General features: G+C 32.8%; 15 protein-coding genes and 2 pseudogenes across 26 annotated transcripts; 4 read left to right on the top strand and 13 right to left on the bottom strand.

The window, feature by feature from the left end:
- The first annotated feature begins 1213 nt into the window (after positions 1-1213).
- Positions 1214-4001, top strand: LOC107616693 (transcription factor TGA2.3-like). Of its 2 annotated transcripts, none has more exons than XM_016318636.3 (11): positions 1214-1413; positions 1494-1609; positions 1705-1781; positions 1861-2028; positions 2131-2211; positions 2313-2372; positions 2466-2543; positions 2636-2693; positions 2944-3215; positions 3301-3546; positions 3667-4001. In XM_016318636.3, exons 1-11 carry the CDS (start codon positions 1346-1348, stop codon positions 3811-3813), a joined length of 1371 nt encoding a protein of 456 aa, XP_016174122.1. In that variant the 5' UTR covers positions 1214-1345; the 3' UTR covers positions 3814-4001. The 2 variants fall into 2 exon arrangements, with proteins under 2 accessions (XP_016174122.1, XP_088356514.1); XM_088500388.1 differs by having other exon boundaries at positions 1275-1413; positions 3364-3546; positions 3667-3939.
- Positions 3950-5125, bottom strand: LOC107616871 (uncharacterized). The gene is made up of 2 exons (XM_016318767.3): positions 4566-5125; positions 3950-4423 (listed from the first exon to the last, which is right to left on the bottom strand). Exons 1-2 carry the CDS (start codon positions 4945-4947, stop codon positions 4365-4367), a joined length of 441 nt encoding a protein of 146 aa, XP_016174253.1. The 5' UTR covers positions 4948-5125; the 3' UTR covers positions 3950-4364.
- Positions 5126-12019: 6894 nt separating this feature from the next.
- On the top strand, positions 12020-13479 carry LOC107616561 (putative carboxylesterase 17 pseudogene; annotated as a pseudogene). The gene has a single exon (XR_015899882.1). The product of XR_015899882.1 is annotated as a putative carboxylesterase 17 pseudogene (transcript).
- Positions 13480-14920: 1441 nt separating this feature from the next.
- On the bottom strand, positions 14921-19818 carry PP2AA2 (protein phosphatase 2A subunit A2). 2 transcript variants are annotated; one of them, XM_088499535.1, is made up of 13 exons: positions 19704-19818; positions 18866-19279; positions 18530-18776; positions 18244-18356; positions 17781-17860; positions 17408-17549; positions 17194-17274; positions 16653-16757; positions 16243-16425; positions 16053-16145; positions 15593-15732; positions 15437-15503; positions 14921-15345 (listed from the first exon to the last, which is right to left on the bottom strand). In XM_088499535.1, the coding sequence occupies exons 2-13, from the start codon at positions 19250-19252 to the stop codon at positions 15226-15228; spliced, it is 1758 nt and encodes a 585-aa protein (XP_088355661.1). In that variant the 5' UTR covers positions 19253-19279; positions 19704-19818; the 3' UTR covers positions 14921-15225. The 2 variants fall into 2 exon arrangements, with proteins under 2 accessions (XP_088355661.1, XP_088355660.1); XM_088499534.1 differs by having other exon boundaries at positions 19506-19747.
- Positions 19819-21455: 1637 nt separating this feature from the next.
- Positions 21456-23995, bottom strand: LOC107616560 (cytochrome P450 CYP73A100). The gene is made up of 2 exons (XM_016318510.3): positions 23053-23995; positions 21456-22406 (listed from the first exon to the last, which is right to left on the bottom strand). Exons 1-2 carry the CDS (start codon positions 23925-23927, stop codon positions 21674-21676), a joined length of 1608 nt encoding a protein of 535 aa, XP_016173996.1. The 5' UTR covers positions 23928-23995; the 3' UTR covers positions 21456-21673.
- Positions 23996-24982: 987 nt separating this feature from the next.
- Positions 24983-30301, bottom strand: LOC107616180 (uncharacterized). 4 transcript variants are annotated; one of them, XM_088500024.1, is made up of 8 exons: positions 30163-30301; positions 30047-30072; positions 28388-28476; positions 26743-26959; positions 26556-26659; positions 26269-26440; positions 25998-26120; positions 24983-25867 (listed from the first exon to the last, which is right to left on the bottom strand). In XM_088500024.1, the coding sequence occupies exons 3-8, from the start codon at positions 28423-28425 to the stop codon at positions 25298-25300; spliced, it is 1224 nt and encodes a 407-aa protein (XP_088356150.1). In that variant the 5' UTR covers positions 28426-28476; positions 30047-30072; positions 30163-30301; the 3' UTR covers positions 24983-25297. The 4 variants fall into 4 exon arrangements, with proteins under 4 accessions (XP_088356150.1, XP_020966689.1, XP_088356149.1 ...); XM_021111030.2 differs by having other exon boundaries at positions 28388-28492; XM_088500023.1 differs by having other exon boundaries at positions 28388-28581; positions 30163-30273.
- LOC107616562 (Protein kinase superfamily protein) lies at positions 29568-37811 on the bottom strand. 3 transcript variants are annotated; one of them, XR_015899957.1, is made up of 15 exons: positions 37232-37811; positions 35401-36635; positions 35105-35277; positions 34233-34405; positions 34063-34131; positions 33474-33546; positions 32968-33124; positions 32580-32871; positions 32351-32465; positions 32074-32237; positions 31721-31795; positions 31211-31624; positions 30740-30804; positions 30163-30552; positions 29568-30072 (listed from the first exon to the last, which is right to left on the bottom strand). XR_015899957.1 is itself a non-coding variant. In XM_088500022.1 (13 exons), the coding sequence occupies exons 1-13, from the start codon at positions 37583-37585 to the stop codon at positions 31436-31438; spliced, it is 2979 nt and encodes a 992-aa protein (XP_088356148.1). In that variant the 5' UTR covers positions 37586-37811; the 3' UTR covers positions 31020-31435. The 3 variants fall into 3 exon arrangements, 2 of the variants coding, with proteins under 2 accessions (XP_088356148.1, XP_088356147.1); XM_088500022.1 differs by lacking the exons at positions 29568-30072; positions 30163-30552; positions 30740-30804 and having other exon boundaries at positions 31020-31624; positions 32580-32682; positions 32773-32871; XM_088500021.1 differs by lacking the exons at positions 29568-30072; positions 30163-30552; positions 30740-30804 and having other exon boundaries at positions 31020-31624.
- Positions 37812-38745: 934 nt separating this feature from the next.
- LOC107616729 (uncharacterized) lies at positions 38746-40285 on the bottom strand. Of its 3 annotated transcripts, XR_015899845.1 has the most exons (4): positions 39877-40283; positions 39682-39763; positions 38991-39247; positions 38746-38897 (listed from the first exon to the last, which is right to left on the bottom strand). XR_015899845.1 is itself a non-coding variant. In XM_088499708.1 (3 exons), exons 1-3 carry the CDS (start codon positions 40018-40020, stop codon positions 39072-39074), a joined length of 399 nt encoding a protein of 132 aa, XP_088355834.1. In that variant the 5' UTR covers positions 40021-40285; the 3' UTR covers positions 38746-39071. The 3 variants fall into 3 exon arrangements, 2 of the variants coding, with proteins under 2 accessions (XP_088355834.1, XP_088355833.1); XM_088499708.1 differs by having other exon boundaries at positions 38746-39244; positions 39877-40285; XM_088499707.1 differs by having other exon boundaries at positions 38746-39247.
- Positions 40286-41394: 1109 nt separating this feature from the next.
- Positions 41395-44966, bottom strand: LOC107618069 (Agenet and bromo-adjacent homology (BAH) domain-containing protein). The gene is made up of 6 exons (XM_016320001.3): positions 44429-44966; positions 43757-43806; positions 43514-43636; positions 42624-43391; positions 42317-42533; positions 41395-42208 (listed from the first exon to the last, which is right to left on the bottom strand). The coding sequence occupies exons 1-6, from the start codon at positions 44691-44693 to the stop codon at positions 41709-41711; spliced, it is 1923 nt and encodes a 640-aa protein (XP_016175487.1). The 5' UTR covers positions 44694-44966; the 3' UTR covers positions 41395-41708.
- A 9997-nt stretch (positions 44967-54963) lies between these two features.
- LOC148546894 (uncharacterized) lies at positions 54964-55371 on the bottom strand. Its single transcript, XM_088499426.1, has one exon. The coding sequence runs from the start codon at positions 55369-55371 to the stop codon at positions 54964-54966; it is 408 nt and encodes a 135-aa protein (XP_088355552.1).
- A 3906-nt stretch (positions 55372-59277) lies between these two features.
- Positions 59278-62978, top strand: LTA2 (2-oxoacid dehydrogenases acyltransferase family protein). Its single transcript, XM_016320382.3, has 6 exons — positions 59278-60372; positions 60501-60692; positions 60801-60888; positions 60979-61049; positions 61133-61216; positions 62542-62978. The coding sequence occupies exons 1-6, from the start codon at positions 59485-59487 to the stop codon at positions 62644-62646; spliced, it is 1428 nt and encodes a 475-aa protein (XP_016175868.1). The 5' UTR covers positions 59278-59484; the 3' UTR covers positions 62647-62978.
- Positions 62979-66089: 3111 nt separating this feature from the next.
- LOC107618349 (Glycolipid transfer protein (GLTP) family protein) lies at positions 66090-67651 on the bottom strand. The gene is made up of 4 exons (XM_016320383.3): positions 67279-67651; positions 67011-67183; positions 66772-66917; positions 66090-66392 (listed from the first exon to the last, which is right to left on the bottom strand). The coding sequence occupies exons 1-4, from the start codon at positions 67531-67533 to the stop codon at positions 66286-66288; spliced, it is 681 nt and encodes a 226-aa protein (XP_016175869.1). The 5' UTR covers positions 67534-67651; the 3' UTR covers positions 66090-66285.
- A 10432-nt stretch (positions 67652-78083) lies between these two features.
- On the bottom strand, positions 78084-82468 carry RAD23C (Rad23 UV excision repair protein family). Of its 2 annotated transcripts, none has more exons than XM_016320111.3 (12): positions 81925-82468; positions 80908-81069; positions 80377-80430; positions 80133-80212; positions 79913-80029; positions 79645-79822; positions 79327-79494; positions 79193-79261; positions 79053-79100; positions 78869-78978; positions 78631-78709; positions 78084-78472 (listed from the first exon to the last, which is right to left on the bottom strand). In XM_016320111.3, the coding sequence occupies exons 1-12, from the start codon at positions 81988-81990 to the stop codon at positions 78353-78355; spliced, it is 1251 nt and encodes a 416-aa protein (XP_016175597.1). In that variant the 5' UTR covers positions 81991-82468; the 3' UTR covers positions 78084-78352. The 2 variants fall into 2 exon arrangements, with proteins under 2 accessions (XP_016175597.1, XP_016175596.1); XM_016320110.3 differs by having other exon boundaries at positions 79645-79825; positions 81925-82172.
- A 10396-nt stretch (positions 82469-92864) lies between these two features.
- Positions 92865-94154, bottom strand: LOC107618819 (uncharacterized). Its single transcript, XM_016320987.3, has one exon. The coding sequence runs from the start codon at positions 93740-93742 to the stop codon at positions 93185-93187; it is 558 nt and encodes a 185-aa protein (XP_016176473.1). The 5' UTR covers positions 93743-94154; the 3' UTR covers positions 92865-93184.
- A 7128-nt stretch (positions 94155-101282) lies between these two features.
- Positions 101283-101882, top strand: LOC148546895 (uncharacterized). Its single transcript, XM_088497956.1, has 2 exons — positions 101283-101333; positions 101415-101882. The coding sequence occupies exons 1-2, from the start codon at positions 101283-101285 to the stop codon at positions 101880-101882; spliced, it is 519 nt and encodes a 172-aa protein (XP_088354082.1).
- A 316-nt stretch (positions 101883-102198) lies between these two features.
- On the bottom strand, positions 102199-108806 carry LOC148546896 (uncharacterized). Its single transcript, XM_088499427.1, has 4 exons — positions 108584-108806; positions 107398-107506; positions 103710-107299; positions 102199-103400 (listed from the first exon to the last, which is right to left on the bottom strand). The coding sequence occupies exons 1-4, from the start codon at positions 108804-108806 to the stop codon at positions 102199-102201; spliced, it is 5124 nt and encodes a 1707-aa protein (XP_088355553.1).
- A 10813-nt stretch (positions 108807-119619) lies between these two features.
- Positions 119620-120321, bottom strand: LOC148546897 (uncharacterized; annotated as a pseudogene).
- Between the last annotated feature and the right edge of the window lie 21771 nt (positions 120322-142092).

Consider the following 142092-nt stretch of genomic DNA (forward strand, 5'->3'; position numbering starts at 1 on the left):
ATCTGCAATCTACCACCCAATACAACAAAACTTTTAGGAAAATTATATTTTACTAACATGCATAACAATTTTTAGATTAAATATTAAATATTCTTTTAATATAATTTTTTATAAGGTTTAAAACTTATTATGAATTTAAATTCTAAACTCTAATAATTATCATAAATTAAAATAAAAATAAGAACAACACAGTATATATAATAATTGAATTCATTAACATATAGTGAGTAGCAGTAGAAAGTAGAAACTAGAAACTAGAAAGGAAAAGATTGAGCTGGTTATTGAAGTGTGTGAGCTTGTTGGGAAACTCAATTCCCAAGTCAGAAATGCGAGAATAAAATTGTTTTTATATATAAAATACTTGATATAAAAAAATATTGCGTTATTTAAATACAAATATTTATCTTTTTTCATAGTATTCTTTTAAAATAAAAATTTCGATATAATTATATACAAATTTTATAACATCGTGATTTTCAAAATTTTACAAATTAGTTGTTATATATTCATGTATAAATATATGTATTATTTAATTTATGTTTAATGTATATTTTATATTTTATATTTTAATATATATTTAAATTAGTAACTAATTTTATTATATACTTAACATAATTATTTTTTCAGATAAATTAAATAAATTTTAATTTTAAACATTATATCACAAATTTATACACTTATTCGAATATACACACAATTATATAGATTTTTTTTATTAATTCTAATACATAAGTTTTTTTTGGTTTCCCACAGTATCTCCAACCTGATAGGTCAAGAATTAATCCGTCGCGGTACTGAACTCCATTTAAGGGTTTGTCGCTGACCAATAGATTACTGTATGCACAAGGTATGATTCGAATTCTCGACACTTGTTTAATTCTAATACATAAGTTAAATCCATGTCTTAACCCTCAGCTTTATAGAAACCAACAAATCTAAATTTTTGTGAAGCCCCATTTGTATGCCAGGCACTAGTTTAGATTTCATTCTTATGGCCCATCGCGCAGCGGAACAAAAAAGAAACTGAATTAACTAAAAGGAGGATTTTCTTTGTTTCATATGTTACTGAAAAAAATTAAAGCCTAATATAAGAGATAGTTACTTGAGTTATTTAAATATGATATTTAGATTTATTTTTCACTAACCTTCATCTAATATCCAAAGCTAAATCTGAAAATGAGTATAATAACGTGAATCTGAGACACTGTTATGAAGATTTAGTAGGCTTTAAATACAAATAGGAGGTGTAGTCATTCGTAAAGGTACATCAAACCTTTTCAATTTTTGATGACTACACTCTCTCATCTTCATCTTCATGCTTGCTTTCGTAGTAAACTAAACAGAGATGCAAAGATTCAAGCCAACAACTGAATCACCACCATCACACTATTCTCACTCCCTCTTCCACCTTCGGTACTTGTTTCTTCTTCTTCATTCTATGAAGCAACCAACCAAGCAACAACTACTCATTCTTTTCAGTGTTTTTGAAACAGGGGAGATGACACTACCACAACTCCAAATCCAACAACGCGTTTAACTGATTCTGATCTTGCCGTTGCTCTTGTATTTCAACAACAGCACTATCACCATGCCTTTGATTTAACCTCAAGTTACTCTCTTTCTCACTCTCTTATCTCTCACTCACTCACTCTCTTATTTATCAAGCATACCTTATCCTCTGCATTATTTTACTATTATTTTCAGCTTCTCCTCCCTTCACTGCCAAGTTCAACAATGTTGCTGTTGCCTCAAGTAACTTGCAGTACGGGACATTCAACAACGTATGAACACACTCACACACACTCTCTCTCTTGTAGTTGGATTTCGAAGAACCTTATCTGAAATGTTGTGTTTCTATAGAACCTTGCTTCTTCAGGTTGTTACGTTGAGACAGGGCAACAGCAGCAGCAGCAGCATATGTTCCAGCAGAAGGGGCATTTTGAGACTCGGTCTGAATCAGCCATGGCTGACAATAGTCAACAGACCGATGATGCTTCCACTGATATTGACACCGATGATAAAACCCATGTACCTCTCTAAATTCCTCTGTTTACACAAACAAGTGCATGTTTTGTTTATTCTTTTGAATCTTACATGAGTGTTTCTATTTCTCTCCTCAACTGTGTGTAGTGCAATAATAGGGCTGGGAATGGGGAACTTGTAGTTGTGGACTCCAATGATCAAACTAAGCTTAAACATGAGGATCAGAAGGTTTGTTTCATTGTTTGTGTGCTACTTCTTCTGCTTACTATTTCAATTTCTGTTTCATTGGTAGTACTGATTCTTACATTTTTGTATAAACATTTTTCTAGACTCTTCGTAGACTGGCTCAGAATCGCGAGGCTGCTAGGAAGAGTCGATTGAGGAAGAAGGTAAATTAAGTAATTGATCCCAACCTGATATGTTAGATTGCTCAATTAAGCCCCTAACCATTGAATGATTGATATGTGTTGGTTTTTCAATAGGCATATGTGCAGCAATTGGAGAATAGTAGAGTTAGGCTTGCACAATTAGAGCAAGAACTTCAACGCGCACGTCAGCAGGTCTTAATTTGATTGTAGAGATTGTACTGTTTAATATGGTTTTGTTGTTAGTTCTGCTTACCATTATGTCCATGGGATGCTGTTTCCTTTAGGGTGTATTTGCTGCAACTGGAACTGTGGGGGATCATGCTCGCGCAGTTGTTGGAAATGGTAATGTTTATAAATAAGCCAGAGAATGTTTATCTGAGTTGTGACTGATCTTGTTGATGTCTTGTGGAACAAAATAAAAAATTGTTAGGTTTGTGTATTTTCTATTCTAGGTTCCCTTGCATAAAACTAAATAATCACTGAATGATGATTAGGCTGATGGTTTAGTTATGAAGAGCTAGATAGAATACTTGTTGCCAAGTTCAATGAGCTTCGAAAATTAATCTCTTGGTTTGAAATGTTCATATTTTAGGTGCCTTAGCATTTGATATGGACTATGCGCGTTGGGTCGATGAGCATCAACGTCTGATTAGTGACCTAAGATCAGCCGTAAATTCTCAAATGGGTGATAATGAACTGAATCTTCTTGTTGATGGTGTCTTGGCACATCATGATGAACTATTTCGGTTAAAAACCATAGGGGCCAAGGCAGATGTATTTCACATACTTTCCGGAACATGGAAGACACCTGCAGAAAGATGCTTCATGTGGCTAGGTGGATTCCGTCCATCAGAGCTTCTTAAGGTGATTGATCATCCATAGAATTGCTCACTTGTGCTTTACCTTGTGCCGAAAGCTATCTATGACATTTGTTTGTTTCAATATTCAGATAGTTAGAAACCACCTCGAGCCCTTAACAGATGAGCAATTGATGGGAATTTATAATTTGCAGCAGTCTTCTCAGCAGGCAGAGGATGCTTTATCCCAAGGCATGGAAGCATTGCATCAATCTCTTTCGGAGACGCTTTCCTCCACCTCCTTAGGTCCTACCAGTTCTGGAAATGTTGCTCAGTACATGGGCCTAATGGCAATTGCAATGGGCAAACTTGCCACACTTGAGAGTTTTCTTCACCAGGTAGATGAATGAAACTTCATTACATAAATAATTGGATTGTATATTGCTAATTCTTATTCCTCCATTCAAAGAATGTTACCATGCAATGTGTTCTAAGTTCTAACATGATCTTTTTGTTAGGCTGACCTTTTGAGGCAACAAGCACTGCAACAGCTGCAACGAATTTTGGCGACACACCAAGCCGCTCGCGCGCTCTTGGTCATAAACGATTACATCTCTAGGCTTCGAGCGCTTAGTTCATTATGGCTAGCCTGTCCTAAAGAGTAGGAACTGACATAGATATGTATAGTTTGCAACCACCTTTGTAATGCTGGTTTCCTAAGCTGATTTGGTAGTTCTGTAGTAATAGGTAGTTGGTGATGAGTTGTTTCCACCCTCAAAGCAAAAAGTAAATGGTTTATAGTTTGGCCACAATGTCAACAATCTCAAATTTTAATTGCATTGATCTGACAATCTTTCTTGAATTTTTGAAATGCTCTTGGATATAGTTCACAGGTTCAAGCTTACCCAAACAAATAAAAACCAAGAAAACTTAAAAAAAGTTTGCTCTGAATATAGTTATATCAGTACTAAGATGATATTAACACATTTTACAAATATATATTCTCCACAAATCTGTTCCAATAATGGTATGATCTGAACATAGATACCATCAAGTTGAACAATAATATTTACAAGATGAATGAAAGAAACTTTTCACATACTTTTCTTCCCTTTTTTGCACCTTCTCTTTTCTAAATATTCCTTACACTAATTAAATCATGTGAGCTGTATCATAAGTAAGCTACAATCTTCACTTTCAAAAGACATAAGATTCTTCAATCCTTATTATTCACCACAGGTCTATAGATTCTTCTTCTGCCGTTGTTCATTCTTCCTGCCAAGATTCAAAAAGTACCAATACCATTAAAGATTAGATTAAAGTATTAAAACTTTCCTTTAAAAAAATTTACTTTTATCATCTATCTTTCTAAAGTCTAAACCAGTAAAATAGAAAAGAAAAGAAAAGAAAAAGGTACCTGATCTTTTGTTTTTGCTGCATGGCACTTGTGGAATGAACACACCAGTCCCTTTTCCATGCTTCCACAAGTTCACTAGCCAAACCGGCGGTGCCGGTGCCGGTGCCGGCAACCGTCCGGCGGCATCTGATTCCCAGCAACATAAACTGCCAAAGCCACTGTTTAAAGAAAGTGATGCTGCAGCTGGACCAACACCATAAACCAACCTATTTGAATCACCACCACCATGGTTATTAATCTTGCAGCATGTTTTCTCTATCACATCCTCATTTTCTTCACTTGTTAACAGCAAAATCTGCCTCCTAATCTCAGCATAGAAACTATCATCATCATTCTCTGCCTCAAAAACAACACTAGCATTTGAATTCATCTCCATCTCCATATAGTAAGTAATAACTTGAAAACAAAGTGGATGCTGAAGTTTATGTATATATATGGAGGAGTAATTAGAAATAAAAATAAAAAATAATTTAGTTGTCAGTGTATTGGGTCCATGAAGTGTTAATCTAATCTAAAATAGTGTCCAAATTGGAAGAATATGTCCATTTTCGTACGTTAGCAAATGTCACGTACTTTAAATATTTGATGATGATATAGTCACTGAATCTATAATCCAAATCAATTGGTTCGCAAGGTATTTGGCGGTTACTTTCTTAGTGACATTTAATGGTTGTGATTCATCCACATCAACATCAACATCAACCATAACCTGTGTTTTGGGGTTACCATTAAAATATCAATTTTATGCGTTGTATTAATTAATGATACTTGTTTTGTGTTTTAAGCAATAACAATTAACAACACGTCAATTATGAGTATCTTGTTGGTGTTGGATCACTTATAATCTTATAATTATAACTGACAATAAAGGGTCAAACTTGTATATCCTAATGTGTGGATTGATTAATCAACATCTACTTCATTTGGGATGCTCTTTTATGGTAGTAATAATTAATTTCATTTTGGTAACATAATAAAGGAACAGGATTACATCTTATATTCATATCCGTGACTTATGCGAAATATCCAATATTTCATCATTAGCCCATGGAAATTACTATTATATCTATTATAGTAATCAAGTGCAATCTTAAAAACATAATAATAAATGTCTCAGATTCCTAACATGATTATCCATTGCTTCAAGTCACTGGTATCATCAGTCCATCACTTAATAAACATTACAATTTAATTTAGCTTCATTATTCATTATTGATATGGACAGCTCAATGTTTTATTAATTCTAATTTTTTTTTATCAAGGACGTTTAATCTAAAGTTAATTAAAAATAAAAGAAAAGAAAAAGCTTCTTTAGGATGATAAGGATGTGTGCTTTCATTAATATTGCAAATTATGATCTTCCTATATGTATATCTTTCATAGATAGTTTCTTAATCTCTGAGAAAACATTATCTAGCAAAATTAGGTTTTGGTTTGTATGCATGTGTTATGATGTAGAATAATTGACACAACTATTATTGTCATATACAAGTTTAATCACTAATTTGTTAGCTTCATCTATTTTCTTTGTATCTTTACAACTAAACTTGGAAGCAAATGATCGGAATAATATTTTTTTCAATTATTTATATGATGATCCAAAATGTGGGGTCCAGATCGCAACACATCTTTGCTTTGCATGTTTGGGATTCCACATGCCAGAGAGAAATGTCGGCTGAAGATTCTTTCATTATCTCCAATTTTCTTTTTTTGGTGAACGAGCCCCCTTGTATTTGGACGGAACATCGTTTTTGTTGTAGCTAGTTATCGCCTGTTTTGGGCGAGGCTATCGGTTAGAGATTCTTTGGGCATTTCCCTTTGTGGCCCATCAACTATCATTCTTCTTGGGCTTTGGATAACAGCATCCAACACAAGAGAGAATAGAACAAAGTAAGAAAATGGGCATGCAAGGTCTTGGTCTAGTAGTCATCATGTATGTCTTGTAATAAGTGCATTTGGATTCAAAATTTGATTAGGTCAAATAGTGGATAAGAGTATGAAATTTTATGTAGTGTTTGAAAGAGAGACTGAGACTAAGATAAATTTTAGTATTATGTTTGGTGTAAAAGTGTATAGGATTGAGTTATGTCTCAGTATCTTATTTGGTTTGAAATAAAAATAAATACTAAAATATTATAAATTACTTAAATAATCCCTTTCTCAACCTATGTCAAATTTCACGAAACTTCACTCTCTTTCTTCCTTGTACTCGAAGAACTGAGCAGCAAGGACACAAGCCGCCTGTCAACCTCTTCGTCGGCACCGCTGTTTACGCCGGTATAAATGACTCTCCCATCGAGCCTAGCGCATCGCAGCATCTCCAAAACTTCTCAATCGCGCCACCAAGTATTCCGCAAAGTCGTCTGTTTGGTGTTCTTTGCCATCTTTGCATCTACCTCACTACTGTCGCTGTTGTTCTTTATCATGTTTGCTCTTCACTTTGGAGTCGTGTCTCTACTCTGCTCTCTTTCTCTTAATCTCTACTTTCCTCTTTCGTTTGTCACATATCACCAAATTTGGGGGTGTATTTTTGTCTAGATGATTATATAATCCTTAATTATAATTGGATTAATAACTTTGTATGCTAATTTTCAAGATTTGCTCAAGCTCAGATTCGCTTGCTGGAGCTACGATGGCGATGACGCAACAGTGGTCCTGATGATGAGAAGATGAACAAGTTAGAAGCTGCGAAAAAGTAGCCCTAACTGGATTTACACAAAGGATAAATTTGGAATTAATTAATTAGAACGAATATATTTTGGTCATAAAATATTATTTAGATTTCAGTCTCCGTTCTAAAAAATTTTAATTTTCTGTATTTCTATTTTTTGGAGGTATTAAAATACTAAAATTTTGGAAATAGGAACAGAAATTTTAGTATCAATCTCTAAGCCAACAAATATAATACTAAATTTCAGTCTCTCAGTTTCCGTCTCAATATCTCAAAATAAATGCTATCTTAGGTATATTGTGTGACTATGTAAGTGAGTTTACAATACTTAAAATTGAGAGCTCTCTGATTCATTTAACAAAAAAAAAAAGAAAATAAAAAAATACTTTCTCAAAAAAAAAATAAATAAAAAATAAAAAATGTTTCACCGACTAAAAATAATAGGAAAGATTTGTTGAGACTTTAGTCATTAGCTCATAGTTTATAAATTGTAACATGAACTGACAGTTTTAGGTCACATATTAATATTATTGTTAATAAAAATTTTGATAAATATATAATAAAATATTGAAAATAAATTTTGTATAATTTTTATAATTTATAACTTCAGCATGTATTTAAGGCATATATTAGTTAAATCTTAATATAAGCACTGAATTAATATTTGATGGGTGATATTAGGCTGCGTTTGGTTGATGTCTTGAAATAATAAAGACATAGATATAAATATACATGAGTACATAGACATAAAAGACACTCAATTTTTCATCTTGTTTAGTAACTTAGACACAACAGAATATACAACTCAAAATTTTACTAAAATGTCAATTTTATCCCCATTATTCTTCTCTATCACTATTTTTGTCCAATCCCTTCTTTTAGAGTTATCATCAACATCAATACCACTATAATCTTCAACCAAATACAAAAGCAACAATATGCCAATTTAAATTAAATTTAATAAAATTAATAAAAATTTTAGAGTAAAGTATCGTTTTTATCCCAATGTTTAGGGTAAGTTCTATTTGTATCCCTAACGTTTAAATCGTCCTATTTGTATCATTAACGTTTATAAAAGTGATTCACTGTTATCCTACTATCAATTATACTAACAAATCAGATTATATTTTTCAATTATTCTCACTTGGATGTATTCATTCACAATTAGGTCTCACTTGGATGTGGTCAATTTTAATATTATACCCACTATTTGTGTTTAGATTCAATTATGTCCTTAGAAAAGTGAATTATGTAAATGTTGTAGGAATTAGTTTCAACATTTAATGAGCTATTTTTCGGAGTAGATCATCAATTTTATCTCAGACATTTATATTCTAATTTCAAGAAGAAATTTTTAAAACTCAAACTAAAGTGCTCATGATGTGTAATTGACGGCAGGATAACATTAAATCACTTTTATAAACGTTAGGGATACAAATAGGACGATTTAAACGTTAGGGACACAAATAGAATTTACCCCAAACGTTGGGGACAAAAACGATACTTTACTCAAAATTTTAATTTGTTGCATGTCTGTAAAATAAAATACACATGTAATTTTTTTTAATAAAGGGATAATAGAAGAGGAAAAGATCAGAGACGTTTTTTCTGAAAAGGATGAATGACGTTGGTAGAGAGAGGATGTGGAGGGAAGCGCCGTCGAAGCTTGAAGCCGCCGGTGAATCTGGATGACGATGGATCTGGACTCCTGTAACCCGAACCCTTCGAGAGAGAAGGAGGAGCAGAAGTAGCGGTTCTTGATGGAGGAGCAATGGTAATCGACGGCAAAAAAAAAAAAAAATGAACGCAGAACATTCATCTACATAATAAAATTAATTGCAAAACCAGAACATTCATCTACATAATCCCATAACAAAACAAGATTTACAATATATATTCTGAAAAAGTTTAAAAATAAAAATAAAGAAGCACAAGAAGATAGAAATAAAACAATGGCAGTATAATGATACTCACATTAACATTAATCAAATTACAACAATTTAGTATCAAAATTTAACAAACTAAACTCAAATAACCAAATCTGTGTTCAAATATTATTATCTAAAAAAAAAAAAACTTTTGAGGTAAAGTTGAAATAGATAGAACAATGGGCACCTGCAGCACCCACATTGACGGCGAGTCCGAAACGGTGAGGGAGGGGCGATGCGGTGAGACCCGTGACAAAGAGGGAAGGAGGCACGGTGAGATGTAGAAGCGCAGAGGCAAGAGGCAAGCGCTTCTGCATCTCACCGTGCCTCCTTCCCTCTTTGTCACGGGTCTCATCGCATCGCCCCTCCCTCACCGTTTCGGACTCGCCGTCAATGTGGGTGCTGCAGGTGCCCATTGTTCTATCTATTTCAACTTTACCTCAAAAGTTTTTTCTTTTTTAGATAATAATATTTGAACACAGATTTAGTTATTTGAGTTTAGTTTGACTGTTAAATTTTGATACTAAATTTGTTGTAATTTGATTAATGTTAATGTGAGTATCATTATACTACCATTGTTTTATTTCTATCTTCTTGTACTTCTTTATTTTTATTTTTAAATTTTTTCAGAATATATATTGTAAATCTTGTTTTGTTATGGGATTATGTAGATGAATGTTCTGGTTTTGCAATTAATTTTATTATGTAGATGAATGTTCTGCGTTCATTTTTTTTGCCGTCGATTGCCATTGCTCCTCCATTAAGAATTGCTGCTTCTGCTCCACCTTCTCTCTCGAAGGGTTCGAGTTACAGGAGTCCAGATCCATCGTCATCCAGATTCACCGGCGGCTTCAAGTTTCGACCATGCAGCATAGAAAAAATAACAAGTGTAGAAAAAATAACAAGTGTAGTAGAGTATGGCTTCTTAAGAATGCAAATCTTCCTAATTAGTCATTATAGCCCTTCCAATTTGGGTTGCCAAATAAATTTCAAAAGTAACATAATTACATATCAACGAGCTAAGATGGCACTCCATTATTATGAAGAAGATGCATGAATGAATGAATGTGTGTGACTCAAAAGAAAGGCAAACATCATTCATAGGCTTTGACCCCATTCAGCTCCAATTGTTGTACTTTTTCAAGTCCCAAAGACATGGGTTGTTTAGAGAGTAGCATGTTCAATGGACATCCTGAAAACCGGAGAGAGATTCCAACTTCCATGAATGTTTGGATGCTTTGTGACCAATAAAATACATGAGGCCCTTCGAAAAGGAACTTATTAGTGACATGCCAATATCCATGGCCACAAGAAAAGTAATCTCCATCCAATTTCCACTTTCTAAGAAATATCTAGAGTGATTTAATTGTGTAATGTCCCAAAACAGTGTTCCTGAAATGATTTTATTGGGAAGCAGCCTAATGTTTAATTTGCACTCAACAATATAGTTGACCAACACAAAATGTCAACAATGTTGTCTTTCGTACTTTTCTAAAAGAAAAAGTATAAGTAGACAATGAGAATACTAAACAATATGAATAATGGATATGTTGGATGTTTAAATCAATAGGTATGCAGATATTATGTTCATTATTTTTAATTGGATGGTTATTTTTTTAGATTTGATTTACTCATGCACAGTTAACAATGACTAAATGTTCAATTCACTATAAGTGTGCGTGCATATGGTTATCCTCATGTTAAGATTTAAGAGGTAATTTGAAAATGAAATATTTTTTTACTTTATTAGATTAATTCTAAAACCCATTATTCACCTTATTTACAAAATTCATTATCTACCTAACAAAATTCTTTTTAGATTCTGCCTCTATCCCTACATCATTATACGTGCTTAGTGACAGCAAACCATCATCATGAAAATTAGTGTATTTGTTAAATTTTTTATTCTAAATTTGGTAGCTATTTATACGGAGTTACTTTTGTATAAAAATAATAATTAAGATGTTGAGATATATTATGTTTTAATATTTAGTTGTCAAACAATCTAATTATTATGAATTTATTGTGAATTTCATACTTAAATTTATCAATTGTAAAGAGATGTGTTGATTCTTGTACTAGATAAAATAAATATAAATAACGAAAGCTAATTTTTAGAACACACAAATAATTTGTATTATTTTATTTGAAATAAAATGAAACGCGTATGCATCTTAAATAAATGATTTAAAGTTTAAACGGCAGAATTTGCATATAAATTCTCGTGATCAACATGAAAGTTTACGGGAAGAAATAGACAACATAGGAGCAGTTTCCAATTCCATGACCATACCTGAAGCCGAGTGAGAGAGGTGTGAATCAGAATAAAAAATGAAAACCTTGATACCATACAAATTAATTAAAAGAAAACAGCATGGGTCAATTTTGTGCATGATTAAGGTCAAACATGAACGGCTGGCGTGTAAACAAGCATATCATTGTGAATTTGTGATTAATTAATTGTAGAGCTAATTTTGGTAACTTAATAGTATGCGTTTATCTATCTTATATTCTAAAGACACGTATTAAGATTATAAATTGAAAATTTTTTTATTAAAAATACAAAAAATAAGAACTATTTTCTGTTGAAAAGTGGTTGCTTTGAGTTAAATTTGATTTCTTAACTCTAAAATTAGATTGAAATTGATCCTCAACTCTTTTTTGTTAGAACCTAAATTTTGAAAAACGATTGATTTTATATTAATAAAATTTTAAATTTTTAATATATTTATTTTATATTTAAAAAAAATTAAATTTTTTTACTAATAATAAATTATAATTTATAATGTACCGTGTGTATATAATAGTGGGTTGTGCACCCACCTAGAACATGCCATTATCAATTCCAAAACTACATGTATATAAATGTTTCTCTCCAATCACTTCATTATTTGTATATAAATGTAACCAACCACAAAGCTACAAACCCCAAAATTAAATTGCCCCAAGTAAATCCTTTTTGTTTTTTTTGGTTTCTTCTTTCAATGGCTGCTCTTGCATCAAGCCTAAGCCTTAGTCCACAATACAGAACAAGAAGCAAAGAATATCAACAACATCATCATGGTTCTATTGTTGAGGAAATCAAAGGGCTTATTAGAGTTCACAAAGATGGATACATAGAACGACCTCAAGTTGTTCCATGTGTCAGTTCTTCAGCTCTGAGTCCGGAACTAAAAGTTACATCAAGAGACATGGTCATTGACAACGTTACAAACACATGGGCACGTTTCTATGTTCCAAATCTCCACCATCACAGTAAGATACCTTTGCTGGTGTATTTTCATGGTGGTGGCTTCTGCATTGGATCAGCAGCATGGAGTTGCTACCATGATTTCCTCGCTAAGCTATCTGCTGAAGTAGGGTGCATGATTATGTCAGTGAACTACCGATTGGCACCGGAGAACCCTCTTCCATCACCATATGATGATGGAATAAAGACACTAATGTGGGTGAAACAACAATTTCTATATCAATACAATGATAGTGAATGGTGGACTAAGAAATGCAACTTTTCAAGTGTGTTCTTAGGAGGTGACAGTGCAGGTGCTAACATAGCTTACAATGTTGCCATAAGGGTATCTGAATCTGAATCTGAATCTGAATCTGAATCTGAATCTGCTTTGAGGCCTTTAAACTTGAAGGGACTTGTTCTGATACAACCTTTCTTCGGTGGAGAAGTGAGAACAGCATCTGAGAAATCCATGGCTGAATCACCTGGCTCTGCCCTTAACTTGGCAGCGTCCGATGCCTACTGGCGTCTGGCGCTGCCATGTGGGGCGGACCGTGATCATCCGTGGTGCAATCCTATTGCAAAAGGGGCAGTAAAGTTGAAGAATTTATTGGTGCCAACGTTGGTGTGCATATCAGAGATGGATATATTAAAGGATAGGAACTTGGAGTTCTGTGATGCTTTGGCCAAAGAGGGTATCACAGTGGAATATTCTGTCTTCAAAGGTGTCGGCCATGCCTTTCAGATTCTCAGCAAATCTCACATCTCAAAATACACAACACATCAAATGATGTCTTGTCTCAAGTCCTTCATCATGCCTCTCTGATTAGTATGAACCCATTGGTTTGTTGTAATACTACTTTATATAAGCATACTATTAGAGTAGTGTAATTTTACATTGAATCCAACTGTTATAACTCTTGACATTGTAGACATAATACAACTATGTTACGTGTACACAAAAAATCAGCAACAAAATCAGTTATAATTTGATGACTGATTTGTTGTGTACAATTATACATAATTATCAGATTATGAAATTTTACATTATAATGTATAAACAGAACAGAGAGAGGCTACTACTTATAACAGAACCATTGGGTCAACCATTGCAGAACATGCACGATGAAAGTTCGAGGTTGAGGTTTTTAAACGGCTTAAAACCTCAGCCCATTGTCTGCATAAACTGCTTGTGTTATCTTGCTCAAATGAGTGTTCCATTGTTTCACAACCTCTGCTCCTTGGATCCCTGCACAGTTGAGGAGACGTTATATTACAAGATCTAAGAATACTGGCCCTGCTTGAATGCAAAATTGGAATTATCCTTAGAGAAATCCAGGTGGCTAATTAGCTCAGTGATGTGCATTACAAATAAAGAAGAGAGAGAGAGAGAGAGAGAGAGAGAGGTAAGGCAATGAGAGAATAGTTTGGAGAGTTATTTAAAGGGAATGAAGAGTGGAGAGAAAGGGTGAAGTGGTGGTTGGGAATGCATGCCTCAACCCCCGTTTGGAGTGATAAAAACATGTTATTTATTTATTTGTCGGATCTGGTGGAAGTTGAGACTTGAGATTTCTCACTCTTGCTTGTCGTGTGAAGTAATGTACTGAATAGCTACAGATGTTTGATGGCAAGTTGGTGATAGACAGAGTTATAGTGTAGTTTAGAAAAAGTGATGGAGCTTCTTTGAAATAAGGGTGACAGCAGATAAGTTAGGATGGGATTCAAGCTCTATTCTAATTTCTAATTTGCCGGTTTAAACCTCTCAATCTGATTTCTATTCACATTCTAAAAATCTTAATTTGACCATGTCCAATTCAACTTGCAAAAACAAATTTATATTCACTCAAACACATTATTTAGAATTTAGTTTTGATGCCCCAACAATGTAAAATATTTTACACATTTTATCATATCAATATTATTTATATATTATTAACAAATTGAATTACTAATTTGGTGACATTAAATATTTGTTCAAAAGAGAGGGATTTTGATTCAAATCTCCTGTTGTTCATTGTATTTATTTAAGATTTTATGAACATGCACGTTATATATTGATTTTAGTTAATCTAACAAATATAATGGCACAATTATTAATTGCTTTTAATTAATCTAACAAATATAGTGTCTTATCTATTATTATTTATAGAATTAGGTGTTTGAAATGTGTTACTTTCAAACTAGCGAGAGAATAAGAGAAAAACAAATCCTCTGCCCATAAAATAATATAAAGAAAAACACTAGAAGTCCAATACTTTTTATCAATGTTGGATAATATTTTAGACCAATACTTTATTTCATATTCTTAAGATCTAGAAATTAAAATTTAGTATAAAAATATTTTTGTTGACTAAACATTAGCCATGTAGCTAATATAAAAGCACACTCCTCTCATCTCTTGTTCAAAATTCCTCCCAGGCAAATTGAAATCAAAATGCAAGAGAAGGGTGTAAAAAGCAATCATAGCGCTTGGTAGTTGAAATGCATAAGCAACTCGTCACCTGGGGGCTAGAGGTACAAGGAACAATTAAGGAACCTATGCAAAATGAAATAAAGAAAAATCTTACATGCGAGCAGTAACATGATTGTACAAGGCGCAAGACTAAGGAACCTATGCCAAATGTAAAAAAAAAAAGTAAAAACATACAGATATCTGAAAATTAACGTATTATGGGAACTAAATCACATCAATTCTTAAGGAGTATCGTGTCACAATAAACGATATAGCTATTAATACAGTTACGTGAGTATTATCATGGTGATGGGAAATATTAGCACCCTCTACCCATCTAATGGTGTCCTCGTCTTCAACACCGGCCGAAACATTTCTGTCTAGCTAGACATCATGACATGATCGATTGCCTGAAGAGCTTGGTTGGAAAAAAATCGCACATCAACATCGGGATCCTCGCTGAGCTCAACCAAACATGGACGGATTGTCTTCTCCACCACCTAAATGGCAATGACGTTCCCAAAATTAAAGTGGAAGACAAACAAAGAAACAGAACAGAGGATGGAAAGCACAAGAAAATACGACACTTACAGACTGATCAACGATGGGGAAGATGGACTCTAATACCTTTGCCACATTGAACTTGATGTTGGGCACTCTGAGAGTGAAAAGGCATCCCCATCAGAAACTATAGCATTACATTTACTCAAACGCTATGACATATAACAAACTTCAAATTATAATTACCTATCTTTTGATGCAGCAATAACAACAGGCAACAACCTTGAACAAGTGATTTCAGCACCCATGACAGGAGCAAGCAGAGAGATTGCTCTAAGAACGGTCATTCGATACAAGTAGTGTGGATTGCTAATCATATCCAAAACCTGTTCACACACATCATACGATATTGTGAAGTTGCACTCGTGTGTGGTTGTTATAAAGCAGATATTTAAATAAAAAGCATTTTCGAATCCTATACATATGGAACCTATAACAAGCCCATGGTATATAATGTTAATATTGACAACCCCAAATCGGTTAACACAGACCACAGCCAAAAGAACACAGGCTAAACAAATAGGTATACTTGTATAGGGACCGATTTCCAACATATAGTAAAGGCACAGACAAAAGAAAAAACTAATTGGGACAAATGCAAACATACTATGCGATGGTATATAATAAATTAAAGTAAAAACTGAACCTGTGGAACTATGTGCTGCATAGCCCATTCAGGACCAAATTCTTCAGCAAGGCGTTTCAAGTTGTTAGCAGCAGCTTCACGAATTGAATGAACCTGCATTAAGCATTCATAGAGTAAGTAGAAATAGTCATCTGTAATAGTGTGGTTCCCAAGATACCCTCACACTAGCAGGGAAGAGGATAGCAGAAACCTTGTCTTGTAACCATTGCATGCAAAGAGCACCAAGCTTGTCATCAAAGAACCCAACCCCCAATTGACTTGCCAATAAGGGTATATATTCAATTATTGCAAGCCGGACCCTCCAATGCCTATCCTCAGCGAGTTCAACAATGGCAGGTAATAAAGATTGAGATAACAGATCAATTCCAATAACCTGTAAGAATAGCTTGATCAGCATAACTTTAAAAAGTCTGCTTTATTTGCTTGATTCATACTTTCTGCAATTATATGGCGGCATGCAGACATAGGGCAAAATGAAAGCATAAACTTCACATGCTAGAATTAATAGCATTATTGGATGAAAAGAAAAAAGGGTTATTCAAAGAATATAAAGCATTCTGCAACCTAAAACAACTTAAGAACATGTAACCAGTTAACAACCTGATTTACTTGATCAAGCTTGCTGATGATGTTTAGGCGCACATCAGGAAATTCATCCTTCAAAAGGGAAAGGAAAATAGGAAGAAGCTGCTCGATTGTTGCCTCCTGCAATGAAGATAAGGTAGAACTAGAATCAGATTAACACTAAAAGATACTACCATCATAAATGGTGAAGGGTATAGAATGAGAAAAAATTAAAAAGAATAAAAATTTTGGATAAATTTTAATTAGATGAAAAAAAGAAGGCAGTATTTATTAGAAATTTAAAAATAAAAAGGCTAAAATCCAATGCCACAAAAATCAGTTGAAGAATTAAACTAGCACAATCCATCAAATTTAACATAAGGTTGCATACCAGCAATAGGCAGAAGTTAGTTACCAGAATAACAAAAAAATATGCCACCCATAAAAGTATATAGATAGCACAATAAAAACAATAGAGAATAAATTTATATTATTGCATTATATGAGAACCAAGTACATAATGGTGAGGAGTGATGAAATTCACGTAGTTTATGAACTTCCCAATCTAGAACGTTACCTTTCCTAATACAGGAGCCATTCCCATTATTACTGAAGCCAAAGCAGAACGTACATGCTGTGAAGAATCTGATGACAGTTCCTGCAAAAGTTGTTCCAAAGTATTTAAACCTGTAAATATAGTTTTAGAATACTGAACTACGAAATCAAAACAAAATAGAGCCTTGGTAACATTATATATGTATTAAGGGTTTCTATTTCAAAGGTACACACACCTTCACACAAGGAAGAATGTGCTGAATCGCAAGATCTGGACTTAAAATCCTGCAAAATTTGGTCACTTTTCCAGCAGCTGCTATGCGTACTTCAGCTTCATTATCTCGAAGCAACCGCACATAGGCAGGCACCAGTTCCGTCCTTTTTACAAAGAAATAGTTTGATAAGATCTTAAGAAAAATAGATATATTTGAAAGGACTTCAGATTTTAGCCTTGTTAAACATAGGAGGAAATCAATATAATTATAGGAATCACATCTTCAACTATCACCATAATAAGCCCAAGTCCCAACTAAAGAACATAGCTCATAATCATAAATCAATATATTCACATACACGCAGCAGGTGTAATATTCAGCTGAAAAATAATACCTTGTAGGTTCGGGGCCTACAGCTTCACAGAGCTCATATAATTGATTTGCAACCATGTAACGTACGCGCCAGGACTTATCCTATCCAGGATCAGTTAAATAACATCAGGCGATTAAAAGTTGTTTTTTTTTTTTTGGGGGGGGGGGGGGGGGAATTGATATGGTAGAAAAAACATAGCACAGGATACCAAGCAATGGCTATGTTTAGGAATTTAAGTGGGAAATTAACACAATCATGAATGAGAGATGAATATTTTAAACTAATAAATAGTCTCGAGTTTCATGTGTGAAATCAGGAGAAGTGTATAATCTCTGGACAGCCAAAATCCATAAAATTCAGTTGGAACAAAAGGATAGAAAACTTGGTATATATAGTACATAGTTTGAAAAATGAAATCTGTATATGGTACATACTATTAAGTAAAGATTTTTTTATTAACATTTTAATCCATGCTTAAGTGTACCTGGGAGAAGTTAACAATAACCGGGAGTATATGCGCAACACAATCTTGAGGCTCCAACAGCTTGCCAAGAGCTGCACAACCCTCCACAGCTAACAATCTAACAGAATCTTGATCTGTTCAAATTTAAAATAGCAACTACATATTAAAATTGAAGAGATGTGTGGGGGGGAAGCGGTGTTTCAATGGGAAAAAGATAATAAGCTATTCACCATAATCGAACACACTGGTAATATACAAAAGAAAGACATTTCCCCATCTAGAAAGAACTATATGTATATATAATTACCATCTTGAGTAAGATCATCAAAAATTGACATGATGTCTGCCTTCAAATGAGCATATTCAACTGTTGCAGCAAATTTTCCAAGATTTGATGCAGCAGACCTCCTAACCATTGGCATGTCATCTTGACATAACTGACTGTATGTCGACCTTAGCTCTGCCTTTGACGGTTCTGGTGCACTTGGATATGCAATATGAAATAATCCACATGCAGATACTCGGGCAGTAAACCATTCACCTGCTGCCAACCTCTGACCAAAATTTATAACATGAATTAGGCAGGATACAAACAACACCTCCTGAATCATAAACAAGCACTAAGGAGGAAATAATTACTGACCTTCACCAATGGGATGAAATGTTCAACCAAATCATTTTCTCTCATTTGAGATCCAATTCTACAAAGTGACTCCACTGCTTTATCCCTGACACAAGTTTCCTCAACAGTGCAAAGTGTCTCAAGAGGTGGGAGCAACACACTAGCATGCTCCACTCCACCAACATAAGGAATGAACACTCCCAACTCTTCTGCCATAGCAAGAAGCACCTCATCATCATCATCATTATTTTCACTCAAGAACGGAATTAACTCCCTTCGCGTTCGCTCCTCGCCAAGTGCACGTGCAATCGTGGAAAGCCTGCGAATAGAGTTCAACCGTAGCTGGATGTCATCATTCTTCAGCTCATCTATAAGCACCGCTATCGGATATAACGGTTCATCAGCCATGGAAATTTCCTTTTATTCCAAAAACCCCTGGCATAATCAACAAATTAATCAAATTGCAATAAGATCATATATATCTACAAACTACCAAAATAAAAAACAGATACTTAGCACTGAATTTTGAAATCGCCTACCAAAGTATCTTGAACTAGAAATACTTTACTTTAATTAAATTAAATTAAGCTACAGGCTACTCAACTGGTGTGCAATTAAAAATGTAAATGAAATAGAAGTAGTGAATCGAAGAGGTAAATACCGTAGCGAAGATGTTTGTAATTGGGGAGGTAAGTAAGCAGGAATTGGGATCTAGTGTTGAGTGAATTAGGGTGCAGTGGAGTGGAGTTGAGAAAATTAAGAATGCATCAATGAGAGACAGTATGCATGGACACCGGAAACCCTAACAGCGATGAAAAGAAGACGATGGAAGAGAGAGAGAGAGAGAGAGAAGTGTTACCAATGTTTTTCAACGTGGTCACACGCACACAACCCCACGGAAATGGCGTTTGCTTCGCATCTCTATGCTTCTCTACAATTTTTTACCCAAACGCACCGTTCCACGCATTTTTCATAAGGTAGTAACTAAAAAAAATGTAGAGAAAATGACAAATAGATCATTGACTTTTTGTCCCGCAGATATTTTTATTCTTGATCATTGAAAAATTTAAGTCTTTGACCTTCACAAAATTTAGACGGATCAGTTCCTGATGGAGGCATTTAGACGGAGTGACTGATCCGTCCAAATTTTGTGAAGGTCGGGGACTTAAAAGTATTTTTTAATGGTCAGGAACAAAAATGTCTACAGGACAAAAAGATCAAGAACCTATTTGTTCTTTTCTCAAAATGTTAATTTTCAAAAGAATAAGTATAGGGAGTTAATTGCCTAAGCATACAATATGTACAATGGAGGTTTAAAAAATATTAGAGATATAACCACTAGTGTTACATTGTCCTGTCAGGTTACGCTTTTGGGATGAGTGATTTCATGATATGGTATTAGAGTTTTAGATTTAAGCTTTTGGAATAAGTGGTTTTATGACATGAGAGTATGGTTATTCTAGATAGTATGGGTAATGTTCATTTTATTTATAGACCAAAGATTTAGCCCATTATACACATTGTACGCTTAGGCTATTGGTTCCCTAGCAGTACTCTTTTCAAAATGTAAAAACTGAACATTCATATCTACTAGGTAAAATTATCTAATAATTTTTTAAATATTAAATTTATGTAAAGATAATTAGATGTGAATTTTTAAAAATATTTATATAATTACATTATTTAAATTATTCAGTTTTTAAATTTAATAATAAAAGATTTATTTAAACACATAAATGTTTTAAATAAAATTGATAATTGTATAAAAGTAAACTCTAAAATAAATATTTTTTATTTGTCATTTAATTACATTAAAGCATATGAATTATTTCTGAAATATTGGATATAATAAAGAAACTACTCAGACAAACATTGTTAGAATAATCTTTATATAAATATGATGATTGAAAATGTTAAATAATATATTTGATTAAATGATTTAATATAAATATTATATTTGAAAAAAAAAATCCTTAAGCTCAAATAAAAGTGCAAAATATAAGCGAACGTGAGTGGATCACTCAGCCTAGATCGGAGAGATGGGTTCAGTGGGCAGTTTGGCCTCTATCGTAATTCGTAACAATCACTAATATGCATCTTGTCTTCAGGTAGGGATGGCAACGGACGGGTTTTTGCTTTATTCAACTCCGTTCTGTCGTGCAATAACTCGTATATAATCTGTCCTGCTTCCACTCGTGAATAGTAAAACGTTGAATCCGTCCTGCGGGTATCTGTCTTGTTCGTCTCTATAATTATTAAAATTTAATAAATAAAATTAAATTTTAAAATTTATATAATCATCATCACATACATAACATAAATTAAAGTAAAAATTTAAATATGATATAATATTATTAATCATTTACTAATTATTTTACATATATTATACATATTATATATTAAAATTATATATATTATATATATAGCGTGGCGGGTATTATCCCGTCTCGATGCGAGGCAGGTAATTATCCGCCCCGAGCGAATAGGGACTGAGTGAATACCCGCGAGTTCGGATGGTATTGCCATTCCTATATTCAGGATAGGAACTAATTTAAATGAATCGTGCTGTTATAAAATTTGGTGTATAGAAGAGTAAAAATTATAATTAAAATTTTGAGAAAAATATGCATACTACATTATGTCTTTTTTTTTTTTTATTCTTCGTTGAAAAACACCTTCCCCGTAAATATAACCTAGTAATTTTGGTACACTTATGAATTTTATAAGACAAGGTGATGTGACACATTACACAGAATAATTGAGAAAGAAGAAGCAAACAAACAAGGAAATACAATTTGATTTTGAAGTTGACAAGAGGAAAATAATTTGCTAATTAATTGGATGAAAAGAAACAGTGGAATGGTTAGCAATGTGCAAGCTGAATTGGCCTCCTTTTTCAGTGACATTAATCTTGTTTGATCCATTTGGAGGTTTCATGTCAAAGTTTGTTACCAACTTTGCAATGATCAAAGCCAGAATTGGCATTGCAAGAATGATCCCAGGGCAACTCCTCCTTCCAACACCAAATGGCAAGAACCTGAAATCAACCTTCCCTCCAGCCACTGCTTCTGTCTCACTCTCCTCTTCCAAGAACCTCTCTGGCCTAAACTCTTGAGGGTTCTTCCACCATGCAGGGTTATTTGCAAGCCACCATGCATTCACTACCACCTTGGACTCCTTTGGAATCTTGTACCCTCCTAGATTTGCTTCCTCAAGGTTCATGTGTGGCACAAGTAGAGGAATTGGTGTGTGAATTCTTAGTGTCTCTTTCACTGTGGCTTGTAGATATGGCAGTTCATGCAGGTTAGATTCTGTAACTGTTTGGTCTTTAAGCACTTTGGATATCTCATCACGAATCTTTCTTTGGACTTCTGGATGGTTCACCAACTCTGCTATTGCCCATTCTATTGACCACAGTGTTGTCTCTATTGCTGCAACATTTATGTTCTCTACAATGTAAAGCACATTCTCTTCACTTATTTCTCCCTTCATCTCAGCATCTATGATGTGATCAATTGCACAGCTTATCTTGTGCTTTTCTCCATTAGCAGCCATTATATTTCTGTACAGTAAGTCACATAGGTGTTACAATTTTATATTTGGTCCATTTTAATCTGGATAGTATTATTAATTGTTAAATAACTCTCCTTTAGTTAGGCAGTTAATGACAGTTAAATTATTCATTTGTTCTGTTAGGTAGCGTTTGGTGGAGAGACAGAGACGAAAAGACTGAGACAGAGACTAAGAAACAGAGATTGAAATAAATTTTAATATTCTGTTTGGTGCAAAGTGAGATACAGAAATTAAAACAAGAATGAAATTCTAATTTAATTTGTACAAAAGAGTAAAATTGGAATTAATTAATTGAAATGAGAATATTTTAGGTATAAAATGTTATTAAAGTTTCAGTTTCCATCTCTAAAAATTTTAGTCCCCTGTGTCCCTACTTTTTGGAGGTACTGAAATACTGAAATTTTAGGGACAGAAACAGAAATTTTAGTACCAATCTTTAGACCAACAAACATGATACTAAGTCTCTGTCTCAATACCTCAAAACAAACAATACCTTATAGAATTAAGGTATATAAAACATAAAATTTAGGTCCCAATTCTGAATACAAAATTTAAGTTGAATGAATGAATGTTGAATACCATTTGTTACAAATGGAAATTAAATGTAAAATCAAAGATTTATTTTACTTTCTTACCTCCTTTTCTCAATGTAATAGTTGTTGAAAAATGCCAACCTCCTAGTTTGCAAGTCCTTGCACTTGTTGAGGTAGCCCCTCAAGAAGGGTCTAAGCAGAGGTATAAAATCTCCATAGTTGTACTCAAAGCTCTGTGCCAAACGGCTTCTCTCAGAGTTAAACTTGGTAGCCTGAATGAACAAAGGGTCCTCTTGAGACTCAAACTTTGCATCAAACATCATTCTATACATGATGTTATACAGCATCAGCTGAAGCCTCCTTCTGATAACTATCCCTTCGCTCCTCACTTTCTCAACATTGCCATTGAGATCATGCACCACCAAATCCATCTCTTCTTCCCACATGTTGCTGTAGTTATGGACAACCTTGTTGGTGAAAAATGGCAGGGTCATTATCCTACGCATCTTGCGCCAATGATCACCATAAACAGTGAACACCATGTCTTGTCCATTGCCAGTGAAGATATCAAACACAACGTTTCGAGGGCGAGAGCCGAATTCAACACCTTGTGAGTGGAGGACTTGGGTGGCAAGTTCTGGATCAGATACCACAACCAAGTTCTTGGAACCAAGTTTGAGAAGGAAAACGGGGCCATAGTGTTGTGAGTATGAAGCTAGAAGACGGTGGTTGAGATCATTGCCAACTTGTAACCAATTTCCAAATATAGGAACAGAGAGAGGCCCTGGAGGGAGTGTGGTAGAAGAGTTCTTGTTCAAATATAGGAACAACGTAAACACAAGAGTGGCAATAGCAACAACGAAATTTGAGGAAGGGAAAGGAATAGAAAGTTGACAACACAAGAGTTTTGTAATTAAGGTAAGTGCTAGTGTAATAATACTAGTGTAAAAGACTGGTTTCTTGAGTTGAAGTCCCATGTTTAAATTTTTTGTGTGCAAAAGAATAATTAAGGCTAGGAATGAACTACTATATGTATATGAGTGGGTTGGTTAGAAGATATTGAGAGTAAGCTTATATATATATATATAGGAATTCCCCACAGTTTGTGATTGAATCCATGGGCTAGATTCATTGGTATTTCAAACCAAGGTAGGAAGATTAATTTCGAAATGTGATAGGTGAAGTCAAATATGTCGAGTTAGTAAAGCCAACATATGAAGCAGACTTGAGCAAGTGGTATATATATTTCTATAATATATTCTATATATAGAGTCAAGCCAACCGTGGCTGAATATATATATTGCATGCTACAGTAGCTAATACTTTTTTATTTAAAAAAATAAAAATCATTGTAAAAATATAAAAAAAAAAATTTAATTTTAATAAAATTTTTTAAAGTGTTATCAAAATTATATAATTAACATAGCTACTATAATAATAATAGTCAATTATTCACCATAATGTTTTTATAGCTAACTAATACGCTAATTGATACTTTCTCCTTTTTTTTTTATCACTATAAAGTTTTGGTATATCTTTATATCAGCGTTTCAGTGCACAAGTTTTGGGACATTAAAAAGTTTATTTATGGAGAGGAGAGATCAACACACAGACACATACATAGCTTATGTAGTATTTCTTAGGAATCTGATATTGGTCACGTTGTGCAACGTACATTATCCTAATAATCAAGGTCACAAAGCGTTATTATATTATAAATCTTACCAAAAAACTTTTAAACTTGAAATCAGATCTAAATCTACTGATTAGGAACATGTTCCAAGAAGTAAAACTAAATCTAAGCAATTCTAAATCTTTTTAGGTTGTAGAAACCCCATATTTAGCTCATCAAAATAACATTTTGCAAAGGAAAAAAATACCTTTAAAGATGATCAGGATTCTTTAATCAACAAAAAATGAATAACTATACAAAAATGATTAAGAAATTTTAATGACATAATAATAAAAGTAGGATAAGTTGTTAATATCTATATTTGGTTCAATCTAATATAGTTGTCTACGATGAAGTGTGATTGGATACTTCTGCTATTCATAGATTTTTGCAATCATAAATATATTAGTGGCCAAATACAACACACTTTTTTTTTTCTGTTAAATGAATCAACTGGAACTTCTCTGTTTCCTATGTCCGAGCCTTGAGAATGCCTCCTACTATATCAAATCAATAGTTTAGATACACAAAATCCAAACAGACAATTTTTCCTTGCTCAACTTGTGAAATAAACGTAACTGGTTCAACCAATCAACACACTTATCCCAAACTATCTGCATAACTCAAATCTCATAAGAAAAGTCTCATTATGCATACGCGTACACTCATTCTTCCTCAGTAACCATGTCTAGTTCTCACTGAAAACGGCCTCTTCTCCAAATCCAAATGAGGTTTGCTATGCATCTTGGATTCTGGAACATCATTTGATACTCTTGGTGTCTGCTTAGAAGTTTGATTACTCTTGTCTTTATTATCAGCCTCATCATCACTCTCATCAAATTCTAGTTCCTTCACAAGTGAATCAGCCTCAGTTTCTGCAACCAATGACACGGACTCCCCCTTTGGAATCTCATCAGCTGAGTCTTCCAGCCGAGGGACAACTTCCACAAAATCAGAATCTTGTTCATCCAAGAATTTTCTTGGTCCGGGGCTTGGACTATTATGATCATCATCAGGACCGTGAGGACTGGATTGTGAGAGTTCCAGAGCAGCTCTTGCAGCAGCGGCTGCTTGTGCTGCTGATTCAAAAGCAGCTTTTGCAGCATCAGCTACATCCTTATACTTCTTCATAGCCTTAAAGGAATCAATTGACTCCTCATCTTTTTCTTTACTAAGCAAATTGTGGAGGTTCTCTTCTTTTAGCCTAGTCTCCTGCTGATTTTGTTTTGCAACATTGACTTGTTCCTGCATTTGATCACATCAGGCTCTCTCTGTAAGAATTTGATTAACACAGAGTGTGAAAAAAAAAAGAAAAAAAAAGAAAGAAAAAAGAATGCGTATTTGTTGCTTTAGCTCTTATATGCACTTACTATACCTCAATTGTAACAGAAGAAACTTCTTCAATCAGTAGAATAATGTTGTTCTCAGAAGCAATATCTTTGAGTACCTTCGTTCTGCTTTCCAAGCTTGGCATCCTTGTGGAAAGCTTTTGTATCAACTTGAAGCAAATTAAAAGGATCACAAAAGTTATAATCTTTTGCGGGGGTAAAAAAAAAAGTTGGAACGAAAAAATAATGATTAGTAGATACTGATCGAAGTGACAGAACCACGATTAACATATTGACTCTCAATATATATTGACACACCTGAGGATCAACACCACAGTTATTTCTTAACTCAACAGCACGAGCAGCAAACTCCTTCCCAAATCTTGATGTCAACATTGCACGAATCTCTAGAATCTCTGGTAAATCTCCACACCTTGAAGCCATGTAGAGTAATCCTGATGCAGCCTCTTTTAGTTCCTCAGGACATTCTCTACAACAAGAAGAACACCGAAAACTCATCAATTCAAAATAAGAATGAAAAAAGGCTTTCAATCAATCATAAGCAGCAGGATGATAAAATACTAAATAACATAAAGTAAACGAACCTCTCTTGTGCAATGAGGTGGACCCTCTCAAACAAGAGGTTGCAGTATCCTTCAATCTTGTCATATACATCCAGCATATTCTGCTCCTTGATCACATGCTCAGCCTGTGTCAATAGCAACCCATCAGTTTCCCGAAACCCATAACTAAGACAAAACAAATGATATATAGCATTAAACTATATCTTACTCGGAGGAGAGCGCGATCATGGTGACCAAGTTGGAGAAGTTGATGAACGTCAGAACGGGCTAGTTTGAGATGTGCATGGCGCTTGTTTTTTAGGATAGCGAGGCGAGATAAGGCAAGATTAACGGTTGCCGTAAACTTTGAAGCCTTAAAGTTTCTACCTAACAGAGCATCCAGTTTCTTACCCATATGATACGGGAACGTGACGGCTCTGATGGTGCTGAAAATAATGTGAATAATAAGCTTGAGACAAAGTGTTTATATATGTTTACAATTAATTATTCCAATATATAGTAATGGTAATGGGTGTTTCGAGATGTAAGAGTTTTCTTAATAGGCAAGGCTCAAAGTGTAATATGACAAGAGACAGCTACTAAGTACTAAACGCGGTTAGTGCGTGAGTGAAGTGTCAAGGTGTGAACATTTCAATTTTCAAGTATCATTCGATCGGTTGTCACATTCTGAGAGAGGTGTGAGCCAAATTGCAGAATTAGATTATATGAACCAATCAAACAAAAAGAAAAGGTGAAGAGAGAAATGGAGAGGTCATCTACAAAATTCAATTTATTGACTATTCGATCAATCATGAGAAGCAGATCACGACAATCGTACGGTCCGCTGCTCCTTCACTAAAGAGAAACTAACTTCAATTAAAATAAACATATTTTGAATGGAATTTTAACATTTTAAGAGTATAATAAAGGAAATTGCTATCCTAGACCCTTTACTCTCCCCCGAAAATGTAAGGATATAAATCTTTTCCGTTAAACAAATGAATATGTCGTCAAATAGTCTTGCAATCTTTTGAGAGTTCATGCATTTTGGTCAAATTTTGCAACACGCACAACCTTCTATTTCATGGTACTGCCATCACGTGCTCTTTAGGTAATATATTGAAATTAGAATATAGGGCATCTGGTGACTACTAATGTTTTTTAGGAAAAGGATAGGTAACCAACGATATTTTTAAACAATGTATGAACAATGTAAATTAATAGGATTAAAAGAGTAAATTAATCTTAAATTTAATTAGCATTAAATTAAAATGTAATATTTTTTTATTTGATTGGTAATTATTCATTTTGTTCAAAATGGTCATTGTTTACCTATCACTCCCCGTTTTTTTATTAGGAATTCTGCCCCTTTTCTTCCATTAGATTTAGCGCATTATTTTACGAAGTAACATTCCCAAACAAGTTTCGATTATTAATAGTTTCAACTTTCAACAATATAATTCAGAAATTTACAATGCGTTATACTAACTTATATTATTTGTTTTATCGATGATTTCACTGATACTCGAGAAAGTTGAAAGAAACTAAATTACTAATACATTGTAACAAACTAACAATTCTTAGCTTAGATTAAGCAATGTCCGTTACTTCCATTTTTCCAATAATAATAATAATAATAATAATAATAATAATAATAAAACAAAGTTAACCCGTGATTAAAAATAACTAAATAATCAGGACATATTTCCAAGGATCGGTTAAACTGTCAAGGGTATCCAAGAAATTTATCCTATTTTAGATTATTTCTATACACTAATAACGTATATGTTCTTTTCTTGTAAAATATTTTATATAAATTATTATAGTGTCCCAATCCCTGTATTGACACAAAAGCCCCTCTATTTATTTTATACCTGCAAAGTTTACGTTTCGTATGAAACTTCCGATCCATTCACTGACTGCCCAAACCCCACAAATATGCCTAAGCCGTACATTATCCACACTGCAAGACATAGTAACTAGGATGGGACGCCAGGCATTTAGCATTTGATGAAAATGGAAGTTGGGTCAGCAGCGCAGGTCAACCTTAATAGTTAATCCAGAAACACTAAAGTAGAACAAAAGCACCATAAATGAATGTTAAAAGTTAAACACAGGCATCCAGAATGACCAAAAAAAGCAACCCAGGCAGCCAGAATTAAATATCACAAGAAACATCAAAGTAGCATATCCATTGGTACAAAATTTACTTTTGCCAGCATGAATTATTGATACAACAGACTGTAATCATGCTTATTATTCTTCCCTCCACTTCCACTACCAGATTCTCGACCTTCCATAACTCATGAAATGATATATCCATCAAAGTACTTAAGTGACTCTCCACCATTAATAATGAAACCTTTCATAATTTACCCGGATCTAATTCTTGTTTTTAACAGTTTAATGTCCTCAAACTTTTAAACCCACCAATACATTCTCGTTTCAATGTTGACTAACCTGACCTTTTACGCCTTGTGGAAGTAAATCACATAATAGGATCATTTCTATGGAATTTCATAGTCAGAAACAAGCCATCATAACAAAAGGATTATAGCAAACCATATTCATAGCCCCCCTTGGCTCCAGTGTTAAGTTAATACACAAACTTTTTTATGCCTAAAATTATTTTCTAACATACAGCATAGCATACTCCATAAGCAAAGATGTCAGTGGGAAGTGACTCATTGATCTGGAAGAGACAACAGAGTCACTTTATGAAAGGAACTAAGATGGCAGCCAAATTATTGGCCTCAAATAAACATGTATTTTTGTTTTTTAAGGATACACGACATTAGCTTAGTCCCTACAAAATATTTGAGATGAAATAGGTTCTTGATAGATAACATGTAACATCACAATAATTATAAGACATAACATCACAAAAATACTCCATAAGCAAAGATGTCAGTGGGAAGTGACTCATTGATCTGGAAGAGACAACAGAGTCACTTTATGAAAGGAACTAAGATGGCAGCGAAATTATTGGCCTCAAATAAACATGTATTTTTGTTTTTCAAGGATACACGACATTAGCTTAGTCCCTACAAAATATTTGAGATGAAATAGGTTCTTGATAGATAACATGTAACATCACAATAATTATAAGACATGACATCACTCTACCCCTTACAAAAACATCATTAAAAAACGAAGATTACAACATACCATATAGAAAAAGGAAATCCCTATTTCCAAATTATACTTAAATAATGAGACTGATCTGACGTGAAGTTATTGTTAGGGGCTTAGGACAGCATAGACGAGAAAAGGCAAAAGGCAAGCCCAAAAACACCATACTAAGCAAGAACAAACAACACACCCACAGAAAAACTTTACTGAAAATGCTATTAAATACCACCAACATCCACCTTAACAAACCTAAGTGCAATTGCAAGCACATGAAATATTAACTTCCAAAATGAGAATCAAGGATAGAGAGTATTCATCATACGGAACTGGAAACCAGAAGACCCATCAATCTCATCACTGCCGACATAGATCATAAAGGAATTGGACTTAAATATACTTACAAAATTGAAGGACCAAGACACAGCACCTAAAAAGACAAAGGAAATCAAACAATGAATATTTAGTGAAATTAGAAGAAAAATCAAACCCACACAAGAGTCCTGGATCAATTACTCACAGATATATGAATTTGCTTCAAGAACACAGCCAAACATCTCCAGTGAAAATTCCTCCAACAAAATGAGCAGCCATCATGGATAAGCCATCATGGATAAGATGCAAGACAATTTCATTAGGATATGCATTTAACAAAATCTCAGAAAAGAATACAAGGTAGTAGATTGAAAGAGATGATCGAGTAAAATTCAAGAACTAAAATTGTGCGTAGCTAATGGCTGAAACTTGGAAGATCAAAGAGGCGGAAAATAAAGGAAGTTATTCTGTCACTTAAGAGTCTTACAATTATGTGAAAGGGTGTGGTATTTAGGCATTTGGTTTAATGGAACCTGCATCACTTTAATGGATGAAGATGCAACACTAACCACTCCCCTTCCCCTCATTAACATACCTATATTTTCAAAACGAAATAAAATCACATGTTTCAATGTGCTTATAGGCAACTAAAACCATTGATGTTCCTCAGAACCAAAACAATCATTCATGCTATTCCATTGAAGCTGATAATAAATTATAATAGAAATAACAATCTATTCTAGAGAGGTGAAATTAATCTCCCAATAAACAAACCAAGGTACCTTCTCCTGGGTTCCCTTTAAGCATCTAGGCACGGGAGGGATGCCTCAGACCACTGATAGGCCTCCTGGATGAGAAATTAAATTAGAATCTCCAGAATCCAAAGAGGTTCTATGAAATTGTAAAGACATTTATACTGGCAATGATAACTAGAAACTATGGAGGATCAGAAGATATTACATGCAAATGATATAAATCATCCAGATTACAACAGTTATGCAAGGTTAGTAGAAGTAATATAAATGAGAAAAAAGAGTGTCCAAAGAAAGAAACAAGGCCAACTTCTGCAAAGGATCATAGAAGCACAAGTTTACTATCGCGAAAAATTGAATTCGCTGTAATAAAATTTTCTACGCAATTAATTGCAACAAACGTTTGAAGTCCAAATACAACTATACTATGAAAAACTAACAGATTAAATTTCATAATGGCCACACAAGAAGGGGGGAACTGCCATTGGCTAGTTGTCTTACAATAGGAAACAGTACATTCCAGTGAAAGAACCGCCAGTATAGTGTACGCCTGACCAGATATCACTCTTTTCACTTCAAAAAGCCAATATTCGTGATGACACTCCTTGGTCAGTACGGAACAGATAAATAATGCCAAATGATTAGAACCCCAATGTGAATTAAATCAGATCACTATGTACAAATATCAGTGAACATCACTTCGGGGAGTCAAAAGCAGCACACTGTTCACTTGCCAGTGATAAACGGGTGGTTCAGTGCTTGTGATACCGTCAACCTCTTGTCTGGGTCCAAGATAAAAATTTTATCCATGAGATCCTTGAAGTTGGCTAACATCTTTGGATCCTCTCCAGGAGAGCCTGTGATGATTGTTCCAATATCTTTTGGTTTTATGTTGAGAATCATCCGCTTTATCGTCTAACAAATAATATTACCATCAATATTTAAGCTCTTAGGAAAACTTCGAATCATAGTAAAAAAAAAAAAAACTTCAAAATACAATAGAAGTCTAACCTTTTTTGTCACAGGATCCTCTTCAGTAGCAAGAAAAGTCAGGTCCTGATCAAAATGTTGGTCAGTGAATGCTCCCTGCAAGGTCCAGAAAATACCTTAGATCTAATTAGAAAGTAGAGATAGGAGTGCCACTCACTCTCATAGTGGGGACCACAATTCGTCCTATGGTGATAAAATGAGTAAAAGAAAAATGAATAACTAATTTCTCAATTGCAAACAATGAAAACATTCACCACAGGCAATCTATATATATAAGAACCCTGAATCAAACAGTAAAGAACAATTTTTACTCAGCGCTCAAATGGTTGCTAAACCCTAGTACTAAACCCAAAAAAAAATTTAACAGTATATACCTTACGCAGCATCTTCTTTGGAAAAGGACCCTTTAATTCCATGTGAAGCCTAAGCATGTCATTGTTTGTAAGACCTGGAAAAAGAACTTTCCCTGTATAGAGCTCATACAAACAACAGCCTACTGACCAAATATCCAACGGATGATCATATTGCAAGCCAAGAACTGCAGGAGAAGAAATAAATAAATAAAAATCCAAAAGCCCAAGAGTTGGCAACCATAGGATATTTCCCGAGATTAGTGATTAAGAATCTCATAAGTAAATGAATGGAACTTACTTATTTCAGGGGCCCGATAAAACCGACTGACAAGATATGGTGTGACTTCATTCTTACCAGCAAACATAGCATTACCAAAGTCGCAAAGCTTCAAGACATTTTTAGCCTCGTTCACCTTTTTTTGTACCATAAGAACACAAAAGGTTAGAAGACAACATATTACTTCTTGCAAACAAATACAACTAGCATCCGGAAAAGAAACATTTAAACAAAATTATTTTTGGCATACCAACATATTATCAGGCTTTATATCACAATGAAGAACACCACAGTTCCGAAGATGCTTCAGGGCAATAAATAGTTGCTTTGCATATGCTCTCACAGCTGTTAGCCTAAGGCCAATATTGCGACCAAACTTCTTTAATACTTCACGCAGATTCATATTAAGAGATTCAAAAACTAAACAAAGGTGATTCCTGTACTTAAAACTTGAAAGGAAACGAACACAATGACGCTTATCATCTGGATCTGCACCTACTAATTTCTTCAGTATGACCAACTCATCCATACCAGCCTTGTACCTATACCATATTAGAGATGAGTAACAGTGAGTAAACACAACACTAACAGAAAGCAAAAGGTACAATTCAAATAACCAGTAGAAGAAGATAACGCACATGGTGTCATTATTACGAATGATTTTTATAGCAACTTCATCTGGCTCACCATTACCAGTCTTGAGATTCTTTGCCCGAACCACTGTTGAAAAAACACCCCTCCCATGTGCAGCAGTGACTTCGTATCGGCCATCAAGTATTTCACCAAAACGATAGCCTACACAGCAATATCACAACACTATGAACAGGAGAATAGGTGTATTTGGAGACATTGCATGCAATAACAGGCAACCAAATCCAGCAGAAATTTGGCTGCCCAAAAGATTTTCCACAACATTTTGACAGGTTTCACAACAGAACCAGCACACTTCATTTTGGTGGAAAAGCATCAAACTTGAAAGAACACATTTAACAATAATTCTTCCCAATAAAGGAAGTTGCATCACCATCTAATCTAATCATGTTTTTAAGAAAAACAAGGCACAAATTTCGGGTCAAGTACTCGAGCCTTAACACATCAATCAAAAGAGAACTGAAATAGATTGAAACAATAATCAATTACTTACTGTAATACCCCTCTGCGTCATCCCAATTGTCATGTAGGCCAACCCTCTCAATCAGTATACCATCCCCTTTTCCCTAAAAGAAAGGTGGAAAATCACTATATCAGTTATAGATGTAGAAGTATGATATATGGAAGAACAATGAACATCAAAGAATACCAAAATAAAAAATTATGTATTAGTTAGCAATTACAATCAGGATTCAGGAATAAATACAAAAGGTGGTTATCCACAAAGGAAATTCACCTGTTCTTGCACTAAAAGCAACATAGATTGGGAGATATGTCATAGTGAGTACGTGTGTGTGTGTGTGTGTGTGTGTGTGTGTGTGTGTGTGTGTGTGTGTGAAAAGACATGCGGGAACTAAAACAAAATCTTTAGAGTAGGCAGAGAACAGAGGCAGGTGAGAACTATTATTGCAAGAAAGATGAAAGATGAAAGATGAAAGATAAAAGGTTTATAGAACATTTTAAATAAGTGAATCACCCAGAATCAGAACCCATGTCATATATTTCTGAGGTTAGTAACACATGGAACAAGTCAACACAAAATTCCCTCCAATTAAACTTAGAATCGGTTATGCAAAACTTACTGATTTCCGAACTCCAGTTGGTGTCTCACCAAATATATCATCACAAAACATGTCGTCTGATCTTTCACTCTGTAAAGATCAGAAAAAATATTTCAAAACCCAATAAATAGAAGTATGAAAAAAAATCAGATTAATTAATATTAAAAATGTAAACAAATTTAAGGACAAACCTTAGGAGTACCCTCACCCAGGCCACCAGCACCAGATATCTTCTTAGAAGCACCATTCAAATTTTCAGGAGTAGATTTCCCAACAGCAAATGATGTTTCTACATCATCAATACCATCATTCTTGCCATCATGTGCTTCAGGAACATCAGTAGGAATGTCCACGGATTCCTTGTCTAAAAATAGTGCATCATGAAATTACTAAAGATAGTCCAAATAATGGTGACAGTGATGGAAAAACAAAAAAGCCATTACTTTGTAATTAATCCAATTTCCAAGCCTATCATTCCTCCTTTTTAACTTCAGAACTCACTCTCACGGTAAAGAAAACATAGCAATAATGGTTTGCAAGAAGTCTACATTATTACATAGAAATGAAATCAAGCATATGTCTAAACTGAGAACATTTGAATTTCAAGAGATGCAAAAAACAATGATTCAGAAAAAGGGTAATGATAGGGGTTTATCAAAAAGAAAAATGAATGTTTCATGAACAACAAATCAAACAACTCACAAAATACAGTAAACACGGATTAACAAATAGATAACAGGTAGCATAGGAAACTTAAATGCATATCCTTACCAAGTCCAGCTCAATTTAAGAAAAAGTGGAGGGCTTTAGAACCAATGACAACCCCTCATACTTTAAGAAGCGAAGATTACATGGCACTAATGGAGCCAAAATAGTGAAAATTAACATATTCATGGAAAAATTTTAGAGGTTATAACTATATTAGGAAGATCATTGTGTAAAGAACTACAACTTGTAGTAGTGGCCGAAAATCATTGTATGGTAAATAGCTGCTACTTTCTAATTTGTTATCATCCTATCACTTTGAAACACACAGAAGGAAAAGAGGGGAGAAGAACAATACCTTTTCCTTCATTTTCAGCTGCCTGTTCTGCTTGCTGATGCTGCTTCTTGTATTTCTCCATTATTGCTTCCCTTCTCCGTCTACTTTCCTCCTTAATCCTATTCAGATCTTCCTCTTCTTGCTCTGGTAATTGCAGAGTATCCTCATCTAAGTAATCTTGTTCAGCCTCACCTCTACAATCAACATAGACAAAATAATTAAAAATAAATAAATAGATACTGTGCTATTCCAGAGAGAGTATTGTATGAATGGAAGAAAATTATGATAGCAACAAAAAATTATAGGTAGTGAAATACCTTTCTAGCTTGCTTTCATTCTCTTCCATGGCACTTCTTGCAGAATTATAAAATTTTACAGAATCAGAATTCCTGTTTCTCTCCCGATGATATTCAGTTTCTTCGTGTCTTGAATGTTTTCTATATCTGTCTCGAATGTCTTCACCATCCTCATGACGCAAATGCTTATCCTTATTATATGCGGTGTCTTTATCAGTGTGCCTATATCTATCATCTCGCCTCTCCCTCTCCTTAATGTGATCTCTTTCCCGATTCTTATCATCCCTTTCACTATCCCAATCTCTTCCTCTCTCACCACCCCTTGTATTATCCCTACTCCTGTCCCTTTCCTTTCCCCTTCTTCTATCCCTCTCAAAATCTGTTTCCCTGCTCCAGCCTCTCTCCTTTTCTCGTCTCCTATCCCTATCCTCCTCCCTTTCCCTACTTCTGTCTTTTATTGTGTCCCTTCTATCCCTCTCATAGCTCCTTTCACGTTCCTTTTCTGTTTTACGCACCCAATCAACCTCCCTATTCCTGCTTGCTTCGTCTCGTTTCTTTTCCCTGTATAAATCCCTATCCACATGACTGTCCCTACTGCGATCCTGGGACTCTCGACTACGATACCTGGAACTACGTCCCCTCCTGTCATCTACCAACAAGTCTGCATTGCCACGACCATGCTCCCTTCCACGTGCTCTCATTCCTTCCTCATCATGCTCATAGTCAGTCTTATCTCTGCCACTATGATGAAGGGACCCTTGATCCCTAGAGTGCCTTTTCTTGGAATGAGCATATTCATCTGCTATACTACGAGAACGAGATCTGTCCCTAGGATGACCACTTGATCTTGATCGACTTCTACATCTATCATGAGAAGGAGAACTTCTTAACATTCTATATTTTTCACCTTCACTATCAGATGATGAATTTGTATGGTAATTATGTTTTATTCCATTTGCCTGTATCTCTTTCTCTTCATAGTCACCTTTTAGTTTCTCATTTCCTCTCAATTGTCCAGGGCCCTCATTCTGCTTCTTATCTTCTTTGGATGATTTAGGGTTCAAATACCCATTACCCAAACCATCTTTAGTATCTCTAGCATTCTTTCCACCTTTCAGCTCAGGGCTTGACTGGTTAGGAGAACCATAGTCATCATGAAGTCCAGGGTGCTTGTCTGCAGTATCCAATGCAGGACTAACATATTTACCATGACTTCTGTCCTCCTTTCCAGTTTTTGAATTTTTTGTGACAGGTCCCTGCCCATCACAAACAAGAAATTGAATGCAAATGTCTACTTAAAGCGATGCTAAAGAAATTGAACAATCCTTTTAACTTGGTCCATGGGCAAAAAATGAAGTATAATAATAATTATTTAAAAAAAAAAAAACGTAACCAGCTCTTACAAATTAACTGTAAGCCACCAGTCTTCACTGAAACGCCTAGAGAGACTTCTTTTCCAATTCACTCATGTTCGTGTAGTGCAAGCAGGTTCTTACATATCTATGAAACACTGACAAGGTACTCTAACAAGCTCTCACGCCACGAATGAAAAAATTGATTATACAATCCAAAAAAGGAAACATAGTGCTCTGTTTGGTCACCGAGGAGAACAGAGACGCCTAAAACACCTACTTATACTAAGATAAATCTCAGAAGGTTAAAGAAGATATGAACACATCCTGGTTTCGTCAATCAAAACAACACAATTACAATAGTAAGACGTCTTTTAAATCCATTCCTCTGGCCTCTGCTTTCTCGGCAACCAAACAGATTTCACCACAATATTAAAAGAAAATAAAGCCGAATTAAAAAAATAAATAGATAAACGAAGAACAATTCGATTGTATCATACCGGAATTTTGTTATCGGATCGAGAATCTCGATTTCCTGACAGCTCAATTTCACCAGGCTCTGCATCAGATTCTGTCTGCTTTTTTCCAATCTCACCTTCTTCGAGAATCTCTCCCTCCTCGACGTCGTCGTCAGGGAGAGAGCTATACGGAGCAGAGTTAGAAACAGGAGCTGGAGAAGGAATCCTAGCAAGAGTTCCGCGATCGTATTCGGTGTCTTCATCGCGTTTCTTGGTGGAGTGGCGATGGCGGTGGCTATGGTGGCGGTGCTTGTGGCGCTTCGAGGATCTATCGGCGTCTTCCGGAGAGGAGGATCGGCGATGCTTGCGACGAGAGTCGTGGGAATCGGTTACCATGATTGGGATTAGGGTTAGGGTTAGGGTTTTGAGGTGTTATGGTTGAATATGAAGGAAGGTTGAATGGGAGAGAATAGATCGTACGGTTGCAGCACGCGCGGAGCAATGGTATTGGATCAGATTCAGAAGGCCAGCTACAATACATACAACAGAACCAAATTATTGAGGATCATATTCGCCGATCATCGCACGTGCCTCCTTCCTTCTTAAGCGTGCCCACACCCAATGATTCAATCAATTGCTAAATAAAACAATTTATTATTATTATTATTATAGTTTATAATTTTATTACTTTATATTTTTCCTAATTTTTTTTCTAATTTCTAAACCAATAAAGTTATGGATATTTTTTATTCTTTTATATGTTTGAAATAAAAATACATTTTGTGTTATTACTCTTATTTAAAATTAAAAGGACTATTAGGCACATTATCAAAAAGTCACATCATTACATTTTAAATATTGCAATCCGAAACTGTTAAACAACTTTAAATTACTGTTTAAACGGTATTTGAGATTGATAATGCATTAGAATTAAATTCCATACACCTCAAAAATAATTGTTTATTATATAATTCATCAGTAACGAAAATTTGTGAACTCCATTTTTAATTCCTTCAAGTTTAATACGTGCATGCAGTCAATCAATTTTGAGAATCATCATCATCGTGCAACAGTACTAAAATTTTTCGAAGGGCGCAGAAAAAGTAAAGGAACTTCACTACAATCTATAAATAGTGCTGGAGATTGATCTCTTTAGAGGAAGAGAATATATGCTTGCAGAAAATAGTTGGAATTTGAAAGAACCAACGATGATGGAGCTTTATTTTTGGATAAGATGAAAATTGTGCACTCTGAGAATAATGAGTGTATGTGGACCAACTGACACGTTTTCTAATAAAGTACTCAAAATTCTAAAACATATAATATTATTTTGCCTCCTTCATTTTCGAATCTGATTCTGTTTGTTGGGGTAAGAAAGCAAGCTAAGAGGAACAAGAACTTGTTTATTTATTTATCAAGTCATTCTATCTTCTCAACTTGACGCTTAATTAAGGGGAAGCATCCCTTGATGCCCACGACTTGCAATGCCATAAGGTAAAGCAAAATCGTTTTCTCTTAGTTTTCTTTTATCTAATCATTATCATTTTCTAATATTGTAATAAAAATCAGTCTTAAAATTAACATTAACACCTTGCACATAAAATTCAGTTCACCATTACAATTTGAGTTGAGCAGACCAAGGTACAATAAAATCGAATAAAGGCAATGAATGACATTGCTTGGCTATGCATTGTGTGGTCCGAATTTCCTGTTTAACACAAAACACAATGAATTCCTTTTAATGTCTCTTCAGAGAAAAAGCAAATTCAATAAAGAACACACAAAAAGCTTTCTACTATACACTGTAAAATCAGTCTAGAGAATCTTATACACATGTGAATCTGGATCCTTTTTTCTCCTTTGTGACTTGTGAGTGGTGTACTTAACCATGGGAAGAGCGGAATATCCGTTTAATAATGGCAACTTTAGGGAGATTGTTCCTGTTAATGGGAGTAATTTGCTGTGCTTCTGTGATTACTTTACCAACAGTTGGTAACAACCTAAATGTGAGTGTCACCTTCTTCTCTAACACATCCACCTCCACGGACTCTGTCTCTGCTGAACCATCATAACATTTTGCATCACACTTGTGTTTCAAAATTCATCAAATAGAAGAATTCACTAATCTATATCCTTAAATAGTAGGGTCATGTTTTTTTTGAGTAGGTAAGTGTCTAATGAAACCAAAACCATAAAATTTAACAGCTGGATTTATAAGTTAACTGTTTAAATTCCTGTTTTCACCATATTGAAGTGACAAGAAGAGTGACCACTTCTCTTATTCCTCTCATTGTCTTCTCTATCTAACCTCTTCTTGCAAATCAGAGAGAGGGAAAGTGTTTGTGTATATCATGGCCTTAGTAAGAAGAAAAAGTTCTTAGGGCCCTTCAAAACGAATCAACAATTTGACAATCACATGCAACATAGTAACATATAATTCCACACACATAGATGTCCATTGTGTAAGAGAGTAAGAGGAAAATAACACTTACCATGCATTTTAGCAATGATGTCAGAAACCCTCTTCTGGCACTTTTCACATTGCATATCTGCAGAAAGAACAACTTCCTGGACCTGTTCTCAGATAAGAACAAAAAAATTAGACTCAAGAATATAGAAACTAGATGAAGTTCTATACTTGATACAGAAACTATGAGCAAGAAAGAGTGGTGGTAAATAGTGCATACTAATGGCCGGGACAAAGACTCCATAGAAGCCAAACTAGTCCCAGAAAGAGAGAATCGCTTTGACATTTTTCTACCAACTTTATGCAGCTCCTTTTTAGAACCATCTTCAAAAGCCATACCTGTGATAATTAGGTGTGCTGCCATTACCAAAAATGCCTTTTTATGTGTGTAGTTAACGAGTTTGATGGTTGAATTCCATCTTGGAAAGAGTGGAATGTGCAGGGAAAATGACCTATGAACAGCTTCCTCCAAGGTGATAGAGCAATTCCATCTCTTGGGATGCTTGGAGTGGATTCAGAAGTTGGTAGGCACAAGAAAATGGAGAGAGATCATGATAAAACAGCAATAGTGAAGTGTGAAAGAAAGTTATTATGACCAAGTTAACTTAGATTGTTGATTGTTCACTCACTATGTAAAGGAGAAGGCCCCACGTTTAATAGTGCTTGTGTTTACCAGAATTAATTATTCCTTTCATGGTTGCTTCCTAAACCAGACACCAGATTAATTGAATGAATCAATAATGCAAAGTGTACTTAAGTGGCGTGCTTAGTTGGCGCAGCTTCAAGAATGAAAATTAAAGCTTTGTTTGACTCTGGCTTGGCTTAAACCAATAGCATGAGTGAAGCTGAAGAATTAAAAGAGAGTGAAATCAAGACTCTGAAGAATTTGAGTATAGATATATTATTTAAGACAATCTAATTATTATTATCCATAGGATTAGTAGCATTGGATCCATTAGCGTAGGTCCTCGTGTACAACTAAAGTCAAGCAACGGGCTCCTGCATACGGCAGCAGGGGCAACGTTCCATTGAGGGCCACCATACTTTGACTTCTGAGTATTCTATCTCTAGTTTTCTGTGTTACTCGTACTAGTAGAGATACAGTAGTCAAAAACAAGAAAGAAAACGCTACACGTATCTATGAACATTGATTAAGCACAAGTGTTTATGTCGTGTTGGTGTATTTATCAAGTAGTCTAAGTTATTTGGATTGGCAAGTGGCAATATAGTCATTTTCGGGAACACGTTGTTGTCATCTGACTGGCCAAATTATGTACCAACTAGTAACTACTAGTACTAACAACCAGTCAAAACAAAAAAAGGTACTAACAAAGGTTGCAAAGGAATTCTAGTTTTGTTGTTTTAAGTTGATCAATTTTGTATTTCAGGTTTACTATGACCATAGAGGCTAAAGCATTATGCTTGTCCAAAACACACATATATGATAGGACACTATAATCAACCTCCCCCAATGAAATGAGCCTAGTTAATGTTGTAGTTTAGCTACTGTTTGTAAAGGTAATTAATCATTTTAAATATGATCTTACGTTAGCCTAATATCGCCGAAAGATATAGGGTCATTCGTGCATCAATGAAAAGCTCCTCTTTCACGCCCGCACTACATTATTAATCATTAATCTAGCACTTTCAATAGTTTCAATCCTTTCAGCTTAATCGAAGAAAACAACGTAAATCGGTAAATCATAATTTTCAAGTACTTCTCGTGATATTCTCCAGCTAGTACAAAATGGTATATGTATTTCCATTATTCCATTAAATTACACGATACATTTAGAACATTTTAAGAGAATGAAAAGAACCGTTACAAAAAAACTATCCTACGTCAAAGCTAAAGCGGTTACACCACTGCATCTAGAAATTATCTGCCAAACTTACTTGGCATCATAGCCACGATACCACAGTTCACTCCAATATCAAAAGAAAATTATTCATCTAAGAGAGCTAAATATTCGAACTTAGGGAACGGAAAAAAAAAGAATTATAGAAAGAAAGAACCATGAGCCTAGACCTAGTAAAAGAAACACAGACACATTACCTACACATAACTAAGTTGGTTAAGGAAGGGACAACCGAAGAGTTGAAAACAGAAGGATCCCCTCCATATGTGAAGTCGTCATGTTCAGCATTCACAAATGCTGGAATCACAAAACTGTCAGAAGCATCAGATTCCAGAGAGTTTGGGGACTTTCTCCTATCTTTATCGCTTCCCAAAGAGGTGCCATTACTACGTCTCCTCTTCCTAGATGACCACCGTAATTGAGATAGTATATCATCTTTCAAGAGGTCTGGAAACAACACAGGCTTCTTACTTTTATCCCCTTCAGAATCCAAGCATGCATCAGCCTCCTTTGATTGTATGACATCTTCTGTGGATAATTCACTTGATTTGCAGGGACCTTGTTTTGCCTTTAAGGTTGACAATACAGAATCCACAAGGTCAGGCCTTCCCCTCATCTTCACCCACTCATTCCCTATCCATTCTTGAGACTGTCGTAGGTTATCAAGGTCAAACATTGACACCAACTTCTCCCCTGCAAAGATCACAAACATAAATGTCAATTACACCACAGCACAAACAGGTGTCAAGTGTTAGCAGCAAATTTCAGAGAAAAAAATAAGGGAAGAGCAAACAGTCATACCTGGGAAATAAACACGATATTTAGCTTCAGACACTATTTTAACAACAATGCCTTCCCACCAACCGTCATGCCACCAAACATCAACAATGGAACCAACATCAACCCCCGTGGATTTTTCAAATCTATGAGGTGGTGGGACTGGCCGAATCTTATTCCTTCCATACTTCCGTAGCCTCAGATCATCATGAGCTGAGATTTTGGAAGCCAAAACCCATTCCTAAACCAAAAAGGAAAAAAGCAATGTTAACATTTGGACAAGTTCATAATCGATATAAAGGGAGGTTAAAGATGACGCTTATTAAGATACCTCGAGCTTCTTGGTTTCATCAACGGCATCCTGAATGTCTTGATATTGAACCTTCACTTTATTTTTGTGCATCTTAACAATAGAGGCTCTGAACCAACAGCCTCTCATTCCACTGTCCTGTGAGAGAACCTCAACTTGGGAACCTACAACTAAATAGTCATCAGAAACATTCTTCAACGAAGTCTTTCCCGTTCCAATTTTGGTATTGGATTTAGAATTACTCAAATCTAGTTTAATAGCAGCCAAATCAGCCACTTCTTTGCTACCAACTTTTGTCAGGCGCCGCCTCTTCTTAGGTCTACTCTCAGCAGCTGGATCAGAGTTTCCTTGACTATTGTCAGACAGACCAGAACTCCCATGAGACCTTGATTCAGAAGGCGCACACATGAATCTGATTATATCTTGTTTCCAGTAACCCTTAAGCTGGGATACATCGAAGGGTTTAACATCATCATTATCAAATTGTTTTCTGCATATGAATGGCTCCCAGAGAGTATATCTCGCAACACTCTGAAGCTTTTCGTAATGTTGTGGAGTAACGACAGAAGCCAATCCATCTATGCATTCAATACTTAGATCTTGAAGATAAAGAGAAAAGAAAACCTCTCTCTCACAAAAATCATGAGGCAAATCGATACCAACCTCATCAATTTTGTGAAACCATCGTACCACAACCATCCTGTTGCCTCTGGAATCCTCATACATGTCTTCCAAGTAGGCAACCAGACGTTTGCCTTCTTCTGCTAAAACATATACAAAATCATAAACCTGGAAAACATTTTGAAATCAGGCAAAACAAGCAGGTTGGAAAAGTCAAATATAGATAAGGTGTGGGAATAGAAGGAGATGCATAAAAAAATAAAAATTATATATATATGACGATGACTTACAGATATCTTAAAACCGTTTCGCTTAAATGACTGATAGTGATTTCTTCTTTTCTTGCAAGTCCAAGGAGACCCTAACCATAAGAATTCTTTTGTACCATGGCCCAGCTTCCCCAATTGATTATCCTGGAAAACATACAGAAGAATTGAATAAGGAAATGGATCATATAACAAATAAGGGCTTACATTCGAAGAAAAAAAAAATTACCAAAATCCTATTGCTGCTTCATAAATCATAATCAGTACCTTCAAGGTTTCAGCATCAGCTGCACGAGCTGAATTCTCTGCGGAGGATTCTGAAAAGTTAAAACAAATTAAAAAATAAAAATTAGCATAATATCCAAGACTAACACTCTATAAACGAAGAACCAGTGGTGTTAAACACGGATACCTGGGCTATCAGGGGAGAATCAAGCCACAGGCAAACAGAGTTATAACACCTATCACATATCAAATTATGAATATGCCAGGTATTTTTTAGAACTTGAGAGATCGAAAAAGTAGATAAATAAATCCATGAATTTTAGCGGTGTGGCATAATATGTTGGAACACAAAAACTAAAATGGATGTAAGGAGGGAAAAAATGAAACAATCGAAGAATACAGTAAATCAGCGTGACAAAAACATGAAGCACACGAGAATTAGGGCGAAGATAAAACCCCAGGAAGACGAAAATTGGAAAGGCAAGGTATCCAAACCAATAAATTCAATTTTCATCGCAAACCCAAATGAAAATTCGAAGTAGGGAAAAAGCTGAGTGTTGCCGAAACGGCGAAACCTCAATACTCGAGGATAATTTTCACAAGAACGAGCGAATTATCAACCCCGAATTCAAAACCGGTTGAAAAGGACCAGTGAATTATCATAAGGGCTCAAAATGACAAACAGAAAGATAAAGAGAGTTTTAGGGCACGAACCAGAGAATAGGGAATCCAACCAATCAACGACTTCTTTGCGAGATTTGAGCTTGGAGAAAGACACAGAAGACCCCATGGAAGCAAGAAGCTTCTTCTGGGTGGGAAGCGCATAGTGATAAAACATGTGCCTCAAGCTCTTCTCTTTGCCAACAAGTGCCAGATCTGAGCTCCCATCCCTTCTCCTCAGAACGTAATGCACCTCCCTCCTTCCCTTCTCCCTCGACACCCAAACTTCCTCCCACCTCACGTACCCACACGACGCCATACCTTGCCCTAATTATAACCTAATCGGAATCAATCAATCAACCCACAACGAACGCAACGAAAAAACGAGAATTGAATTGAATTGCACAATTCGGCTATGAGGCGGTTCTTCTGCTGGCTGGCTGGCTGCAATGGAATAAGAGATTGATTTCAGAAGGCGGAGGATAGGTTTGAATCGCAATTTAAAGAGCGTTGTTTTCTGAAATGGTGATGTAATAATTATTTTCTATTTTCTATATTTGTTCTTTTCGATTTTGATTTTCTTTCTTGTTTTGACTCCTAAATTTTAATCTAAAAGAAATTAATTACTTATTATAAAAATAAAAATTTATTTATTATATTCATTATTCTCACGTTAATTACTATATTACAAATTAATAATAGTATCAATAAAGTAATAAACTAAAGTAAATTGACATCCCGGCTCTAATCATTTTAAGGAAATTCTGTGGAAAGAGTGGGAATTAGGGTTTCGAGATGTGCTGATCTGAGGTGGAGCGAAGATCAACGGTGGAGATTCGTTAGGACAGGATGATGACTCAGGACAATAAGTGAGTGACGCGGATTATATGTAGAATGCCGAGAATGCCCTTGGGGATGGATATGAATTGCGGGTGGACCATTGGCATCGGTCATCACACGTTGCAGATTCAAAGGAGACAAAGGAGATAAAAGGGGGTGTGCCCGGATCTGCCGGCGCAATGTAGTAAAGAGAAAAATATTGAATTGAATACTCCCTCTTTTTCATCTTTGCCAGCTGTTGACAGCAAATAAATTATTTTCTATTTAAACACTAAATCAATAACTTATATTTATATATTTTTAATGTAAATCATATTACAATATTTATTTTATACAAAACTAATTTACAATTGATTTTTAGTATATAATATGGTCGATATAAAAATTAAAATGTATTTTACTTGTATTATTATTATTTTAGTAATTTTTATTTTTATAATTTTGTATAAAAAATAAATTTTCATTTTTTATTATTTTATTTTTTCACAAAATTATAAAATAAAAAAAACACAAATAAAAAACACACTTAATTCTTTAATAAAAAAGTTTCTATGTTCTCAAAATCAGGCTAAACTTTTTGTAAAGAATTACATCTTAATATATTTTTTATATTTTCAAATTAGTAATAAAAATAAAAATAAAAAATAGACGCAAAATATCAAATTTTATTACGATGTGTAAACAAATAAAAAAACATAAAATCATTTTGTATTTATTCACAAAACTAACCTCGTAGGGTTTTTTTGTCCTTACAGTTTTTTTTCCCGTAATATGAGTCAATGGGGTGACTAGTCAGTTAGTCAACTTTATTGGGATATTTCGCTTTTAGTTTAATTTAAATACAAGAAAATAGTTGTATTAGAAAGACTTATAAAACAAACTAGGTATATATACCTTCTCCGGATCAACGATTAAAGAAAAAACTAATTTTGTCAAATAACCGCCTTTTTTTTCTATTAGTGTTTTTATTAAAAATAAAATTATCTAATATAATTATAAATGGGTGGTTGTTGCGGATTTTTTTTATGGAAATAAATACAGATAAACTATTATTTTCTAAATACGCATGAATTAAAACTTTTTTCAAAATGCACAACACCAAGTTATAAGAAGCACCCACGAATTGGAAATAACTTTTCATCTTATGTATGGTACCTACAAAATGGACTTTTCAGGTGTAGCGAACACGAATTCAGTCATCACAGAGATGGTATCCACGAAATAGAGACAGAAGAGGGTCAGACGCGAATTGGACCCAATTGATTGGTATCAAACACAAAATGCAGCAACTAAGTTGGTAATAATTTTTTTTGGTGACTGAGTTAGTAATAATTTAAAAGTATTAGTCTTCCACCACTATTTTCATATAATGATTCATTTGCTGAAAATATTGATCATCTACCACCATTTTAAAATAATATTTCATTTGAATTACTTACTACATATATTTCTTTCAGTTTTTTTTTTAATTATTTTATCAATATATTTTTATTATTAAATTTGGATGTAACATTGTGTGGTATGAAATCTCAGTTTTAACTTTATTTTTTTCACATGTGAATTATTTTTGTATAGTTTGCTATTATTTTTATAGTTAGTTATAGCAAGTTCTTAACCTCAATAAATGAAGAGAGAGTTCTTATAGGAGTAAAAAAAATAAAAAACAGCAACAAAATATACATTGACACACATTTCACATTTATTTTATATTTTTATCTACCATATCATACACAATAAAACAACAAATACTAACTACATAATAATTTCTTTGGCATTGCCATCAAGATTATTGTGAATTAAAATTTTATTATTATTCACCACATATAAGAACATCGTTTTCTAATGATATTACGTAGGAAGAACCAATTGCGTAAAAAATAGAACTAATAAGAAAGCAAATAAAGAATCAATTGCCTAAACGATTGTAATCCCAGCCACGCACTTAATTAATTAAATTATGTAATCTTTGATCCACCAGATATGCTATAGTTTAATTAAGTTAGTTAAACCACCATTTTGATCATTTGAAACGTTGGTTTGTCAAAAACGGATGGTTTCTTTATCGTAAAATTTTTGGTTCCTTAAGGATTAATTTTGTTTGATGAGTACATCTAAAATGGGAACTCTTATTATCACATGGTGACATCTTAGCCAACACGTATGGGGCATGTTGTACACTTAACCTTAATGTCCAGTGCTCTTCTTATATAATGCGAAGCTCGTTAACATTTTATTGCGAATAAGAGAGTTATTTTAGTATGTTAGTGGTGTGATGGAGGATACTACAAATATACATGTGTATTATAATAGTGACATTATACGAAATATTCATGATGGGATGAGCTTTGTGTGTGAGAATCCATTTTGTTTATGGTACCATGCACCATGACGTTCGTAGAGCTATAGAACGGTCTCTGTCAAAGCATAGAGAGTGATATTTTAAAGAGAATGAGCAATATTCTATATCGGAATCCCGTTATAGTGTTTGATGATCTAATACAGTTTAATATTATACCGATTATTGATGAAGCAAATATGCAGCATATGTTCCATATTCATCAGCAGACTCAGGTGCAACAGCAAAATATTGGGTTATATGTCAAGTTTGAAAATATAGATGTAGAAGAAATTCAACATGATTCAAAGATGATAAAGTTGAAGTGTACAAAGAAATGAAATAGTGATAGCGAGACTTCGAAACTACGTACGAAATTGGTGAGAAGGACGAGGATGGTGATGTGAAATGTGAGACAATATTAAAAAATGTAGTGGTTCCTCCCGCAGTTAGTCAACCAATGGACGATCCACATTTTATGTGTAGCTTGGATCTTGATGCCATACATGCACCGAAATTTTCCAAATATGCAAATATAGGTACGTGAGGAGTGAGTAATACATTTTCTTAATTTATATTTTGGATCGATCAATGAGTGACAGGTTTTTTTTTTGTAGGCGTTGCTAATCCAAGGACGGGGAGTTCAGGACTGAAATGGAATACAGTTCTAAAAAAGTGGTCGTCACGGCAATTAAGAGTTATACTATCTCTAGAGGAGTCAACTATAATATGTTTATACGTTCTATGCAAAATACAAGACGTATGGCCGTGGATGCGATGGGATAAGCCCACTTGATACACACAAAAAAAAAGGTTGTTGGAAGATACGAAGATACAACGGGAGTCACACATGCATCATGTGAACGATTTCAGAAGATCATTTCAAGTTGGACTCAAACACGGTTGCTGAGGTTATAAGGCCATTGGTTGAGACCGACCCATCCGTGAAGGTGAAATCTATAATTACAGAAATCCAATCAAGGTTCAACTACACCATAAATTATCGAAAGACTTGGTTGGAAAAGTATAAGTCAATACCTAAAGTTTTAGATAGTTAGGAAGAATCTTACAAAATTTTCCCATCGTGGTTCTCAGTAATGATTCAAAAGATGTTATCTCAATTGTCTAAACAAAAACACGACCCATGTATAATGGAAATGAAGAGGCGGACGGTGTCAAAATACTTCAACGTATTAAGGAGTTTTAATCCATGCATTAGAACATTCCGGCATGCAAGCCTCTTATTCAGGTTGACGACACACATATTTACGGAAAATATAAAAGTGTTCTTTTAGTTACAGTTGCACGAAAAGGGAACCAAAACATTGTGTTGATTGCTTTGCCATCCTGGAGGGGAAGACCGCTGATACGTGGTACTTTTTTTCTTAGCAATTTGTGTAAGCATGTTGTTAGAAGAGATTGTGCGGGTATAATCTCTTAAAGACATGAGTCAATTCGGACAGCAGTAAATCGCAGTGAAGGTTATTGACAACTTCCAAAAGTATGTTGGATATATTGTATTAGGCATATTGGTAGCAATTTCTTGAGGGCAATCAAGGCCCCGTACTTGCAAAAATTTGTTGTCAACGTAGGGTATTCAAGGATAGTGGAGGAGTGCAACAACAACTACAAGAGGTTACAAGAGTTAGACAAGGCATATATCCGATGGTACGACACAATCAAAGTTACAAGCTGGATATTGGCATTTGACGAGGGATATCGATGGACCACATGAAGACGAACCTTGTCTAGTGCATAAATTCAGTGTTGAAGGGTGCCTGAAATATTCCTGTGTTGGCGCTCGTCCGAGCAACATCTTATCAATTAAATGAGCTATTTACGCGAAAGAGGGCTGAGATTCACGAGTGCAAGCATACTGGATTTACTTACTCTAAATTTGTCACTCAGCAGATAGAAGCAAATATCCAAAGTACAAAAAATATAATTGTGCACCAAGTTGATAGATAACATGAGGTGTTTGAGATGTGCAATATGCCTAATGAAAAAGTGTAGTAGTTGATCTTGTACGGCAGATGTGTGACTGTGGACACTTTGAGGTAGAGCGACTAACATATCGCCACGTTATTGCTTACTGTGCTAACTAGCGCCTCAATTAGCAAGTGTATATCAATAACGTGTACAGGATGTCAAAAATTCATAAAGTCTACAAAGTTGAGTTTATTCCATTATTTATTTATTTCATTAATTACGAATATAAAATAAAATAATATTATAACAGAAAAATAACAATACTATCCAAAAAAAATTCATTGTTTAATATTTATATTATTTATTAATTTTAATAATTACAAATTTAGATAACATACTAATGTTAAATACAAGTAAAAGTAATAATACTAAATATAATACTAAAATAATAATGTTATATCATCATACAAGGCTAACATTAAAAATAATATTAACTAAAAATAAAAAGCTTTAAATACGATAAATAAACAAAAATAATCAACTTATATAATTAAGGTGATCTAAATAATTAATAATATGTTCTCTCATTATTGTATAATCACCTATCATTTTTTATAAATATAAATTTATAATTTTTTTATGTATAAAATTCACTCTAAATACACTATTTGTTTTTTTCTTTCTGATTTTCTTTCTACTCTATTTTTTTCAGGATCAACAACTATCTTCTTCACTCTATTTTTCCTTTCTCTCTCGTTTACTTACTCTATGCATATTATGAATGTTGAAGAAAAGAGAAGAATTAAACTTAATTTAAAGAGCTTCTACGTCTGCGTCACGTGTTCTCAAAAAAGGACACGGTCTCTTGCATGCAAACAACTGTCAACACTTCTTCCACATATTGTAAAAACTGTTGGAAATATCTAGAAAACATGTTCGAAATTTTTGTAAAAGTTGAAGCAATACTTTTTGCGTATTGTTCTGGTGCCGCCACATCAATAAAGCTACTCAGAATCTCTGAAAAAGCTAAAACAACATACTCTACGTGTTGCTCGAGTGCCAACACATGTATAAAGCTGCGACAAATCTCTAATGTATGGCAACAATATGTCCTTAATATGTTTTGTCAGTATTTTTTTGTACATCTACAATACTACAAAATATATTTGATGTCAATATTAAAATTAAACACCAATTCTATTTTCTTATTAAAAAAATAATTTTTGTCAAATTACAATTGTAAAATTGATGGTACAAAATAAAAAAAAGGAAAAAAGAAAGAGAGAATTAAAGAAAGAAAAAAAAGGAAGGAAGAAATCATGAACGTTAGGTTCTCTTAAGTTGGGCTGGACTGCATAGAATTTGCTTTGAGTTTTTGATTAATGTTGTACGTGATGATATAAAAGATATCTTAAATAGTTGGAAAAGCCAACAAGAGGTAAAAAAATTTCTTGTTTTCTACTATATCTCATAATTCAATAACCTAAGGATTAATATAGTATGTAATCGAGATACGTGTTTTAAATTTTTTACACGTATTTTGTTAGCAATACAAACGAAATATATTTATAAATATCTTATTTGTAGTATTAATAAGATAAATTAAAAAAAAAACAAAAAATATAATTCTTTTTGAATATATCTATATTCATAAAATATTAATTTTTTTATTTAAAATACAAATTCCAATATATAGTCAATTTTATTTCAATGAATTTTATTTTCTATTCAAATATCAATTGTCATTATCATAATTATTTTTATTATTGTTATACAAAGTTTTAACAAATTTAGGTCTATATCTAGTGATTTGAAACGAAATTTTCTTATAAATACTAGTTTTTGAAAGTGCATCAAAAATTATTTTACTTAGTTAAAATAATAAAAGAAAATCTGAAATATAAAAAAAAAATAACTTTGGAAATAAAATAGCTGAAAAAATGACATTTAATTTAAAGAAGTAATAAATTGTCTTCGACTAGATTAAAATACTTTGAATTCAAATACAAAGTATACAAACTCTTAAAAGAAATGAAAAGAACAACTTTGCTAAAAAGATAAATTTGCAAAAAGAAAAAGATTACAAAAAACTTAAAAAAATAAAAGTAAAAATAAAAGATATGAAAGGAACTCTACAGAAAAGAAACATCTCGCACAAAATGAGTCCAAAGCCATACGAATTTAATTTGGCCTAAGAATCATGTTGAATCGCCTCAGCCTTATTAGAGTCTCAACTTAGAACTTCCGACCCAATAGCTGACACGATTTAAGGCCCGTTTAAAAAGCTTTAAAAGTAACTTTTTTGAGTTTATGACTTATGAAAAATAGTAGTATTAATATCTGGTGCAATTTTCAAAATTAAATTGTAGCTTTCTAAGAAGTTATTTAAGAGTTTATAGATAAGTTAAAACAAATGGCTTCTCTAATAATACTACTACTTTTTATAACATTTTTATAAAATAAGCACTTTTAGAGCTAAAAATCCAAACACAAAATAATTTATTTATAAGTTATTTTTAATATAGTCATTTATTGTTTAAGCTATTTTGTCAAAAAAAGCTTAATTAAGTTATTTTTTTTTTTAACAAGAGAGCTCAACACAATACAGTGGATTGGTAGACAACCAAACTGTAGTCATGAAAATAAAGATATTAAACCAAAGTAATTAAACTACCCCTGTTGTCATCTCCGACATTGCCATCAACAACAAGAAGGTTCCAAACTACTCCACTCTCCATAACTGGTTAAGGATTTTTGAAACACCTCTTCTGGACCACCTTATTTGGAATTAAAAATCCGCCTGTTTCTCTCAAGCCATACATTCCAAATAATCGCAAAGAAGCACATCATCTACCTATTCCGCTCCTCCTTTCTGTTTACGATGCCTGTCCAGCTCTCAAAATGTTCCTTTAGTGAGCCCGAAATAGACCACGCTCTCCCGAAATCAGAAAGCCATCGACATCATACCTGCCAAGTAAACTCACAATCCAGGAACAAGTGGTGAACATGTTCAACATCTCTTTTACATAACACACATATGTTGTCTCCATGACTAAGTATTCCAAATCTATGTAGTCTTTCTTTAGTATTTACTCTTTCTATCAGAACAAACCAAATAAATAACTCCACTCGTGGTGGTGCCAAACCTTTCCATATGGTTCTGGTGAAACTGAAGCTGGTGATATCCTCCGGGAGAGTATCTGACTGCACCACCTGCACAAAAGAGTTAGTTGAAAAAATTCCTTCCTTACCAAACTTCCACACAACTTTGTCTTACTTATCACTTGCTAGTTTAATAGGCCTTAAAGACTCATGCAAACTATCCAATAATTCCAACTCCCATTGATATAAGCCTCCCCTCCACTAGAAGTTTCAGATCCACTCTAATCCATCCCAAAACCCACAATTCCCTATGACAGATCCTTGCTGGTTTGAAACAGAGAAGAGTATCGGAAACCTCAACTTGAGTGAACCGCCTTGTAGCCATACATCTTCTCAGAATAGAGTCCTCCTGCCATCACCCACCTCTATAGACAACCCAGTAATCATCTTATCCCTTACATTACTATCCTTGAGCTGCAACTGACATATGTCCTTCCATGGTCCCCCTCTAGTAGGTAGTGGCTGAGTTGATAACATCATATTAGGATTCAAGTCGTAGCAGGAGCATACAACATTCTTCCATAAAGGACACTCCTCCTTTGAAAAGCACCACCACCTTTTAAAGAGTAGAGCAGAGTTTCTAATCACTGCATCACCTACCCCTAGACCACACTCCTTTTTAGGGGCCTGAACTACTTCCCACTTAACTAGTGCTATACCATTCCTACCTTCCTCATTGCTCCATAAGAATCTTCTCTGTAATGATATCAACTTTTCTGCCACGGCCTTCGGCATCTTGTACAGGCTCAGGTAGTACACTGGCAAGCTATTCAACACAGACTTTATAAGGACTAGCTTACCCGCTTTATTCAGCACCTTAGCCTTCCACAAATTGAGCTTTTCTCAACCTTATCAATTATCGGTTTCCATGTCTTGACCAGCCTCGGGTTTGCTCCTAGAGGAATGCCAAGATATCTGACTGGAAGATTTGCCTCTTTACATCCCAATAAGCTGCACATGTTGTCAGTCCAATACTGTTCACAATTGATTGGGATTAAACTGGATTTATCAAAGTTAATCGTTAACCCCGACATTATCTCAAAGCACCTTAACAATCTGGCATAGTTTCTGATGGTCTCCTACTCTGGTGGGCAGAATAATATAGTGTCATCTACAAACTGGAGATGTGACAACTCTATGTTTTCCTTACCAACCAGCAGCGGCGAAATTCGTCTGTTCCTCACTGCCTCCCCTATCATCCTGTGTAGGATATCCACTACCAGAACAAACAAGAACGGAGACAGTGGATCACCTTGTCTCAAGCCTCTCTCCATCTTGAACGGTTTGGATGGGGAATCATTTATCAGAATTGCCATGGACGCTGTACCGACACACTCCCTAACCCATTCTCTCCATCTCCAACCAAATCCCATCTTCTGCAGCACAACCACAAAGTTCCACTTTACCTGATCATAAGCCTTCTGGAAGTCTAATTTAATAATTGCCGCCTTCTTCTTCCTCGTATTCAACCATTGCACTGTTTCGCACGCAATCAGTGTCTCGTCGTGAATTTTTCGACCTTTCACAAATGCACTTTGAGTCTCTCCTACTAGGCCTGGCATCACTGATCTCATCCTTCTGACCATCACCTTGAAAATTAATTTGTATATGTAGCCTACCATGCTGATCGGCCGGAAGTCTTTGATCTCCTTGGCTCCAGTGTACTTCGATGCAAGGGCCACCCAAGTAATATTGGAGTCAGACGGCAACCTTGATGACCGAAAGAAGTCCAGAACAGCCGTTGAGAACTCTATACCAATCTCATCCCAGCACTTCTTGATGAAGTTCATATTATACCCGTCGCTTCCTGGAGCCTTAGAGGATTCACAGTCCCAAACAGCCTCTCTAATCTCCTTCAATGACGGTATTCTCTCCAACACACTGGATTCTTCTTCGTTAATCCGGTTAACCAGTCCGTCCCTAAAACCTACCACCGGTGATCTCTCCTGGTGATACAAATCTCTGTAGAACTCTCTGATGACAATCTTGATCCTAACTTGATTTCTTACCAACCTTCCATTAATCACCAAAGCATCAATTCTATTATTCCTTCTTCTTGCCGACGCCAAGTTATGAAAGTACCTTGTGTTTTTATCCATGTCCTTCGCATGCCTAGAACGCGATATCTGTTTTCAGTGTACCTCTTTCCTCACATACCACTGCTTGCAATAGCTTACTAGAGCCTTCCTTCTAGCCTCCACTGTACCATCATAGACTCCATTCTCAACCATGTCATCCACCTTCTTGATCTCCTCCTCAAAGCGCTGAATTTTCTTTTCCATGTCACCAAATTTTTCTTTATGCCATTTTCCCAAAGGCACCGTTAGAGCCTCAACTTATCTGTGAACTGCCCCTCTCCAATATTCCTCCATTTCTCTCTGACCATTCTTAGGAATCCTTCATGTGTAAACCATGAGTCTAGAGTCCGGAACGGACGTGGGCCACCTTTATACTTAGTATCTTCAACTATTATTGGGCAGTGATCTGACAAGCCTCTCGGACTACCTTTTAAGCGAATCTCTGGGAACTCCTCAGTCCATTCTACACTCACTAGGACTCTGTCAATACGACTATAGGAACCACCTTTATACCATGTAAATTTACGATCATTCAACGGTAAGTCCACTAACTGCATATCTTGGATCCAACCCTTAAAATCTTCTGCAGACGCTGTTAACCTGTCCTGATTTTTCCTCTCATCAACCTGTATCACCTCATTAAAGTCACCCATGTAGCATATCGGGACTTGACATAAGCCAGTTATATAGCTCAGTTCCTCCCATACAGCAAGTTTTTCCACTCTCGTATGAGAACCATAAACCAAACAGAAAGCACAGTGGAACTCATTTTTCAATAAAACTCCCTCAACACATAACTACCTCTCCCCTTTATAACAGTTACTCATTCTAAACAACATCTCATCCCACATTAACAACAGACCCCAGACGTGCCTTCCGATTCTACAAACTCCCAACCCACCGCATCACTTCCCCAAATACGTACGACATCAAATTTAGTCACAACTTGCAATTTTGTTTCAACCAAGCCTAACATATTCAATCAGTGACGGATCCAGAAAATTTTAGAAGTGAGGGCAAAATAATATAATAAAATACATAAAAAATATATATTAATATATTTAGATATTTAAATTTGGAGTATATTAGCTAATCAAATTTTTAATAAATAAATATAATTAATACATTTAAAAGTATAGTAATTTAATTTAAAAATATTTTTTTTATTTCAATATTTCGGTAATATTGCATGAAAAACATTTATTATTAATACTTGTGCTTAGTCAAGCATCTAATATCCGTCAAATTACATTTATATTGATTATTTTTTATATGATACAAAAAAATTATAACGCAATAGCTAAAAAATCTATAAGAAATATAATTTGAATGAACTAATTTAGAATTTTGACTATTTTTTATTTTGATGTCTAAATTTTTTCTAAAATTATGTGAAAAAGACAAAAAATTTGTGAAAAAAAATAAAATTTAGAGTAAAGTATCATTTTTATCCCCAACGTTTGGGGTAAGTCCTATTTGTGTCCCTAACATTTAAATCGTCCTATTTGTATCTCTAACGTTTATAAAAGTGATTCAATGTTATCCTACTATCAATTATACTAACAAATCAGATTATATTTTTCAATTATTCTCACTTGGATGTATTCATTCTCAATTAGGTCTCACTTGGATGTGTTCGATTTTAATATTATACCCACTATTTGTATTTAGATTCAATTATATCCCTAGAAAAGTGAATTATGTAAATGTTGTAGGAATTAGTTTCAACATTTGATGAGCTATTTTTCGGAGTAGATCATCGAATCTATCCCAAACATTTGTATTCTAACTTCAAGAAGAGATTTTTAAAACTCAAACTAAAGCGCTCATGATGTGTAATTGACGACAGGATAACATTAAATCACTTTTACAAACGTTAGGGATACAAATAGGACGATTTAAATGTTAGGAACACAAATAGGACTTATCCCAAACGTTGGGGACAAAAACGATACTTTACTCAATTTTAAATTAAACAATTACAATTATCTTTATATGTAGGTATAGAAAAAATAATATATTTTTTTATTAAAAAATATCAAATAATTTTTTGATATTTAATTGCAAAGTTGACATTTTATAATATTATAATAATTTTTTTTAACAAAAACAATATTATATGTATGTATAAACAAAATTAAATTAAACAAAACATAAAAAAGTAAATAAATGATACACATTTATAAAAAAGTATTAAACACTAATAATCTCATTTATATTTAAAAAATTAAGCTTAAGTTTAGGTAATTAAATAATCAGATTCTTATTAGTTATTATTAATATTTGTTTTGAATTTATATAATACAATAATTTTTATTATTGTATTAATATCTAATAATATAAATGTTTCTTACATATAATTTTTTTAAAGTGTGAGGCAAATAAATTATTGTAATGGGGACAATTCTCTGCACATATATATACTTATTATTAATTTTTTGAAAGTTCAATAGGGGCAATTGCTCCCACACCCCTACATATAAATCCGTCCCTGTATTCAATTTTTGTTTTTTTTTTTTGAGCTCTTTTATCATACTCAACTTTTCAACCCTTCACATTCCAAGAGCTAAAAATCATTTTAAAACATTGTTACACACCTGTTTGAATTTTTTCAATATGCTTCTTTGTGCATTCTCTTTTTGTTTTGTTAGCCTCCTCTTCTCAGCTATCGCTTCATTCTACTCTTGTAATATCATCATTAAGTCATCTTCTTCATTGTACTGCACTGCTCCGGATTCACTTCCCAAACTGGACCTTAGTATACTAATTATCTAAAATATTTTATGCTGTCGTGTAACTATATATTTTTTAGATTATTATTCATGCAATCGATATAAAATATAGTTATTTTTATAACGTAATATTACATAATTAAATATATGTATAAAATTATTTAAAGATTTGTTTGAGTGAATTTCTAATAAAAGATTTTTTTTTAGTTTTTTTAAATGATCTTTTAGAAAAATAAAATAATTTTATATTTAGATATTTCGTATAAAAAATATTTTATTTATCAATTATGTTTAGGTATAATAATATAAAAATATTATTTATTTATTTATTATATAAAGAGTAAAGTATCGTTTTTGTCTCTAACATTTGATGTAAGTCATATTTATGTCCCCTAATGTTTAAATCGTCCTATTTGTATCCCGAACGTTTGTAAAAGTAATTCAATGTTATCCTGCCATCAATTACATGTCATGAACTTTAGTTTGAGTTTTGAAAATCTCTTCTTGAAGTTATAATACAAATTTCTGAAATAGAATCGATAATTCACTTCAGAAAATAGTTCATCAAAAGTTGAAACTAATCCCCTACAACATTTGCATTATTCACTTTTTTAGGAAAATAATTGAACTTAAAACACAAATAATAGGTAAAATATTAAAATCAAACACATCCAGGTAAAACTTAATTGAGAACGAATACATTCAAATGTAGGGGTGCACAGACCCAGCCCGGCCCGAAGGTCCGGCCCGGTCCCGAACACTTTAGGGGCTAATTTGGTGTGATTTCATCGGGTTTAGGGCCGGGTAAGGGTCTCAAAAATAGACCCGATCATTATTTCGGGTCGGGTCCGGGCCATAGCTCGGGTCACCGAAGTCGGCCCGGTGGCCCGGTCATCATACACAATTAATATTTTATGTTATTAGTGATGGATTATGATTATTCTTATGTGAAATTTAAGTATTGTAAACCTTAATATTTTGTTTTATTAGTCATTATAAGACTATAAGTTAATGTTTTATGTTTAGAATGCATAAGACTTTAGACTAATGCATAATATTGTGTTATTTGTATTGATTTAAATATTTGGTATTATTAGACAATATTAGTATTACTTGTGGTTTTGCTTTAGTATTGATTGTGGTTATGCTTTAATTTTAAAGAAGGGTTGGTTCTTGTTATATTTTTCTAAGTGAATTTTACCATGTTAAATAATGGTTGGAGTCTTGGAAATTTGGATATTTTTACATGCTAGCTTACAAGAAGGTATCAACGTAATGTAATGTTAACGGCCCGGTTTTCACCCGGTATAATTGTGACCCGAAAGTGTATTGGTTTTATCGGGTCTAGGGTTGGGTTCGGGTCTAATAAATAGACCCGGTGTATATTTCGGGTCGAGTCTGGGTCACATCAAACCCGGCTTCACCCGGCCCATATGCACCCCTATTCAAATGAGAATAATTGAAAAATACAATCTGATTTGTTAGTATAATTCACGATAGAATAATATTAAATCACTTTTATAAACGTTAACGATATAAATAGGAGGATTTAAACATTATGGACACAAATATAATTTATCTCAAATGTTAAAGACAAAAACGATACTTTACTCTTATATAAAAATATATTTTTTAAAATAAAACATACATTTTAAAAAATATAAATTATAACCTCTAAGTTTTTTTTTCTATTATTTTTTAAATTCATCAAACATGCAACAAAATAAAAAATATTTTTTAAACAATTTAATAACACCCAAATAAAATCTTATACTTATTAATACATCAAAATTAATTACATAATAAAACAGCAAGATGAAAGAAAATGGGATTTTGGACATAGTGTGTAGCATAGAAGGAGGAGAAGTGAATGAATAATATTATTTGGGCGATGGAAACATAGAGAGGCAGCTGAACAAACCGTGCATCTCTCCCTCGTCCTCTCCGCCCAGATTTTTCTTTCTTTCTTTCTTTCTACTCTGTTCACTCACTTCACACATTCATTCATCACATTCCCAATTCACAAACACACAAATGGCTTCTTCTCCTTCACCATTCACCCTCTCATTCTCCTCTTCAATCTCATCCACATCCCTCCTCCCATGCCGTCGCAGCTTCATTCTCCCAATCCCTCGAGGCCGCGCTACTTCATTCACTGTCCAATCCAAGATCCGAGAAATCTTCATGCCCGCACTCAGCTCCACTATGACTGAGGGCAAAATCGTCTCTTGGATCAAATCCGAGGGCGAGACTCTCTCCAAGGGTGAGAGCGTCGTCGTCGTCGAATCCGACAAAGCTGACATGGACGTCGAGACATTCTACGATGGAATACTCGCCGCCATCGTCGTCCCCGACGGCGAAACAGCCCCCGTTGGAGCTCCCATCGCCTTACTCGCCGAGACGGAGGAAGAAGTCGCCGAAGCCAAAGCCAAAGCTGCCAAGTCATCACAATCCCAATCCTCTGCGCCTCCTCCTCAGCCTGCAAATCCAGCTCCGGCAATTTCTCAGCCTTCTCCTCCTCCTCCTCCTCCGCCATCGGCGGCAGCTTCTGACGGACCGAAGAAGACCGTCGCCACGCCTCAGGCGAAGAAGCTCGCAAAGCAGCACAAGGTAGACCTTGCGTCTCTCGCCGGGACCGGTCCGTTTGGTCGGATCACTCCGGCCGACGTGGAGACCGCTGCTGGGATTGCGCCATCAAAGAGCAGTCCTGCTCCGGCGGCTCCTGCTCCGGCGAGCTCAGCTCCTCCAAAAGCAGCTGCTGCTGGTGCAGTGGCGCCGCCTCCAATTCCAGGCTCTAGCGTTGTTACATTCACGACAATGCAATCTGCAGTTGCAAAGAACATGGTGGAGAGCCTCTCCGTGCCTACATTCCGTGTTGGTTATCCTGTGATCACTGATGCACTTGATGCTTTATATGAGAAGGTATGCATGAATTTTCCTTCATGACATGTTGATGCCGTTATTTGGCTTGTTTCGATAAATCGTGATACCAGTAGGTATGAATATTCATAGTGATATGATTGGGTGTTTTTTTATATTCCATTGTTCAGGTGAAGCCGAAGGGGGTGACAATGACAGCAATTTTGGCCAAGGCTGCTGCAATGGCACTTGTCCAACATCCAGTGGTCAATGCCAGCTGCAAAGATGGCAAGAACTTTGCCTATAACAGCAACATCAACATTGCAGTTGCTGTGGCAATCAACGGCGGTTTGATTACCCCTGTACTTCAGGATGCTGACAAGGTCTCTTGATTTTCGAATGCTGTAATTACATTGTGGCTTGTGGTCGTTAATGGAGCATTTTTGTGTTTTCTTTGTTTTCAAGTAAATTGGTTTCTTGTGTTGTTGCAGTTGGACTTGTATCTGCTGTCCCAAAAGTGGAAAGAGCTAGTTAATAAAGCTCGTGGAAAGCAATTGCAACCCAATGAGTATAATTCAGGTCTATTTATTGTTTTTAATTGTTATTCTGTTAGTTGGCTATTAGTTCAAATTAGAACTCTGATCTTCTAACGGAATCTTGTGTCTGCAGGAACTTTCACACTCTCCAATCTGGGCATGTTTGGAGTTGACAGGTTTGATGCCATACTTCCTCCAGGGCAGGTGAGAGACTGACTCATAATTTTTGAGATTCTCTGGCAGCTTGAATTCCATTTCATATGAACTTGGCCATTTCTTGTTTTCAGGGGGCTATCATGGCAGTTGGAGCATCAAAGCCTACTGTCGAGGCTGATGCAACTGGATTCTTCAAGGTGAAAAATAAGATGCTGGTGAGTATATGTGTATATATTTTCTTTCAAGTAGTTATGCTTATGCACTTATTAGAACACCATATGAAGCCAATCAAGCCATTGCAACGAAAAGATAAAATAAAAATAGAAAGAACAACTATTCCTTCCTTGGTGATCTGCATGTCAGAGTAACATAGTCTTCATGTGACGACAGACCTTAGGTTGCATTTCTATCTAGTGTTGTACTGCCTATTTTTCTGAAGTTTTAATTCTAGATCTAAGTTTTGGAATACATTTTATCCTATTACAATTCTTGTTTACCTAAGGAGTTTATACGATGGATGAGCATTACATCTGCTCTGTGTTGTGCTTCTTGAATATATTTTTCTGACAATTGAATGGAATCTTGTTATTCAAAAGGTAATTCAATAGGTTCATCTCAAATCTTTTAACTTATTTTTCTGAAAATTTGCTACCATGACTGAGAATAACATCTTCAAGTGTGTTGTCCTTTTTCAATTTTTTTAAATTTTGTTTTCTGATTGCTACTAGTCTGCTACTGCTCTTACAATGTAAACCAGATTTTTCTGCCTTTCAAAGGCACTTTCCTATCCTCATTCCTCACCCATGCATTTTTCTCTCTTAAAATTCTCTGTATTTGATTCAGTCTTCCCCTTTGTATAGAGGTTGCAGAGCTACACAAAATCCCATTTTCAGAATCTGAAATTTTTTTTCTCGTCGTGAAACATTAGTGTAAAATCAAATATTGAATCTTCTTCAAGGAAATTTAGTTGAAGTCTTGTTTGTTGGACCCTACTCCTACCTGGGACAGGAGAGTTGCCTTGGATCACCTTTTTAATAATTTAATTCTCCGGTTGATATAAATGTATATGTTCTCCCAATTACCAACTATCATCTAAAAGTCAGACATTTGTGTTTCATAGGAAATGGACAAACATAATTTACTGTGTTGATTTGTAGGTTCACATATGAATATCATTGTGGTCGTTGTTTGTACTGTTTTCTGTCTAAAATTTGCAATTGCAAGTGTTTCTAAACATTCAATGATTGTGTTTCTAAAAAGGATCTTTGGATCTTTTATCCTCTGCATTGCACAGTTGCACTGCCATATTGAACTTATAAATCTGACTTGGGTTGCATCACTTAGCAGTCTTAGCTGATAAAAGAACAATCTGGCAAGCCTTCATATGGCAAGCATCATATGCCTTGTACTTAATAAGCACTAGAACAAATAGTAATACACGACTCAAATATGACTTGTATTTAAGTCTTTTATAACGAGTAGCATTTTTTTTATTTAAATCTCAGGATCAAACTAATTGTATCTGAACTTTCTTTTTCAGGTGAATGTAACAGCTGATCACCGAATAATTTATGGCGCTGATTTGGCCGCCTTCCTTCAGACATTCTCCAAAATCATTGAAAACCCAGACAGTCTAACATTGTAGTGATTCTGTTCTTTGAGATCATGTTATAGTCGCTGGGGGATCGTGAATTGATAGTTTGGGCAGCTTGTTTGGCTTAGTGCCCATCATTTTGAGCTTATCTTTCACTTTCATTTTTTTTTTTTTTAGTTTTTAGGAGCAATCGTGAATTCTATTGAGCAAAACATTGACTACGAGAAACAGCTTTTACCCTTTCTTTCTTTTCTTTTCTTTTTTTTTTTTTTCAGTGAAGGATTCTGTAAACAGCAAGTCAGCAATGTTTTCTGTGCCGCATGAGCAAATAAGACCTTAAAGCTTGTACTTTTGCAATAAAATCTAGCCTAATTTCTAGTTCTTGATTTGTCTATTGCTTATATTGTCTATTGATTGTTAATTTTTTTGGGCATCATTGTCTATTGATTCTGATTTGGTAGTATGGGATTCTGAAATTTGGTTAATTGTCCTTTAGTTTTGCTGGAACTTCTTTTATTAATAATATCGTAGGACATGGGTTGAGAACTAATATAGAAATGCTTTTTTAATAAATAGCTTATTCTGTTTTTATTTTTCTTTTCTTTTTGGGTATTGCCTATTTTGTTATTCAGTAAACCAAAAATGCTATTTGTAGAATATAAACTCTCCAGTCTCCACAACTCTTGTATGTATGGAGTATTTGAGTATAATCCTTTGTCAACTTCAGTTATTTGTATTTTCATGGATCTTCCTTGTTCAAACTATAGATTAGTATAATGGAAAACAAAACCTATATATACTTGGCCTTAAATTTCACATTCACTAATATACATATTTTGCATTCCTTTAGTACTGAAGAAACTAATTAGCTTTCAATAATAATGCACTGAATAATGTATATACATAAATTGGCAAACATAGATATTACTAACTAGCAAGAGGAGTACCTAAATTTATGTATTCAGCGAAAATATTTGAAATGGATATTATCTTTTAGAATATTATTTTTATATTATATTAATTTACCTAATTATATAAAAAACACATTTACAAGAATCGTCTAATATAAAGATAATACCGTATATAGTAGTATAGTAGCTTGATCTTAACTATAACAAACATAGATAAGAATTTCTCTCCAAACACTAATTGAGAAGGTGGTGGAGAGGGACTGATTTAGTATATCTACAATGAGGATATAGCGAATGATACGTGGATAAATATTGTTGTGATACGAGGTATAATTATACATGTCAGTATGTTACGTGTAATTGGTCAACACATCATCATATTATTATACGTGGTCAAATCATAAAGTAACATGTGTCACTAACAGTCTACGTTATCAAGTTATGTCATCTTACCGTTAATGAAAAATGGGTCAGGGACTAATATGATACACTGTTATCAACTTTTATCAATTTTAGGGACGTAATTGATGCAATTAGAATTTTAATGACGATTTTAATGCAAGATACCAATCTCAAAAATCATTTTAGAATTTAACTCCACATTTGTGCTTAACTTTAGAGAAAGTTTAAGAGTTAATCTTTTGGATCCACATCTTTTTTTATACTATTAAAATTTTATAATAAAATTACTATTTTAATATTTAAAGTGTAAGCCAAGTATCGAAAAAAATAATAAATTTTTTTTATCGTGTAACATTATTCTTTACAGTTAGAATACATGTAAAACAGTTAATTCCTCCTTTATATAACAATAAATTTATATATTTATTTGTTTTTACAAATTTAATTAAAATATATTCTAAAAGTTACTAATTAAAAAATATTAAAATTACAAATAAAATATTAACTATTATTAAAAAATCAATCATTCTAAATTTTATATATTAAATTTTAATAATTAAATTAAACATCAACATAACAAAAAATTAATCACTTAATTTATGTATATGTTAATTAAATTAATTCTTTCATTTGTGAACCTTTAATATAATAGTATTTGGATATCAGTCTCTTGAATTTTGTTGAAGCTTTTAATTTTATTCCAAGCCTGAAATCATTTGATCTTGCATATAAATTTTATCAGAACTTTTATAATGCCAGGTGCATATAATATATAAGTAGAAATTAATGTGATTTTTTAATATCTATGAAAAATATACTATTTGTTTCTATTTTTAATAGTCATGACATATGAAAACATAAAAAAAAATTGTATTCGTTAAAACTTAAGTGACAATTTTATATTCGAAAGAATAAATGTCATCTTAAATATAAAAATCTTTTCACTAATATTACATTTTAATAAGACTTTCACTTAAATAAATTTATCTTGTGATAATTAATCTAGTACTGTTACAAAGACCCGTTGAACTATTAATATTTTTAATAAGCATTACAGGATACCCTTATTTAAAGCAAAGATCATGATTTGGAAGTTTAAGAAATTTAATACTTATAAAAAATTCGAGTGCGTACATTGATGATATACTATTGTTAGCTCTTTTTTTTTTAAGGAAGGTAAATTCGAATTGAAATAAACTTTTTTTTAGTCATTTTCATTTAAAGTTAGCATTTAATTATTTACTTGTTCAACAACATTTATTATTGGAGTCAAAATAACACGATTATAAAAATATCTCAAATTTGTGAAAATTTTCGAATAATCACTATATATATCACCAAAATTTATATTAAAAATTTGAGTGATATAAGAATTACACTGTTTATTTTCTAATGAGCAACTCTTTCATCTCTCAAATCAAGAATCCATTATATAAAGAATTAATGATTTGAAATTAAATGTGCCGTAAGAGAATCATTTAAAATAAAAGTTAGGGACAATCCTTGAATTTACTTCTTAAATAGCCAATATTCACACAACTAATTACTAATAACTTGTTATTTCTTACTAGGATTCAAATAATTATATTAAAACTACCAATGTCGTTTATTATAAAATCTTCAAAAATATTTTATTTTGGCATATTGTCACACACAATTTGATAAAGATAGTATTCTCTATCCCTTTAAAATCTTCCTTTCTAATTTTGACCATGCTTTATCCTTATCATGGTACCTATATATTACACACATTATTAATTTGCAAACTCACTTGATGTTTCTAATTTATTGTAGCATAACAATCAAATTTTGGCACGGAAAATAAGCATTTTTACTTCAAGAACTAATTTTTCTATTTTTGCCATATATTTATATTAATTATGCATGTTTACTTAATACATGATACAAGATTATTAAGTCAATGAGTTATAACTCAAATGACATAGTCTCCTCATATTCATCTAAGAGTTCGCAGATTTAAGTCTCCTTATCTTTAGTAAAAAAAAAAAGAATGATACAAGATTATTAATCACATCATTGTGATCACATTTCTAAGCTCAATATATATATGATAAATATATCATTATCCAATTTTTATATGTTTTCCGCGAACCTCTTTTAAGTAGAATCTCTTTCAAATGAATAAACTCAATCACGCACCCGCATGTATCCGCGGACCTCTTTTAAGCAGAACCTCTTTCAAATGAATAATGTATGTACATAATAGATACAACACAAATTTTAGTAAAACTATTGTGTATCTCCCTAAAGCTACATGTCAAGCGCTTAGAAACTAAATAGTTACATGTATGTTTATACATTACATCAGAAAAAATTGTGTCACAACAATACTACTATGTGTTGAAGCCACATGAACTCACCAGTTCAACGGAATCTTTCTTGAAAGGTACAGTTTATCAATGTATTCTATAACTGGAGTTGCAGCATTGATGTACCTTTTCATCTTCGTCTCAGCAGACTTCTCTGGAGTACCATTCATGCACAACAACTCAGTTCTCTTTAAAAGATAGAATGCCACAAGAAAATAATATCTAATCTAAAAGGTTTGTTTGGGTGAGTTTTTAAGAGAAAATCTTTTTTCGAGTTATCTTTTTTTAAAAGATCTTATGAAAAAATTAAAGTAATTTTATGTTCGGATATCTCATGCAAAATGACTTTTTTATCTATCAATTATGTTTGAGTATAACAATATAGAAGTACTTTTTGTTTATTTATTATGTAAAAAACATCTTTTTTTAATGGTACCCAAACAAACACTCAAATAGTAATTATTGCTTCACACAGCCACACAGGCATTGATCATTTTGATGTGGCCAAAAACAAAAATGATGCAACAAGCTACCTGTTTCATTGAGCCTCAAGAAAAGCTGGTCTCTTGTTGGAAGTGTATACATCCCAGCATGCACAGCTGTTCTTACTGCCCATGTGTGATACGGTGCACAAATCTGAGCGTACGCACTTGAAGCTATTTCTTTCAGACAGCTATCGCTGAAAACGCCAAATGACAAATCAATTGTTAAATTGGATAATTCAATTCAGCATCACAAATGATATACACAAGAAAGATCAAAGATGCCATACTCAGTTGCCAGAAGTTGTTCGAATATAGCTCTGACGAGATCAACACCCTGGCGAACTCTGCGCAAATTACGCGAATAACTTCCCGGGGATTTAACCGTTTTGCTAGCGACATCAACTTCAATTACATCCTTCAGAGTGCCACACGCCGGTGATGCTTCCATAAGTCCTTCTAGCTGACCGTACGAATCATAATATTCATAGCATTGTTACAAAGCAATCAAATATACAACAAAATTTTTGAATTATTCCGAAAGGGAAGGAAATGAACCTTGGCGACGTATTCCAATTCGGCGAATTTGAAAGCAAAGCCGAGACAATTGAAGAGAACAGAGACGAAAGAGCAGGCTTCGTAGAAGGCGTCCAAGGGAAGGTCACCACGGTTGAGGAGTTTGGCGAGGTGTTCAAAGGCCTCGGCAATGGCGGAGAGAGGACTTGAAGTCGTCGCCGCCACCACCGCAGGATCGGGTAGTTTAACGATGCTGGTGCTGCTATTGTCCATGATGACCTCAACGCCATTCATCATTATCGCTACTCAGTCCAAACGCCTTCTTTTCCAAAAGGTTCAAACAAGAGAATCGTTGAAATGTCAAGAAAAGAAAGGAGTTGCGGGATGGAATAGGAACTTTCCGCTACGAACGCGCCTTGCCTTTCCTTCATTCAAAAACTCAATTTCCTTTTCTTTTCCGTTTGACGCCACATCACACGAGACGTCAACCGCTGGTAACTTCTCGCGACTTTTCGTTTTTTTTTTTTTTCTCTTTTTGGGCTCCTATTGAACGGATCTCAAAGCCCACCTTCTTTCTAAGAGTGATCTTGACCAAAAAAAAATAAATCTTAAGAGTGATTAATACCAAAATTAATCATGATAATAATAATCTCATCATACAACCGTGACATAAATTTTTATCCTTTTCTAAATAATACCCCATTAATATTTTGGGCTTCAAGTATCACCTCTCAGAATTTGTTGTTATATTTTTGTTTTTTTTTTTTCTAATAAAGTATATTGCAGTTCATTTGTAGGGCTGCACACGGATCGGATCAGATCGGATATAGCCTAAAATTCTATCCGATCCGCCATAGTTGTCAGAACCGAACTGGTGATCGAACCGGTCAGGTCACTGGTTTATTGGTTCAACCGGTGGGTCACTGGTTGAACCGATAGAACCGGTCGTACGTAAATAAAAAATATAAAATAGTAAAAAATTGAATAAAGTGACAATTATGTCCATCCTTAAAATTTTTTACTTCAAATTAATTAGCCCTTGAAAAAAAATAAAATATCAATTTGGTTCTTCAAGATAGTAAACGATGAACACATTACGTCCCTCCATTAATTTTTCATGTGAAATTTAGTGGTGATGCTTAGATGTCCCTACTAATTAGTCTTAAGTCGAAATCTTCGAAGACCTACTAACTCAATACTCTAAAAAATTTAAAATAAATATCTTTACTAACATTTTAATATGTAAATGTAAATATTAAAATATTTGATACTTATTTTAATAATTCTATAAATTCTAAAGAATTAAAAAAAATTGAGTATAAAACTAAAATTAAATTAAATAAATATAAAATAATTCAGTTGTGTATATATATAATATATAAAATAATTAGCACATAAATTTCTAAATGAACACACCAGCTTGGTGGCATTCCTTATCCTTGTTTAACAAGGGGACAAGGGTTTGAAACCCATTGCATACATTTTTGAATATTGGACCGGCCGGTTCACGGATTGTATCGAACCGGCCGGTTTTGGCCGGTTTGCTCCGGTTTGTGACGAACCGTCCGATTTTAAACGGTTTGCTTCCTTCTTCGGTCCAAAGCTAAGACCGAACCGGCTGGACCACCGGTTCACCGGTTTTCCGTCTGGTCGAACCGGCCGGTCCGGTCCGGTTCTTACAACTATGCGATCCGCACTGCACTCATCGGATCGGATCGGATACGATATCCGCATTTTTTTTAGGCCGGATCCGATCCGATCCGATCCGCATACTTGCGGATCGGATATCGGGTATATCCGCATAATTAAAAAAAAACTATTTTAAGATTCTATTTGACTATTTTTACAAAAAAAATCCAAAAAATTCATTTTTTTATCTGTTTAAGCCTATTTACTCCTAAAATATTATCAATAATAGTTCTTTTGAATAACAAAAATAAAATAATAACACAAGATTTAAGTTTAATTATTCTAAGTTGAAGTACAACATAAAAAATTAAAAACAAAATATCATAAAATTCATAAATAACACACTAAAATTCATATCACATTAGGGTTTATTTTCTTAAACTATGCTATTTATATGTGATGTGCGGATATGCAGATTTGCGGATAGGATCCGCGGATATCACTGCCAAATCTGCAATCCGATCCGACCATAGTGCGGATCCGATCCGATAGCTATACGGATCGGATAATATCCGCAAAATTCGGATCGGATGCGGATAATTACCGCGGATATGCGGATATTATCCGATCCATGTGCAGCCCTATTCATTTGCATCGTTCTCCGATTTACACTCCCTAGTTTTCTTCCAAATAAACAGATCAATATGGGCGTAAGCCCCTCTAAATTACCAAAAACAAAAACAATATTGGGTTTGATTTGCATCATTTTCAAGTTTACACAATCATTTTCTTCCAACAGACCAACAAAAGGGACCAATCAGTTATCTTTCCAAACTTAATTTTTATCCTTTTTGTTACAGATAAGTCTGTCAAACACCGTATACCAAAATTTAAAAAAAGTCTGTCAAACACGGACTAAAATCGTTCTTGATATTTTAATTTCACCAATTACATCTGAGATTGGAAAAATTGCACCATATTAGTCCCTGATCCGTTTTCTATTAACGACGCGCTGACGTAGCTTGATGACATGGACATTTGGTGACACGTGTCACCTCATGGTTTGGCCACGTGTAATGGTATGATGATGTGTCGGTCAGCGACACATGGCATACTGACGTAGATGGTTATACCACGTGTCACAATGCTATTTGTCCACGTGTCATCTACTATGTCATCGTTACATGTGCACCAAATTGGTCCCTTACTTTGCATCAGATGACTCATTTTAGTCCTTGAAATTGAATGTCGTGCACCAAATTAGTCCCTTTATCAGTTTTTTCTCATTTTCTTTATAAATTTAAAATTCTCATTATATATTGAATATACTAATTTTAATTTTCTCTTTTCACAAGTTATTTAAATACAAGTATTTTTATAAAATATTTTTACAATTTTAGTTTTAATTATACAATTTTTTCTACAATATTTTATTAAAAGAACTATGCCAGATATTGATATTGATTTAGTAAATAGTGTAAGTGATACAATTAGTATTGGGCTAGTCCAATTAGAGAATTATACTATAAATAGGAATATGATGTAATAATGGAGGGAGGCATGGTGTAATTGGAAACTCTACTTTCTCTCTTTGGCCCTAATTCTAGGGATTTCTCTTCTATTCTCTCTGATTATCTCTAATTCTCTCTAGTGCTTGATACAAATTCGTATCAAATGGTGCTTTCATTGAACACCATGCCAAATTCCTCGGAGGATGCAATTTGGGAGCAGATTCAAACTAACTTAGATCGCTTGAATTCAAATTATGAAAATGGATCCAAGATACTTGCACATATTCAGGCAACTTGCACCAAAATTTGTGCAACCTTGCGAAATCATCAACGATTCCAACAGTCTCCAATATGCCAGATTCAAGCCAAATCAACCTCAGCTTTTCCACCACTCAACAATGATTCAACAGCTCTTGAAGCAAACAATTCTACACTTACGGCTCTGCAATTTCAGAATTTAGCATCAGATTATGAGAAGGCAGCATTGGAGAATGCAGCAACCAATTTTCCAGAATTCACCATGACTCCAGTTCACACAAAAGTGGAAGAAGAAGCAGAAGAATCAGATTTCTGTTTCCTAGTCCAACCACAGCAACAACAAGCAAAATCAACAGAAAATCCAGATCAAGCAATAATTCAGCAGTCCTCATTGTCAATTTGTAATTACAAAGCAATAACACAATTTCAGCAACAGCAGCGAAATTCTTTCCTAAATTCAAATATCATCGATGCAGAAAAGGAAGCAGAAGCAAGCGATTTGGCCAATGAAGAACAATCAGATTTCAAATTTGATTTCCAACCAGAACAACAACAGGAATCAACAGCAATTTCAGATCAAGCAAGATTTCCAAATTCAATTCCAATACCTCTAATTCTAGAGCACACAGAGGCAGAGGGGGTGAATCGACCACAGCCAAAGCCACTTTACGCATTTCCAGATGCAGCGGTTGGCCTGGCACCAACCACCAGCACCGGCGAGGCTGCAGTTCTACTCCGAGGCAGCGGCGCCGAGGACGGTGCCATCGCAAAAGGAGAGCGGACACTCGCGAAAGCAGGGATTGACGGAGCAGCGACGATGGATGACGATGACGTTACCAATCTGAACAACCGTTGCGGCACCTCTACAACGGAGACGCGAGGAGCGCAGGCTGCGCCGAATTTGTCGACGGTCTCTCACGACGCGGCGTCGGCGACTGGTTCCAGAGAGTCGGGACGGAGTGGCAGAGATCGCAAAGTTCCGGGGTTCCGTCGAGTCTCTCCAATCGGGGCTAATCCACCAACACTCCTGGTGGCTGTCTTCCCTTGGGATCGCGGGGGAGGAAGCAATTGCGATGGCGGGCAGTGGCGAAGGGACATGGAAGGCAGTGCCGGTTCCTCCATGCAAACAGAGAACAGCGGACAGCAAAGAAACGGGAGCTGGAAGGCAGTGCCGGCTTCTCCACGCGAGCTCGCGACGGTCGGTGGCGGCGGGTGGGACGCGGGGGCGGCGGCGGGTGCACCTCCGAGACAAAGAAACAACAACGCGCTTCTCTTCTTCCATGAGAATGAGGAAGAGATGCTGAAGCCTATCAATGAGTTGGGCTTCTATTGTGGGCCAGGCCAAATTTTAATTTCTGAAGCCCAAAATCAGCATGTGATGGATGGTATAATGACTTCAAGCCCAATTCTAAGGATTTCAATTTTTTTGGTCTATTTTCAGATTTCTACAGCAGTTCTATTTTGTTGGTTGTGGACTGAACAAAATTTTTTTCAATGGGATCCTGGTGGTTAAATTTTTTTTTTTTTTTTGTTAGCAGTAGCATAGACAATTTTATTTCAGGATTAGAAATATTTTTGTATTACTTGTAATTAGTTTTTATAATTTTTACTAGGATTTATAATTTTTTTTCCGCAACCTTGAGGATAAGGTTATTTTGAAGGGTAGGGTAATGATACAATTAGTATTGGGCTAGTCCAATTAGAGAATTATACTATAAATAGGAATATGATGTAATAATGGAGGGAGGCATGGTGTAATTGGAAACTCTACTTTCTCTCTTTGGCCCTAATTCTAGGGATTTCTCTTCTATTCTCTCTGATTATCTCTAATTCTCTCTAGTGCTTGATACAAATTCGTATCAGTAAGTTAAGAGTATAATAATAGGGTCGCTCTACGGTACAGATGCAAGTTGGTACAGATATACAGATATTCTTTTTGGTTCACTATTAGATCGACAGATAGAAATTGGTGTCAGGGCTTGTCTGGGTGATGGTGGCTGTGGCTGAGTCAAGCCTATGCATTGCTAGTGTTAGTTGGTGGATTTCTGGATTGGGTTGTGGCAGCATTGGATTGGATGTTCTAAATAATGAATTGGACCTCAAATGTTTGGATTTTGTTAATAGAAAAAAAAAAGAGAAAGCAGCCCATGTTTAGCAATCAGCAGTAATAATGGAGCCTCAAATGGAAATTTATGCTGCCTTCATGTCAATTTATTTTTTTAATACTTTCTAATTCTTTTTATATTTATCTGATTTAGAACCATTTATTTTTATTTCGAGAAATCGAAATTATTTAAAAAGTTCATTTTAAAATAGCAAAATTTATATCACATTTAATTTAAATTGTAAAAAATTTTAAAGATTGAAACACAAGAATAGAAAAATTAATATAAAGTTTATATATAACTCTGCAATGATCTATATTTTTAGATCTATTACATTAAGATATTAAGTTCGTAGACATAATCCTAATATTTGTATGAGATTAATGAGATAGCATAGAAACTTAATTGTGTTAATTTTTTTAAAATAGTTTTATTAGTCTTTTATTAAATAAATGACCATTTATATCAATAAAAATGAAAATACTAACATATGTATTCACACTAGATCGAAACTAAATTTGTATCCACGTAAGGTGTTTTTCGTGTGATAAAAGTAGGGGTGGCAAAACGGATCGAGCTCGTCGGGCCGATCCGCTAAACCCGCTAAAAAGGGCGGGTCGGGCTAGGATTTGGAGCCCGCCAAATTAAAAAAATCCGCCAAACCCGCACCGCCAAAGTGGCGGATTTTTGCGGGACGGGACGGGCCGGTCCGTGAGGCCGAAGACTTTTTATTTTTATTTTTTAATTAAATAATAGAGTGATTACTATTATGAAATTAATAATTATATAATTTTTAAACACTTTTTTTCATTTTTTGTTTTTATTGTTCTTTTAGTTATTAACTTTATTTATTTTATTTTACAATTTCGTATATATGCTCAAATTATGTGACTTATTTTTTAAAATAAAGATAATTCTATTGGCAAATATTATTTTAAACAATTTTATTAAAGTTAAAATTAAAAAAAATAGTAAAAAAATTATATTATAATTTAACTATTTTTTATTTGTATTTAATTTTTTAATTATTATTTTTTAGTTAATTTTAATGATTTTTATTTAAAAAAAAAAAGTCAAGCGGACTAGCCCGCCAATCCGCCATAAAGAGAGGCGGGCTAGCATTTTGAACCCATGTTAGTTGGCAGGGCGGACCGGTCCGTCCCGTTTATGGGGCGAGCCGGCCCGCTTTGCCACCCCTAACAAAAGTACCCTACGTGGCACTCCAACCCTCCAAAGACAAGGTACTTTTGTTACACGAAAGGCATCGAGGACAAGTTTAGTTTCGATCTAGTGTGAATACATATGTCAGCGTTTTCATCTTTTATGTGTACAAATGGTCATTTATTCGTCTTTTATTTATGTTCTTTCAAAAATATAACTTTATTATCTTATTACTATTTGTTTCTTAACATTATTACTATCTTATTATTATTATTATTATTATTATTATTATTATTATTATTATTATTATTATTTGATAAAAATAAAATATAGATAAAGAACCAGTTTACCAATCAATTTTTTTTATACATTTTACTTCAGTAAAAGTATTTATTCAGCATAAAAATAATTGTCATAAGATCTTTTATTTTTTGAAAATGCTTATTTTGTATTGAATAAATAATATGAAACATATATATATTTTTCAAATATAGAAAAATAAATAAATAAAATAAAAATATTATTTGAATATTCTAAAGAATAAAAAAACAAAAAATTAATCATCTTAAAAAAGAAAGACATAAAAAATGTTAAATAGTAATAGTTTCCATTATGTTGTTAAACTTAAACTACTACTCTACTTCCCTTATTTTGTTTCATGCATTATATATACTTTGCTCCTAGGTTCAAATTTTTTATATTCGTCACGGATAGTATATGATCCGATAATATGACATAATATAAAATATAATATTTTTTAAAAAATAATAAAATTATAGATAATTAAAGACATTCAATATAAAATTAAAAACATAATTTTTTAAAAAATTAGTCAAATAAAAATATCTAAAACTTTTTTTTTTAACCATTAAAATTTAACTTATCTAATCAATTAAATTGCGTATTAGTTTACTAGAATAAATCAAACAAGAGCCGAAGTATATATGTGATCCTATTCCCCAACAAACCAATAAAACATTCCAATTTCCAACATTAACTAAATGTCTAAATATAATACTGATACTAATACAGTGTCCGAAAAGAAAGCTATATTAAACTAACATATAATTATATAAGCAATAGGGAAGGGAAATAATAATAATAATTATCCTAATTATACTCTAATAATTATATTCAATTAATTGATATACATAATATTAAATTATATGATACTTAAATATCTAATCAAATCAATTAATTAATATAATTAATCTATTATAATAAATTATATTTAATGTGTTAAAAGAAATAAATCAGAAAATACTTTTAGAAGCATGCCACGTCAACTTTATCATTAAGTGCAAAAATCCAATTTTTATATAATAGAATAGATAGATTTGTCATTCGGTAACTTCATTAACAATTTTTATTTAAATATTGACCAAACATATTTATGAAAATTTATCAATTTAGTTATTAAGTTATATTGAAAATATAGTTTATGTAATTGAAAAAATGAACTAAATTAATAGATTTTGATAAATATATCTAGTTAAAATCTAATTATTTATGTCAAGTATTATGTATGTTGTTAATTAATATTTTTATTATCAATTGTTGACGAAAATTGTTAATGAAATTACTGAAGGGCAAATATGATTAATTTGTAATATTTAAAGGATCAATTTGATGGAAAAAAATTTTTAGGGATGAATTTAAAGAATGTCCCGCCTTTCAGGGACTAATTTGACTATTAACTCAATTAAACTTAGGTTTAATTACTCTGTTGGTCCTATAATTTTGCGAAATTTTCAATTAGGTCCCTATACTTTTTTTCTTTTTAATTGGGTCTCTGCACTAATTTTTTTTTCAATTGAGTCTCTACAGAATTTAAAGAATGTCTCGTCTTTCAGGGACTAATTTGACTATTAACTCAATTAAACTTAGGTTTAATTACTCTGTTGGTCCCTATAATTTTGCAAAATTTTCAATTTGGTCCCTATACTTTTTTTCCTTTTAATTGGGTCTCTGCACTAATTTTTTTTCAATTGAGTCTCTACACCATTTTTTTCTTTTTATTTGAGTTTCTGTACCAATTTTTTTTAGATGGGTCCCTATACAATTAAGAAAAATACTACTAAGAGGGACCAACAGAATAGGGACTTAATTGAAAATTTTATGAAACTATAGAGACCAACAGAATAATTAAACCTTAAATTTAATCATTCATGTAAATTATATCTATTTAAATTTCAAAACAAAATTTTAAGTTAAGTGAAGAAAATTAAATTAACTGAGCGAATTAAATGGGTTGATCTGTTTAAGTCCGCTTCATTTATAGGCCATAATTTTTTAACTCGAAGCATAATTTTTCTAGAATTGAAGAGAGTTAAACTCATTTAGAATTTCTTTATATGTAAATGCATATTAATATTAGTTTTTTACACAAGTCTCTTAAAACAATTGTATTGCTGTTATGTTTATTTTATTTTGTTGATTCAAACAACCTAATAAATCTTTTTTCAATATTTTATATTAATTTAAATGTTACAATGTAATATACACTTTATATTTTGACTCTACAATAAATTTAAAATTTATATTATTATGATAAAAATTATAATATAACATAATTGTTATTACATAAGTACTTATTCAATAAAATATCATAATAAATTAGAATTTATATTTATACAAAATATAATTTTTACATTCATAAATATAAATACATATGTAAAAAAAAATTAAAAAAAAGTGATATGCAAAGCATCAGTTAATATGATCCAAAAATAAGTGATGTCCAACAGCATTTTGATTTAAGTGATGAAATCCACACAATATTTCAATAACAAAATAATAGCCCAACAATGATAAGCCCATCCATGATATTTCTTTCCACCAGCTTAGCTTCAATATGGAACTATATAAACGAGCCCTGCAAACACTGCAAACTGCTCAGAAAGATGATCAAGTTGTCCCCCCAATTATTAGCATAGATCCACATGTCACTTTTGTATTCAACTAAAGAGAATATTTGTATATATACATCTGTACCTATAATTGTCCATAATAATATTCCTTAATACAATTTTTTAATATTTAACATTTTAATAAATATTTTAAGAATACTTGATAAGACACTTGTTAACTAATATAAATTCATTATTCTCATCCATTTTAAGAATGTCTGATTTTCCATATAATTGACTTCTCTCTAAATTAATAAGATAGATTTATACTGTCAATTATAATAATTCATTTTATCTATAACTTAGTTAGGCGGCTTTTTCATATATTACACTATTAATCAATATAAGTACTTATTGTAACCATGACTTGAACAGTATTAAAACAGATACAAACACACACAAGAGGCAATAATAAAGTTTTAATTTTAGTTAACATGTGTTCTAATGATACAAGTTAAAATTATTAATTAAAAAACTTATTATAAAAATGTTTATAATAAAAAATATAATTAAAATTAATGTATAAAAAAATATTGAGAATTTTAAATTTATAAAAAAAAATGAAAAAAACTAATGAATGGACTAATTTGGTGCACGGGACTAAAATGAGTCATTGTCATTTGATGTAAAGTAAGGAACCAATTTGGTGCACATTTAACGATGACATAGTGGATGAAACGTGGACAAATAACATTATGACACGTGGCATAACCATCCACGTTAGCATGCCACGTGTCGTTGACCGACACATCATCATACCATTATACGTGGCCAAACCATGAGGTGACACGTGTCACCAAAGGTCCATGTCATCAAGCCACGTCAGCACGTCGTTAATGAAAAACGGATCAAAAACTAATATGGTGCAATTTTTCCAATTTCAGAGACGTAATTAGTACAATTTGAATCTCAGAAACGATTTTGCTACATAACGTCAATCACAGAAACCACTATGAGGATTTAGTCGTCAAACATCCAAACCCCAGCTTGAAAGTTCAGGCAAGCTTTTACCAAGCAAAGCGATGTCCCGTGCATATTTACATATCCAAAGTAGTTTAACACCAAATGATCATAAAGCGAGTACGAGTCTACGATAGTTTGAATGTTAAATAACTGATTAGGATTTAGGAACAAAAAATGCCCAATCTCCAATTTGTAACCACACCAGATGGGTTTGCAAGCTTAGGCAAGTTTGCCATCCATCGACTTGCAAATAAAAATATGAATAACAAAATATTCATAACTAGACATGTACGAAACATGCAACACACCAATAATCCAAGACAAACGACTATGTATATGAATACTTTAAAAATAAAAAACCCCTCTACGCGGAGTAAATGTAGATACAAGGGCAATAATAATGTTGAGGCCATAAAACATCCCTTGACGACTTAAGGCTTGTCATAATCAAACATTACCTCGTTAAACAGAAGTATAACAGACCCATCGAGTTAAAAAGATAAAAGAAAGAAAAAGGGGAAAAAGAAAAAATAAAAAAGAAAAATGACAAGAACAGATCATTTGCAACTGGATAGGAGATCTATTGTTCGTCAAACTCGTGCATGTGATCTAAGAGGTAGTTGGCAGCCAATTCCTCGTTCTTGTTGCAAGCAAAATACACCTCCAACACAAGTGCACGATCAAAGCCCATTGCTTCAAGCTGCAGCAGCAGTAAAACATCACGCTACTCATAAATATTGATTACCAATAGTAGGAATGGGTACTTTTAGATCAACGAGGAGTGCTTATTCATGTATTTATATGCATGAACAGAGGAAATAGAGCGTATAGTTTATATAGGCAAGAGATCAAACTTACACGTTCAATTGCTTGGCGCTCTTCAGGTGTAACAGTTACTGATTGTGGCATGCCAGCAGCTAGCTGGCCAAATAAATTCCTAAAGCACATTAACAAGAAAGATTAAGACATTGAACAAAATTGTTGAACCCTACCCCACCACCCCCAAAAAAATAAAATGAAATAAAAACAAAAAACTATATTTCTCCATTCCTTCAACAAAAATACATATACAGAACAGCATAGGATGATCACTCACCCCTCACCACCCTCCACAGGTTCATTTATCAGTCGAAGGAAATCAGCTTGATGATCTCGAATCAATCTCATAAGATGAGGATTTTGTTTGCCAAGCTCTTGTAGCATAGGCTGCAGTAACAAGAATATTCAGGGAACTCTAAAACGAGAACATAGCATACACTAATAAGGCAAAGAAGAAAAACCTGCAATATTTGTGGGTTAGCCTGCACCATAGCTCGCAAGGCTTGGAACTGAGAAAACAGAACAAATAAAACTGGAGAGTTTAGCTAAGACACGTGTAGGAACTTCAGTGCAGATAACAGGTCAGCAAAATAGAGAGTACCTGTTGGCTGTTGCGCAGAAATTCTAAAGAGCCAGCGCCAGCAGCACCAGAACCAACATTGGGGAGGCCCTGTAAGACATAGTTGTTAGAGTACAAACCTCCAACATTCTCTTTAATAAATAGTAGAATGCTACCTGGGGAAATAGGTCTAGAGGATTAGCATTTGGTCCACTAGTTGTGACAGGAGCTGGTTGTGCTGCTTGAGGTGAAGCTGCCTGAGGTGCAGCAGCTGGTGGATTTGTAGGTTGTACACTTGTAGGCACTCGGGCCACAGGTGGAGCTTCAGCTTGCTCAGGGATACCCTGATATATGTGAATGATGTTTTATTTTAATCTTTTTTGTTTTTAAAGCAGTGATACAGAAAATAAACTTCCATTGAACTAGTAGAGATGCCAAAATATAGCGCACAACTATCATCAAGTATGAAATTCATCATCTAAAATCTCACATACCGTATACAAATATTCAACAGCTCTCTCAGGGTTGTTGTAAGCAGCTCTAAGAGCACGGATAACTGTGTCCCTATCCCAGCTCCCACCCCCCATATCAAGAATTTGCTGAATTGTTCCCTCCAAGTTGCTTCCGGCAACCAGATTGGATGCTGCCTGCCCATAGATATCAGACCCTACCCTGCTTCAAGAAAGTTTATTTCAACAATATATAATGGAAGTAAGCATGTAAAATGTATAGAAAACGTAGATCACAGGAAACAATATTTACACAGCAGTATCTGTAGATGTAGGAGCTGCAGCAGGTGAAGGTGCAGGTGCAGGTGCAGGTGCAGGTGCAGCAGGTGCAGGTGAAGGCGAAGGTGCAGGTGAAGGTGAAGGTGCAGGCCTGCCAAAATGCAAAGTTTAGACCTCAAGCTCTTCATATTGAAATAGTTGAGACTGCAACATAAATTCTCAAGAAAAAATTCTATAAAATATCATCAACTCACGGTGCAGCAGTGGCAGGAACAGCTTGAGGTGCTACTGACACAGATGGGGTAGGAGTAGGAGTTGCACTAGTCTGTGGAGCCTGCAATGAAGACATAATAGTTTAAAAAAATAATAATAAAGTAAAATACAATAAATTTCAGAACCTTGATAACTAAAGACCATTGTCTCAATATATCTCAGGAATGTGATCATTCAAATAATAATATAGTATACAATATTTATAGCGTAGCAAACTGTTCTAACCTTTGATGAAGGTGCTGTTGATGCAGTAGATCCTTCACCAGATGTGCTCTTACTCTGGAATTGTAAGCACATAGTTCTAACTTAGTACTGAATAAATGTATATTATAAGAGTTGAAAATTTAACAAAAGTCAACAACAATTTCTTTTGACAAAGTTCAAGATAAATAACTCCACTTATGTTTATGTATCCCCCAAAATCCATACATCAACTTCAGAATACAAGGGGTTAACATTAAATTATGATTCTACATAATAGTGAATATACACCATGCGCTCATAGGTAGCTAGTAAAACCTACAAATTATGACAGTTCTGAGCCACTCCAAACAATCTATCTACCGGTTACCATATCAAACTCAAATCAACAAGCAATGACCTATGTCCATGGAAGAACCAATAATTTTTTCCATGTGCAACAGTTTGTAAAACTTTAGACAACTATTTATGCAACAAAACAACTGCATACATGTTAATGTTTTTTGATACCAACGTAAACTTTTAAAGGGAATGAGATAAATAAGAAAATTTTACCTTAGAAAGCATGATTACAATGAAACTATTTTCAGCTACTTTGTTTTCCTCCAAAGTAGTACCATCCTTAAGAACCTTGCCTTGATGAATAAGCATTTGCTGTGCAGCAGGGTAGACATTTGCACCTTGAACAGTTTCTATATTTTTCTTCACTTCGGTAACCTGAAAGGAATATGCTCATCATAAATAAAATAAAAACACGATATAAATGAAATCATATAATCATTAGAGATGAAGCAATGCCACAATTGCAATAGTAGAATGCGTCGCTTAAGTAACTCAGAGTAGTTTAGTTCAACCGTCAAAAACCACAAACTTGACTATTGACAGAGACATAATATGTGCTACTTAGATAAGTGAGTTCCCAAAGCTGATAGGAGAGTGAAAAATCTGACAGTCAGTGATCACTTGGCCATTGACCAAGGTGTCAGTTGTAATGGGCTGGTGATGATTTATAAAATTGAGAAATGCTCAATTATACAGAACCAGTACTTATCCAGATTTCTTCTTAAAGCATAAACCGGTTTGATATTCCCGTAAAGTAAGGCTCCAAATAAAGTCAATGTCAAACTTATTCACTATCATGTGGCAACTTTCCATTAAATTTTCACAGAACTTTTGACAACAGATTTCCCATTAAATTATCAGAATCCAGATGAGTAAATTTGCCAGGGAATAGTATTGCAGCTATATGCCATAACCAATGGAGCCAAAAATAGCTAACTAGGCAGAAGATGTTCCAACCACGATACAAATCATATTCCAAAAATTACAGCTCCTAAAAAGCTAAATTACAAAGTTAAGTATTAAAAGAAAAATTCGAACAGTGGTCAAAATTCAATACCACGATCGAACGAGTGAAACATTAAAACCCTAATTATTAGTCGAAATTCGGAACCCTCACACCCTCGATACAATCATAAATATATTCAATCCAATCACGGAATGCAATTGACGTAAGAACGAAAAGAAAACGAAATTAAGAACAAAATTCGATCGAGAGTTGAGGTGTCAAACCGTGTCATCGGGCTTCACTTCAATCTCGAAGTGCGTGCCCTTCAGAGTCTTTACAAAAACCTTCATCTTCGCACTGTCTCTGAAACTTTCAGTCGCCGCCACGAACAGCGTCGGAATTCGCGCCGGCACGGCTTAGTACCACCGATCGACAGAGGGTTTATTTAACCTAAAACGACGATGGAGAGAAGAAGAGCAGTATGGGCAGAGTGGAAAATAAAAAATCTCTTGTTTTGTTTATTTCCATTTTTATTTTTAATTTCTAAATAGGATATATACCCGAAAATATGCTAGTTTGAGTTGGGAGTAGTTGAGTGACGATTATCCACGCGCCCTTTCCGGTGTTTAATAAACGCCCCTCTGAGATGATTGATTTTATACCTTAGAAGGTGACATGAACGGTGTGGATCGGGGAAGTGCTTTCTCGTGAAACAAGGACTGAGAGGGATTTTAGTTGCGAATTGTAGTGTAGAGTGAGCTAGATTTTAGTGCCTGACACGGACTGAAGGGGCTTGCGGATTTGAGCCTCGTTCAATTGGACTAGATCACTAATTGTTGGGTTAGCTCGATTATAATTAGGATTTAGAACTTGGTTGGGTCAGCTTTTAAAAAGAAAATTTTGAGTTATCTTTTTTTAAAAATGTGAATATCTCATATAAAAATATTTTTTTATTTATCAATTATATTTAAGTATAACGATATAAAAGTATTTATTTATTATATGAAAAATATCTTTTTAAAAAAAATATCTTTCAAAAAAAGATATAAATTATAATTTTTTTTAAAATTTTTTTATTTATTTTTTAGTGCATTTATTTTTACTATTAAAAATTTGTCAAACACACTAAAAAATAAAAAAAAAATCTTTTTTTATTAAAAATTTTTTTTTTATCAAAATAATAACGCCCGCCCAAACGAACACTTAAGACTAATGAGAATTAACTAGTAACTAGTATTAACACATGCCAAAATTACAGGGTTTAACCGTTTAAGACTCAAAATTAAACTATCAATAGAGCGAAAGCCTTTTTCAAACCAAGCTTTTAACTAAGGCCAATCTGGATAACTAATTTAAATAAATTTAAAAAAAAAAGAGTTTAAAGTATAAGGACTTTTATTAATAGTAGTTTATAAATAAATTATTTTGCATTTGAATTTTTAGTTATAAAAGTACTTATTTTAAAGTTGTAGCATTTGGATAGATAACTCAAAAAATATAATTTTTTTACACAATAAAATAAAAATTAAAATAACAATAATAACAAATATTTTTCAATATTAAAGGTTGATTTTACTTAACCTAATCACTAAAATTACAATCGTTTAGATAATCGATTCTTTATTTGCTCTCTTATTAGTTCCATTTTTTAGACTATTGGTTCTTGTCACGTAATATCATTAAAAATTGGTTCTTCTACTTCACTTTCACTCATAACGGTGTTCTTATATGTGGTGAATAGTAATAAAATTTTAATTCACAATTATCTTGATGACAATGCCAAAGAAATTATTGTGTAGTTAGTATTTGTTGTTTTATTATGTATGATATGGTAGGTAAAAATAAAAAACAAATATAAAATGTATGTCAATGTATATTTTGGTGTTGTTTTTATTTTTTTTTACTCCTGTTAGCCTCCTTCTTTATTGGGGTTAATAACTTGTTATAACTAACTATAAAAATAATAGCAAATTATATAAAAATAAAATCACATGTGAAAAAAATAAAATTAAAACTGAGATTTCATATCACATATCATCTTAAATACAAATTTAATAATGAAAATAAAGTGGTAAAATGATAAAAAAAAATAATTGAAAGGAATATATGCAGTAACATTGTTTTAAAATGGTGGTGAAGGGTCAATACTTTCAGCAGATGAATCATTACGTGAAAATGGTAGTGGAGGGCTAATACTTCCAGCAGCTGGAACATTAGGTGAAAATGATCGTGGAAGGTCAGTGCTTCTAACAGATGGAACTTTGCGTGAAAATAGTAGTGGAGGGACAGTATTTTCAGCAGAAACAGAAAATATTTTCACAGACCCAATAATAAAAGTGATTTTTTTTGTTTTGAAGTCAATTTTTTTAGGAAAGTGATAGAATGACTTATCAAAAAGGAGAAGTCATATATTTTTACTTTTTCAAAAGGATGTGAATTAACTTTTCGAGAAGTTAAATTTTTTTGTTTTAAATGGTACCAAATATGTGTATTGTGATTTTTCATAATTCAAAAATAAAAAAAAATAGCTTATGCTGTTTTGTTTCTCTAATATTGTCGTAGTCCTAGCACTAACATTTTCTTTTTCTCTATCTTCTTTTTTCACTTCATTCTCTTTTGTTATTATCATCATGTCACCATCTTCTTTTTCTTATCCTCCTCCTCTTATATAAGAATGTTCAAGATTTGACCCAGTCCAAAACTTGACTCGGACCCAAGAAATATTTTATCAATTTCGAATTTGTTATTTTTACTTAACGTTATCTTCGAATCAATTGGAATTATGGTTCGAGTTATTCGATCTGGTCTGAAATTTGTTTTCTACAATAAAAATATATTTTTTTCTATTTTCAGAATTTAAAAAATAACATTCTTTTCTGCATCCAAAGTCAACAACTCACACAATAATTAATTACCTGTGATTGTATAAGCAGCTTTTTGATTAGAAAGAGTGGGAGAATTGACTTTGGCTTTAGCGCCAACTTATTCCAAAAAACACAATTTTTTTGCTTGGTTGTGTCTTAGAGAGATTTTTCCTACTGCAAGTTTTTGCTTCAGAATAGGAATGTCATAATCAGATAGGTACCCAAAATGTCTTTCTAGTTAGGAATCAGTTTTCCATTGTATTCGAGATTTGTCCGAAAGTTCAGTTTGTATGGCACAGGTTAGACATTTCTTGTCATCCTCTATATTTGAAAAAATGATTCTTATATCATAGTTAAGAGCATATGTTCGGATTCTTTTCAAGACTTTGGTAGATATGACAAGTAACGAATAATGTCATCTTTAATTCTCATGAGATTTGGCCTCCAAAAAAATTATTCGTGTGACTTTAGCTTCAGAAAAAGTGCTTAGAGGTGTTTTGGGATTACAACATGTATTCCTCCTTTCTAATTATAAGTGGTTTTTTGTATCTTCCATCTATAGATACTTTTAAAATTAATTGTGATGCTACTTATCCTGATTCTAGTGATAGTGTTAGTTTTGCTTGCATTATGAGATATTGTAAAGTGTTGGCAAAAAGATTATTTGGGAATGATTGAGAGTAATAGTATTGTTTAATGAGAATTGTTTGTTATTTGGAGAGTTTATCTCTTAACATGGGATGTGAATTAATGAAACATTATTTGTGAGACGGATGTGTGAAATCGTTTAATCTTATTGCTAATCATGAAGATTGTTTTGGGTTTATGTGCTCAAAATAAGGGATATCATACACTGGAATTAGCATGTTGACTTTCATTTGATTATAAGAAATGCAAAAACATGGTGGCGAATACCAAGGCAAAGATGGCGATGAGGTCACAACTTCATCAAGTGGAGCTTCCTTCTTTTGGGGAGAAGTTTGAGAGTGGTCTTAAGCGGGACTTCTCCTCTATTTAAACCGTTATTGACCTTTATTTTCTTTCTTTTTTGTTTAACTTATTTAAGTCACAAAAAAATATTATACTTTTATATTTCAAATAATATTTTTTATATTACACGATATCATTTTTATTGATAATTTATTTCAGTATAAATATGATATAACATTTGTTAAATTTAATTGTAAAAGTAAATTTTATTAATTTAGTATATATAATATATAAATTTGTAGATACTAATTTTACATCGGATCAGTCCAATTTATTTTGAACTTCTTTTAGGCGGGATCAAAATAGATCATATGACCTTTTAGGGCTGGATTTAGCTCTAATTAAACCCGACCGATAAACACTCTTACTCCTATATATGTTTTAGAAAAATGAGTACAAAAATTTTGGTGCACAGCATAAAAAAATTGGTATATAACATAAAAAAAATTGTTCTATATCCACAAATTTATGTGTTATGTAAATAAAATTGTGCTGTATGTAAAAATTTATATGTTCTGTAATAAATTTTGTACTAAAATATTGCGAAGATAAAGAACTACATAATGAATATGTGTGTAATTTTTTTTTATTCTTTTTTATTTTGACAAAATTTTACTCATAATGATAATTCTTCTAATGTTGTAAATGCGGATAATTATATTTTTACTTTTTGATATAATCGATATATTATTAATAATGAATAGTAATTAACCCTTCACATTTTTAATCAAAACATTTTGACGATAGGTTTTATTTATAGATATTAATGGATGATTATTTATTTAAAAATAAAATGCATTATGATTTTAGGTTATTTCATAATTAACAATAATACTTGATTATTTTTTTAAAAATAATAATTAATAATTAATAAATAAAAAATTAGAAGAGATTTTTTTATTGCTTTTTAATGGCTACACGTTTTTATAATTTCAATTTTTTTATATCTTCCTTTCAAATTTATTTCTTTTAATTGATTGAACTAAATCAATTATACTAATTATTTGTATTAACTAATTAAGTACTTTTTAATGGGTTATTATAACTGTGCTTTTAGACCATAAGTTAAAATATTATAAATATTTTTAGGATAAATATTTCATCATTTAATATTTTATTTGATTCATTAAATTATATTAATCATAACTTCAAATATTTAATTTAATTACAGTAAATATCAAATTATTTTAAATTCTTGTTGGATTCGTTAAACCAAATTAATTATAACATTTGATTGAGATATATATTAAATTATTTAATAAATAATATATAAAGCAATGAAATAAATGAACTCAATTAATTTAATTTATTATCTTATTATTTTATATATCCCTTTTCTCTCTCTTTATTTTGTACTTTAAATAAAATATTTATAATTTTTTATTTTTGTTTTTTTATCTTAATTTTGATAATATTTTTCTATGATTTTGTTTTATATTAATTCTTTTTATATTTATTTTGATTAATAATTCTTAAGAGTATTATTATTTTATTTAAAAATAATTTAAATTTTTTTGTAATATTTTTATAAAAGCTGATTAATAGGTTCTTTTTTAAAATATTTTTTTAAAATTTTTTAATAAGATTGTATTTTAATTTTTCTCTTTCATCCTTTGTATTAATTAATTATATTAATTTTCTATTGCAATACATTTTTTTATCTACTCCACACATTATCTTTTCTATTTTCTTTTTTTTTTTTATAATTTCACTTTTTTTTATATCTTCCTTTCACATTTATTTCTTTTAATTTATTGAACTAAATCAATTATACTAATTATTTGTATTAACTAATTAAGTATTTTTAATGGGTTATTATAACTGTACTTTTAGACCATAGATTAAAATATTATAAATATTTTTAGGATAAATATTTTATCATTTAATATTTTATTTGATTCATTAAATTATATTAATCATAACTTCAAATATTTAATTTAATTAGAGTAAATATCAAATTATTTTAAATTTTTGTTTGATTCATTAAACCAAATTAATTATAACATTTGATTGAAATACATATTAAATTATTTAATAAATAATATATAAAGCAAAGAAATAAATGAACTCAATTAATTCAATTTATTATCTTATTATTTTATATATCCCTTTTTTTTTCTCTTTATTTTGTACTTCAATGTAATTTTTTATTTTTATTTTTTATCTTAATTTTGATAATATTTATCTATGATTTTATTTTATATTAATTTTTTTTATTTTGATTAATAATTCTTAAGGGTATTATTATTTTATTTAAAAATAATTTAATTTTTTTTGTAATATTTTTATAAAAGTTGATTAATAGGTTATTTTTTAAAATATATTTTTTAAATTTTTTAATAAGATCGTATTTTGATTTTTCTCTTTCATCCTCTATATTAATTAATTATATTAATCTTCTATTGCAATACATTTTTTATCTACTCCACACATTATCTTTTTTATCTTCTTTTATTTTTTTAATTATTTATTTTATTTTTACTTCTCATATATAGATTTATTATAATTCATCACATGTTCTTTTTGAATTTAAGTAATTTTTTGAGTTATATTTCACCATTGATGCTTTTATTTTGTTTAGTGTATTTTTTTTTAGTTTGTGTTTAATATAATAATTTGTAAATATCTATTCTATTATATAACAATTAAATTTATGTACTTAATGATAAAACTGTCATGACAAGTTTCTGATGATGTTTTTCGATTTATTTTCTTTAACTCATTAAATTCAATTTATTATAATAAATTAATTATATCAACTAATTTATTTGGTTAATTATTTAAATATCGTACAATTTATTATAATTTTTATCAATCAATTAATTGTAATTCAAATTGAATGATTATTTTGTTACGAAAATATTATTTTCTAATCTATTTATGGGCAATACATATATTAATTATAATCACAAATTAAGCTATTTTACATTAAATGACTTATATAATGATCATCTCATTTATTATTATAAATGCTGAATTAAATAAGTCATTATTATTTTTTATTTAGAATCAAATCAGAATAAAATCAGAGATACTATTTTATTTAGCTTTAGGGTTTAATGGGTGTCACACTCAAATATAAATAGTGACTTCCGAATTTTGATCTCTAACACATCAAAGCCACATCCGTAACTCTTTTTCCATAAAAGGAATTGCGATTCAACTCTATCATATCAGGGATACAGAAGGTTTTCAAATAACAAGGGAATTGTCTGAATTTGCACAAATTCTAAATATTCGAACTTACGATATTATTTTAGTTGGTTGTCGTTATAAGAATGACTTTAATCTATATGGTAGCATTTGGTGGAGAAACAGAGACAGAAAGACTGAGATTGAGAGACAGAGGCTAAGAGATAGAGATTAAAATAAATCACAGTATTTTGTTTGGTGCAAAATAGGAGACAGAAATTGAAACAAAAATGAAACTCTAATTTAATTTGCACAAAGAATAAAATTGGAATAAATTAATTGAAATGAGGGTATTTTAGGTATAAAATGTTATTAAAGTTTCAGTCTCCATCTCTAAAACTTTTAGTTCCCTGTGTCCTTATATTTTGAAGGTACTGAAATACTAAAATTTTAGAGATAGAGACAGAAATTTTAATAACGGTCTCTAAACCAACAAACATGACGATACTGAGTCTCATTCTCTCAATCTCTGTCTCAATACCTCAAAACAAACGCTACCTATGTGTCTAAGGACTAGAATAGGTTAAATATTATTTAAGTAATTTATTTCTAATATTGGTATTTGATTAAATTAGTTTTAGAGAAATTTAAATTGTTGACTCTATTTATAAATTACGACTATTCTTTTTGAATATATTATTTTTATATTTTTTAATATAAAATTTCTTTTTTTTTCCCTGATTTTTAAGTTTATTTTCTTTCTTGGATATATGTATCACCTTTTTTTCTCATTTTATATTTCAGATTAGTAATGTAATTATTAAAAAAATATTAAAATAAGATACGTGAAAAAAAAAACGAAAGATTAAAATATCACTATTAGAAAAAAAATTGTTAATATGCGTATAAATGGGTCGGAATTGAGGAATATATATGGATATAAAAAAAATTTATTGTACGATTGTAGAATAAAAAATAATCATATAAATAAAACGAAATACTTATAACAAAAAATAATTAATATATGTGATTTAAATATTTTTAATAATCGATAACATAGAGTTTAACAAAATATAATTCATATATTTTATTTATTTGTGTATATGTATAGAATTATTTATGTCTATGTATATATATTAAAAAAACTACCGTAATATATATATATATATAAAGAGAGAAAGAATTATTTAACAAAATTAATATATAACGTCATGGAAAGTCCCGTCTAAATTTGACAAGAATAAAATGACTTACATAGAAATAGTTCTCATGGATAATAAGACAAGTTGATTATTTTCTATGATTTTTTCAAGTGATGCTAGATTCATTTTATAAATATTTTTTGTTCATATTTTAAGTTTATTTGATAAGTGAACCCTTGCATAAATCAAAGACAGTACGATTTTATAGATTTATAAGTGCTAATAGCTTTTATATTTAATTTGTTTTATAATGTGATAATAGCTAATATATTTGTTGGTGAATTTAACTATTACTATATTATTTATTATCACGTTCAGTATATATGTCTGATTTATTGAATAAAGTAGATTATTAAAATCGATTAATAACTATTTTAGAGTTAATCCAATTAACATTAGATTAAAAAAAAACAAACAATGTATAATATGTTATTTTTTTTATTAATCAAATTATTATAATTTAAATTAATTTTAAAAAAATAATTTAAAATTATAATTATAATTTTATTACATACATGCCACGGATAATTACGCTTGTATATAACAAATTATTGATTAACGCTAAATTTTTAAATGTCGTCCAAATTCTTGACAAATTAGTATTAGATTGTAAAAAGAAAAAAGGAAAAAAAAAGCACCGATGATAACTTCACGAGGAATGCTAGGATCAGGGTTCAGTAACTTTTGTGATTTGTAGCCATCAAATAACTATCAATAATAATTTTAATGGTGTGAGATTTCATCTAATAGTTCACTCTTTTTTTACTGGTTACATGTTGGCCAAAATTAAATAAAATTGTTGGGCTCTACACTTTTACTAACTTCATTATTTGTCTAATTGATGTTTATCTTTCTTGTAGCCATCCGTATGCTATCTTCGTTGTTTTATCTACTCATGCAAGTTGTTACTTGTTAGGTTGCCTCGGATCATTGATTTATAAGAACGATGATATAATATTATTATATATTACAATTCGTCTGGTGCAATGACAATAATTTCATCCAACATACGGCACATGCATTATTATCCCACAGAAAAGCAAAATAAAATAAAATTGTTGTGTATAGCACATATAACTACTTGTATTCATGATTTATAATATAAAGTCTTCGCGTTCTTATGTTAAGTAGTGCTTTCCCTTTCTTCTTTTTTTTTCCTCTTTTTTTTTGTTTGTTCAACGGAGTGATTTAATTAAAATTTTATCACGTTCCACTTAATCCTTCGTTAGCTACACCCATTCCTACCAACCAACTATAAACTAACAATCATGTGGGATGTATCCACCTTGTACTACACAATGAATAGAAAAAATAGAGCTAGCAGAAGCAGTAGATTTTAAAGCAGTCACCGTACCACATTTTTTGTCTAGATAAAGTAGGAGAAGTTGTTAACCTTAAAAAAAGTAGGAGAATTCTTTTTCCTGTCTGTCGTAAATTAAATTAAAAATAGAATTATTAAGAACAAAGTCAGTGTTACATTAAATATAAATATTTCTTTTGCACAAAAACAAATAAATAAATAATTTTCTGGGTAAAAACTTAGTGTTTCTTTGGCATGGATCTGTTTTACGTTTTTGGACTGAACAAAACCCGAAATATGGGTAGACAAATTTAGGGGTTTGGTCTATTCTAGGAAGCCCAATAATTGGGCTAGACATTGCATATTACTTTGTGGGTTACCTACGTAGCTGAAAAAATTAAGAAAAAAACATAAGAAAAAGGTTCTAGTTACCTTTCATGGCGTGTATGAACTTTTTTTTTTTTTTTGGTAAAATAGATTGGACAATCTCCAATTCTAAGTATTACATCCAATAGTGTGTATAAACTTTGAACAGAGTATTTTTAGAGGGGTAACCGGGTAACGCTGTCCCGTATCTCCTAGCGCTAGTGTGCTTGATTTTTTCTGTTTTTCTTTTGATTTTTTTTCTTTCTTTGGGCTTATGGTCCCTAGTATCATAAAAAAAAAAAAAGCTAAAGGATTTAAAATACTATTAAATATAATGAATTTAAATTTTTTCCTCTCTCTCTCACTTCAAAATGCATCTATATTTATTAATTAACACCTAAAACTAATAAATAATAAAAGCCATTACATATTTTATGAATAAAAATAATATAATTATCTTATTCAAATAAAGAATTAAAAAAATACAACTAATATAATTATCTAAAAAATAAAAAATTACATCATTTGAATTCTCGTACGCTAAAATTTAAAATATCCACTTATCAAAGGGGCAATATGTCTAAAATTTTTAGAGTATTGTCTCGGTAATCAACTAATCATATTTATTTTTCTAAAATCAATATATAGATGTATTTATTTTCCACAAAGTATCTATAATTGACTTATTAATTAAGATTTCTTTACGCTACCTTATTCTCCATTAGCTAAGCAACAAGTTGCATCGGCAATTTAAAACGCCAAAAAGTAAACAAGAGGGAGCTTTTGCATGATCTTCATCAAGAAAAAGTATAAACCCCTTTATTTATTCCATTTAATTGGTTCTAGTTTTAGCCTATAAACTGTGTACAAATTCCTTTCTTGCAAAAACTTTTCAAATATTAATTTTTTAAAAAAAAATTATATTTTTCTAATAACAGGCACTTGTTAATAATTAGGAAATAGAAAAATCCTTTTTTATTCTTAATAAAAATAGTTTAAATTTTCCTTCTAACAGAGTTTATTATATATATAAATGATTAAGCAAACCAATGCATAATTATGACTCCGTTTAAAAAGTTTTAAAAATAATTTTTTTAAATTTTTAACTTATAAAAAATAATAATATTAATATTTAGTGTAATTTTTAAAATTAAATTATAATTTTTTAAAAATTTATTTAAAAACTTATAAAAAAAATTTTAAAAAATAATTTTTTTCATAATATTATTATTTTTTATCATATTTTTACAAAATAAATATTTTTAAAATTAAAAATTCAAACATAAAATAATTTATTATTTAACTATTTTTTTAAAAATAACTTAATTAATTAAATTTTTTATCCTGAACCTAAGTACCTAATAAAATACTTCTATCAGAATACTTGTTCATCTATTTTTATTTGTATTCATCTTTACATCTTTTATATATAACAAATGAAAGAAAATACATAAATTAAACATTCGTAAACCGAAAAAAAAAAAAAAAAACCATATTTTTCTTGGCGCCAATAGCATCTTCAGTTAATTCAGTTCATCCTATAGTGCTAATTATATATCTCTAATTCCCCTTCAAATAAAAAGGGGGAAAAGGTGAGAAAGATTTACATGTCTACAAAAGTTTTTTTGGTAAACGAAACAGATCCAGAAGTTTCTTTTCTGATTTTTCTTTTTTCGGAGATTAGCTTTCTCTATTGTGCCGGCAAGGACTCGTGCCGCCACGACTCAGTGAAATCGGCCGAGTCACAATATACATCAGAGTGATCGAAAAGGCCATCAAAAGCTACGTAATCAGTGTTGCTCTCATAAGCAAACCCGTTTTCAAAACCAAACGAGTCGTAACTCGGGATCCGATCCTCAAATTCCCATAACTCGCCTATTCCGGACGAGTCAGACGAAACACGTACCAACTCAGCCGCAGCGTCCTCACCGTTCTCCTCCAGCACCACCAAGGAGTTCCCCGGCGGCGGAAGGCCAAGCTCGTCGTCAGAAGCCTCCTGAAGGTAACCGATCTGAGGCTGAGACTCGCCGGAATCTGACGTCACAGGGAACGGAGCTGGCGAGGGAGACGCGGAAATCTCCTCTTGCAAGCTCCTCATGACGGAGTCAAGATCCTGAGTGGAAGGCGCTTCGTCGGCGTCGTTGAAGAACTCGAGTAAATCGTCCCTGAGTCGCTTCGCCTCGGGCGATTCCAGCACTGAGTCGTCCGAGTCACAACGGACCCTCTTTTTGCCACTCGTATCTTCCATAATAGTAATAAAATAAGAAGCCCAAAACGGTAGCGTTTTAGAACCAATAAGAAATATGAACTAAATAAACTTTAGCTGCCTATCTGGTGGTGTTTGAAAGAGGGTTGACACGGTGCATTGCGTTGTGGTGGCGATGAGATCTGAGAGGGGCTTATATATAATGGGGACAATAGAGAGAGAAAAAGCAAGAGAGAGATAGGAAGACCTGTGAAGAAAAGTTGAGTGAAGAGTTGTAATGATGCTGACGCGACGCAGGCGCGTGGGGACCAAATTCTTGGCCCATCACACACATTGATTTGCCTTTTTGTACCCATGTTTCTCATTTCTGGTTTCCTCCGGTGCAAATTAATAAATAAAATTTAAAGAAAATGGTGGCTACTTTTTTCCATTTTTAAAGCATTAAGTTGGGTTGAATTCGAAGTTGGAGTCCGGACCATTGGCGTTGAGTAATTATTATTAGACTATTTGTTAAAACCTAAAGTATAATTGTATATTTTATTATTGTATTCTCATCTACAGGATACTTCTTTTCTTTTTTAAATTGAAAATTTAAAGTAAAAACAATTTTTTTACCAATTTTGTTAGGAAATTAATTTTTTAACTAACAATCAATTTTTATTAAGAAAATAAAGAAAAGAATAAATGTTAAATAATTGTTAGATAAAAAAAATAATTCTTACTTGATATGAGATGTAGAAAATTATTTTGAAATATTATTTTTTTATATATTTATAGAGGTGTGCTTATTTCTTTTTTTTTTCTTTTTTTTTTTAAGTAATTATCACCGAGCATCTAGTACTCTCACGTAGGCGGGGGCCCATTTGCCTAGTCAGTCAATGACAGTTTCACGGCTTCGTTGCTTTAGTAGGATCGATTCGGGGCTGTTTCTTTCTTTTTGTTTGTTAGGTAGGAATAGGAAAATTCCACATTGCGGGTTAAGTCTGAGGGCGTTTCGGGAAGGAAACTTGCTTGTTGTTTATTTTTATTAAATTGATGAGATTTGATTTTGATTAGACTTGAAAATTGCATTCTAAATCCCAAACAGGTGGTGTGACTCAGCAGAAAAGATTTCGTGGAATATGTAGATAAAAGCTTCGTGGGAACGACCAAACGAGTGGGTTGAATAATGGAGTGTTCTGAACGTCAATAATGTTGCATTAAAAACCTTTACGATAATGCATTCCAATATCACTGCCTCAATCAATGGGAGACATCATCTCTTCTCGGCTAATTTTTTTAAAGATGGAAGAAAATGCAATCCGGTGTAATAGTTAGTTGGTGTATTATTTTAATATAAAAGTTATTTTATTTTTAAAAATCTTAATTAAAAATTAGACTTTTAGTTTTGAGGAGTAATAAAATTTATAAAAAAATTTGACAGTTAAATTTTATGGTACACAAATTAAAAGATTTTATTTATGTTGAAATAATTTCTTTTTAATCGTAAAACAAAATAGAGGGTCCGATCCTCCGATTAGTACGTTAAAAATAAATAAATATTAAAATGATAAATTTGAGAGTTAAATTTGTATATTTAAATAAAATTAAATAAAAAAAATAATAAATATGAGAATCAAATTTATATATTTAAAAAAATTAAAATCAAAAGCAACAAATTTAAAGGTTAAATTTATAGATTCTACATTATGGTAAAATACCCTAAGTTTTAATAATACTAAAAAATACTATTGAAAGGTCAATATTAAAATTAAAAAGTGTCTCTTCTTTTCTTTTTCTCTATTTATTTATTTAATAAAATAATCTATAATTACTTTTTATATTTTAAGTTGATTTAGTATGTGTAGAAATTTATAAAAAGATATAAAATTACTATTTAGAGTAATATACTTTTCGGGTACAAAGTACAAACGTTTGCCACCTGTGTTTTAAAAACTGCTTTCAATTTTTGGAAGGAAACTTTTTCCGGGTTTAAAAGGGCTATAATTCCCAAACATTACTCAATAGATATGTTTTATCTTTTATGCCATTGTGGAAGGGCTTTTTTATCTAAATACGCATGGGAAAATGATTTATTCCCTAAATACGCATGGTTTGAAATTGTGCTCAAAATACGCACATCCATTTCATTTCTGCCGACCACGAAATGGATTCTAACTCCATTTCACAAGAAGCACCCACGAAATGGACCTGCTGCATGTCAGAAAACAACTCAAGCCCACCTTCCACGAAATGGAACATATCACAGGGAGCATCCACGAAATGGCCAAGCCGTCCCTGACACAAACGAATTGGTGGACATTAGCTGAGCCAACAACGAAATACTTTTATATACTATGTTCTTATAATAAGCGAGTTTAATTATTTTTAGAAGGCACTTCAATATATAGAAGAGAAAAAAATTATTTGCTAGTATTTTAGCCATTTATCAGTTAAAGCAGTAATAAAAAGTCATCTTAATTTTAATTATATTTTTCAAGTAATATCAAAATTTCTGTAATTATAGTCATCTTAATTTGTAGTGTTTGTTACTATAAAATAATAGAGTAATTTACGTAAATAAAATGTTTGGATTCTAATTTTATGCAAATACAACTTTTGAAATATGAAGATGCAAATGCATTTTTTTATATGACAAATGTTGCTTTTTTTTTTATAGTGCTCTAATTTTTCAAGTATTTTATTAATTTTTATGATATTTTTATTATTTTTTGTTAATATAACTTCTTTTTTTATCTTTTACTACATTATATTTATGTTGTGTATGAAATTTTTTATTTGATTTGATTCATATGAATTTTATTTATTTTTTATTATATTTTTTTCATATGGTATATGTTGTTGGTTTTATGAAATTTTTCTTATTTTTTATTTGTATAATTTTTTTTATTTCTTTGATGTACTCTATAAAAAAGACAAAATAAATAAAAAACTAATCATAAGTAACAATATAGCCATAAATAATGAAAATTTATAGTTTAAAATAATACTAAATTAAAGAATACTGACAGTGCTAGAAAAATTATAGAATATTTTATTTTTATTTAAAATTATAAAATTGATAGTACTCTCTTTCATATTTTTATTTTTTATTATATTTATTTTACTATGATAAATATTTTTATATATTATCTAAACATATAAATTTAATTGGATATTTGTGAAAAAAATTTTACACTTTCATGCATCAAAATTAAATTTTTAAATATATATATATATATATATATATTCTATTGTTCTTCCAAGTTTGATGTCTATTATCTGTTTGTTTTGATTCATATTCAGTTCTAATATCTCACTCCTCCATTTTGTGGATGCCCCCTGTGATATGTTCCATTTCGTGGAAGGCGGACTTGAGTTGCTCTCTGACACGCAACAGGCCCATTTTGTGGGCGCTTCTTGTGAAATGGAGTAAGAAACCATTTTGTGGTCGCCAGAGGTGAAATGGGTATGCGTATTTTGAGCAGAATTTTAAACCATGCGCATTTAGGGAATAAATCATTTTTCCATGCGTATTTAGGTAAAAAAGCCTTGTGAAAGAGTCGGCATTATCATTTTGATTAAAAATTAAAAGAATAGTAAAAAATAAAAGGCTCAAGAATCTTGTTATGAGAAGAAGGGTGGTGTTTTAGTTGAAAATAGGGATAAAAAATGTATTACACATTAGTGGACGTATCAGATGATAGATCTAACACGTAAAGCGTGTTATATACATTACACAGAAAATATGGACGACAGGTGACGAAGACTGATTGACTGAAACTAGTAGTACGTGGGGAGTGTGTTGAGTCAGCACGTAAAAGGCGTACTGAGTCAACATGCAAAAAGCGTGCTAACACGTAACGAGACCTGGTTGGTTGAACCAGACAACACGTGAAGGTGTGCTGAGTCAGTCACATATTTATTTATTATAATTATATTTATTATAATATTTATATATTAATATTTTAAAATACATGTTCGCAGCCACATATTTATTTTTAAAAAATCAAAATATTTATTTTTTTATTCATTAGTATATTCATAACAAAAATGATAAAATATATATTTTATTATAATATTTTTATAACAGATAATTAATCTCATCATAACAAAAAAAAATTACATATTAACGTTTATAAATAGAATATAATTATATTTTACAAATAAAAATTTTATTTTAAAATATTTATAAAATACAAAAAATAATATTCTTACTACATATATATTTATACGTAAAAAAATTTAAAAAATTTAAATACATAAATAAATAAAATTTAAATACATAAAAAAAATTTATCAACTTACATAAATTGAATGATCCAAATAATTGATAATATATTCTTCGGATACCGTATAATTACGTACCATTTTTTAATCTCTACAAACTAATAATGTTTTTATTCAAAATTTTTTTCTTCTAAATCAATACTCACACTACTATCACTACTGTTGCCAATACTCTCTTCACTTCTACTGCGCCATATAATTTTTTTTTTCCTTCTTTCAAGCTACTCGCTCATACAATCCTTTTTTCTCTCTTAGTTCCTTGCTTCAACACTCTTTTTGTGTGCTTCAATGGAAGGGAAGAAGATTGAATTCATACAGGGTTGAAGGCTGCTCACTGATTACCAGAGTGAGAGGCTGTTCCTTGCATGTAAGTAAGCCTGCAAAATGTCCCTTCCCGTGGTGCTGCTACAACGTTGGAACTCAACGAAACCCTGCACCACTTCATGGGTTTCACAGCACCACGTGTTGACAACGAACTGTCACCCGCCCCTACTCGCCACATCAGCACGCTCCCTGCGTGTTGACGGGGTGCTGACACGTCACTGACCGGTTCAGAAACCACGTCCCCGACATATTGACTGGGACACCACACTTTAGTAAAACATCTCCTTTACCAATATGCAGCCAATACACCAAAAGAAGTTCCATAATAAAAATAATTTTTGAAAATAAAATGTTAAAATTTTGCAGGGTTATATATATATATATTATTAAAAAAATATATATTCAATCAGAAACGTATCTACATATACTAGTGTGCGAGCAATTGTCTCCGTTAAACTTTTTTTAAAAATTAATAACAAGTATATATGTGTAGATAATTGTCTCTATTGTAATAATTTATTTGCCCCATACTTCAAAAAAAAAATCATACCTAAAGTCAAGTTTAAAATTTTAAATATAAATAAAATTATTAATATTAAATATTTTTTATAATATATATCATTTATTTATTTTTTATTGTTTCATTTAATTTATTTTTGTTTATACTTTTTATATTATTTTTATTGAAAAAGTTTTTACCATAATATCATAAAATGTTAAATTTTTAATTAAATATCAAAAATTTATTTAAATATTTTTAATAGAAAAAGATATTATTTTATCTATACCTATGTATAACGAGAATTGTGGTTGCATTGTTTAATTTGAATTTTTATTTATCTAACAAGTTTTTTATCCATCTCACATAATTTTAGTAAAAATTCAAACACTAAAATAAAAAATATAGAACATTCTAAATTAATTCATTCGAGTTATACTCTTGGGCAAAAAACGTTAATAAGCCAAGGCTAGTTCGTATTTACGTATATCAGCTGTTCCGTCCGAACCAGCCGAGGTATAGGTCCCCAACGAGATTTGCTTAGTTCCAGGAGCTGTACGTCGTCAGGGAGGTGGTCTCCAAAGGTAACCTCAGTGTGGTGAAACACGGCAGCGGGAGCACCTGCAAAAAGCACTCTGACGCTCAAGTAAGTGTATGAGTTAAGAGGAGTAAAGAGTATGAGTTAGAGTGAATTCTATCACCTGTCCTTCTTAGGTTGTTTTCTCCCTCATTTTATAGATGACTGGGGCGTCAAGTGGAGCCTGACTTGTTCCGATATTGGTGGCTTGGATGATGAGTTCTGTTTTCGCAAGTAACGTCTATGGGGTAGTGTATAACTCACGTGCGTGTTTATTTCAGTTTTGGTTTGGTTGTTTCCGAGATTCATGGTCGGATTGTTGTTGCTGATGCTAATCCCGAGCTTAGCGGGATACACGTCATAGCCCCCAAGCTCGGCTGGCATTGTACGTAAATGATAGACGAGCTTATTGTTTTCGTTGTGTCTTCTGGTCTTGGGCCGCTCCAAAATTGGTCTTCAATGGTGTTAAATGGTCTTGGAAGGCGTTGCTATTGCTTTTCTTGCAAAACGTGCCCGCTTTTAATGCCTTTATTTGCCGTTTGGGTTATCCACGCTTGTTTAACGGTTGTGAAGTATTTACCCACTAAGTTAGTGGGCTTGCAATAATTTTCCTTTGGGAATTTCGTTGCTGTTTCAAATTCTTTCTGACCTTTGCCATGACTTCTAAAGGTTCGTTTTTTCCTCTGTAGTTCGTTTTCTTTTCTCTGTTCTTTCTTCTGGGATGGCGAGGGATAAAGAAAAAGATAAAGTTGTGGAGGAGGATGAATCCAACCCTTATTACTGGGTTCATGATGATGTGAGGACCCACTCCTCTTCTTTTGTTAGTGCCGACTCCATTGGTGAGCTTCGTAGCTTGCATGTCGTGAGGGAGGGGTCTGGTATTGCGGTTGAGTTCCTTCCCTGTTCTAGTGAAGATAGGGTTTGCGAGAGGAGGGGGGATTGGCAGTATTTCTACTTTTATACTCCTTGTCTTATTGAGCTTCACGTTAGGTTCCCGTTTTCTGCATTTGAATGTGATGTGTTAACCCAGTTGAACTGTGCGCCTTCACAATTACATCCTAACTCTTGGGCGTTTTTGCGTGCTTTCCAGTGTTTAATGAGCTTTCTTTCTGCCCCTTGTTCTCTTGCTGTCTTCTTTTCGTTGTTTCAGGCGAAAGGGGTTCGAAAGGGGTTATGGGTATGTCTGAGCAGTTACCCTGGTCGGTCTCTCTTTCTTCTTTATAAGTCTTCCTTTAAAAACTTTAAATCTTTGTTTGTAAAGGTGAGGTCGGTGGAATCTGAATGCCCTTTCTACCTAGATGACGAGTTGGTAGAGAGATTTTCCTTGTACTGGTGTTCGGAACCTTGTCAGATTCTTGAAGCTGTTGAACGGAGTGAGGAGGAGGAGCAGTTACTTGACTTTTTGGTTGAGAGTTTTGCTGGGGGGGAGTGTTTGTCTATTCCTGACCTTCTTCGCTATTATGACTCTGGTGATATGGATGGTTTGAAAGCATATTTAGGTATTTCTTGACTGTTTTGTGTTTGTTTCTCACTTGCTTTATTTATTCTGACCTTTTGTCTTCTGTGTAGGTGGACGGGTGCCTCTTCTTGATCCAGGGCGTCTTCAGACTTTTCTAAAAAAGAAAAAAGAAAGACTCACCGATGCCTCTCTGGCAGTGAATGAGGGGGGAGGTGATATTGCTCAATCTGTTGCTCAGGCTGCGTCTTCCTTTAAGAGAAAAAGGGATAATGTTGAGAAATCTGTGGAGGTGATCTCGGAGGAAGTAAGGGAAGTTGTTGGAGGTGGTGGGGTTGCCTTTGATCGTCAGAGAAAGCTTCATGGCTTTATTCCTGGCTCTGGATCGCATTCCTTGTGGAGTGATCAATTTGACTTCGCCGATCTTTCTGATAAGGTGTCTCAATACCCTGATGATATGCTGATGACTCACCGCGTTGGCATGGAGTCTCTTGGTAAATTTGTTCAGGTAATGCCTGCTATAGTTTGAGCATTTTGGTATACTTCTTCCTTGCCTTTTGACTTTTTGTGGTTTTTTATGTTTGTGTAGATTGTTGCTTCTCGCCTGATGTGTGTTGGTCGAACTACCGAGCTTATCGGTGCCGAGCAGCAGGGGTACGTGAATCGGGTTGCCGATCTGGAGAAGTCGCATAATATGAGGATAGCTGAGTTGGAAAAATCTGCTAAGGAGAAAGATGATGCTGTCATTAGTGCTTTGGCTAGGGCAAAGGATTCTGAAGAGGAGGTGACTCGCTTAAGGGACCAGATCCGTTTGCTGCAAGCTGAAGTTATGGAACATGATGTGGCCAAAGGTCGGCTCACTTCTCGCGTTCATGAGTTGGAGGAGCATGGTATGGAGATGTTCTCCTATGGATTTGAACGAGCTGTGAGTCAGATCGCTGTGCTGGCCCCGGATTTTGACAGTGATCAGCTTGATATGACTAAGATAGTTGTTGGTGGAAAATTAGTTGTAGATGGAACTGCGGAGGAGCACGATGAGAACGCTCCTCCCTCTTAGTTTGTGTATGATTTGTCTATTATTGACTATTTTCTTTCGTTTGGCCGTGGTTTGGCCTTGTTTTGCTGATACTTTTGAACTATTTTGTTTTGGCCGAGGTTTAGGCCAAGTTAATGATGTCATTTTGTTGTTGATTTTGTATACATTGTTCTCCCTTATATGTTGTTTGTTAGGCTTAGATTTGAGAGAAACATTCAATAAGTTGAATATATTGGGCGTCCGGCCTCGTTAAAACCCTTGCTTAGGCAAAACCCTTTGTTTTGGGAAAAAAGCTCTAAGGGGGAAAAAGAGTGCCTTCATCCGCTGATTGTACAATTTATGATCTATACACTTTTAGTGAGGAAACATTCCAGTTTCCTGATACTGGGCTGCCCTGTAATGTCTGTAATTGATAAGCCCCCATTCCGAGCACTTTTGCTATTCGAAAGGGTCCTTCCCAGTTCGCTGCGAGCTTGCCGTGTGAAGGAGGTCGTCTTGCGTCTTCAGTTCGTCTGAGGACAAGGTCGTCTTCTGAGAAAGCCCTCGGGACGACTTTGCTATTGTCTCTTCTTGCAGCCAATTGTTTCATGGCTCTTTGTTTGATTGCTGCGATATCCCTATCTTCTTCGATGAGGTCAAGCTCGGCCCCTCTTATGAGAGTGTTGTTTTGTTCGTCGTATAGCTCGGTCCTAACTGTGGGTGTTCCGACTTCTACTGGGATTAGTGCCTCTGCCCCGTATACTAACCTGAAAGGTGTTTCGCCGGTGGTTGTTTGTGTTGTAGTGTTGTAGCTCCATAGTATTTCTGGGATTAGCTCGGCCCATTCACCCTTCGCATTGTCAAGCTTTCTCTTTATTGCCTGCAATATAACTCGGTTAGCAGCTTCGGCTTGCCCATTGGTTTGTGGGTGTTCGACCGAGCTGAAATAGTGCTGTATATTAAAGTTGCTTAAAAATGTGCCGAGGTTATTATCGGTAAATTGTCTACCGTTATCTGATATTATTTCTCTTGGTATTCCAAATCGGCATATTATGTTTTTCCATATAAAAGATCTTACCTTTTCGGCTGTTATCTTTGCTAAGGGTTGCGCTTCTATCCATTTTGAGAAGTAGTCGATTGATACTAAAAGAAATTTTATCTGACCTGGTGCTACTGGAAATGGGCCGAGGATATCGAGTCCCCATCTTTGAAAAGGCCAGCTTACCTCCATACTATGCAATAGCTCGGCTGGCTTTGTAGAAATGGCTTCATGCTTTTGGCATTTATCGCATTTCTTGACTTTCGCTATGCAATATCTTTTTATGGTCGGCCAGAAATATCCTGTTCGGACGATTTTTACAGCTAGGGCTCCTCCTCCGATGTGATTTCCACATACGCCTTCATGTACTTCGTTCATTACTTCTCTAGCCTCCTCGTTGTTCAGACATTTCAGTAACGGTTGTGAGATGCCGCGCTTATACAGTTCTCCTGCTACGCTTTTATATAGGCTTGCCTTTCGTCTGAAGTGTTGCGGATGAAGCTCATTTTTAGGCACGGTACCTGTATTGATGTACTCAAGAAAGGGTGTTCTCCAGTCATGGAGGTGGTTAATGTTTGTTATGGATATAAATTCAATGCTGGGTTTTTTAAGTGTCAGTTGTGTTAGTGCTGATGTTTGTGTGTCTGCCCTAGTGGATGCAAGTTTAGATAATATGTCGGCTCTAGTATTCTTTTCTCTATGTACATGTAGGATGATGAATGAATTAAATTTCGAAATAAGATCCTTTGCTATCAGCCAGTAACGCTCTAGCAAGGGATCTTTTACCTGGTATTCTCATCGGATTTGTTGGACTACCAAGAGGGAATCACAATGGGCTGTCAGGCTTTGTATCTGGAGGTTGAGGGCGAGCTTGAGTCCGGCTATGAGGGCTTCATATTCGGCCTGGTTGTTACTTGCTGGGAAGTGGAATTGTAGCGATTGCTCGGCCACTACGTTTTCTCCTTCTTTCAGAATTACTCCGGCTCCGCTTCCTTCTCGGCTGGAAGCTCCGTCTACATGCAGCTCCCAGTGCTTGTTGTGTTCGGCCGAGGTTAATTCTGATACGAAGTCGGCTAGGATTTGTGCCTTTAGTGCCGATCTTGGTTGAAACTGGATATCGAATTGTGAGAGCTCTATGGACCATTTGGTCAGTCGTCCAGCTAATTCCGGCTTTGTTAGTATTTGTCGTAATGGTTGGTTTGTTCGTACTATTATTGTGTGGCTTTGAAAGTAATGTCTAAGTCTCCTCGCCGTTGTTACGAGCGCCAAAGCTAGCTGTTCAATTCTTGGGTACCTTTGTTCTGTTGGCTGCATGACTCTGCTGACGAAGTATACTGGTTGTTGTGCTTTCCCTGATTCGATCATTAAGGCCGAGCTTATAGAGTGCTCGGAAGCGGATAAGTATAAGTATAAGGGCTTGCCAATTTCAGGTCTCTGTAGTACTGGAGGTGATGATAAGACGACTTTGAGTTCAGTGAAAGCTTTCTCACATTCTTCCGTCCATAGAAACTTTTTGTTCTTTGCTATTGTTTGGAAGAAATGATATGATCGGCTTGATACTGATGGTAGGAACCGGGATAATGCTGCTATTCTCCCTGCTAGTTGTTGTACTTCTTTGACTGTTTTGGGGCTTGCCATGCTGAGTATTGCCTTACATTTTTCTGGGTTCGCCTCTATACCTCGTGATGTTAGCATGAATCTGAGGAATTTGCCCCCTCGTACTCCAAAAGCACATTTTTCTGGGTTGAGCCTCATTCTGTATGTTCGGACTTGTTCAAATATTTCTTTAAGATCATCGCAGTGTGATTTCCCATGGGTGGTCTTGGCGACCATGTCATCCACATAGATCTCCATGTTCCGACCTATTTGATGATGGAACACCTTGTCCATCAGTCGCTGGTATGTTGCACCTGCATTCTTTAGTCCAAATGGCATTACTTTATAACAAAAATTTCCATGCTCGGTTATAAACGCGGTTTTGCTTTGGTCTTCTGGGTGCATGAGTATCTGGTTATAACCAGAGTATGCATCCATGAAGCTCAAGCTTTTGTAACCTGAGGCACTGTCTACAAGTTTATCGATGCATGGTAGAGGATAAGCATCCTTGGGGCATGCTTTATTTAAATCTGTGAAGTCGACGCACATGCGCCATTTACCTGAATTTTTTCTTACCATTACTACGTTCGAGAGCCATGTAGTGAATCTGATTTCTTTGATGAAGTTGGCTTTAAGTAGCTTTTCGGTTTCTTCCAGTGCGGCCTTTGATTTGTCTGCTCCGAGATTCCTCTTTTTCTGAGCTATAGGTCGGTTTGCTTTGTTTGTGGCGAGTTTATGGCAGATAATGCTCGGATCTATTCCTGGCATATCTGCCGGGGTCCATGCAAATAGGTCGGCGTTGTCTTGCAATACTTTCACCAGTTCTGATCTTTCCTTTCCTTGTAGTGCCTGGCCGACGTATGTGAACTGTTCTGGTTTCTCTGTCAGTGGGATTTTCTGGAGCTCGTCTGCTGGTTGAGGCCTCTCTTGGGTGTCTTCGCGCGGATCAAGCTCTGCCAAGGACAGTACCTCTGTTGCGTTATGGATCGCTTTGACTTCTTGCTGGAACCCTAGTCTTGGAGCCGACCTTTTCAGGCTTGCGTTGTAACATTGCCGAGCTTGTTGTCGGTCTGAGTGAAGTGTCGCTATTTTTCCGTCCTGTGCCTGAAATTTTACACATAGGTGAAAGGTTGAAACTACTGCCCTGAACATGTTCAGAGCAGGTCTTCCGAGAATAATGTTATAAGGACCAGGGCAGTCGACTATAAGGTATTGTATGTCGATGGTTCGTGACAATTGGTGGTTTCCCATCATTGTCTTCAACCATATGTAGCCCTTGATCGGTACTCTTTCTCCGGAGAATCCGACTAATTCTCCGGATGAAGGTTGCATAAGTTTTTCAGATAATTGCATTTTTATAAAAGTAGCGTAAAACAGAACATCGGCACTACTACCTGGGTCCAAGAGGACTTTTCTTACCAGTAACTCGCCTGTTTGGATAGAAATTACCACTGGGTCATCTGAATGTGGTGCGGCTGAGCATATGTCCCTCTGATTGAAAACGATTTCTAGGTTTGATGTGTCCTTGTCGTTATGTGGTGTTGTCCCTTCTATTGCGAGCATCGCGCGATAGTTACGTTTTCTCGCCGAAGTTGTTTCTCCTCCTCCAGCGAATCCTCCTGATATGGTGTTTATGATCCCCTTAGGTGGTGTGTTGTTTGGCCATTTGTTGGTGTCTTTTGCTCCTGAGGTCCGTTGGCGTTCCTCTCTGTCGTTCTCTTTATGCTTCCTTCCCTCGATGTATTTATCTAGGAGGCCCTGCCGGGCTAATCTTTCTAATAGGTCCTTGGCTATTATGCATTCGTCGGTTGTGTGGCCGTACTTTTGGTGGAAAGCACAGTGCTTGCTTTTGTCGACGAATCTCTGGTCTTGATAGCTCCCGGCCCTTGTTGATGGTTTTATGATTTTGGCGTTGAGTATTTCTTTGATTATCCTTTCCCTTCTTGTGTTGAACCTGGTGTAATTGTCAAATTTTGGGGTTAGCTTGAAGGGTCTCTTGAGGTCCTTGATGTTTGCCGACCTTGTGGATTTCTCATCCTCTCTTCTGGGTTGTCTCTTTTCTGTTTTTTCAGTTTCGCGGAGCTCTTCGATCTCCATCTGCCCCGCCGCCCTTTCTCGGAACTCTTCCAATGTCTTCGGCTTTGTTACTGCGATTGTTTCCCTGAATTTTTCGGGTCGGAGTCCTGCCTTTATGGCGTGCAGATGGACGGCGGGGTCTAGGTCGGGTATTTCCATTGTCGCTTCTGCAAACCTGGTTAGGTAGTCTTTCAAGTTCTCCTGGGGTCCTTGGCGAATGGTACCGAGGTAGTCTGATCCATGTACATATATCCTTGCTGCAGCGAAGTAGTCTATGAAGGATTTTGCTAATTCCTCGAAAGAAGAGATTGATCCTACAGGTAGTTTTGAGAACCAAAGCAGGGCTGCGCCATCGAGGTAAGTAGGAAAGGCCCTGCAAAGGACGGGTTCGTTATTAGGACCATTAAAGAACATCATAGATTGAAATTTCTTGATGTGAGCCCGGGGGTCACCAATCCCCTTATATGGCTCGAGGGAAGACGGTAATGTGAAATACTTTGGCATCTGGTAGTTGGTGATCTCCTCAGAGAATGGGTTGTCCAAGGTCAGCTTCTCCCTTGGTGGGTCAATACTCAGTAGGTCTGTTTTTCCTTTATGGCCGTTGTCTTCACGTTTACTGGCATCATTTTGGCTGGTTAGTTCGGCCAGCCTTTTGACCTCCGCTTGCAGTTCGGCCATTTGAGCCATGAGCTCGGCCTGAGTGTTTTGATGGACTCCATTATCAGCCATGCGCGAAGGTTGAGAATTCCTGCGTAAAAAGAAAACACGAGGTGCTATACAAAAGAAAAAGTGGGGTCAGTGTAACCGGACCCCACGGTGGGCGCCAAATGTTCCGTCCGAACCAGCCGAGGTATAGGTCCCCAACGAGATTTGCTTAGTTCCAGGAGCTGTACGTCGTCAGGGAGGTGGTCTCCAAAGGTAACCTCAGTGTGGTGAAACACGGCAGCGGGAGCACCTGCAAAAAGCACTCCGACGCTCAAGTAAGTGTATGAGTTAAGAGGAGTAAAGAGTATGAGTTAGAGTGAATTCTATCACCTGTCCTTCTTAGGTTGTTTTCTCCCTCATTTTATAGATGACTGGGGCGTCAAGTGGAGCCTGACTTGTTCCGATATTGGTGGCTTGGATGATGAGTTCTGTTTTCGCAAGTAACGTCTATTGGGTAGTGTATAACTCACGTGCGTGTTTATTTCAGTTTTGGTTTGGTTGTTTCCGAGATTCATGGTCGGATTGTTGTTGCTGATGCTAATCCCGAGCTTAGCGGGATACACGTCATCAGCCAAAATGAAAATCGTTTCAGCAATGAGGCAAAGCATATTTTAATATAATTCGAACCAGTATGGTTCGAACTAGATTTACGAATAAATCGAACCGATGCAGTTCGAATTACTAACAAAAAGATCACCCTAATTCAAACCAAGTTGGTTTGAACTAGAACCACACGTAATTCGAACCACATTAGTTCGAATTATAGAGAGAGAAGCTGCCCAATGTAATTCGAACCAGGCTGGTTCGAATTACACAAACCATATTTCGAAGGAGGCTGGTTCGAATTAGTGAGAGACAGAAATATATATATGGTTGTAAACGTGAGTTGCTCTCATTAGAGGGTGTAAGATGGCTAGTGAGGAGAGTTTTGTAGTGTTGGTTCACCACAGAGGATCCATTAAGAGGAAAACTTGTTCCGGTGTGAAGTTCACAGATAAGGATCCTCTCTGTATTGTCGTGAGGCCTACGACGAGCTATGATGACCTTGTTAGGTCTGTACTGATGAAACTTGGTCTGGAAGGTACGAAGCGGGTTAAGAAGTTTTTCTATCGCATTCCAATCACGGTGCTCCAGGAAACCGTGAAGTATGATTGTTTCACGATTGGTAGTGATGACGACTTGCAAGTCATGTTTCTTTGTCGCCGGCAGTTTCCGGAGGTGAGGACGCCGGAATTGTTGGCAAAGTTGGTTGATGTGGTATCCAGCTCAGGGGGTTCGAACCAGAATACCACCACTTTAGCCACGCTACCCGGTTCTAGTTCCAGACCTGCCGTTGCTTCTTCCTCCGTCCCTGTGTACAAGCCAGCGGTCCAACCTGTCGCCTCCCCTTCTTTTGCTGTTGATCTCAATGGCAGCGTAGGCGACGAGGTAGGATCAGGGGAATTTCTGCCGAACGCTTTACAGTGCGCTGCACCGCTTGGGATTGGTGATGGATTGTTGGGTGATGCAGAGGACGATGACGTCGAGTCGGATATGATTGATGATGACATCGGCGATGATATTGGAGCGAGTGAGCCCGCATCGGCGGTAGGTGGTTCTAGCTCTGGCACACAGCAGTATCCATCACATTTTTCCTCTTTGGACTTGGATACCATGAGGCAGGAGGGGATTTCTGGGCAGCCTGTTGGATTCGGAGCTAGAGATGTGGAAGGGACTGCTGGTCTGACAGAGTTCCAGGTTGGTCAGCAATTTCAGGATAAAGATGAGGCTCTGTTAAGTGTGAAGACTTACAGCATCCGGCGAGGGGTACAGTACAAGGTAGTGGAGTCTGATTATCGCCGGTATATGGGCAAGTGTTCTGAGTTCGGGAATGGGTGCACATGGTTGATTCGACTGAGTCTCCGGCAGCGCAAGGGCATTTGGGAGGTCAAACGGTACAATGGACCTCATACCTGTCTTGCCACCTCCATCTCGAGTGACCATAAGAGTTTGGATTAACATGTGATATCGGCGTTCATTATGCCGATGCATCCGTCAGCATCAAGGTGCTCCTAAATGCCACGGTCGCACACTTTGGTTTTAGGCCAACTTACAGGAGGGTCTGGTTAGCGAAGCAGAAGGCTGTTGCCCTCATCTATGGTGACTGGGATGAGTCGTACAACGAGCTCCCCAAGTGGGTGTTGGGAGTCCAGTTGACGATGCCTGGTACTGTTGCAGTCCTAAACCCTAAACCCTAAACTGGCAACCCCAACTGGTACGCCACGTCCTGAAGTGTGATCGTGCACTCTCCGAACGGCATATGGAACGTGTGCATCTCCGGACGCCATCGCTTGACAAAGGCACTGACAAGGGCCTCATCTAAGTGGAACCATCTATCGTTCAGCCTCGTAAGATGGTATAATCCGGCCATCTGCAAGTACGGAACGTATCTCTCATCAAGTCGCATGCCCTGCTGCCGCCGCATGCTCCTGATGCATCGCTGTGGCTGCGCATTACATGCACCGCATCAACAAAATAGCATACAAAACAACTAACAAAACCAATACTAAAAACAACCAACCTAAACCGGAAACAAAAGCACATAAATAAACCAATCTTATAAACCGCATAAAATTCCATTAACGAGCACCATATGGAAAATAACTATCATATACCACACAACTAAACCACTAACATAAAACAACTAACATAAACCACTAACATAAAATAGCTAACATAAACCAACTAATAAAAACCACTAACATAAAACAACTAACGTAAACTACTAACTAAACTACCAACATAAAACAACCAACATAAACCACTAACATAAAACAGGTAACATAAAACAAGTAACATAAACCACTAACATAAACTATTAACATAAACCACCAACTAAACCACCATCTAACCCGCATGCAAAACCGCTCAACTAAACCACTAGCAATACAACTACGATTAACCGCTAACATAAACCGCCACTAAAACCGCATGCGAAACCGCTAACTCACATATACCGCTAGCACGAAGTTTTTTATGTACTAACCTCGTCGTTGATGACCCCGGCTATATGAGCAACTCCGTCCAACCGATATAACCTTGCCGGATCGTCCCCCATCGGCTGAGTATTCCGTTCAGCTCTTTGTCGGATCGAATCCGGGTCGTTTTCTCTGGGATTTGGTGGGGTACGGAAATGGAACAATGGTTCGAATGAGGCTGATTCGAACTCCTTATATAGCCGAAATTCACATAATTCGAACCAGCCTTACTCGAATTACTATTGGAGCCAAATTTTGAGTAATTCGAACCAGGTTGGTTCGAATTACTTGGGAAGCTTTCAAAGGTATAATTCGAACTAGCCTTGTTTGAATTATGTGCATTTGGAGTTCGAACCAAGTTGGTTCGAATTATGTGCATTTGAAATTCGAACCAGGTTAGTTCGAATTATGTTGAACGAGTGTTCCACCCTAAATCGAACTAGGTTGGTTCGATTTATTCGTTAGTGTAGTTCGAACCATGCTGGTTCGAATTATATTAAAATATGCTTTGGCTCATTACTGAAACGATTCTCATTTTGGCTGATATACGTAAATTTGATGTTGCCTTGGCTGATATACGTTTTTTGCCCTATACTCTTTATAGATTTTGTAGCTATTGAGGTATATATTTTTTTTGTATCATATAAAAAATAATCAATAAAAATTTGATTTGATAGATATTAGATGCTTGACTAAGTGCTAGTATTAATAAGGGTGATTTTGGTTGCCAATGAGTTATAACTCAAATGGCATAATCTTCCCACACTCACCTAAGAGGTCGCGGGTCCCCAACCTTTTTATGCATACAAAATTATCCCTAAAGTTTAACTTAGTTTTAAAATCGTCTTTTTTACCAAAATCTTAAAATTTATGACCAAATTATCCCTAAGAAAAAATATAAAAAAAAAAAAAAGAACAGACAAGAGGGAGAAAGGAAAATGGAGACAGCTCCCACTCTGGTATGGTCTTCTTTCCCGATTTCTTTTTCTCAAACTCAATATCTTCGTTGTCCTTCTTCTTGGTAAACTTAACGGCAGCGATTCTAATAATAAATGCATTACTCATGCAATATTATCAAAACATTGAAATGAAAAAAATATTTTAAAATTAATATACTTTTAGATGTATTAATTACATTTATTTTTTAAAAATTTAACTAACTAATATATTCCAAGATTTAAATATCTAAAAATATTAATATTAATATTTTTTATTATTTTACTATATTATTTTGCTCCCACTTCTAAAATTTTTTGGATCCGTTACTGTATTCAATTACATGTAGATCCTTTTGCCAAAAATTTAACGTTTATGTCATATTTTCTATGGGTAAATTATGTAATTGTCCTAAGTTCCTCTAATTCCCAAAATGAAATATGAAATAGTTGAAAAAAATAAAATATAAAAAACAGCTTTCTTGAACATCATAATGATTTCAAACTAGTTTCTTCTGTACAAGAGTTTTACTTGTTTTTCTCTCTTATATCCGAATTGTCTATACCTAATTGGGATTATCAACATGGCACAACTAGTTGGAAGATGCAAGTTGATGCAACACAAGGTACGTGGCCTTGTTAGAGACAAAAGATGATGCACAATTTCTCAATCTATCATTTTCTTTTTATATATAATATAACATAACGTAATGTAATGTTATCGACTTATTGCGCACCGAAAAAATTAGAGACTATTATTAATTTTATTATATCATATCATATCTATATAAAATACTTTTTGATATACAAATAACATTACATTTAATAAAATGTTACAACAAGATTAGGATTGAAAATTACTAATCCTAAGGTGATATTTCTATAATTACTACTACTGTCTTGTCATGTCAAGAGGTATTTTAGTATGTTTCATGTGTTTCATGATGGTTTTTCTTTTTTTTTTTTTTAACGTTAATAAAAATAATTCTTATTTTTGTTAATAATAAAAATATTTGTAAAATATTTAAAAATATAATAAAATTATTAAAATTAAATATTCATTTTAAAAAATTTTTTAAAATTATATTTTGATGTATTTTTCACAAAAATAATTTAAAAAATAAAATATTTTTATTCTTAAATATGTTTATCTTATTTACGTATATTGTTTTTGTGATCTTTTGTTAACAATGAATAACACTATGTACTTTATATATAAAAAAAGGATATTAAAAAAAATTAGATACCGATATAAATTTGGTCTAAAAGTTTAAAATGAAATTTGTGAAATAAAAAAAAATAAATATTAAAAAATTATTAAAAATTATTATTTTTTATTATTATATAATCATCAATTTAATTTTTATAGTCTAGTATTACCCAAACAACATATTTATTTCATATTTTTAAATATTATTAGTTAAGTGATAATAAAAATAATAAATTTTAATAATTTTTTAATATTTTTAGTAAGAGAATATATGAAAAACTTTGACGTAGTTGCGAAAAACAGATCGAGCTACAGACATGGTGGCATTGAGATTTTTCGCACCCCATAAGCTAATGATCCCATTAGGGAGTAGCAGCATGTGTCTTATGTGCGGATATTCAAACCAATCCATAACAAGTAGGATTGAGTGGGGAATGAATTTTTGTGCGAATCGAATAGGATGTATGTTAAGTTTTAATTTTATTCGACTAATTTGTATATTATATATATATATGTTATATATTTATATAAAGATATATTTTAGGTAGGTATTGTTGTAACAAATAAAATGTTTATGAACTTACAATGATTTTATTTATATTTGTGTTATTAATTTTAATAAAAACTTTTATATAAAATTAGACATTTGATGTTTTATGTTATTTATGAGATAATTATTTTATTTGGGAAATGACTGTATTATTTGTGTTGAATTTTTAATTTACATACTCATCCAGTTATATAATAATTTTTTTGGTAATTCGTAAATAGGGTCGGATACTTTTGGATTGAAAATGAATAATATTAGAATTGAGACACTTTCAATCCGCAGGTAAAATTAAAGATGAGTCTAAACCATATCATACTCTATTTATTGCCATTCCTAGATCCCATACAAGCATAAATCATTCCTATGTTCTATTTTTGTAACACCAAAGTCATTTCCATTTCAAAATTATTTTTTGTAAAATAAAAAAAGAATTAGAAAATATTTTCAAAAAAAAAATAGACAGAGAAGTGAGAGAACAAAATAAGAATACATGATTTGTGCAGTTTATTTTGATAATTATGTTTGAAATGTGATACATGAATTAATGCATTTGTACATTTTATTTTTTATTTATAACTACATGAATTATTAAAAAAAAAAAAAACAGAATGTGAAATTAAATTGTAAACTAGGGGGAAATTATAGTATTTGCATTATAACAGGTAGAGTAAAACTAACAGGGTATCAATTCAATTTTTATGGGAATTAAATTCTTGAACGAAAAATAATTAAATTAATTTAAATAGAATTTAATTTATTTTTATTATTTTTTTTAAATTAATTCTAATTCAGATAGGTCCGATTTGAAATTCTATTTCATTGGAACTTCACTTAAAATTTAAAATGTTTAAAATATTTTTATAATTTAATTACTTTTTTTTTTATTTCTCTCACTCATTTTCTCTCGACGCCTCCCACTTTTCAGCACATACTCTTTTTTCTCTCGTCACCTTCTTTATCTTCCGTTCCTTTTTCTTCAACTCACTTAATATAATATATATCTATCTTTTTCGAAAGGTCTACTATGTAAATCTAAAATAATATTTGTTCGGTGGCTTACTTCTTGTCGAACGGGTTGGATCTGAAGGTGAGAAAGGTGGGGCGACTGGGAGATAGGCGCAGATGGGCCTTGGCACGTAACTCCTCCAGATTGCCGAGCAGTGTACGTAGAAAGGGAGGTGGTCCACTTGCAAAAGGACTCCGATGTCCAAGTCAGTGTCCGTATGAGATGAAAGGTTTATGTCAGGGTAGGTGAGATACTTGGGGGAGGGGTAGGACCCTCCCCTTATATAGTCTGTACTAACGTGGGCCCCACATGGATAGGCCCTCTTTCTTGAAAGCTTCCTCTCCATCTGCCTAGCTCTAGTTGTCCATATTCACACAAAAGGGGAGGGTGTCGCTCGGGTAGCCCCGTGGTGGGCTCCCGTCAACCCATCGAGTAGGGGCGTCCGCTCGACCCTGGTCCTAGGTTTGATAGGCTGGGCCGAAACAATATCCACACATATAAATTTTATGTGTTTAACTCAGGACACCAAAGATTTCTCAGTCTATTACGTTTGAACATTTCAAGTGAAGTTATGTTAATCATGACACTAGCAAAAAGTGGTATAATTTTATTCTATTTTAATGATTTTAATTAGTTGTTATAATTTATTATTAATAATTAATTTTTTTTACTTGCTATATCATTAGACCACTTAATAAGTTGGTTCTTGATAGTTCATGTTTGTTTTTTATTGTTGGTTTGTTGTTGTAACCAACCATGGAGAATCATTAAATTTTTAATTAATAATAATATTTTTTAAATTTAATATTATTAGGTTAATCCAATTTTTTTTTATAAGAGATGAATAAATTTTAGTTGAAAAATATAATTTTTAAATTATTTTATATAATTTAATAATAAGTATATTTATTATTTAAATATAGTATTATGAGTAAATAATAAAATTAGTCTTTGAAAGATCATTTATTTTTTAAATTAGTTCCTAAAAGAATTTTTTCATCAAATTAGTCTTTTAAAATTTTTAAATTAGTCATGTTAGTCATTCTGTAACTTTTTTTGTTGTTGATAGTATCAAACTCTAATTAAGAGGAGAACTTGAGACATTGAAATTTCTTAATTTGGGATTGCTAATTTTATAAACTAATTATGTTAATAGTTAATTAACATTTTTAAGTGTCTATTGGGGTGTCACTTAATCTGCTACATTAGTAAATTTTGACCCCATCAACAAAAAAATGACAGAAAAACTAACATGACTAATTTAAAATTTTTAAAAAACAAATTTGACGAAAAAAATCTTTCGGAGACTAATTTAAAAATAAGTAATCTTTTAAAGATTAATTTGACTATTTACTCATAATATTATATTAATAAAAGATAAAATTGTCTATTATAAAAATTTAATTCATTTGATAAACATTTCAAACACTAAAATTCAATTTTATAATTTTATTAATTTATTTAAAATACTAGAATTCAATTCAATTCAATTATGTACAATTAATAATTTTTAAATACACTGTAATTAATTAAAGTGAGATAATAATATTTTATAATTAGCATTATTCAAAGATAGGAACTAGGAAGTGGTCTATGTGGATCTTTTGTTTGAATCTTTGAGGGCTATAAGGTTGTCTGTGGTGGTGTCATCAACTCATCATGTTAGTGCGGTTCACGTTTAGAACTTCTAAGTGAGGAGGCCTCAGTCGTCTGGTAAGACTAGGATTTTCCATTGTTGAAAATTGAACAAGACCATACTTTTTGGAGACCAAATATTGTTGAATTTATTTATACAAGTCGTAACGTTTTTTTTTTTTTTTTTTTTAAGAAAAATTGGCGACATGTTAACGAAGTTGATTCATTGTGAATTCAAACATTTGAACTTTCCATGAGTATAATTTTATAATTTTTTTTATTCAATTTAGGTTTAGAGTTTGTTTAGAGGTCACTAAGAGTTTATTTAAGTGTCATTAAATTATTTAAAAATGAATTTTTTAATATTTTTTAAATTTTAATATATTTCGTAAAATTTTAATAGTTAAAGTAAATACTAAAAAAATACAAAAACATTCAAAGCTACAATTTACATGAGATAGTTTTACATATATGTTAAATAAAAATATTTTTTTATATGTGAGATATATCTAAACATAAAATTATTTTTATTTTTTTAAATTTTTTTAAAAAATTATTTAATTTTTTTTTTATAAAAATTCACCCAAATAAATTCTAAATTGTTAAAAAATAATTTTTTTACATTTTTTAGTATATTTGACAAAATTTTAATATAGTAAAAATAAAATATTAAAAAAATAAAAAATATTTTTTAAACAAATTATAATTTATATTTTTTATTTAAAAAAATAATTTTATATTATTATATTCAAACATAATTATTAAAAAAATATATATTTATATGAGATATTTAAACATAAAATCATATTTGCTTCTCTAAAAAATCTATCAACAAAATTACTTAATTTTTTTTTTTTTAAGAATTCATCACCCAAACAAATCTTTAATCTCTTACATATTTTATTTGATTTTAAAATATTGCATTAAACTCTCATATATTGCTTTATGACACCCGAATAATCTTGCCAAATCATTATTAAACTACAGTAGATAGCGGGGAAAATACCATTTTATTTAGATTCAATTATTGTGTTGATTATTATAATTTTATTAAATTTATAATTAAATTTTTATATTTTTTAATTGAGTTTATATAGTATTTTTAATTTTATAATTAAATTATTTTCATGTCAAACACATTAAAGTTAGAATATTTTTTCAAAAAATATATAAAAAAATATAATTAAATTTTTAATTGCGAATACATTTAATTTATAAAAAATATTTAGTTACTTCTAATATTTTTTATATTAAAAAATCTTATTTACAACATTAAAATTAATATAACAATTTAATTATAAATTAAATAAAATTATAAAACCAATAGAATAATTAAATTATTTATTTATATATACTGGTTTGATTTACTGCACTAACACGCTACTCAAGTTAATCCCTGAGTTTGCTTAGCCAAGCTTCTTTGAATGATTTCAATATAGAAAATAATTATAAATTACAAATATGGAAGACGGGTAGTAGATGTGGTTTCTCAACCACCATGTGAATGGAGACAGGGATGCCAATGAACAAAGACGTAGCAGTACTTGTCAGTCTTATAAATATTATGAGGTGATCTAGTCCATGACAAGTATATTTTTTTTTAAATAAATTAAAAGCTTGTAGCATTTTGTCTTGGATATATGTTAAAGGATGTATATATGCTCTTGCAAAATTTTATGTGATATTTTTTAGAATTGATTTGTTCTATTCAAAACTAAAATAGGCCATTGTTATTTTATATCTATACTTTTATTAATTAATTATTATTTTTTATGTATGTAATATTATGGGAATTATAATTGTTTTAAATTTTAGAAAAAAAAAAACCAATTTTAGTATTTAAATTTAGAATTTAAAATTTATAGTTAAAAACTTATGAGTTGGAATTTAAATTTTAAAATAATTAATATTAACTGAAAAACTAATTATCTAATGTTATTCTAAATTTTAATAACAGGCATATCAAATAGTATTCTTATAACCTTATTCTTTAGAACAAATTCTATTTTATTTTACTAAACACTATTTTTTTTTGGGTGACTATTTTCCTAAACACTATTAGTAAGTCTTAAAGCGTAATAACTTTTGTAAAGTCCAAAAATACTCAACAAATTTTGGTAAGTGATAACAGTTGAAAATAGAAAACCATCGATAATATTAAATCGAGAGTATATTTTCTCAATTTTTTCTATAATTATTTGATAAAATATAATTTTTTATCGTCTAATATTTTTTATATTTTTATCTTATTTAAATAATTAAAAAAAAGATCGATTTCTTATTAAATCAACCTCAATAATAGAAAATTTTTTAAAAGTTAACAATTTTTAGTATTTATTATTATTATTTAATCAATACAAATAATATATTATCTTTAATAAATAAATTTTATTAATTTATGTACATAAATTTTAATAAAAATATAAATACAAATTTTATTAATTTATATATACAAAATTTTAATAAATATAAATATAAATAATATATTTTTTATATATAAAATATATATAAATATACATATAAATTATTATTAAGTAAATACTAATAAAAAATAATAATATTTACTGCTAGCATGACATTTTCGATAATAATCTCAAGTGGATGTTATCCAAAGAAAATCTATATCCCATCCCACTCAACCTACAGTGGCAGTGTGAGTGGTCGACAACCTCATCCACCCCCCACTTTCACATACAATCTTTTACCCATTTTGCTGAGTTTCCCATCACTTCCCTTCACTTCTACCCTTGTGCTTCTCGTGACTTAAATTGAAAAATAAACATTTAAAAAAAAATTCCTTTTTCTTCATTGCGTTTCATTATTTTGCTTGCCTTTGATCATGACATGAAACTAAAGATATTAAATTATTAATGCACTTTTTAAAGAATCAAAACTGAAAAATTCAATACTTTTACTGTTTAACGTATTAAAAACTTAAAAAGTATTTTATAATAAAATTAAACTATATGTTTACAAACTCAAAAAAATTATATATACAAAAAAAATTAACTACTATATATTTGTATATAAATATATATTATTTAATATATATATTTAAAATATATTTATATGACAATATTTATTTTATATTAATAATTAATTTGATAGTTGATTTTTTGTATATACATAAGATAATTGTTATAAAATTAGGATAAGACAAAGTAATTAAATTAATTTAATATTAATTTTTATTTCCATAATTGATATTGCTTACAGTTAAAGTTAAACAATTATTCTAGAAGTAAAAAGAAAGTATACTAAATAAGCACAAGCGTCACGTGAAGAGCCAAGCAGTACTAGAGAAGAGTAGGAAAAGATGGTTGGTGTGGTAAGTGGGAGTAATATATATATTCTAATATCTAATTTTAAATGGAAAGGTAAAATATTATGTGTTAGATTAATTATTAATTTTAAAATAATTATTTATTTATATATTTTCAATTTCATATAATATATAGCAGTGATTTTGTTGTTGTTGTTGTTGCTATTATATAAACACATCAATTTAACATAAGAAGTAATGTATTTTTTATTTTAAGGGATAAGTATTATTTTGATCTCTAACGTTGAGGGTCAAAATCGAAATCGTCCCCAACAAAATTTTTGATTTAGAATCATTCTTAACATTTTTTTTTCGTATTAAAATCGTTTTTTTTAATAAAATTTTTTACTTTATTTCTAAACTACCTTGACTTTAATAAAAAATTATAAAATTTTTAAAAAATAAAACAAAAGAATGCATGGGAGAGGGGGAGAAAAGAAAGGCGAAAGGACGCAGGGTGGGGGGGGAAGAGGACGGCAGCGGCGAATCTTGGAGCCGCCGTCGTCGTGACCGTCGCCGTTGGGAATCGCGAGGGAAAGAGGAGACGCGAGCCACTGCCGCCGCTAACCTCGCTGCTGCACCTTCCCATTTCTCCTTCTGCTTTTTGCTTTTGCTTTCTTATTTTCCTGATTTTGCTTCTTGCTTCTTCTTCTGCTTCTTACTTTCTTGCTTCTGCTACTTCTACTTCTTACTTCCTGATTTCCGATTCTTGATTCTCGATTCTGCTTCTGTTTCTGCATAGACCCCAATGGTACGAAGGGTTACGAGGGAAACTCCCACAATGTTCATTTGGCTGATAGAAATAATTATAAGCACTAGCAGCAACCTGTTCATCTTCATGTCCATGTCTAAAGTTGAAGAAGAAGCTGCTCATCATGTCGTTCTAATGAGAAAAAGTAACAGAGGTTTTCAACAGTGTCTCCCAACTAACTTGATCATCTTCAACATCAATCAGTGGCTTCTCCTCCTATTCGTCCTCAATTAACTGCCACATGCCGCTGAGAAAAGTTTCAAGAGCTTTGATTTGTATGTGTGGTATTGGATCCACCAAAGGGTACTCATAGGAACCACACAACCCTTTAGCCCTACACCATCCATGGAACTCATAGAACTGATTTGATTGGACAGATGCTTTCTTGTATATGTTGAAAGCCGCTATGTAGCTTCTATATGGCATTTAAAGCAGATTGTCCAAAACTGCCGCCATCTCTTTCCTGAATCTGGTGTAGCAAACGAAACTGTCGTGGATTATGTGCTTCATTGCCGATTACACCATGAAACTCTGTGCTCCTAGTCCCACTGGGAAACAATCCATGGCCCCTTCCCCCTTCCCCCTTCCCCTTTTCCCCTTTTCCCTTTTCCTTTTCCTACTCTCTTGCGCCCTTCCCATTTTCCTTTCTCCCCTGTCCTCTCCCGTGTTTTTTTTTTTAATTTTATATTTTTTTATTAATAAGAGTAATTTAGTAATAAAGTAAAAAATTTTATTAAAAAGAACGATTTTAATACGAAAAAAAACGTTAAGGATGATTTTAAATAAAAAATTACGTTGGGATCGATTTCGATTTTGACCCTCAACATTAGGGATCAAAACAATACTTATCCCTTATTTTAATTTTTCATAATTTCTAGTAAAAATTCTCAGTTCTAATGCTCAAAAGAATAAAAAACAAAACAATAAAAAAATAATTAGACTACGTCTACAATGTTTTGTTAGAAATTGATGAATCTTTAGGCAATTATTATCCATTCTGGTTGATGAGTCTTAACAAAATATTTTTATACCATTTTGAAATATTATATGAAGTCTGAAAATTTGAGTAAGTACCAGCATTTCAAATTTATTTATCAGGCTATAAGTTATTAGACACTACCAAAAATAAGGAGTTTAGCCGCTAAACTCCAAAAAAATTGTGGCAATTATGCTTTGGCAATAAATGAACATTTGTGATTAAAGGGGGCGACGCATTTTTAATTAGCCACGCTTTTTATTCCAATAGCCACGGTTTTAATATCCGTTGAGACATTTTGTTAGCCACAACTTTAGCACGTTTAGACACACTCTTTTCCGTGGCAAAATAAAAAGATGCATGCTACACTTTATCTGTGACAAAATTGATCAGGCCGAATTTTTTTTTCTCATTTTTTCCGTGACTAACGATAAAAGTTAAATTAAAAAAAATATCATAATAAAAATGCTCTTTAATATAAAATTACATCATATAATATTAAAAAATTAATCATATAAATTTTTAGTTTGTGGGTATTTTCCACTATTTTTAGTTCGTGGGTATTTGACTATTTTTCACTATTTAAAAAATTAATCATATAAATTTTTTACCACGTTCATATAAATTTGCCACTATTTTTATTTCGTGGGTATTTTTTCGTTGATAACGTCCGTATTTCTAGTAGTAAGATATTTATTTTGAAAATTTTATAGAAAAACTTTAACTATAAAAGTGAGAATTAAAATAAGAGAAAATATAAGGCCAGCACTTTTTATTAAAATTTGGCCAACACTTAACCATCAAAAGAAAAGTGAATAATTCCACATTCTTGGATGTAATTTTACACCATTAAAAATATTAATGATAACTAATTAATAGCTACAAATCACAAAATTTGCTGATCTCCTAGCACTCTTCTTAAAATAAAATAGTAAAAAATCTTACTTTACTTAAAATTAACATGTTCATATACACTACAATAGAGGCACTGCAGCGTTTTTTTTTTCTATTAGTGACGATTTTAAACCGCCGCAAAATCAAATTTCGGCGGTTTGGTGGACCGCCCTAGTTATTGGTGCTGGGAAGTGATTTTGTGGCGATTTCTAGTAACCGTTGGTATAACTGTCGCTGAATCAATATTTTGCGGTAACTAATTTAGAGGCGGTTTTAAACCGCCGCGATATACAAGTAAATAAGGTTTAGTTCATTTTTGTACTGACGGTTCGTAACCGCCGCAATGTTATTACCGTTTGTAAATTTAGGACTGTTTGCGGTGGTAATAAAACCGCCGCTAAGTTCAATACAAATTTAAAAAAAAAAGATTTTGCTTTTTAAAAACGCTTATTTTCAACAAAATTATTGCTAAAATTTTAAAGGTTCGTTTTTTACTCGCTATAATTGTGGTCCGACAATATTTATGTTTAATCAGATTTAGGACTGGGTTATGGTCTAAAACGTAGACTCAGTGTTATATTTAAGATCGAATCTAAGTTATGATAAATTCGATTTCACCCGACTCATGTAGACTCTTAGTACGTCTTTACCATAAATTAATTAATATATCTTAATTAAAATTCACTTTGTTGCTTGTTTCATGCGCAAAGCTAACACGTTAAACACGCGGGTTGGAGGGAAATTCAGGGCATTGTTATCAATCACTTTCAAGTTTCAACTGGTAGAAACTAGAAACAATAGGAGCATTAAATTATTCTGATAATAACAAAAATATTTCTTTTTCCAAAAGAAATTAAAAAAAAGAAAGATATTATAATTTCCACGGATTTCTTGCATGTTGGAACAATTGCAATGCAAGCCCTCTTTTTTACGGAGCTAATTGGTTTCTCAAGTTGCACACGACTTTGGCCTAAGAGGAGGAATACTATTAATACCTGAAAAAAACCAAATTTCCCTCTCTTTCATCAGGTAAGTATTCACAATTAGTTAACTTCAACAAATTAAGACAATTATTGGCCATCTTAATCTCACAGACTTTTCTTCCTTTTTCGGTGTCAGGTGGGTCACGTTAATAATGTTCCTCATAGAAGATTTGTCAATAGAAAATACCTTTAAAGCCACCTAAAGTCATTTAATCAATTTATGCATGTTTCAACAATTTATTATATTTATAGAGGTTAAACCCAAAAGGCCAAGACTTTATTATTTAATGAAAATAAATTTCAAGTATGTATGACGTGGTGGTAGTTGGATATTGAAGAAGAGAAGAAGGAGGTAGCGACCATGGTTAGTGCAATGGATCGGAGGTGACGACAGTTGTGGTGGTGGTAGTTAAAAATTGAAAAAGACTTAAAATTAAAATGACATTATTTTAGAAAAGGGTAAGAATCAAATTGTTACGTACCAATGTATTCTATATATATTTTTTTTATTTTCTAAATTTTTAATCAATAGTTTAATTTTGGAAAATGAATATTGTCATTTCTTATTTTAATAATGTCAATAATTTTTTCTATAAATTCATACAAACAATAGAATGCAAAAAGAGTATATGAAGCGATATTATGAAAAAAAAAGGATCATTTCCCTAATTTTGATGCATTGAAATATTAAATTATCATTTAGATAATTTTTTAAGTAATGAATTTGTTGTTCAGGGTAACCCTTAATCTGAGGCCAATAATTAATCCGTCGCGAATCTGATGAAACTCTATTTAAGGATTTATTGTTGACCAATTAATTACTGTATGTTCAAGACATGATTCGAACCCCTCACATTTACTTAAGCGGATGACTACTCCACTAACCCAAATTAATTACTACTTTAATTTTATTAATATGATAATATACGATTAAATGATTATGTAAAACTCTTTTAATACAATCAGTATATGAAAATTAAATTATTTAATCAATTCTTTTAATAATAATAATGTAATTTTTTCATACCTTATGAAGTTATAAAAAAATATAAATAAAATTTAAACCAAATATACCTGGACTTATAGACATAGAGTATATATTAGTTGCAACTCTTTAAAGTTTAAACAATAAATCAACTAGATTTTCCCCCCACATGAAAAAGAAACATAAATAAACTAATAGCACAAACGTGCGGTATGAGTAATATGGATTACAACCCTTTGCATTCTTTTTTTTTTTTTTTAATTTAAATGAATTGAATAACCTCTAATTTTAGGGATTACATCAGATTTAATCTGAATCTAATATTTTATTAGGTTTATTCAAAATATTTGAATTTAATCTTAAATTAATTTAAAATAAATTACGTTAAACCAAATTGATTTGACATAAAATTATATATAATTTTATAAATTTTATATAATAAATTAATAAATTATAATTTTAAAAGTTAAATTTAATGAATATTATATATATTTACATAAAAATCACTTTAAAGATAAAATAATATTATATATATTAAAATATTAATTAAAGTATATAAACTTAAAATATTATTATTAATTTTATTATAAAACATATTTTTAATTATATAATATGACTTTAGATTGAAAAAAAAATCAATAAATATATCTAAATTCAACTCAAAAATAACACCAAACAAAAATAATAAACTCAAATCAAGCAAAATATACTTTGTGTTTCGGCCATGTCTTCCACCCATATTGAACATATTTTTTTTAAGATAATTTTTTGTGTACTATGACAACAAATTAATGATTTTGTTCTTTATCATTTATTTTGTTCAATCTCAATAATATGGATTAGTTTGAATTAGTTTTTATTTTAGTAATTATCAAAATTTAAGTTAATAAATAATACTAAATCTGTAGTACTAACAATAAAAATAATTAATGAATTTAGTGAAGAATGGAGTTAAAAAGAAAATTAAAATCACATGATAATTAATTTAATTAATTTTTAATAATTTTTAATTTTTAATTTTTTAAAAATAAGGATTTACAAATAGTGCAGTTATATATATGATAACTTCCTTTTTCCGCGTGTGATTTCCGTTCTATAGAGTCTTTCTCTCGCCAATAGCAACGTGTGGTAAGCCAAGTAGCGACAGTGAAGTGAGATGATTATTGATAAAGGTAAGGATAAGAATCGATTGGAAAAGAAGAGGATATTAGAGTGAAATGCTTTGATAAAATTAGAGTTTGAGATGGTTATTTTTTAAAAATAATTAAATAAATTTTTTTATTTAAATAATGTGTAGAGTATTTTTTATATTTTATATGTATTAAACTAAATTTATAATTTATTATTTATATTGTCAAAATTTTTTATTGTCTCTGTAACAGTAGTTATTTTTGTTTTTCCCCCTTGCATACCCAGCTGTTCACATAAAACTCTAATTATAATAATTTTATTAAGTTGGTGAGGCAACTCCGATCTGTTATAAACCTTGATTCATGTTCCTTACTGAAGAATTACTTTTATGGGAAATATTCTTACATCATTTATGGAATAAAAGTTTTTAATATTAATTTTAAATAAAAGAAGAAAAGGATAAAAAAGAGAATAAACAGTGAATAGAGAATTTTCTTATTATACATGGAAAGAGTGCCTCCCTAGCTATATTTTTTTCCCCTAACCGACCCACCTATGCAAGAGAAATAATACACATGCACGTAAAAAATAAAAATAATTTATGTGTTTTTGGAATATTTTTCTAGGTCAAATACTGGCTATTTTTTCAATATTAGATTATTATGTGAAATTTATCAAAATATTGATATTTGTTAGTAAATTTCGTTAATATAAGGGATAGTTGTCAAAAAAAGAGAAATCGTTAATAATTCAGAAGTTCAATTAAATTTAACTGAAATTTAATTAATTTAGTTAAATATAAAATAAAATTATTAAAAATTTTATATACAAATTTTAAATATTTAAATTTAATAATTATTAACTAATAAAATTTATAATTTTGTAATTTTATATAATAACTTGTTCATACTTTAAATTTTATCATAAAAAAAAATCATAAAATAACAAATTCCTAATAATTTTTAAATTCTATAATAAACTAATCGCTAATAAAGTAATGAGTAATCAGCAATATTCATCAATCAATAACAAAAGTACAGAACAAATTTTTTTTTAAATAATTTACAATAATTAAAAAAAAAAAGAGAATCTAAGAACAAAAAAAAAAATAATTAATTCAAACTCAACAATTACACTACCACCAACTCTAACTAAGAACACAACAAACAAAAAAGAAAACCGTAACTCACCCAGTAACAGAGATACAGAGATGGATGTACGTGTGTGATTATAGGGTAAACGCCTCTACTACAATTTAAAAATTTTAGTTGTATATAATAATAATATTTATTTGTTTCACTAAATTATTAAATTTACTCTACAATAATTTTTTACTCAATTTTTGATATTTTATAGTTAATTTAAGAATTTCATATTAAGTGTTATTAGAATGATTAATTCTCAATTTAAATGAAATTTATTTTTTTTTTAGAAATCGACTCGAAAGAGTATTATTTATCTTTTTTTATATTAGTTTTAATTTTTTTCGTAACAATTGTATTAAATGAAAGAACTTTCTCAACTATAAATCTCAATAAGAATTGGTTTCCAATTGTATGAGAAGTAAATTTTTAAATAATTATTTACTTATATATATATAAGTAATACTACATCTAAGTTATTTTATGAACTAAGTCTAACAAAGTTAAACAATAAGACTTAGAATAATGCTAGTCATAACTGATTTTGTTATCTTAGACTAACTTAGTTGGACTTGGTTAACAAAAAGATAGACTAACTTAGATATATAGCTTTATTCTATATAAAAAGAGAGATATTTCAATTGTATTGTTAACAAAAAGATTACTAAATTTTTAAAAAATATTAAACCTAAATAATAAAATTTTAAATTATATGTTATTATTTAAATTAAATATTTTAAAGACTAATTATGTTATATGTACATAGAAAAATAACTACTACATATATAATAAAATACAAAATACACATTAAAAATGAAATAAATAATACATATATTTAATTATTTATATACAATTATATAACCATTAATGAATAATTTAATAAGTGAGTTTTGTGTAACATAATATTTTTATTATAAAAATTATTATATTTATATATTTTGTCCCATTATAAATTTTTTTTGGATCCGTCACTTACTCACCCCAACTCAAAATACAACAAACAGTAAAAAACAGCAACTCAAGAACCAAACATTAAATTTTACATTTTGGTAAAATTAACAAAATAGAAAATAATTAAAGCAAACATAGATTTTAACAGTAATTACTTGTAATCATAAATATTATTCAGATATTCCATACTCCTGAAGCATTAAAAAATTGAAACTCAAAATCATAAAAATTAACAAAAGAAAAAAAAATTATACAAGCAGAGCTACCGACAATGACGGAGGAACCAAACTGACATCGATGGAAAAACGAAATAGCCGGCAAAAAAGGAACGAAACTCAATTGTCGACGAGGGAGGAACGACAAGATAGAGACGATGATCAAGCAAATTGACTAGTGATGAAGGAATCAAACTGACCGCACTTCGATCTGTAAGTCCACGACGATGACGACACCCTCTAACTGAGAAGAATAGTTCGGCAAGGGCTCCTGACTACTGCTGCTGGTGGTGACTGAGGATTTTTGACGCCTGGAGCAGGATTTAGGATTAGGTTAGAGTCACACAAAAAGTCACAGAGAAAGGGATGGGGTGGGGTTCTGTGGGTTTTTTTAAATATATACACATTTGAACTGGTAATTCAAAAAATCGGATCGGTTACCATCGATTTATCACTTAATTACTGATTCGGCTAGTTTTTTTAACTTTTTTTACAGAACAGTTTTGAATAGTAACAAAATCGATCCGATCTGATTTTCAGAACATTAATCATTAGTAATTACTAATTAGTAATGATTTCAATTTCTTAAAATTTAATAAATTTTTAAAAAGAAATCATTAGTTACTATTTCAATTGACTGAAATTTAATAATATTTAAAAGAAATGATTAATAACTATTTTAATTAAATATAAAGAAAAATCCTTAAAAAAATTGTTAGTAACGATTTTAATTAACTACCTCATCCTTTAGAAATCGTTAATGACAAATTTTTTGTCGTAGAGAAAAAAATAAACATCATTTACGATTGTTGATACACATCTTATTATCAGTAATGCTACGTATTTAAATTATTTTATAAATTAAGTCTAACCAAATTAAATAATAAAATTTAGAATAATGTTAATTATAATTAATTTTTGTTATATTAAACTAATTTAATTAGATTTAGTTAACAAAAAAATTAAATATATATATAATATTATTCTCTTATTATTATATTGATGTATTATACTATTTTAACCTAGTATTAACGTATTACACTACTACATCTATCATGTTAAAATTAATTTGTGCCTAATACTACCAACCAAACTCTCATAATATCCTGTTTGAAACCATTCACACTCGTATACGATTAAAATAATACTTTCTCAACTCAATATAAGATCATCTTATTATTTCATCTCATAACATATTAAATATGCACTATATGTCTAATATGTGTATCATCCAAAAATATTTCTAACTTAATATCTCTGGTGACTCATGATAATTTGAACATCAGATTGAATTTCTGCGATAATGCCTCCATCACTGGCAACAATCTACTCTGAGCCACAAAAGAATGAATCAGAAATTTTTTATATCCTATTCACTTTTTTTTTTTTACGGTTTTATTAAAGCAACTTTTCAAGTCAAAAAGTAATAATAAATATATTTCCAAACAGCATATATTCCAGCTAATTAATCAGCTCCACTTGCTTACGTGGTGTTCATAAACAAATTAAAAGATCTCATAGAAAAAACAAATTAAAAGAAGATGGAGGAACAGGAACCATAGAAAAAGAAAATAAGTATTCCGTAATAATAATATCGAGTAGAGTCAAAATTCTGTGGTTTTTTTTTTTTTAAATATTTTGTTTGTATCCGTTTTTAGTATTCAATTGCTAATCAGATAATGTGTGAATTGAATAAGATTATTCTTTCCATCCTATATACATTGCTATGTCACTTTCTGTACCGCACCGGGGTCTGCATCATGCATAAGAAAAATAAGTGTAGAACCTAACAAAGTCGATAGCCTAACCTATTAAATTCCAATATCCATGTCTATCTATATATGTATGTATACGAAAAGCGACAAAGCTCCAATAGACACCACCCACTAACATGGCTCTATAGGATATACCTTAGCCGTATAAATTTAGTATTAAACTGTTCAATATTTTTTATAAAATAACTTTTTATTAAATTTATCATTATATTAATTAAAAGATTATGATAAACTATTAAAATAATATTTGAAAATTTATAAAATTAAAAAAGTTACTTCAAAAGATATAATAATAAATAAATTTTCAAAATATTTTAAAAATCACAAAATGACCAAACTAAAAAAAAGATTTGAAGTATTTTTTAAACATATATATTATTAGAAAAACTATACTTTTTACTTTTAAAAGTACGTAATTTTATATTGTGAATTTTAAAAAAATTTTATGTGAATTTCCCTAATTAAAAAAAACAACTTAGAAATCGAATTTTATTATAATTTTTGTACGTTTTTTTTTAATAATTATATAACTATTTTAAAAATATTTTAACTAAAGGACACGTCAATTTTTAAATACAAAAATAATTTATCATTCATGAAAAATATAAATATAAATTTTAATTTTTTTTATTATATTTTAAATTATTCAAATATATTTATTATTTACATCGTTTAAAATTATTTTTATTAGCACGATAACATTTTAGGTATCATTTGATAATTTCCAAAAAATGTGAAGCATAATTTTTTATATGATTTATTATTTGTACACGAATGAGCATAATAATCACATGGTGCGAGTGATGGATGGGAAACGTCAAAAGGCATATATTTACTTGGAGATACGTATTTGAGAATTTGTCTTTGGATGCGTATGGGTATGAGTATGTGGATGTTCGTATACACATGCATCATGCATGTTAGTTGTCTCAACTTGGGTGTTGTCGCTTTGCTTATTTATTCATTCTCTTTCATCTGATGAGTCGGCACAGATGGTGACGTGTTAATTAATAAACAATTGTATTTTTTAAAAACTCTTGGTAAAATCATCAATTTTTAATATTTTTTATTATTATTTTATCAGTATAAATATTAAAGTATTATTCTATTAATTTATGTGTATAAATTTTTAAAAATATAAATATAAATTATATTAATTTATAAATATAAATGTATATAAAATTTTAATAAATATAAAAATAAATTATATATTTTTATATATAAAATGTCTAAAAATATGAATATAAATTATTATTAATTAAATATTGATAAAAATTAATAATATTTACTAACTATATATTATTATTTTATATTTTTTATGTTATTTTTAATTCAACATATTAAAATTAATTTGTAAAAAATTATATTTTATTTAAATTTATTACTAATCAATAAATTATTTTATATATAAGATAGGACTCAAAAAATGAAATATCTAACCCTTCTACATGCATATTAGTAATAAATTAATTATTAGAATAAAAAATTGTTAATGAATAATTATATTTAAATAGATTTTTTTTCTCTTTAACAACTAAATTTTCTACGTTTATTTATTCTCTTTCAACCAATTATTAAAATAAAATAATGATATGTTATAACAATCATCGTTTCATCCCACAAACCACTATCACAACCTCAAAAACCTAATTTCAATCTTCTTCGTCTTAAAAAAATCCAATGTTTTTTAATATTCCTATTTCATTAAACCCTTCTAAAAAATCTAATTGGATTTTTTTATATCGATTTTTATTATTTTTGGAAAAAGGGTTGTGTATTCAATTCGTTATCTTTTGTTTTTTTATCTTCTGTAAAATCTTTTGAAAAACAAATAATACAACTCGTTCAAATCTTAAAAATAAAAAAGTTAAAGTACTCCCAGTGAATCTATACTATTCTAAAGTACATACTAGTTGCTATGTTAAAAAAAAAAAAAGAAAGAGAGAAAAAAGAAGAGCTGTTAGAATCATGCAACTATATTATTGACAGAATATTTACTTAGAAAAAAAAGGAGGATAGAATATACAATCGTGAGAACTAAAGATAATGGCAAATCCTACTCGCAATACTACTTTATTATTCAATGTACCTTGACTTTTTAGTCTCCATAAAATTATTTTCAACCTATCAAAACTAAATATAATTGACCTCTTCATCTACCAATAAATTAAAACAGGGTGCACACAGATTGGATAAGATCGGATATGGCCAAAATTTCAATCTAATTCGCACTAAAATTATTGGATTGGATCGGATTCAATATCCGCAATTATTAAGGTTGGATTCGATCCGATTCGATATCGGATATATCCGCAAAACACAAAAATATTTTTAAAAATTTATTTTTATTAAAAAAATATTAATAAAATTACTTTTTTTATTCTTTTAAATATGTTTACTCTTAAAATAATATTAAACATACTTTTTTTATAATAAATTAAAATAATACAACATATATGATAATTATTAATTGAAATAAAACATAAAAAGAATATTTACTTATTTATTTCTTTATTTTTGCGGATACGCAAATGATGATTTTCAGTGGCTAAGAGAAGGGGGTTGAATATTAGCCCATTTTTCGCTTGATAACACTTGATGGTCTTTGAAACAACTTCTGGAGACTTTTTGCCTTTTTGTCTCGTAACCAGTGACAAACCCCAATTTGAGGGTTTATCTTGTGCTGATTTCAGGGGTTTTATCAATGATTCCACACACTTTCTATATGAAAATACAAGATTTTGCATTCCTTTCCTAGTTTTGCCTCATGAATGAAAACATGCTTATTTTGCACTAAAATAGATACATTTCTAATCTTCTCTTGATGCCATTCGATGCCGTGACTTGTGTGTTAAGTGGTTTCAGGATATAGAGTAGGAATGGACCGAAAGAGAGAAGGAAGACGGGTACAAAGGAAGGAAGCATGAGGATTAAGCTTTGGAAATTTCCGCATGGGCGCGTGCGCGCACCTGGCGCGCCCGCGCGGATAGGGCAACGTGAAGCCAAAGCCAAGAGCCGGCTTGAGAAGCGGCTAAGCCAGGATCTTCATGGGTGCGCACGCGTACATCACGCCTCCGCGCACATTACAAGACGTCTCGACGGTGCGTGCGCGTACCTTGCGCGTGCGCGCCGACTTGCGAATATGATTTTTAAGAAGTCACGTGACTTAGGCGTGGAGGTAGTTAAGAATCCCACTTTTGGGAAACACCTTGGCGGGAAAAGCTTAAGAAGACCAAAGGAGCAAGGGTTAAGGACAATTTTTAGTTCATTTTTCTAGATCTAGATATTTTTTGGGAGAGGAGAGTTAGTTACACTTTTGGGAGAAGAAGAGGGAGATTCCAAGCTTTTCACTAGGGTTCAACCTCATCTAATTTCTGAATTTTCAATGACTTTTTGGTGAGATCCATTACAATTCTCACTCCACTTTGTTTATGTCATAGATTTTCTTCTCCAATTTCAAGTAGTAGATGTAATTGATCAATTCTCATAGATCTAGAATTCAACTTTGTAATTTTGGATTTCGTCCCTATTTTGAGAATTTGATTTTCATTGCTACTCTTTGAGACTTGTTGTTAGATCTTTGTGTTGCAATACTTTCAATTCGACTTTTCTTCTCACTTTGCTATGACTTTCCTTCTTGCTCATCACATGTTTGATAAAATGTCAACACTAGCTATGGAGTAGAATTTTCACACTTGGCATAGGGTTTGGTCCTTGGAAGAAGTTGAATAGTTGTATCAATAGTTGATTTGGAATTAGGGATTGCTAGTTGGCTTGGAGTGCACTAAAGCTAGATTCCCATAAGGTGAAGCTAGGACTTGTGACTCAAGTTGATTGCTTTCATTTGACCTCCCTCTATACCTAGGGGATAACTAAATGAAGCAAGGCCTAATCGTTGTCAACATTGAATGGACTATAAGGATAGAATTTCTAATGCCAACCCTAAGCCAAGTCTTTTGATAATTGATTGTTTGTTTCTCATTACTTTGCTAAAACCTTCAAAGAATTCCAACAAGGCTTACTAAATCAATAAGATGCACACTTTGGCAATTCCAAGGGAGAACGACTCGGGAGACTAGTACTCTCGGATATAGATTGTAGATTTGTTTGATGAAGGATTTTGCGTCGGTTTAGACTATACTACGATTGATCATTTGATAATTTCTATACCGGCAAATAAATTCATTTGTCAACCAGCCACGAGACTTTTTCTTTTGTCTCGTACTTAGTCACGATACTTTTCTTTTTGTCTCGTCGATCAGCACGAGATATTTTTCAGTTTTATCTCCTATGCAGCAGAAACAGAAATGGAGTAGAAGAGAGAGAAAATTACACCCATATATATCCTGGTTCAGCTGCTAAGTGCAGTGCAGCCTACATCCAGTCTCCATCACAACAATGATGGAATTTCACTATAATCATCTTTAATTACAAACACCAATTCTCCCTAGGAACTACCCTTCATATCCGGGACAAGTCCAGAATCTAAACCCAATCCCGAACTTGACTTGGTTACTGCAAGCTTTTACTGCTAAGTGCTAACCCAACTTGCAAGGAAATTCCCACAAAATCTTGAAACACAACACAGATGTACAAAGGACCTCTAAGGACATCTATGGCTTTTTTTTTAATTTTGCACTCTCTGCCTTTTTCCGCTCTATGGCTTTTTCATTACAAACCTCACTGTTTGCCTTTTTTTCATGAGACTCAAGACAGATAAAATTAAACAGAAAAACTACAAAACATAATACATTGAAGGAGAAAAAATTCTGTTAGCTTAGGTAGCTCTGAGAATCATGTGCTTTGCACTCTTACTCTTTTCTCCTTGAATCAAGCCTTGACTGTTTACCCTTATTTATAGGGAGAAGCCTCCAAGGTTGAAACCAAACAAACCAAGCTAATCTTCTTCTTCTTCAAAACAGAACCGGTTCGGCTAGAGAGAGAAGAGATAACCCATGTAAAACTCAACATGCAATTACCTCTAGTCCTTCCTTGGTCACCAATCTTCATCAATCCGAGCCCTCCATCCTTGCCTTGCTCTCCAAGATGGATTCCTGACCCTTGATGCTTCTTGATGATGACATCTTCATCTGCTCCAATCTCTGCCTCTTCCATCACGTAGCCACTGTAGCTACCTCCTGTGGTGGTTGAGCAGAATCAGAGACAAGCCATCCTCTCCAAGGATCTACTTCTCTGACCGAGATCTTCTCTTCCATTTTTGGGTATGGAGAAGCCAAGATCTCTTCACCAAATCTTACCATAAGTGATGAGAATCTTAGCCACAAAATACTTTTAGTTTTCTTTTTCTTGCCATCATTGTGATGGTCTTGTAGCGTGCTTCTTCTTCTCTTCGGTAGCTAGCTTTAGCTTCCATGGTTGCTACTGTGATATGACCGAAAAGGAAGAAAGAGTAGAGAGAGAAGAAAGAAAAGACAAAGCTATGAGTAATGAGTGTTATCACAAATAAATTAATTAAGATCAACTCCCCATGCTTTTGTGTAGTAGCGTGTAAGCTACATTAAAGCCATCAAATCATTTTCTCTCTCTCATTTATGTTTCCAATGCTAGTAAATTAAATTTTGAAATCCATCCCAAAATAAGAAATGGGATCCGTTGAAAACATTGAAACTTTGCTTTCTTTACTTAAAGGATTCGGACCAAGTATTGGATCTTTTAGTAAAGATTATAATTTGGGCTAGTAGCAATAATAATCCAATCTGGCCCAAATAATTTGATAACAATTCAGCCACAAGAATCAAAACATTTTTGCATTAATGCTGAATGTATTTTTAAAACAATTGGACTTGCAACAATTTTCTTCTCTGTTCGGCCCAAATAGAACCTGCATAGAAAACAATTAATTTAATCAACATATATGAATTAATATTTTTTCAATTTATCAAATTAATAATGTTTAGTCATCACAAATGTTAACTTAGAGTTTTCCAAACTCATCAATCTCCCCCTTGATGACAAATATTATTAAAATTGAAATGGAAAGAAATTAAGGATTAGAGTATAGAGTTCTCCCTTTGCAGATTAGTATTTCTTCCCTTTCCAAATGTTACAAGGCTCCCCCTTAATGTATGCTATTTTACCAAGGAAAGCTTTATACCTGTAACTTTAGAAATCAAGCTTAGGCAACTATGTTATTCAACATATTAATTTTTTTAGATGTTGAATGCTTGATTTATGAGCAGAATTGGATGACAAACAAAACTCTTTTGTTATCATAAAAAATGATTTTTCTGCTCAAACACATACAAAAAATTGATGTTTCTAGAAGCTGCTGTTCAAGCTATTTTGAAAGAATTTTCCAATTAACAAATCAGAGCAAATTAATCATAGCAAGAAAAATCTTTCTGATCAAGCATGATCATCTCAAACCATAGCAACTATCAAACTTTATTTTTGTATCACAGCTTAAAGGAACTGCCAAAAATATTCCTTAATCCAAAATAGCAAACATCAAATAAATCAAATGCATCACAAACACAACAAACATTTTACCAAGGTAAATAAATTACAAACATCAAGTAGCAGCAATCATGTTTACTAAAATAGAACAGATGCATTATCGAACATATCACCACAACAAAATATTGAAACAAGGGTGATCATGAATCCACAAAAGGATTTTATCCCATGTTTCTGTTTTGTTAATTTCAATTTTCCAGCCATTTCTCCCCCTTTTGGCATCAAGGGACACCTGCAAAAGATGACATAGAAAACAAAATATCCAAAATATACCCAAGTGTCAAGATTGTTTCACAATGACATATGTCTATAGTACCAAAATAAACTACTACATTTTCAGATTGAGCCGTTATAAGCCAAATATCAATAAACAGAAAAGAAACAGAGATTAATCATCAGATAAGTGTAACTCAGATTCTTCAGCCTCTTCTTCACTAGCAGCACCTAACTCCTCCTCAAAGCTTTGTAACATCATACTCACCCTATCCTTGCACCTCATCCAAGCCCTCTCATTTTCATAGGCTAGCTTGCGAGCCGCCTTATGGGATTGTACCATTAGCTCCGACATGTTTGAGAATTCAGTGAGGATTTCTTTGATTGATTCTGTTGCCTTGGAGGACTCAGGCCGACTCTCAAAATCACTATCCGAGGCTACAGATTTCTTCCCCTTTGTTCCCTTCACAGCTCCTCCTCTTTTGATCATAGATACCTTATTTTCTACAGCTTCATTTAGGAGATCAATTTTAAAATATTCAAAAATACCTATTAAAAATATGCCATAAGGCAGATTCGCCTTTTTGGTGCTCTTAACTGATTCCCACATGTGTCTGATCATAAGGTAACCAAATGATATAGGAGTAGTTGTAACAAGAGCAAAAAGTATGAGAGAGTTAGAAAGGGTTACTCTGTTATGGGAACCACTTTGAGGGGTCAGGATGTGAGTGATGATTCTGTGAAGCAGAGAGTTTGTAGGACCGAGTGCCTTATGAGTTGGAGTGGTGCCGTCCAAGCCAGATAGGTTTTCACAGATGTGTTGCAAGACAATTTTGTATGTGACCCCAACCTGGGAGTCCCACTTCTCAATCATATAAGCTCTTGGCCCTTCCTCTTTATAGCCGAGAGCAGTCCCAATAGTCTCAGAGTTCAATGTTATGAAAACCTTCTTGACATAGGAGTGGATGGTGCCATCTATCAATCGCATGTTGGCATAGAACTCACGGACTAAACCGGGGTAGACCGGTTTCTGGATGTGGAGCAGTGGTGTCCAGTGAAGAAGTTCAAACAGAGAAGAGACATTGATCTCTTTGTTGGTGAGTGAGTCGAGATTGACAAGATAGGTGGCACAAATGTGGCGTTTTTCCAATACCTCTTTGTGGAATTCATAGGAGGCACAAGAGTTGAACCTTGCCGGATCAAAATGTGAATGTGATCGGTTGAACTTGTTTTTGAAATCTAATGACTCCAAGTTTGCTGGCTCCTTGGTGTCATGCAAGGCGAACCCCTTTGTCTTCTGGGTACTTCGTCCGGGTGTGGTCCTCTTTGGTGGTGATTGCGGTGGTGATGGAATGGGTGAAGTGTGTGATTTTTCTTCTTCTGCCATGGGAACCTTCTCCTTCTTTTTCCTTGAAGATGTCTTCGTGGCTATTACTTTCTTCCTCATGGTGTCTGTGTGTTTGGATGGTGGTGAGGGAGAAGATGAAGAGGTAGAATGGATATGTATGTGGGTGTGAGTTTGAGGTATGGAAGGTTTTTGAGAGAAAATGATTCTTTCACTTTTTCTAGGGGTGGTTTTCTTTTTCATGATACAGGAAATGGAGAAGTGGAATATGGAGAGATGAAGAGAACCGAATTGAGTGAGGGAGAAGGGAGGTTAGGGGCTCATTAAATGTGGAGTGGAGAGAGAATTGAAGGGAATTTAATAACCATTAGTGGGCGGTTATTAACCAAGAGAGTTTCCTTTTATTTAAAATAAACTAAAAAGTGGTTTCCTAGAATCAATGGATTAGAGGAGGGAAAAGATTTGATTTGACAATAACCACTTCCAACAAGACTTGATGAGACAACAAAAAGGAATTTTGATTTACATAAAGTGAAACTAACAAAACGGTCAGAGTGGGGTCAAAGAGGTTTGGTGGGGCCCAAAAGAATTAAAATCTGCGCAGTCTCTCTCTTGATCAAAACCCTTTCAACACACCCTGATTTTTATCTCCTGCTTTCCTACGAGACAAAACTGAGCAGAATAAAAAATTTCACAAGTTATCAATAGAACTTAAATCAATCATTCCCAAACTTTTTCTCAATGTACAGAATCTGTCTTCACAGAGAGGTTTTCTAAAAATGTCAGCAAGTTGGTCTTCAGATTTTACAAATTGAATATCAATAGTACCCTTTTGCACATATTCTCTAATGAAATGATATTTAATTTTAATGTACTTGGTTCTTGAGTGCAGAACAAGATTTTTTGAGATGTTTATAACACTCATATTATCACAAAATAGGGGTATACTATTGATTTTTAATTTGTAATATTCCAACTGAGTTTTTAACCAAATTAATTGTGAACAACATGCAGATGCAGAAATATATTCAGTTTCAGCTGTGGATAGAGCCACTGTGGCTTTTTTTTGCTTGACCACATGTTGAGTGAGCTTCAAAGGAAGCAACACATGCCGGAGGTGCTCCTTTTATCCACTATATCTCCCGCATAATCTGCATCACAAAACCCTACTGCAGAAAAGTCATCAGTTTTAGGATACCACAAGCCATAATCACTAGTTCCCTTAATGTATCTAATGATGCGCTTAACGGCTGAAAGATGGAATTCTTTTGGGTGAGATTGAAACCTTGAGCATACATCCACACTTTGAACAATGTCCGATCTAGAGGAGGTAAGGTACATGAGTGAACCTATCATTCCTCTATACCTTGTTTCATCCACATCTTTGCCATCATCATCCTTTTCAAGTTTTGTGTTTGGATGCATAGGTGTTCCCATTGGTTTGGAACTTTCTAGGCCAAATTTTTTGATAAGTTCCTTTGCATAATTTTCTTGGTGAATAAAGGTACCACTAGGAGTTTGTTTAATTTGGAGGCCAAGAAAGAAAGTTAGCTCTTCCATTAAACTCATCTCAAACTCACTAGTCATGAGTTTTTCCAAACTCTTCACACAAGGACTCATTAGCCGATCCAAACACAATATCATCCACATAAACTTGAACTAGGAGAATATCATCATTAGATGCTTTAATGAATAAAGTTGTGTCGGTGGTTCTCCTTTGAAAGTGATTTTCCAATAGGAAGGCACTAAGCCTTTCATACCAAGCTCTTGGAGCTTGCCTAAGGCCATAAAGGGCCTTTGAGAGTTTAAAAATATGATTTGGAAAATCTTTATGTCCAAAGCCGGGGGGTTGAGCCACATACACTTCTCTATCAATAAAGCCATTAAGAAAAGCACATTTCACATCCATTTGAAACATTTTAAAACCCTTATGGGCAGCATAGGCAAGAAGCAACCTAATTACTTCCATTCTTACTACCGGAGCAAAAGACTCATCAAAATCTATACCCTCTTCTTGATCGTAACCTTGGGCCACTAATCTAGCCTTGTTACGAACAACTTTTCCATCCTCACCTAATTTATTTTTGAACACCCACTTAGCACCCGTAATTTTCTTACCATCCGGATGAGGTACTAGTGTCCAAACCTCATTCTTGTCGAATTGAGCAAGCTCTTCTTGCATGGCTTTGACCCATGATAGATCTTCAAGAGCTTGTTTGACATTGTTGGGCTCCATTTGTGACAAGAGAGCAAGATTGCTTGGTTCGGATTGTCTTTTGGATGAGGATCTTGTTGTTACACCTTGTGAGAGATCACCAATGATAAAGTCATGAGGATAACCCCTCATGAACTTCCATTCTCTAGGCTTTCAGAGTGGTGTTGAGCTTTGATGAGTTTCTGTGGATTATTCTGTTCCAGTTTCTCCTGCTGGCTCAGGAGATAAAATGAAAATGTCTCCTCCATTCTGACGAGACAAAACTGGACTGGCAGATTCTTCATTTTGAGTAGACTTGGAATTTTCTTTACTTGTTCTAGCTTCTTCATAATCTGAATCATTATCTATCACAGTACTGGGAATTAAATTAGAATCACAAAAAGTAACATGTATGGATTTCTCTATGGTTCTATGTTCCTTGAGATAAATCCTATAGGCCTTGCTAGTGGTTGAGTATCCAACAAATATCCCTTCATAGGATTTTGGATCAAATTTACCAAGGTTTTCTTTATTATTAAATACAAAGCATTTGCATCCAAAAACATAAAAATACTTAAGATTTGGAGGGGTTCCTTTCCATAGCTCATAAGGAGTTTTCTTCAACCCTTTTCTAATAATGGTCCTATTTAAAATGTAACAAGCTGTATTTACAGCTTCAGCCCATAAAAATTTAGGAATCTCATTCTCACAAAGCATGGCCCTAGTCATCTCTTGAAGGCTTCTATTCCTTCTCTCAACCACCCCATTTTGTTGAGGGGTTCTAGGGCACGAAAAATTATGAGCAATTCCAAAGTCATCACAGAATTTTTCAAAGTCTTGGTTTTTAAATTCTCTTCCGTGATCACTTCTCAAATGGGCAATTTTTAAATATTTTTCATTTTGAATTTTCTTGAAAAGGGTTGAGAAAGCATGAAAAGCATCATTTTAATGAGCAAGAAAAAGTACCCAACTAAATCTAGAGTAATCATCTACCACCACTAGACCATAGTGTTTACCTCCTAAACTTTGAGTTCTTGTTGGACCAAAAAGATCAATGTATAACATCTCTAATGGCCTTTTGGTTGAAATTTCATCTTTTGGTTTAAAGGAGGATTTTACTTGTTTGCCTAATTGACAAACATCACAAGTAAGATCCTTATCAAATTTGATATTTGGAATTCCTTTAACCAGATTTTTCTTAACTAGCTTAGAAATTTGGTATATACTAGCATGACCCAACTTTCTATGCCATAGCCATTTTTCAGAATCAAGAGAAGTAAAACATGTTACATTTTGTTCTTTCAAGTCCTCAAGAGTCAATCCATACACATTATTGCACCTTTTGGCCTCAAATAAAATATCCCCAGATTTTTCACAAACAACCAAACACACAAACTTTCTAAAAATAACTTCAAATCCTAGATCACGCAATTGGCTTACACTAAGTAGATTATGCTTCAAACCATTTACAAGAAGAACATCATTTATACAAGATGAAAAGCTTTTACCAACTTTCTCAACTGCCACTATCTTTCCTTTACCATCATCACCGAAAATGACAAGTCCTCCATCATACTCATCAAACTTTATGAAGAAGGTTGTCTTTCCGGTCATATGTTTAGAACATCCGCTGTCCATATACCACATATTCTCCTTCCGTTTGGATACTAGGCATACCTACAAAACAAGCTCAAGTGACCTTAGGTATCCAAATTTTTTTGGATCCTTTCACGTTAAACCATCTTTTATGTCCTAATCCGTTATAATAAAAAACAACTTTATAAACTTTATCACCAATCATCCTTTCACCAAAAAAGCATTGAATGGGAAAGTGTCCATTTCGGTTACATAGTCTACAAAACCTTGGAGTTGCTGTTTTGTTAAAGCTTGTTGGATTTTGAAACCTTGTATCATTGGAAGATTAGGCAATGTTTTCAAAATAAGGTTTCTCAACAGACTTATAGAACCCCAAGCCAGCTTTATCATAAAGAGGTTTTTGACTAGTTAAGATTTGATTTAGATTTTCAGAACTTTGAGTGAACTTGGCTAAGTCATCTTTAAGTCTTTTGACCTCTTTAAGCAACTCTTCATTTTCTTTAAAACAGATTACATATGCAACAACTGAATGGTCACTTTCACAGCTCCTAAGTTGGGCTTTTAACTGCTTATTTTCTTCAACAAGTTTACAAGCAGTTTCAGCCTCCCTTACTTTTTCTTTGAGAAAACTGTTTTCTACTTTAAGGATGGTGATTTGTTGTTCAAGATCTTGATTATCCAGCAAGAAGTATCTTATTTTTTCAGAAAGATGATCTATCATAAGATGAAGAGCTTCAGTGTCAGGGTTAGGAATGATTACCTGTTCAACGTGGTCAACCATAAGACATGGTTGAGACTTTGTTTCAGATTCTTCATCGTCTTCAGAGTCATTTTCCAGGTCCTCCCATGATGCCATCAGTCCCTTTTTCTTTCCTTTCTTCAGCTTTTCTTCCTTCTTCAACTTAGGGCAGTCAGATTTGAAATGCCCTGTTTCCTTACAGTTGTAGCATGTCACCTTACTGAGATCTCTCTTCTGTTTTTTTGAACTGCCTCCTTTGCCTCTCTTCTTGAGCTTCACCATTTTCCTAAATTTTTTGGCAAACAACACAAATTCATTTTCAGATGAGTCATCACTGGATTCATCATCCAGAGGGTTAGTAACAGATGAAAAAGCTATTCTTTTCTTTTTTTAATCTTTTTTCAAATAGGTGTTTTCAAAAGCAAGTAAATTTCCTCTCAAGTCATCATATGTCATGGAGTCAAGACCACTACTCTCAGAAATAATTAATGCTTTTGTTTCCCACTCTTTTGTGAGACATCTCAACACTCTTCTCTCAAGCACATATTCAGGATACTTGATTTCCATAGCATCCAAGCAGACAATGATGATGTTGAAGCGCTCAAACAATTCATCAATAGATTCTCCTTCCTTCATTGCAAACATTTCATACTCTCTGTTTAGCATATCTATCTTGGTCTTCTTTACAATGGAGGTTCCTTCATGAGTAACTAGAAGTTTGTCCCAGATTTCCTTTGCCGTTGTGCATCGTGATACCCGTTGGTATTCCTTGAAGTTGATAGCACAGTTGAGTA

The sequence above is a fragment of the Arachis ipaensis genome, chromosome B9 (assembly GCF_059453495.1).
Source record: "Arachis ipaensis isolate K30076 ecotype BB chromosome B9, ASM5945349v1, whole genome shotgun sequence".
NCBI classification, from domain to species: domain Eukaryota; kingdom Viridiplantae; phylum Streptophyta; class Magnoliopsida; order Fabales; family Fabaceae; genus Arachis; species Arachis ipaensis.

Coding starts and splice junctions, on each gene's coding strand:
- LOC107616693 (XM_016318636.3), top strand. CDS start 1,346: ATGCAAAGATTCAAGCCAACAACTGAATCACCACCATCACACTATTCT. Junction 2,373..2,465: donor AGAGTCGATTGAGGAAGAAG/GTAAATTAAGTA, acceptor GTTTTTCAATAG/GCATATGTGCAGCAATTGGA. Junction 2,544..2,635: donor TTCAACGCGCACGTCAGCAG/GTCTTAATTTGA, acceptor TGTTTCCTTTAG/GGTGTATTTGCTGCAACTGG.
- LOC107616871 (XM_016318767.3), bottom strand. CDS start 4,947: ATGGAGATGGAGATGAATTCAAATGCTAGTGTTGTTTTTGAGGCAGAG. Junction 4,424..4,565: donor CAGCAAAAACAAAAGATCAG/GTACCTTTTTCT, acceptor GAATCTTGGCAG/GAAGAATGAACAACGGCAGA.
- PP2AA2 (XM_088499535.1), bottom strand. CDS start 19,252: ATGGCTGATGAACCGTTATATCCGATAGCGGTGCTTATAGATGAGCTG. Junction 17,550..17,780: donor GTAGGCCCCGAACCTACAAG/GTATTATTTTTC, acceptor CTTTGTAAAAAG/GACGGAACTGGTGCCTGCCT. Junction 17,275..17,407: donor ACATTCTTCCTTGTGTGAAG/GTGTGTGTACCT, acceptor CAACTTTTGCAG/GAACTGTCATCAGATTCTTC.
- LOC107616560 (XM_016318510.3), bottom strand. CDS start 23,927: ATGGGACTTCAACTCAAGAAACCAGTCTTTTACACTAGTATTATTACA. Junction 22,407..23,052: donor TATTACATTGAGAAAAGGAG/GTAAGAAAGTAA, acceptor CTTACTGTACAG/AAATATAATGGCTGCTAATG.
- LOC107616180 (XM_088500024.1), bottom strand. CDS start 28,425: ATGGATCGGAAGTTTCATACGAAACGTAAACTTTGCAG. Junction 26,660..26,742: donor ATGATCGCGCTCTCCTCCGA/GTAAGATATAGT, acceptor CTATTGACACAG/GCTGAGCATGTGATCAAGGA. Junction 26,441..26,555: donor CACCTCATTGCACAAGAGAG/GTTCGTTTACTT, acceptor TTCTTGTTGTAG/AGAATGTCCTGAGGAACTAA.
- LOC107616562 (XM_088500021.1), bottom strand. CDS start 37,585: ATGGTAACCGATTCCCACGACTCTCGTCGCAAGCATCGCCGATCCTCC. Junction 34,132..34,232: donor TGGGTGAGGGTACTCCTAAG/GTTTGTCCTTAA, acceptor TGATCTTTACAG/AGTGAAAGATCAGACGACAT. Junction 31,796..32,073: donor CAAAGAAGATGCTGCGTAAG/GTATATACTGTT, acceptor TGGACCTTGCAG/GGAGCATTCACTGACCAACA.
- LOC107616729 (XM_088499707.1), bottom strand. CDS start 40,020: ATGGCAGCACACCTAATTATCACAGGTATGGCTTTTGAAGATGGTTCT. Junction 39,764..39,876: donor AGTCTTTGTCCCGGCCATTA/GTATGCACTATT, acceptor ATCTGAGAACAG/GTCCAGGAAGTTGTTCTTTC. Junction 39,248..39,681: donor CATCATTGCTAAAATGCATG/GTAAGTGTTATT, acceptor ATGATGGTTCAG/CAGAGACAGAGTCCGTGGAG.
- LOC107618069 (XM_016320001.3), bottom strand. CDS start 44,693: ATGGCGTCGTGTGGGTACGTGAGGTGGGAGGAAGTTTGGGTGTCGAGG. Junction 42,534..42,623: donor ATGAAACCAAGAAGCTCGAG/GTATCTTAATAA, acceptor TTTTTGGTTTAG/GAATGGGTTTTGGCTTCCAA. Junction 42,209..42,316: donor ATATCGTGTTTATTTCCCAG/GTATGACTGTTT, acceptor TGATCTTTGCAG/GGGAGAAGTTGGTGTCAATG.
- LOC148546894 (XM_088499426.1), bottom strand. CDS start 55,371: ATGGGTGACTTTAATGAGGTGATACAGGTTGATGAGAGGAAAAATCAG.
- LTA2 (XM_016320382.3), top strand. CDS start 59,485: ATGGCTTCTTCTCCTTCACCATTCACCCTCTCATTCTCCTCTTCAATC. Junction 60,693..60,800: donor TACTTCAGGATGCTGACAAG/GTCTCTTGATTT, acceptor GTGTTGTTGCAG/TTGGACTTGTATCTGCTGTC. Junction 60,889..60,978: donor ACCCAATGAGTATAATTCAG/GTCTATTTATTG, acceptor TTGTGTCTGCAG/GAACTTTCACACTCTCCAAT.
- LOC107618349 (XM_016320383.3), bottom strand. CDS start 67,533: ATGATGAATGGCGTTGAGGTCATCATGGACAATAGCAGCACCAGCATC. Junction 67,184..67,278: donor AATTGGAATACGTCGCCAAG/GTTCATTTCCTT, acceptor TCGTACGGTCAG/CTAGAAGGACTTATGGAAGC. Junction 66,393..66,771: donor CTTGAGGCTCAATGAAACAG/GTAGCTTGTTGC, acceptor ATGGTACTCCAG/AGAAGTCTGCTGAGACGAAG.
- RAD23C (XM_016320110.3), bottom strand. CDS start 81,990: ATGAAGGTTTTTGTAAAGACTCTGAAGGGCACGCACTTCGAGATTGAA. Junction 80,213..80,376: donor CAACAGCACCTTCATCAAAG/GTTAGAACAGTT, acceptor TCTTCATTGCAG/GCTCCACAGACTAGTGCAAC. Junction 79,101..79,192: donor TTCTGCGCAACAGCCAACAG/GTACTCTCTATT, acceptor CTGTTTTCTCAG/TTCCAAGCCTTGCGAGCTAT.
- LOC107618819 (XM_016320987.3), bottom strand. CDS start 93,742: ATGGAAGATACGAGTGGCAAAAAGAGGGTCCGTTGTGACTCGGACGAC.
- LOC148546895 (XM_088497956.1), top strand. CDS start 101,283: ATGCTGATGACTCACCGCGTTGGCATGGAGTCTCTTGGTAAATTTGTT. Junction 101,334..101,414: donor CTCTTGGTAAATTTGTTCAG/GTAATGCCTGCT, acceptor ATGTTTGTGTAG/ATTGTTGCTTCTCGCCTGAT.
- LOC148546896 (XM_088499427.1), bottom strand. CDS start 108,806: ATGTCATCATCAATCATATCCGACTCGACGTCATCGTCCTCTGCATCA. Junction 107,300..107,397: donor CGTTGGGGACCTATACCTCG/GCTGGTTCGGAC, acceptor CTTTTTACGCAG/GAATTCTCAACCTTCGCGCA. Junction 103,401..103,709: donor ACAAAGCCTGACAGCCCATT/GTGATTCCCTCT, acceptor ACATCAATACAG/GTACCGTGCCTAAAAATGAG.